The sequence below is a fragment of the Amphibalanus amphitrite genome, unplaced genomic scaffold (assembly GCF_019059575.1).
Source record: "Amphibalanus amphitrite isolate SeventyFive unplaced genomic scaffold, NRLGWU_Aamphi_draft 000139F_arrow, whole genome shotgun sequence".
Taxonomy (NCBI): domain Eukaryota; kingdom Metazoa; phylum Arthropoda; class Thecostraca; order Balanomorpha; family Balanidae; genus Amphibalanus; species Amphibalanus amphitrite.
In genome coordinates this window covers 898,732-1,000,006 of record NW_024881634.1, presented here as the reverse complement: position 1 = coordinate 1,000,006, position 101,275 = coordinate 898,732, and the positions used below count along the sequence as shown (strand labels likewise).

Genomic DNA, 101,275 nt, shown 5'->3' with positions numbered 1-101,275 from the left:
AAGGGTGGTGAGAGAAGGAGATCAGATGAAGGAAAATACTTAGAGATATGGATATTACTTGTCAGAGACTCGGGGAGGACGGGAAGGAGACTGATACCTAAAGAGAGGAAAGTGATCGTGAGCAAAGGGTTTGGGAGATGGTAAGGAGAGGGGAAATGAGATTTTATTGCTCCGGTCCCAATAACACTTCCCAAAATAAATATAATTGGTCGTAATTATCGAATAAGAATCGGAAATTGTCAATTGAACGTCGGATTTGCTTACATCGATCCGCCCTATACCCTGTTTGACATGTTTGCACCAAAGCCAACTTGCAGGCTATACATCGAGCCAGTGGTATATACTATACAATAAATACATCTCTCCCGGTGGTATACCTGCATAGAGCCGAGACCTCCGGCTGTATTTTCCCACGATCAGCCGGATTGCAAAGCCGTGTATTTTTCGTCCGTTGCAGGCGGCCGGCGCAATCTCCGTGAAAGAAGCGCTCCAGTGACAAAAGCACGAGCAGATCGCCTAAATGCCGGTGGCCGCGAGAATTTCTCTAGTTTCTGAAGAATTTTTCGAGACCCATGCGCTACTCATACTGCATCCGAATATACGCGGCTGGTGGTCCCTGGCGGAGTGGTCTGTTCACACCTCGGTTCGTCTAGACGCGGGATGGTCAGGCAGTGTAGGCCATCCCCATCGGCACCACCTTGCTAACCCAGAAGGGAATCGCTCGTCGCGGCACTCGCGTGCACTCAGACAGCCAGGAGAGGGTACTCTCCCCCCCCACTCGCCTCACTCGATGAAGACCGCCCGGCCGGACGCACGCAGCTGCCGGCTCTCTCACGGTCCGCGGCACTCGGCCGGCAATCACCGAGCCCGCGCGCGGCACGCAGTATTGACGCATGGCTCCGCTGAGCGTGCAGTGCATAACAGCCTTACGCGTGCAGGGCTCAATGTAAACTTAACTAATGCGTCTTGTTCGAGCTGGCGCGTCGTGCTCGATAGCCTGACGCATGACGCACCTTGTAAATGACAGCTGACAGCATCATCGGTGACGCATACGGCTGACGCATTCCAGAAGGGCGGGAGAAGGTAACACCCGTACCTGTGCGGTCGGCTGTGAAGGCGACAGGTGCGATCAGACTTGTGTCTCTGGTCGGTCTTACCAGTTCGGTCAGGAAGCCCAGCAGGATGTGGTGGTAGAGATCTAGTGAAGGGGAGAGTGAGCCGCTGGCTCGCTCAGGGACTCTCGCGTTGTCAGATAATTTAGATAGTTTAGGACGCTTACCGTTCGTCAGCAAATGCAATAGGCCCGTGTCGCCCTATCGTACACTCAATGGGATTTGTGACGTCTTCTTATGCTCTACATTAGGACCCGTGTCCTCCGGTCATTCACCAACAGTGATGAGAAGATTCGTGTCGTCCTCAGGACGCAGAGGGACCGTGCGCGGCGCCGCTGGTTGCGGTCAGCCGGTATATTTGTTCAAGGCCCGGCGCGGCGTCTCTCTGTGTTACTGTGTGTACTGTGTGTGTGTCTCTGTGTTCGCTGTTCGTCGACCAGTGTCCAGTGAGTGGCGGGCCGGCCAACCGCAGGCACAGTGAACGCGTTAGCCGTCGGGCGCTGAGCGAGGTGTGTGGTTCATACGAGTACGGCGCATTCACGTGAAGCCAGCCATGCGGACACCACACCACTCCAGATGGCCGCGATTGTGGCCGGATTTCGAGCTGGCCGGAGCCGAGCCCCTACTCCAAGTCAGGTGCACGTCGAGCCGTCGGGCGACCGGGCATCGTCGCGTGATTTCCATACCACATGAACACAGGTGACCATTGTCTGATGCATTCCCCGAACGTAAGAAAACTGGTTTTCTATTGTGGTCGTGCCTGCTCCTCTTTTGGCTCCCTCGCGGGGCGCCAGCACACCGGTCTGTGCCCCTTCTTGGTCCCCGGTGCGCGCCCTTCAGTCACCACTACGTGCCCCTCAGTCATCAGTCTGTCTCCCTCAGTCCCCAGTATGAGTCCCTCAGTCCTCAGTCCGTGCCCCTCAGCCACAGGTATGTGCCTCTCAGTCACCACGTCTTAGTCACCTGTCCTCAGGTGTTCTCGTATGTGTGAAAGAGACATATGGCCGCGGAGTGACTCACTCAGCTACGTTTCGTGAATAGGGCGGTAACCACATTCTCGTCCCGCCGGCTTAGTGTGCGGGTGATGTCAGGGACACGGCGGCTTATGCTAAAGGGAGACGATAGGGGCCGCAAGCGGGTGACTGTAGGGGTGACGCATAGCTAGGGACACGGAGGGGGGTCATATGCTTGCAACGTTAACGGTACGCTTCCTTCAACGGGGAGAGGCAGGATTTCGGAGTATGCTGATGTCTTTGTGATCTTTACGGCGTCGATGCGACTCAGCTATTGGTATAGTTGATAGCTCATCCGCTTCATGCCAGAATATATCGCCTGCCAGGTGTCTTGGTAAGCACAGTAGCACAGTGCTGTTATGTCTTTGTTATCCCCCCCCCCCCCATTTCATGCTCCCTCAGTAGCCGTGATTGGCCCTGGCTCACCCTCCGCTCGCCTGCCCAACCCTCCCGGTCTGCAGGTGGTGGCCGGCCAGCTGCCACCGCCGCCTTGTTTTGACTCGCAGCCGGCCCGCACGGTTAGCAGCCCTGAGCCGATTCGGACCGGGTTTTTATCGCGCAATCGTGTCAATCCTGTTCCGTTCGGACCGTGGTAATCGGTGGAGCCAGCAGCGTGTATTGGCACACAGACAGATGGGCCCGGCGCGGAGGCGTGGCGCGCGCGTTACAAATGGTTCAGTCGGACGGGCGGAGCTGCTCGCCTGGCGCTGGTTCGCGCTGTGTCGGACGGAAGTGGTTGGTAGCGGTCTCAGGGATTGCGGACGGGTCACTGCGGTCAGCCGGCACCGGTCCGTTGGTCGCCCGGCGGGTCACTGCAGTCGGCGGGTCGTTCCCGCGAACCGGTGGGAACGGCAGCCAACCGCTGACCTCTGCCGAACCCGCTGGACAGCCAGTGACCCATGGCAGTTACCCGGCCGGACCCTTCAGTGACCCGGCAGTGACCTGGCGGCGGAGTCGGCAAAATGACGCGACTGACTCGTCACTCCCCGCCGGGTCAGACGTTTTCAGACAGATGATTAGACTATTCCGTGATCACTGCGGGCAGTCTGCCACCGTTACTGCAGACCCAGACCCTGCCTATATCGCCCAGTCTACCGCCGTCGCTGCAGACACGTCCGCCGCTGTATCGGCGGCAGAAGGCGCGCTGCTGAGGCGGCAATATCGGGGCTGATGTAGCTCGCCGACCGTAATAGGCACTCCATCTCCGCGGCCGAGCGGCGCCGAGCTACTGCGAAGGCGGCCCCGGACTCGCGGAACAGAGCCGTGCTGCTGTGTCTGACGGAACGAGTAATATGGTATACAGCACAGAACTGGCTGTGGTACAGTTGTACTCTTTGGTATATTGATATGCTCACTATGGTACATACGATACACTACGACGTCGGCTGAGGTACAGGTCTAGCGAGATTAAGCGGTAGGTTTTGCACTTTTACATTTCCGGTTATATCTCAGAAACTAATCGATCTACGATGAAGCCATTTTACACGATCATGGCCGGCTTGTTACCCAACAAGTCGATCGCATCTTCAACACTTAAAAGCTTAAGACGACGAAGATATAGCCTGAAGTACACTAAATTTTCTAGGTGCAAAACCTACCGCTAAAACCCGCGAGACCTGATACATACATACAGCGGAAATCTACTGTGATTCAGTGGGCTGTTGGCAAGGGTACAGTGGGACCCGGCTCACAACAGCCGATGTCCAGCCCTGCTCAAGTCGTGCCACACACAGAATCGACGCCGTTGTAGTGACGCCTGCGATAGAATCTGGGTGTTACCCGCCTTATGCTGAACGGAATGTGAAGCACAGCTTGAAAGCTACAGCAGCACTTGTGTTGGTGTGCATTCCTTCTGGGTGCTTTGTACAACTGATGGAATCAGGCTGATTATCTGCGTCTGAACAGTGGCCTTAAGTGCCTACATTGTCCACTGATCTCCAATCGTAGACGTTCATCTGGAGCGTGCCACGTGACCTGATGCTCAGACGTATCCCATGAATGCGAGATGAGGATGCTCCCCATGGCCAGCGCTCTGCGTCCTGTTTGTATCGCAGGGCACCGGCCAGCCTGATTTCTGAGAGCTCGAAGCCCTTGACCCGCTGTTGCAATTTTTTAGGGATTCGTAGATTGAATATCCTGAACTGAGGGTTATCGGAGTCGATGAACGTTGATGAAGATCAGAATGAACGTTAATGTCAAAAGCACTGGCAAGTGGCATCCCATGCCATCACTCATCATTAAACTTTTCGGACATTATTTAAATGACATTGTTGCGGCCCTGGTGGCGCAGTCGGTTAAGGCGTCGACCCGCGGTGCGGGCGGTGCCGGGTTCGGGTTCGATTCCCGGTTCCGCGGGCGCCGTCCCCGGCTGTATCACCAGGTGTGGGGTAGGCTCCCACTTCAGCCGTAGCCTGGGGGGTGGGGAATAGGACGAGGAGGAGCTGGAGGAGCCCTCCTGTAAATGGGAAAATAAGTGCCCGTTGGAGGGAGGCCTGAATAAAAAAAAAGAAATTGACGAGAATTTGCTGCATTGGTATTTGGCCCTGGTTGACTAATTGGAAGGTTGGTACCGGTAGGATGCCCTGCTCCTGTTTGATCCATTCTTCGAACATGGTATAACAGACATATCTGTTGTATCCATTCACTCGCCCACTCAGGAAACGGGCTATTACCCGGGGCTGCACTGTTCGGTTTCCGTATTTGGTGTGTTGTGTATTGTTTATCGTTAGGCTCTCTTATGTAAGGCACGGAGGATTCTGCTTAATGCCGAATGCTGATAATATTTGGTATGCTTATAGGCTACTGCCTTACTTTCCCCGAACACTCCCAATGCTCTTCTGACCAGCTACCCCGAACTGTCACCTTTATCTTGCAGTAAACTACATAGGACATTTGCCAGACAAGCATGGATGCTGGTTTGATTGATTTGCCGTCTCGTGGGCTACTGCTCTGGAAGTGTTTCATCACTGGTTCCGGGAACCCATTAGTGACTCCCGCCGTCCGTGCCGTCCACCGTTACTGCAGCATCTCGTGCGGGCAGGGAGCGTCAACTGCGGCTCTCCCCCGCTGCTGCGGCTCGTAAAGGAGAGGCACACGCCCGGCTTTGGACAGACGCCGTCGCTTTGCGGTCGAGCAGTGATTCAGAGGGTCCGTGCGACTTAGGATTGTACTGAAAACTTATGGTTGTTTGGCCATTACTCATAACTGGAGAGCTCATTAAAGAAGAGAGGAGGCAGGGATGACGCGATTGTCCCGTGTTGTTTACTGAGTCGTTTTTCGGTTTTATTTTATCGATAAATCGGCTTCTCACTGATTGATGGCTCTGCTGGCTGGGGTAACTTTTCTTTTCTATTCCTATCGATGAATCGGCTCATTGATGACTCAGTTGGCAGGGCATTGTGGCAGTTAGTGGCTGTGGGACGCCTGTAATGAATAGATCGCAGCCATGAACTACCGACTCCGACTGCGGCTGTTCGGCTGTTGCTACCGGCCGTGACCATCACTTAACGTTTTCCCATTCCTTAATGAGCGGCTAATCCCTTGTCTGCTCCATTTTCGCCACTTTTATGGCTAAATGAGGCCAAGTATTTTATGGCCACGCTGAGCCATTGAAAATGCGTGTCCAGGCTGACCTAAAGCCGTTGAATAGGTGGCCGCCCGACCGGTTTTGTTCGAGTGCGGTGCAGTGTGGGGGGGGGGGGGGGGGGGGGGGGCTCTGCCGCTCTGGAGCGAACGATCTGTATCCAGCTGCGTAACATGAACTGATTTACACGTAAATCAGACATCACAGACCTGGCTAGGTCGGCACAGAGAACTGCGCAGATTGGTACTGGGACCTTAGCCTGGATGCTGGGACATGGACAAGTACGTTGAATGCCCATTTTGATGTGGGTATTCAAACCTGTGTTCATTGTGTTCAGTGGCATTTGATATGGATGACTGAGACGACTGAGCCCGGAAGTGTCAACTGAGCTATAGGGAGTTCGATAAGGGGCTAGGAAACACAGCTCTGCCTCGGCCTTGAAGCTTTGTAGGGTCGTTAAGGATGTGTAGCTCATCAGCAGTGCCATCAACTGTAGGTATCACCCCCAAACTTCCGTGCTGCTCTCATTTGGACAGGCAGGTGTCCAACTTTCCAAACACTGACTAATTAGTGAGGTGAGCCCGTTGCACGAATGGTATGAAGTCCTTTTATACGTCTGAACTGCGTCATTTCTCTGGCTCAAGTATAGCCATTTACTGAAGCTTATTTCGTGTGAGCGTGCTATAAAGTTAACGGACGACGCTCGTGCCGGCACGGGTCAAGTGTGTTGCTGGTGTGTTGCTGTGTGCCCGCCCCTGTCCCCGGTCCAACGATCCGTCGGTCGGCCGGTCGGGGTGGGTGGGTCGGTCGGTCGGTCGATCACCGAGTGCCAGTGTCGCGGCACTGGGTGTCGGGAAAGAGAGAGAGGGAGAGAGAGAGAGAGAGAGAGAGAGAGAGAGAGAGAGAGAGAGAGAGAGAGACGTGTTTTCCTTGGACGGCAGCTGCAATCAGCCGCAGCTGTTGGTTTGTGTGTCTGTCTGCAGCGATCCATCACCAGGCGGCCTGTTCTCCTCCGAACATGACCTCTGGATGACCTCTGGATGACCTTTGGATGGCCTAGCTCTCTCCGCTGTGACCGCTGCGGTTAGAACAGTCGCGGCCAGGTCAGGTCAGGTCACGATGTTACACTTTCCGTCCGGCCCCGACACCCTGTGGGCGGAAGAGCGGCTCGCCTACGACCGTCGTCGTTCACTGCATCCGTCACGGCACCGTCCAAACCCTCCAGATTGTCGCCGCACGCGCCCCACGTCTCCAAGGCCGACGGGCCAATTTGTCCAATTACTATAATCGGCGACCGTCGCCCGGCCCATCTGTTAGCATCGCGGCTTTAAATCAGAAACCATCGATTGCCTAGTAATAGCTGTTCGCGCCGACAGTGATAAATTCATACGCATACGTCGTCGATTTCTCAGGCGTGCCGATGTTTGACGTGGCGATTTATTCAGGCGGCGTGTGAATTGGATGTTTCGCACTTTGATTTCTTCTGGGGTAGGTGAAGCGGTCTTACCTCTGTTACCAAGCTATCGAATGGCTTCAGCTTTCCAGCTTAGGTTAGAGCTTAGCGCTTAGCTTATGGCTCTCTAGCTTGCTTAGAGACGAGCAGTAGCTCTTCAGTTTGGCTTACAGCTCAGTTCTCCAGCTAGCTCAGTGTCTCAGCTGTGAGCTGGTCGGACCTCGGTGTTATGCCGCCCCATACCGTCGCCACAGCCGCTGTTGCCCGGTGGCCCGCGTCTCTAGCTCCCGGCTGGATGATGGTGCCAGCCGTGGCGACCATCACTCACCTGCGCCGCGGCTCTGCCGGCGTCGGCCGCCCACGTCCCTGGGCGGCTGGGCGGGGGCGGGGGCGGCTCTGAGTGCGTCCGCAGCCGGCGGCGCTCCGCCGTCAGATCTCGCCGGACCACCGCCGCAGGCTGCCGCCGCCGGTGACGGCCCCGTTTATTATTGGCCTGCTCTCGCCGTCGCTCTCAGGCCCTCTCACGCGATGTCAGGGTGGGGGCGGGGGCGGCAGGACTGACGCCGCCCGCAGCTTCACTGCACCTAGCACCACCTCTGACCTCTAACCGCGGCGGTCAGCCGAAGCCCGGGGGTGGTGTCAGCGGTCAGCAGGTACCCGAGCCAGCCCGGCGGCGGCCCCAGCTCGGTTCGTCTCGGGTCAGCCGTTATCGATTGCCGGCCCGGCTGGCCGACGCTCTCTGCCGGCGTCGGCCGACGGGCGAGACGGGCCGACGCCGGGCCGCCGAGCAGCGTCACGGTTGCGGGGACTGACGGGCCTCACAGCTCGTCATGTCACGGGCTTCTCGGTGAACGGTTGGCCGGCTGTGATGAGGCGAAGCGAACCTCGCAGTTTCATGGCTCGGTCGGACTCGCGTGCGCTGCTGCCTCCGCCGGTGCAGCTGAGCCATTTGGCTGGTTAGCGTGTCTGGCAGTGCACGTGCCGGGAGGGCGCAGCACGGGACTGTCCGACCGCCGTGCACCTGGATACTCAGGTCCGGCTACTCGGGGGCTGGCGTGACCAGCGGGCTAGTCGGCAGAGCGGCTGCTGAATGAAAGGGCTACGGACCACGGACGACCGAACACCAGCCATCGTCCGCCGTTCACCGACCAGTGACCATCACCCACCTTCTATCGTCTGATGTCCACTGTCCACTGCCCAACCAACCACCATCCACCGTCCACTGACACCAACCACCGTCCACCGACCACCGTCTACCGACCATGCCGTCTACCAACCACCGTCTACCATCCAATGTCCACTGTCATCCGACCACCGACCATGCCGTCTACCAATTACTGTCTACCATCCAATGTCCACCGTCCACTGTCTCCCGTCCACTGTCTCTACTGTCCACCGACTATCGACCGTCGTATATCGTCCGCCGACCAGTGACCGCTTCCTTTGCTCTTGAGTGGATTTCGGAGCTAAGCGGCATACTATCTCACGTTTCTGACCGGCCGGGGAAATTGCCTGCTGGGGCGGCCACTGAGAATGTGGGCCGCTTAGTGAACCATCGCGCCTAGGCCGAATTCATCCGGTTATGGACCATGCTGTTCATTATGGGGTTCGGGAAAAGAACGGCACTATAAAGCATTTGATGAATCGTTTTGTTCATTCTTGGTTTGAGCAGTGAGCTCACTATTATTAAACCTAATAAATTTATGTGATTCTTCATGGCTGGGACTTGAGAGTGAATCTTGCAAGCATACGAATGCCAGTTTAGCTACTACTACGATTTCATGTTTGAATGCGACTGATCATCGCTTCAGCCTGCATTGCGAACTGCTGAGAAACTCAGTTGTAGCGAAGCCTCCCCCTGACAGCCCCTCCCTTATCGTTCTCAGGGAGCTGAACATGAACGATAGCCCGCTGCCTCCGGAGCCCCCGGACGGGGACGGCGGGGGCGGTCCGCCCAGCTACCTGGAGCTGCTCTCCAGCTCGCGCCAGTCGCCCCAGCAGCAGGGCGCCGCCGGCGGTAGCAGCACGGCTGGCAGCGGCGGCGGCAGCGAGATCTCTGAGGAGCGGCTCACCGAGGTGCTCGAAGAGCCCGTCACCGAGGAACTGGTGAGTACCTGTGGTTAGTCTTGACGACCGGTGAAGATCACTGGTCAGCAGGGGTGCGGAGCCGGAGCCGGAGCTGGAGCCAGAGCCGGACCATTTTACTCGGAGCTGGAGCCGGAGCCGCCATGACATTTCACCCGGAGCCGGAGCCGGAGCTGGAGCCGATTTTTTTTCTCCGGAGCCGGAGCCGGAGCCGTCTGAAATTTTCACGGCTCCGCATCCCTGGTTGTCAGTGCTGGCGGGGAACCAGTGCTGACTGCTGGCCGAGGATCAGTGGTCGGTGCTGGTCGGGAAGTTGTGCTGGTCGAAGACCGTTGGACGAGACCACTCGTAGGTGTCGGATAAATCGATAACTCCCGCTGGTGGGCTGCTGTCAGAAGCCGTCCTCCACGGTCTTCAGTCTTCGTTCAGTCTCTTCCAAACGAACTTTCCAGCGTTTGCCTCATCTGCACTTCAGCCCTGCCCACACATGCCACGGCATGGAGCCCAAGCGTCTTCTATCCTGCTCCAGTTCTGCTCCAACCCCTGCCTTAGCCCCGCCCCAGCCCTAGCCCCTCTCCATCTCAGGCCCACCTGCCCGACTATCGGCAGCGCTGCACCTCCCGCGCCGTGGGATCCGCCCGGGGCCGTCGTTTTTCCGTGGCCGTCGGCTGGGCTGTGGCCGGATTACCGATTCAAATTGGACCGATGGCGGCGGGCGCCGCGCGGAGTGATGGCTCTGGCCGGGGGCGGCGCCAGCTGCCGTCTCCATCAGTGCCGCCCCCGCCCCCGCCCCCGCCGCGGCCGGCTCACCTGCCCGGGGCCCTCGGAGACCTGGGAAAACCGCCCACGTGGCAGGGCTCCGACCGTCGACCGGCCTCCGCTGGAATGCCCCCGACGCAACGCAGCTACAGAATAAGAGGCAGCCGACAGGCGCGGCAAACAAGACTAGAGGCAGGCCGTGGAACTCCTGAGCTACTTACGGCAACTTTGTGTTGAAACAGTCACCGACCGCAGTTAGCTTAATTGAAGTGGTTCATTTACACTTGGAATTAACCTGTACTCAATCTCGTCAAGTGGCGTGACTAAGATTTGCCAGAATTGGCTGAAGTTTTGCTTCGGTAAACTGCCTTTGAATGCACAAGGTTTTGCTTGCATGAAGTCCATCGTTGATAGTATCCTCACGCTGCCAGGAATCGGTCCATTAATGCGAATGCATACTTGTGGTTGCCAACACCAGTACAATTATACATACAGTTGCATAATGACGTGCTTAACAAGTAGTGCTACTAACGAATGGGCCCAGGTGTTGGTTTTACGTTGAATTTAGTGCATGCGATTGCAATATGAAGATTTTTGTGGCTCTGCTAACCGATCTCATGAATTCTCGCTATTGACCACACTGATGCTAACCTCAGAGCTGACCACCAAGTCCATGACAGCTTCATAAAATAAAAGCCGCTCTTTAGTCTTCAGTACCTATCTCCGAGACCTGTCAATTTATGGCGTGACTTGATGAAGACCTCGGGCAGCATGATTTCATACTGGCTACCACGATACCGACTTAAATGAGCTGTACTTGTTTTTGCCGCGGTCCAAATGGCCCATTTCGGCGAATGCCTCGGTGCGGTCCATCTGGGCTGAGGTTTTAAGCCGTCGCGCGGCGGTGACAGCTCTCCCGGGACGGTGACGGACGGCTCCACGGTCCGTGGTGGCATGTCGGGACCGCAGAGAGAGTCTCTGTGTTTACGGGGGACGGACAGGACAGGACGGACAGGCATAGGATCCGGGGACAGTGGGCACAAATCCAGTCCGCGGGGACGGTTCGTGGTGGCATGTCGGGACCGCAGAGTGGGGACCCGGTGTTTACTGAGGACAGACAGGACAGGACGGGACGGGACGGACACGGGGCCAGGGACAGTGGGGATGGGATGGGGAGGGGACACTGAGTCCGCCGCGCCCGGGTCGGGACAGTCGATACGGGGTTTGGGGAGGGGACTCAGAGTCAGACCCCGACAGAAGCGAGCCAGGTACGGGTGTGGCAGGATCGGGTGCAGGTAGCGGTACCCGATCCGGACGCCAACCCTTCCGTGTTTGACCGTTCGACCACGACGGACCTCAGTGATTGGATATGATGTGGCCGCGCCCGGCTCTGATTCACCGCCTCAGACGGCGCCGGACGAGCGGACGGGTTACGAGAACAGCACCCGACCGGTCCGGCCCACGCGGCTTCAGTCTGCCGTCGGACAGGTCGACCAGCCGTCTCAGTTCCGTGTTCTGGGCGTATGCGGAATAGGGCGGCGCGGACTTGATTTGCGCTGTCGAAAGGTCAGAGGAGAGGCTTTTCTCCAAGCAGTCGGCTGGGGATTCTGCCGTCTGCCTACGCCCTACAGTCAGCACCTCTGATTCTAACGTCCACAGTCGCACTATTCTGACTGTAGCACGAAAACGCGACTTTCCGGGGTCGACAGTGCGTTACCATGCCTCCGGGCAGCGACCTCTCCGACACCGCGCTCCCTTCTCAGGTAGAATTATCACCTGTCAGGCGTGGCAGACGTGGCTGGCGCCGGCGGCGGCTCCGGGCACTCCGGGCGGGGTCCGGACACTCCGGGTGGGGTCTTGGCGCTCCGGGCGCGCCGACCGGCCGGCGTGTCACGTCCGGACGGTATCGGCTCCCTTCCCCTCCTTGTGCCGCGCCCGCCGAGCAGACAAAAACCCACCGCGCTACGCCAACACCGCGGGACACGCAGGGGAGGAGGGGAGGCGTGACGGCCCGGCGGGGAGGGAGGGAGGATTGGTCTGGGGATGGAGGATTGGCCGCGGCTCGCCACTCTGTCGGGGAGGAAGGAAGGCGCCCGCACGCCGCGGCACGTCCCTAGCTGGGAGCGCGGCGCCGGCGCTCGGTGTCGGCTGGCCGGCCGTCTCTGGGGGCGTCTCTCCGGCGGCGGTAACCGGGTGTCGGCTGGCCGCGAATCGATACACAGTCGACCGCCGCAGGGCCGCTACCACCGCGGCTAACGCCATCGCTAGCGAGCCGCTACCACCGCGGCTACCAAAGCTGCCTTCATTGCCCCTTCCGTTGCTACCGATCGGATTGCCTGCCGAAAGATCTTTATCGTTTTGTGACTACTGACCCGACCAGACCCGCGGTTTACTGCGAACGTCTCCCACCGTCTGGCCCGCCGCGCCGCCACCAACCATTGACTATGTATAGCGCCTTTCTGTAAGTTGCGGCCGCCGCGCCGCCCAACTTCGCACCCCGTGGGCGGTCGATGATAGCTCACCCATCCCGAACATGCCAAAACTTTGGACGTAAATTGAAGCGGCCTTGAATTTGATCCTGGCGGCTGGCGACTTTATCGGCCCGTTAGCGCCGGTATCAATTGGCCGGAATGTTTTGCTGACGGCGGCGCGGCGCGGCGCGGACAGCTGGGGCGCAGACGGGTGAGGGTGGAGGGCCGCCTAGCGCCCGCCCGGTGCGCCGGCAGAGGTGGCACCTCTGTTTACCAGCCGGATGATTTCCGCACGCCGCTGTTTGATGACATTCGAGCGGCACCGGTGTGTGGTAAACATGTCAGAGCGTCTCCCGGCGCGCCTCGCCGAGACGGCCGGATATTTGCTCTCGTCGACCACAAAGGCACGCGGCGGCCCTTGACGCCTCTTGTCGCCGCCTCGTCTCGGAGCTCCAAAACACTCTGCGTCGCTGAGGGAGCGCCTTGTGAGCCGCCGTTGGGGACCGGCGGACTGTGCTCGGCTGAGAAACAGTACACTGCGCAGTGCGACAGTCCACAACAGCGCGGCAGCGGTCTCACGCCCTCCGTCTAACCGGCAGCCCCAGGCCCGGCGCCAGTCCCCGACGGTCATACCAGCGGTCAGCGGCGGTCATTACGCGAGGTCACGCGTCACGCGGCCGACCGTGACGGTGGTCACGCCGCGCCGTCCGCACGGGTCACACTGCGGTCTAGGTAACGGGGACCGTGAGAGTCGCCGGCGAAAATCGCCGTCCGCGGCGCGGCGGCCGCCCGGCGCGGGTCCCAGGGTCGCCAGTGGTTCCAGGCAGACACGGCACGAATTCTCAGTGGTCCCAGGCAGAACTCACGGGTAGCTAAAGGTTTCATTTTAGGCTCACGAGTTGCCATTTGTTTGGCCTCGGACGGAACTCACGAGTCGCTAGTGGTCTCAGGTAGAACTCATGAGTCGCCAGTGCAGTGGTCCCAGTCGGAGCTCACGAGTCAGGGTCCTGCAGTCTGAGCTCACGATTCGAAATTGGTCCTAGTCTGAGGTCGCGAGTCGCTAGTGGCTTACAAAGGGTCCAATTGGCTCACTAGTCTCCAGTTGGGCTCACTAGGAGCATCCATTTGTCGGTACTTCAAGAGCGGTCAGGAGACGGCCCGTGGTCGGTCGTCTGTGTTTATACTCCAGTTAGATGGATGAGTGACCGCTCGCCGGCGGACCGCTACCATAGCTCATTCCCCCGGGACGCTGCTGTCACTCTGGTCAGTAACTGACGAACAAAGCCAGCCGGCGCCGCTAGTGGCCATGGGCCGTGGTCAGCGTCTCGGACACAGTCGACGGACCTCGACGGCGCCCCCTCCTCGCCCGGCTGCACAACAGACGATCTCAATCAACTCCACCGCTACAAAATGAACATTTTGCAGCCTGCATCTCAGCGCCAGGCACGACTGCGGTTGTCTGTTTGTCTGATACTATCTGCTGTCCCGATTGTTGTGAGTCGGTGACGGGCGGTGCGGCTCAGGAGCGATGCTTATTGTCTACGGCGCGTGTCTTTACGGGCCCGGTGACACATGGACTGGTGACTGGGTCTGGCGACCCCTGAGACCCCGCCCTGGTGACAGAGGGGGCTGCTGTAACTGCTGACAGGCTCTGTACTCACCGAAAGACGCCGCTCCCGGGCGGGGTACGGACGGTGTCAACAGCCCCCGTGCACGGCCTGCTGCCATCAGTCACCTCCCCTACTCTCTCCCCCCTCCCTCCCTCTCACCGCCGCGCCTGCAGGGTGACGAAACCTGCAACACGACTTTCGGGGAGTTTATAGGCTGCGGCTCCAAACAAAATAATGAACGGAGTAAGGTAAATGTTTGGGTCATGACTTTGGCGGACCGCTGGCTAGAACTGGTAACATAAATATTTATATCGTGATGTATTTAACGGCGTCGGCTCTCAGTCTGAGAGAAGGCACATGATGTCGGTGAAGGGCATCTCGTCTCCATCTCGCCTCCATGAAGGTGTCATCAGATTTACTCTGCACCGAGAGTCTCAACGGTCTATCTCTTGAGGTTACACCTATTTACCTACCCTCTCATCAGCACTGCCAAAGCCGTTCAGTGCCCTGGATTCTAGCACGTTCCCTCTTCTGGGTCGTCACACTGCTCCAGATGACGTCACACTGCTTCCAGTGACCTCACCGTTCGGCCCGTCTAGTCTGGAGATGAAGAGTGGGTGGGATTGGCTCCATATGATCGCCTGTCCGCCCAGGTGTTACCGGTATCGCCTGGCGGCACAGTCTGACCAGCCGCAATCCGCCCGCGGCACCGGTCCAACCACTCTCATTGAATGCTCTCAGTAACTTCTGCCTTTCTCCCCGACTGATGTTCCTGACTACTTTCTCCCTCCCGTTGGTAATACATGACCATTGACCATCATCCATTCTTTCACGGTGCATGGTTGGCATCTGCACTTCTGCAATCTGGCTGCATTACTTTCAGTTTACTTCGTCGGGCCTAACTCCTAACTGGCTTATTTTACAACACCCCGTCTCTCAGTGCCCATCACGATATTGTCATTTCCTCTCCTATCCTCTCGTGGATCTTTTCTCGTCCTTGTTTTCGTGCTTTATCGTCATGTGCACTTGCTAGAAGTCCTGCATTCGTGATGCGTTGTACTTTCATAGAGATTTGTCCCTCTACATATGTTATCATCACGAAAATAGGTCGTTGTGCAGACATCTGCTTTGTGATCGGGCTTTCTCATGTGCATGCATATTGCATGCAGCCACTGTTTGCTTTTGTCGCTTTATTCTAAGGCAGCAACCAAGTACGAGTGTACCAAAATAAACCTGAATCTAGACAAGCTGTTGCCCTCTCCCTGATCGTGCATGCCCCGTCCTTATCAGGCGCTACGGCTTAAATAAAACATCAGCTCTGACCCGGTTCGAAGAACGTCGGCCATCCATTCATCAGTTGACTTGGCTCTCGGCGGGCCGGACGCTGGAGCAGGGACTATTGAGCTGGTTACGGCCGAAGCACAGCGGTGAGGGGTGTGTCTGGGGCCGTGTGACCGGTCTGGGTTGTCTGGGTCCATGTGATCGGTTGTGACTGGGGGCGTGAGACCGGTCCCACCGGCTGGAGAATAGGGATCCCGAACTCTGCCGACCTGCTGTGAAACCGTGATGGTAATGTCTGATGTCCCTCTGTCCAGTGTGGGCGTGCACTTGCATCGCTACGCACTTGCAACGCACTTGCTCACCTACTCAATACGCAGAATCCAGGATCACCATGGGTTGAGATGACACCTCCGCCTTCCGGGCGGACGACACGTTTCGAGCAGCCCCTCCCCTCCGCCTCAGTGACCTGCAGTCTTGGCCGCGTGTCACCACCACCGTGCCGCTCGGGCAGTATCTCGGCGTCGAGCCGATGGCGCTGGATCACAGCCAATCGGCAGATGGACCCAGCGGCGCCGGCGGCGGCGGCGGCGGCGGCGGCGGCGCTGACCTCAGCCGTGTCAGAGAGGGGGGGGGGTGTCAGATTTACCCTCAGCCGTGTCAGGGGGAGGGGGTGTCAGATCCAACCTCAGCCGTGTCAGGGGGGTGTCAGATCCATCCTCCTAGCTGTGTCAGGGGGAGGTGGTTTGTCAGATCCACCCTCAGCTGTGTCAGGGGGAGGGGTGTCAGATCCATCCTCCTAGCTGTGTCAGGGGAGGGGTGTCAGAGGGGTGTCAGATTCACCCGCAGTTCGTGTCAGATGTGTCAGCCGCGCACGTCATCCGTCCGAGATGTGTCGGGTGCTGCCGACATGCGTCGGGTGCAGACGGGGCTCGACTGTGGTTGGTTAGCCTACGGCTTCTGATCACGAAGTGGGGGCGTGACGTGACCCAGGCTATGGCTCAGCGGTCGACCCTCTCCCGCCGCCAGTGGCACTCTGTCCATCTCTATCCGAGCTGAGACCGGCTGATCCACACCGGCCGACCGCGGAGTAGCCGCCTTGTTCGTGCCGGTCTTAACTTTCTCCCCGCCTCCGGCCACACAAACTAGCCTTGAGAGACAGCGGTGGCGGCCATAAGTCGCTGTCGTTTGATGCTGCCGACCACCATTGTTCCCCGAGCTCTCATTGTCCGCTTCTTACCGCGTCCTCTTTATTTGACAGCCCGGATAACGTCTCTTTTATATCACCTCGTCTTCCTGTGTTTAATTTTAACGTTTTGTGTGCCCCGACGAAATCCGAATTAGTCCAGTGCCGCTGCCCGCTGCGTAGTGTTTCCACTAATACTATCCCTAGTACCCATTTGCTTTGAGACAACCTCATACTAGTCTCTGCAATACCTACCTACCCTACCTACTTCGTCACCATTTAGCACGCAATCGATGCCGGCTGCCAATTATCCACTAATGAAGTCAGCAACGCCTCGCAGTTTGCGCAAGCATGTGCTCTGCCGATGAATGATACATGGGAGTCGGACGCTGGCGTCTGTTTATCTAATAATTATCGGCGCACGCTCATTCACACGCGCGTCTGCGCCGTGACGGCACATCGACCTCGGGTCTATGAGCCTGGGGCGCCCAAGCTGCCACCTATCTTCTGTAGTTGTAAGCTGTATTGTGGGAGCTGGCCGCTAGGTGAACTGAGAGCCCTTCCTCTGGCTCTTGCTCATAGCTCGGGTGAGGAGCTGTGATGAACTGGCTGGTCGGGTTGGAACCTATTTGCTTCTGCTGTGGGCCAGTTTGATTAAGTGGAGCTCTCTGCTCATGGGAGCTTGGAGAAAAACACAGTGTGCTGCTTATGAGAAAATCTTTCAGTAGGTAGGCAGCGGGCTCAGCGCCGGAGAATCTGCGGGGACCGCAGAGGTCTGGAGTCTGGTCTGTCTGGACAGCTCTCCTCTCAGGTTAGCATGGGCTCTCAGAAGGCTGGTATAGGCCTCTGGTGTCTGGAATTTAATCTATAGAGACATCCACCTTTTATTGATCACTAATGGCGTTTCACAAAATTGTAAAGCAGGGGAAACATTTACGCGCAATGCGTCGAAATAGCACTTCTATCATGGGTGGAGAACCGGCCCCGGCCACCCCGGCCGTGGCCGGGTAACTTTCAGCCGACCCCGGCGCGGCCGGGGTAACTTTTTCCACTTTTGCAAATCCTAAAAGCTGTCTCCATTCGAAAATGCGTCCGAAATTTTAAGGCGTGTTGCAAAATTGTTGTTATAATTACGAAATCTTCCGCACCTGCGTGCAGCAGTTTTCCCTAAAAACGTACAAACGGCAGACATCCTAGGGGTTTGTTGATAACCGTTGACAAATATTTGAGCATCATCGTCTTTCTGACTTTCGGTCGCCGGCCGGGGTAACTTTTTCAAACATTCTCCACCCGTGACTTCTATCAAGCTCCGCACTTACCAGCGCTTTTTTCAAAGTCTGCGGCCCTTAGGCCCAGCTCCAGTCCCGATCCTCGTCCGTCACCCCGAGTCGGCCCCACCACTCCCTCATCTGTGTCCGTTCCGGTGCCGAGATCAGTCGCCTCCTACCGGTCTGTGTTCGCCGACTATTGGATATGTATCGCTGCCTCATTATCGATAGGGCGCCGCCCATCGATAGGTCCGTGTCCGGGCGTCGATAGGTCTGGTGTCGGGACGTCGATAGGTCGTCGGACCAATCCATCACCGCCTGGCCCGCGCTCTGTGTCCGCCCAATGGCCGAGCTGGCGGCCGACCGACCGCCACGGAGAGGCTGGCCTTATCTGTTGGCTCAGCAAGTCCCGTCCGCTGACTCCCGTTCCTCCGTCCTCTGCCCTCCTTCCGTCACCCGGCCCTTCTCTGTCCCCGTGCGTGTCCCGGGTCCTCCTTCTCCCATCGCACTTCCTCTTACCTTTACTCTCCCCTTCTGGTCAATAAGATTCACGGCTGTCTCTTCATCAATCGTCCCCGTCTCTCTTCTTCCGTCTTCCGTCGGTCTCCGTCCCCTTTTCCATGCTGTCCGCTATAACGACCCCCATCTCTTATCACCATTTTCCATCCCATCTTTTCGTCCTCTCGTATCCCGTCCCCATTTCCCATCCCCGTCTCCGCTCAAAGGATTGACAGAACTGACCCACCGTGGTCGGCGGACCGATAGGTTGTCCCAGATCGAGGTCAGAACTTAGCCGGCCAGCAATATTATGGCTGCATGGTGTGGACTGTTGTGTGACAGACGAAACAGGTTTCCGCGCCGTGGGGCTGCAAGGTGAATGTCCACTGCCCGGTGTCATTGCTCTGTAGTCTGGGACGGACCCAGGTCCGGACTCCAATCACCAACACCGGACAACACCCGCAGCTCCCTGTACCGAATCTCCGCTCCTCCATAGCGCACCGAAGCACCGCCACCTGCTGCGAATTAGGAGACCATCTGGTCCCGTCTGGTCCGTTCCGCCGGAGTCGGGCCGGTCTGTTTCCTCCGCTCTGCTCCGTCTGACGCGCGGAAGTCGTTCATTTCCAGACGCTAAGTCAACGAGCTTACCCAATCTGGACTCATTCAGCGATCGGACGCGGCCGGTCGACGGACGGAGCAGAGGAGGGGAGGGGGAGATAGAGGGAGGGATAAAGGAGACCAACGGTCAGTCTGTTTGACGGTACACACTCGGTAAACAGCCGCACCGTTTACTGCTATCGAGAACTGGTCGGAGGGAACTGATCGGATAACTGATACTTGGGCAACTGATGCGTGAGAATAATGCCGCTGTAAATGATGCTACTGCCGCGGTAGAGATGGAGTCATAACATTTTCTCCGACTTCATTATTGTCTTTCAACAGAATCCTGGCCTAATCTTCATTACCCCTCGTTGGAACTATCAGCGATCTCTCAATGGAGGCGTTGTCTGGCGGAACCATCTCGCACTCTTTTCAGCGGAACCATCAGTCGCTTTCCCGGCGGAAGTGTCTTGTCCGTCCAGCTGCAAGAATCTTGCTGAGTCCGATGACCCCTCGTGGCTAGATGATGAGCTGGTGTGTAATGTGTATCACACCGTTCCGACGTCGTGCCGTGCTGGTACACCAAAATAGTGATCCGCAGTCTGCAGAGGTCACCTACAAGTTACCGGGCACCTACAAGTCTCAGCCTTACTAAGCCTGTCGTGCCGGAGCGCTTTCTGAGTCGCTGACGGCTCAACGAGCGATATAGACGGTGCCAGCCTGCGTCTGAACGAGTCAACGGTCAATGCTAAGCTCTGTTCCTGCGAATGGCAACTTATTCCCATATAGGTTAGTTAGTGTGATGCACCGTCAGCAGACGGTATGAGGTCTGCTGACCATGGGCCTACATTGGTATTTGGATATTTAATTTCATCCCGTGGTCTACTGTGTGTTATTCTATCTGAGATGGACCGTTCCAGTGAACTGTACTGTGTCCGCCGGTCTCCCGCCGCCGTCCCCGTCCCACGCTGTCCAACAGTCAATCACAGACCATTCCACATCTGCTCTTTGACTGCTCGCAGTCTCAGCTTGAATCACCGCTGGAGTCCGACGCAGCCACCGTACCGCCTCCTATGGAAGCGAGGAGCCCGAGCGGAACGATTTACAGCCTCAGCCGCGACGGCGGCGCACCACGTCAAACAGCAGGTGTAAAACGATTTCCGGAAAGACGCTGAGCGGTGATAGATGTCAGCGCCGCGACTGATTTATCCTGAAGACAGGCGCCGACGACAGACCGTTCCATGAACGACGAGCGGCCTGTTTGATTTGAACCGTCGGTGACATACCGCGACGGTCAAACACACTGAAGCGCCGCGCTGGTCCCCTGCGCAGCGATGTTTCGCTCTGAGTTCTGCTAGGCGGGCGGCTCTGCACTATGTAGTCGCTCCCTCCGCTGCACGGGATCTGTGTTTGTTATTGGGACGGCCGGCACCGTGCACGGCGGCATGTGTGCCGCACATGTGTGCTCCGTTCTGCGCGGTGAGCCTGGAACAGAGCGGAAGCGTTTGCTCCCCGCTATGCCTGGGCCGATTGTCGATCACTTTGGCTAATGTCGTCCTCGGGAAAACTCAAAATTTGCTAAAAATGACCTGACAGTTGCAGCTGCATGCCTTTTACATATCTGTGTTATACTCATGCGAGCACTGCCAGTAGTCTAACGCTTACGACGGGCTGCGGCGGCGGCGGCAGCTGGTGGCGTGTTTTGACAGCCCCAGCCGGTTTGGGTGTCGGCCGTTCTGGGTCGGTCTCGGCTGGGGGCGGTGCAGCGCGGCTCCGGTATCCTCCAGCCCTCCCAGGTCACCAGTCGGCAGCGGGGACTCGGACTGACCTGTGCCACTGTGTGCCGTGCCGCTAGTAGGAGTGAGGGGTGCATCTAGCCACTAGCGACTGTTGTTACGTTATACAAACCGGGAGAAGTGCGAGTGCTGGTGCCGACTGGTGAGCGTGCCTGTGGTGTCTCTCCGGCCCGCTCTGTGGGAGGTGTCGCTGGTGATAGCTCCGTTACCCGCTGTGTCGCCGCGCTGGCACGGTGTCCGGTACGGGGTCGGCCGGCGCCCGGGGCCGTCCGGGCCGACCGGCCGTCCTCCCGGCGCAGAAGGGCAGGTCTGTTGTGTGGCGGAGCAGTCCGGCTACCTGCCGGATGGCTGCGCCGGCTGAGAGCTATAGTTCAGTGCTCGGGGGAGCGGACACCGGTCTTGGCAGACACCCCGCGGACCAAGGAGCGTCGTCGTCAGCGGCAGCGACCGACGCCGGCGCAACCCAGACGCAGCCGTTCCCGACGGCAGCCTGTCGAGACACATTCGGAGGAAACTGCCGACAAGGACCACCGCTGTCGCCAAACTCCGTGCCTGCTGCCAGCAGAGGAGGGCGCTCGTCAGAGGAGTGGAGAACTGACTACAGCGCAGCCGAGACAAGACGATAAGCAGAAGCGGCGCCTGAGGTCACGTCAGGTCAGCCGCACGCGATCTGACCCCACGTCGGGATACGCCGATGGTCGGCCTGGCACTGGGAGAGCGACTGAGTTGGACAGCCAGAGGCGTGAGCCCGAGACAGGGGATAACCAAGGAGCGGAACGGGAGTGTGACCAACACTCACAGCATAGAGATGATGCTGAGCAGATGAATTTGGAACAGGGCTTCGGACAGGAGCCTGGGGACTGTTGTGGAAGCAACGATCAACGCGGGGAACTGCGGACACCAGCACCGACCGCGGGCTACGGACAGATAAGATACGATGCAGCACACACCGCTCACAACCCGCACTGGAGTCAGCCAGGATCGAGGCGAGAAATTGACCTCGAAGATGGTTGTTATTTTCGTTTTACAGTGCAAAAACACGATTATGTTCAACGGGAGCATGATTATGGCCAGAATGAAGAGTCTGATACGGTTTATTGGAGCATCAGTCCTCACCCAAGCCAGACATTGCTCACCCAGGTGTACGCTGATAGCTTGTCTGTGTCTCAGGAAGAAACTGGAGCCAGTGGCAGGAGGGATCCCATGTCTGCCAACATCGATACCCAGAACGGTGAGCTGGAGAGCACTACTGGTGACTGCCGAGAGACCGAAGCATGTCCTCAGACTGAGGTGAATGCAGATTTAATGATCAAGTGTCCAGTTGGTGGAGATGTTCTCGGCTCGGAGACGGGTCCAAATATGGCAACGGACTTGTGCGATGGTGAACCACATCGCGATCGGGACAGAGACTGTTGTGAAGCAGAGGGAGTGTGTGGACAGTGCGAAAATTACGTGCACCACCAATCTATGGACAGAAACCAGCCCACCGAACCTGGAACTGCGTATCACAATGAAAACGCGTGTCTCACCGTCAGCGACCAGCCGTATGTCTATCATTTGTATGTTGGACGAACGGCAATCGGCTGGATTCACCAGGAGACTGCACGCGGTGCTCCCGAGCCGGGGCTCAGTCCAGACGATACAAACTATGAGCAACGCAGTGCGGGGGCAGTTCAGGGTGGTCCGTGTCTGAGCGAGGTAGAGTTTGATCAAATTTGTCCAGCAGCTCATGGATACGCCGTTCCATCAGTCAGCGATGGTAACCATTGCGTACCGGTTGATGAAGGGCTTCCCAATGCTGAGCAACACAACCAACGATTTACAAGTGGGCCACCAAATAACGCAGATTGTACCGGTACGAGAGAAGTCGAAAGAACCTATGATCCCCGCAAAATTCAGTGTGTTGACATCCCCGGCTATTCCGTGCCAGAAGCATCCAGAAAGCAGGACCGTCCGATCGGGCACTCAGCTCCGACGCAGCAAAAGGGTGCTGATCACATCGAGTTACCTCGAAAAAGTCACAGGAGCAGTGGAAAGGGCCGCAATCCCAGTCAATTCAGACCGAGGAAAGCTCGGAATGAGAGGCAAGGATACAGCCAGTCTGCTGCTACCGATGACCTGAGGCCAAGTCATGGCCTGCGTGGCAAAGACGGTGACCCGAAGTCAGCTCATGGTCAGCGTGGCACCGATGGCGACCCGAAGTCAGGTCATTCTCAGTCTACCAAAGATGACCCGGTGAAAGGTCACGGTCATCCAAAGTCAAGTCGCTCTCATTGTACCAAAGGTGACCCGAAGTCAGGTCATTCTCAGCCTGCCACAGATGGCCCGCGGTCAGGTCACTCTGTAAACGATTCAGAGCGTCGCCGTGATCCGACTAAACAGCGTAGACGCCGCCAGCGCCGCCGCCGGGTAAGTTCGTTATGTCTCTGAGTTTATACGAGTCAGTGAGTCAGTCGGTGAATGAGGCTCCCATGCGGCGCCATATGTTGAGGCCCATTCTGGAGGAGAGAGGGGGATGGGGCGCCTCCCGCTGAGCTTCCTGCAGCCCCTCCCCTACCTCGAGACGTACTATTGCTGGGTTTCATGACGCTGCAGCGTTGTTTTATTTTAAGTGACTCGGTAATGTGCTGTTTAGTGCCATTTTTTAAAAGCCTTGTTTAATTTTTATTGACTGGGTGATGAGCTTTTTAGTGTCATTTGCAAAAGGCTGTATTACAGCTTTCATGTGTTTCCTAATTAGGGCCATTCATCGTTGACTTTTTTCGACCTTCAACAATCCATGGTGTTCGTAGCTTAGTATGTACTCCTGGGAGCCTCAACCAGCATTGGTCCGCTTGATGCACCGCCTAGCGTATTCGTCCGTTCCCACTGTCCGAACCGTGACCGGCGCTAAATCAGCTCCTCTCCGAGCTCCGAGCCGACCAATAACTGGGCTCCGCCTGTCGTGTTCCTCCGACCAATACTCCGGCTCAAACAGACCAAGCTCCTCCGACCAATAACTGGGCTCCGCCGTCCTGTTCCTCAGACCAATAACCCGGGCTCCGGCCGGCTGGAGCTGCTTTACGGCCGTGTTTACCTCAGCGGAGTGCGGCCAGCAAAGCCAGTCAGTGTGTCAACACTCTCCGGCCTCACTGCACTCTGCAGATGGTGGGATGGGAACACTACAGAGCCGACCGAGCCCCTCACACTCTTCTCATCTGCGGACAGAGGTCGAGGTGCAAATATCTGAGGTGAGAGGGGCATTGAAATGATGGTTCCGAGCCCGACTCAGATATTTCTATGCATCCGGTTGGAGCTGCTTTACCGTCCAAGCTTACGCCTAGCTCTACGCTCTGCCTTTGGTCTGCGGCAGAGCCCCAGTGAACAGAACCGGTCGGCTCTCGCGCACAGTCGGCCGGTTCGTGAGTCGCTCCGTGTGGTATTTCCGGCACCCCCGCGGCGAGGGAGGGGTAGCGCGCTCCAAGCTGCCGCGCTTCTACCCTCGGGCCGGATCAGCAAACTGCACGCTAAGCTCACCCCTAATCTCCGCCCCGCGGGTCGGAGTCAAGGAATGGAATGCGTGACGTAGACCGCCGCTCCGCTGTGGTGAGATAGTCCTCTGTATTTACCGCCGGTCGTGGGTGCTCTCTCACCAAGGCCGGCGCCGCTCGACCGAGTCGCCTGGTCGTCATCCCCCGCCCCCGGGCCAGAGAGCATACATTGTGGTATCTGCGCCACGGGAGGCCGGCGCTGTGCGGTGTTTGTGTCCGCGAGTGCGTGGGCTCAGTCAGATGTTTCTCGGTGACCCATTTCACCCGGCCTCCGAGCCCTCGGGCGGCTCGGCGCCGTTCGGCTGGCTGACGAAATCCACCACTCATTGGCCGGGTCGGCGGCCGGACCCCGTGGAGAGCTCTCGACGTCTGGACCGCCGCGCGACGTGTCACGACGCTGCGTTGACGCGGACACGACACAGCAGACATAGTGACGGGCGGCGAGAAGTTTGTGGGACTTGGTCACGCCCTCCTCTGTCCTCACCCCAGGACACAACCATATGCGGCTTAGTGGACATTATTTGAAGGATCGGCTGCGATTTAGTTGCACGATGAACTGGAAGAAAGTGGGCAATGTCGAGCATGCATTAATATTTATATACCTACCTACATACTGTTGGGTCGGGAATGCGGGTGTAATTATCAGTGCATGCAGCGCATGCGGATTATTCAAGCGCGAGTGACGTGCGGCGTGCACCCGTTATTGGTGGTACTCTGCTGGTCGTGCGATGCAGTCTCCCTATTGGGCGCGTTGCAGTCTCCTTTGTTTGGTGATAGATACCGTTCACCTGATGCAGTCTCCAGATCCTTGCGCCTTCAAAAATCAGAATGTGTGTACCGAGTGATATTTTGTGACTCATGAGGATAATTATTGGTTATGTGAAGTGGTCTAATGAGTTGCAGCCAATACCGTTCCACTCGATCGCCATCCCTTACATTGCTGGACACTGGTGATACGTTTCTGTTCACTAGATGCAGTCTCCACCCTTGTCTGGATCCCCATACTGCGTTCTTGTTCGGGCGCTGTGGTCTCCAGTACCCCAGAGCGGCGCTGCCGGCCGGCCCGCCGGCACTGTCGGACCTGATTGACGGTCCCTCCCCACGGCGGCACTACAGACGGCCAGGGGCACCGCCCGCCCGCACCGTAATCGGGCAAAAACGGGGCCCGCACGCCGATACGGCCTCTGGTGCGAGTCATCTCTGGGCCAACTGTGCTAGTCTGGGTATCCGTCGGGCCGCGATCGGCCAGCAGAGGCTGTACCGGCGACTCATCAGCGCACCTTGGCCGGGAGTGGTCGAGCCCCGCCCCCGGAGCGGTAGATCTGCGTACCGGGGGGATGACTCCCTCTCCGCCCGGGATGTGGACTACATACTCGTATATCCCAGGTAGCCCAATGGCCCGCAGTATTGTACCCGGTCCTCTCAGCGGCGCCCTACACTCCCAGCAGGAGCCGGCCACCCAGCCAGCCGCGCGAATGACGGCACGCAGCCTCCTCTCCCACCATCCTGCCGGCCCCGGCCGCCAACATTAGAGCTCTCCAAGGCAGCTCTGCGGGCCGGAGAAATACCTGCGGCTGGGGGCGGCGCCGGCCAGAGAGCTGGGCCCGGCGGCGGGCCAGTCTCGGCGGCGCGCGACGGAGCTCCGCAGTGGTGTAGGTCAGAGAGCGCCGCCGATAGTGAGTCGTCGACGGCCGGCTGTGACGGAGGGAGTGGTGCGGCTCGTGCGGGAAGCGCGCAGTGTGAGCGGTATCGGCTGGGAGGGTAGATCGTAGACCGGAGCTCCAGTGGATCTTAGACTGACTTTCGGAGGTCGTTGCCCGCTGCCGTCGCTCTGTGTGTGTGCGCGCGGTGGGTCACTGCCCGCTCGCTGCTCCGTCTGCGTGTGTGTGGAGTGCGCTCAGCGCTAAGTGTGTGTGATAGAGTCGGACGGTCGAGGATGCGATGCCGAGTGTGGCTGTTATGAGACGCAGCGCCGACCGGCCCCCAGTCCAGGCTCAGGTGAGGGATTTGAGGGCTCGTGTGGGGGAAAATAAGTTATCAGTCCTGCTGACCTCAGTAAGGTGAGGAATGTGATGTCTCTTTACGTTCCTGCTCTCTGAGGTGTGTTGTTCGGTCGGTCTTGTTCAGGCTCAGGTGAGAGTTAAGAGGGCTCGGTCAGTTCGAGTCAGATCGGCCCTTTGTTCAGCCGGTGAGAGGAGGAGAAGTGTTCCACTATGGTCCGGTTAGGACATGACTAGATGACCAGATTTATCACACCGTGAAGGTGTGGGATCCGGTCCAGTGTTAAAGTGAGATATGAGACTTGATCCAGTTTGATCCCTTTCGGTTCGGTCTTGGGTTGGTCGGTCCGTTTGTTGCGTTTATCTTTCGGGTGGTCATCTTTTGGCTTAGGAATATCCCGAGCTTTATTTAAACCTTTGAGTTAACTATCACAAATAGTTATGATCAACGCATTTTGATGGACTGTGACAGGTTTCATCATCACTGTCGTTATCAACATCATCGTCGTCTAAACTTTCTATGCTCTCTTCAAGGAGGCTCAGTCTGCCTGTGAATAGGCGGAATTTCTATTCGATTGCATCTGTAGCTCGCGACAGCTGAGCCACCGTAAACGATTGGAGCTGAACCATAGCGTCTTATCTGGAGTCAAACGCCCGCGACTAACGAACAATGCTGATGGTCCGCGATAACTATCGCTCCATGACTGGCTTTGTCCGTTTCCAGACCAAATGTATTGTGTTCGGTGACTGTTGAATGTTACACTTTCCCAAATTCCCGTTTTTGATATAGATCTGGTATCTCTACTCCCCTCCCTTCCCATTTTGACCTAGAATAGTCATACTCCTACTAAAGGTTCTATGGATCTACTCATACCAAAGCTCTTTCATATTTATCTTCCTTGCCGCGCCGCTAAATCATCCATGGTGCACGCAGAGCCACTGATGAGCCAGCTCCGCCCCCGTCACGCGCTCTGACCCCCTGACGGCCGACCTTTGACCTCTGACCTTTGCTCGGGTCAGATCGTGTCATCCTCTCCCGCCGCTGCGACCTGGAACAAAAGTCCCATGCTGCACGTGCCATCATGCCGAGAGTGAAAGTAGTGGTGCGTGCCTCAGGGTTAGAGACCATGACCGACAAAAACGGATAAAACGTGCAGCAATGCCAATAATTTCATGTCAGACTGCAAAAAAGAGGGTGCCGTGTAAACAGTCAAGGTGAACTGGGATATCATGAACTGATATCAGGACATGTCGGTACTGAAGCCTCTTCATACCGCTATTCTTTGAAGTTCTGACCCGCATCCTGTATTCTTCTGTATGTAGTGTGTAGTGCTGTGTTGGGTCACCTGCCGTTAATGATGGCCGCTGTGGCACGCCGTGGGCAGAGGGACAGGTTCATTAGGACGGCGGGCGCACCGGGACTTACACTGCGCCTCAGGCGGACTCCGCCCTCGGCGGGCCTCTGTATGAGTAGGTAAACATACCGTCAGAGACAGACTATGTGTGCTACATAGGAAACAAGAGGACAGTGTCACCTGCGCACCGGGACTTACATAACATATGCTGCTCCGCGGGCCGGTGCCGCCCTCGGCTGGCCTCTGTAGGAGTAGTAAAACATACCGTCAGAGACAGACGTAGGTATGTGTGCTACATAGGAAACAAGAGGATAGTGTCACCTGCCTCCTTCAGCTGATTCCGCTTGGATGGTTATTCAGTACCCTGGCCCGAACTTTTCCTTGCGGATCCACGCTCTGTTTAACACCTTTTCTTATCCCCAATCCCGTATCTAATCCATTGTTGTAACGAGATCGAAATGCGTCCGTGTAGGACGGTACCGCCATCCGCCCCCGCTTCCGCCCGCGACGGTCGATTGGCACGCGACTACGACCGTTCGCGGAGAAAGCTCGTCGGCGGACCGTCTATCCGTCGTCGGGACAGCGGGAGGTCGAATTAATAACGCGATCATTATGGCCAGCCGACGCCGCAGGCCGCTGCCGATGGTCGACCTATGGATGTAGGTGAACTGAGGGTGCCGGTGCTGGTCAGGACGCGGTATGGCGACGATGTGGATTTAAAACATCCCTCTGAGGGCTGTGGAGGCCTCCGACGCCCATCCACGATCCCTTCTTGTGCTCGTCCCTGCTTGGTCGTACACCTTTGGTTTGGTGACGCTTGCGTTCGACGTCGAACTGTTCGTTTTGTGTAGGCCTTTGTTCCTTTACCGTTAGGTGTACTGACACATATTCAATGGCTTGTTTTTATCGGTGTTATTCGTTTTTTTTTTTGCATTCCTTATCCATGTTTTCCCTGCGCTCTTTCTCTGCAGTGACCCTTTATCCTTTTTGGTCTTCCTTTGCCTTTGTTCTTTTGGGGACGTCTAAAGTTTGATGGGGCGGAACACTCGGTACTGTGTGCGTATTGTGCGTGACCAACGTCTTTTGCGCAGTCACGACGTTCGTAATCTTCTGTTGATGAGCCTATTTATTCTCGTGTAGTACTTTCTCTCATTTGTCATCTGCGTGCGTTTGAGCTGCGGCGATGTCGTGCGGGCCTGGGAGCCTGCGACTCGATGGGTCGACGCTGGGTCAGGGGGAGGGACTGGAGATGACTGAGTGAGGAGGGAGGCTGGTCGCTAGTCAGCATCGTCCGTCATCGGTCATGGTGTGGCGCTGCTTTTGCTCCTTGCCTCTAGTTCGACTTCAGCGTATGGCCTGCTGTTTCAAGTGATTAATTTGCAGTAACAGTCTCTTTTTTATAGTGTCGTCTTGACTTCAAAATGATGTAGGTATATGGCACATCATGTTCGCATTGTCAATGCTATGTATCTGTTATGAGTCTGTCCAACTGGTAATGTGTGATTGTCTCATGTCTGTGCCCTGGCCAGTACCTATCTCGCCCGTCGTCTGTACCTCTGTTTCCTTCTGTGACGACAGGACGGTGAGAAGGCCGAGTCGTCTGGGAGTACCACCATGTCTCGCTGAACCGTCCCCCTTCCCTCTGTGAACTCAGGGCGGCGAGCGGGTCGTCTGGGAGTACCACCACGTCTCGCTGAACCGTCTCTCCCTCTGTTCTCAGGGCGGCGAGCGGGTCGTCTGGGAGTACCACCACGTCTCGCTGAACCGCGTGCCCGGCTATGGGTTCGGTATCGCCGTCAGCGGCGGACGCGACAACCCGCACTTCACCACCGGCGACCCCAGCATCGCCATCTCCGACGTGCTCAAAGGCGGCCCGGCCGAGGGAAAACTACAGTGAGTAGCTCAACCTCCTCACGGCACCGGAGAGGCATCCCTCTACCCAAAATAACACTGAAGTATTGCCAAAATTAAAAGCGTCAAGTGACTGTCACCTCTGCATAGGAGTGACAATGTCATTCCTTTTCTACTCGCTGCTGGGGATAACATCCCCTAGACGCCATGTCATAAGTGGACAGACCGGTGAATGATACCTTAACTGTAAAACTCTCAGTCATCACCCCTAATGTCGCTCTAGGATTACTTTCGAAACCCCACCTTGGCGACACTCCTGGATGTCTGGCCGGCCGTTGACCGAAACTCTCTCACGACCGGCATGGTATCTGAATTCCATCGCCCCACCTCCCACTGCGAATGTCGACTAACATTTCGGGCGTGCCAAAGCGATGGTTTTTTATCTTTGTCGCCGTGTGGTGCTATCTCGTACACGGTTCGTTGTAAAGCGATATGACTGGTGGAACAGTCCTCGTGCCGACGTGTGTTAGGACGAACTCGCATTGTGTTGCGGGTGATAAAATGTCGATGTGGACGTGAGACAAAATTAACTTTCAAAGGCAAACTGATCCACCCGTGGTCGACGATAGATTCGATTTGGCCAGATATTGCTTCAGGTCACTTGGCTGTATTCATCTTGGCTTCGTACTTCAGCTAAGATTTAATGCCGAGCGGCGAGCGTACCACTTTTGGCTCGAAGTGGAGTGCTGTTGGCCCCCTCCGCTCGCTAGCAAGGTGCTGGTGTGAATATTGGCCCACCCCAATCGGTTGCGTGTTGCAACTATGAGGCTTAACTGAAAGTCGATCTCAGCTGCCCGGCCAGACATCACTCATACTCCGCTGGTCTCAATGCGAATCATTTTGATTGATAGCATCAGATGCCTATCAAGATTAGCAACATCAATTTCAGCTGGAATGTCGGCGATTTGAGCGAACATTAACCATCATGCAACTGAATCATAGTTAGCTCGTATTTCGACATGGCCACCTTTGCGATTCGATTATCAATCGGCTATCCCGTTGTTGTGATTTTTATCCTTTAATGTGTTGTATGCGGTACCGTATTTATAGAGACAAAAAAAAATCAGATTTGTAGGTTATAGGCTAATGAGCTAAGAACACCCTTATTGTTTGATTGCATGCTCAGTATCTATAAATTTACGCCATTGGTATTGATTACGCTGTACGCATATAGTATACGAATAGTGAATACTGCATTGGGGAGCGGGCAATAGCAAAAAATATTGCCCGATGTGACGTCACTGTCGCCCGAGGGTGAAGACCGGAACAAGTGCTATTGCCCGAGGCGAAGCCGAGGGCAATAGCACTTGTTTTGGTCTTCACCCGAGGGCGACAGTGACGTTACCTACAGAGGGCAATATTTTTGCAATTGCCCGCTCCCCCATGCAGTATTCGTTTTATTACATGGCCAACTCTCGGAATATTTACTTAGTACTCATTCATCCCGTAATAAAATATATCCAATATCCAAACACAAATATCATGGTACAATTGAATGTATTGGATATACAATCATAGCCACGTCACATGTCTACGGCACACACTTAGTTGCTTTACATGTTAAAGTTGAAGATGCAGCCTGTGAAGAGCTGGCCGCCGCCGGTCTGAGGCTCCAATGAAGTTCCCTTCATCGCTGATATCCTTTCCCATCGACGTCAACAGGTACTGTTTCACGCCGTACTTGAGAGTGTGGAGACTCTTCGATTTGTAGCGTTCACCGTCCTTGCGTTTTACAGTAATGAAGAACTCCTTCACAGCGTTGTCCAGGACATCGTTGCTGTGCATGCAGCTTTCAACAGTTATGCCTTTTACTTGCAAGAACTCAATGAAGACGTCTTCTGCTGATTTAGTCACCTTTTTAGTGCCCTGAGCCCTGCGCGATGAAAATAGCTCATCCAATTCATGCGGCTCCAACAAATTAAATCGGGGTATTTGAACGGACATGTTCAAATGACGGCCCAGTTCTTGATGACTTGACTAGCCAATCACGAAATCAAACTGAACGGTCTGAGAAAACGACGATAAAATTACGACATTTGAATTTTTGTTCAAACACCACTGCGCGAGCAACTTACTATTGACCGTTGACATGGCAACCGCTTCTCACCTTCAGAAAGGTCAGTAACCTGACACTGAAAGGTCAGTAACCTGATTCCGGGCAATAATAAAAAATATCTCATGCCAAATTAACACAGGAGCCATGTAATAATGGCTATAAATATGACGGCCACTCGGAGATGCTCACTGCACAGTTCTCTCCATTTCACTATCTCCTGACACCGCCCAAGTAGTTTTTTTTTCTTCAGCACCTGCTGCACCCCTCCTTCAGCCAATAACCTTTCTTCATCATCTCCCAAACTCTCCATTCACATTATATCGCTGTCATTTAACTGAGCCCATTCAGTCTGAGTCGTGAGCGGAACTACCTCAATAAAACCTGCACTCGCGTGCCGTAACGCTCATGCAGGCCGTCATTCGCTAATGAAACTGGCCGACTGCCGATCGGCCGGCCGGCCGGGCAGTGGGCTGATTGAATGAAGTGAATGGGCGCGGCACCGGCGGCCACGAGCCGTCACTTAATTAGACAGGTTCTGAGGTCATTAATACCGGCTGATATGTATGGTAATTTCGACTGACGACTGCCCCGCCCGCTGAAGGTTGCGCAGATACAGTGCATGTCTCGCAGTCTGGCGCACTCGCTCGCCGTTAATTGGTTTCGATAATTGCTGCTACCATTGTCGATTGTCTGTATGAACCGTAACGCCGGTATCTGATGGTTCGACATAACAGCCGCGCCCGGCCGGTATGCGGCTGCTATTTGTGACTGTAATGAGGCGCAGTGTGCGGCGGGGCGGTGGCACGGTCTCCTGTCAGACAGTAGCAGGCCGCCCCGGCTGTTCCGATCGCCCACAACGACACGTGTAGTCGTGGGTGGAACTATCGAGCTGTAATGATAGCATGACCGACCGCTGAGTGATCATTGTGAACCAGTATTGCAATGCAGCTCCGGGGCTGGTGCTTGTATTTTTTTTTTATGCTGGTGTTTTTAGATCTTGCCAGTGCAAAAAAAAAATAACCACAATAAATACATGTTGGAACCTCTACGAGCCAGTTTTACCAACACAAAACTCGCCGGCTACGGCTATTTTTAGGCCTGAAATTGCCAGCAAGTGATACCTACCAAGAACGTCAAAACAAGGCCGTCGACGTGAAAAAAAAAACGTATCAGGCTGGCTGATATTTTTAGACGCCGGTGATTATTGTTCCGCTTCTTTGTTTTTAGTGAAACTCGTGGGCGACTTTTAGGTCTAAAAGTAACGGCAGCTGTCGATATCTCTGTTGGCGAAACTGGCCTTGGGTATGTTTTTTATCGAGAACATGTTCAATGCCGCATGATACTGGCAAAGTGTTTCATATCGAATCAATTATTCAGCTGCCACAGAAATTACATGATGTTCATACAGCCCAGCCCACTGTTCCCTTGTTGCCCTGGTATCTATGTATCATCAGTACCATGTTGAGACCCCTTCCCTCTAACCCCCTCTCTCCTTGCCCACAGCGTCAACGACCGCGTGCTGAGTGCCAACGGCGTCTCCCTGGAGCACGTCAACTACACCACAGCTGTGCAGGTGCTGAAGGACTCTGGCGCCGTGGTACGACTCTATGTGAAGCGACGCGTAGTACTGCCCGCCCAGCCGGAGCCGCAGACGCTCAAAGTCAGCCTGGCCAAGGCCAAGAAAAAGGATGGTGAGTGATGAATGACCTTGACCTGTGCTGACCTGGGTGACCCGGTATGATAGACGGACGTGGGAGAGGGCGGTACGTGTTGAGTGTGCTACTAAGGTGTTTGGGCGTTGGTGTGTGAAAAAGAGTCGGAATTCTGAGGGCTGTGGGATTGTGGGTTACACTGGGGCGTGGTTTGCATCAAACTGCAAGTAATGGGAGCGAGGGCATGTGACCGGTGGGGAGAGGGGGGAGGTGGGGAGCTCAAGGTATTCGCCAATGGTGTTCTAAGGAGGTGCCGAGTGTGAATTTATGAGCGTATCATATGTGCTGACATTATGTTTTCGTGACTGGGGCGCCACAAGTTATAACTATGGGAAAAGTTCGCAAGAAAGTCTCATGTTGTCGCGACTATGTAGATAATGTTCTCACATTCTGTTTTATCGGTCTCTTTTTCATCAGTGTTCACAGCTCTCTCTTTGTTTAGTGTTAATATCTTACATAATGAATGCCAACTTGCATATGGTATGCAATTGCCTAGATGTGTCCAAAAGTTCCAATCTCAATCATCTCATCCGTTGCAGATTTCGGCATCGTGCTCGGCTGCAAGATCTACGTGAAGGAGATCACCGGCCGCTCGGGGTCAGGGGCGGAGCTGCAGGAGGGGGATGTGATCCTGCGGATCAACCAGCAGACGGCCTCGGACGGGATGTCGCTGAAGGAGGCCAGGAAGCTACTGGAGGCGGCCAGGGACCGTGTGCAGCTGGTCGTACAGCGGGAGCCGGGCACGCCGTCGCCGAGACCCGACGGGTACGACGCCAAAGGTGAGACTCGCGACGGCGGCGACGCTCAGGACGCTGAGATGCAAATATACGCTGCAGCGTGGCCACTCCAAGATCTTGGGATTTCAGCATCCGTCTTGGGATCTTGGGAACTGACACCAAAGATTGGGAGTTGAGATATAGAGCTCACTGAGCAATTTCGGCTTTCTCAACAAAAATGTTTCGAAAAAATGGAAATCCTTCAAAAAAAAGTTTACTCCATACCAAAAATCAGATATCATAACAGTTACTTGAAATACTAATGACGTCATAGCACTTGTACATATCAGCTAGTTCTTTGATAAATATTCATCCTGGGCAAGTTGGGTCCGGCCACAGGTCATAGTTACTGGATCAGCGGCTGTGCTGGGAGTCGTTTTGGGTTAGCGTTTTGTGCCGGATGATCGTTGTCTCCGATTGGCTCATTGTAGCTAGTTTCCAGTGAAATGGTATCATTTGTAAGTAGTTCGGCATTTGTCTGTGCCTGTTATTATTGGGGTGCTTCGGACCGTACAAACCATTGTGCACTAGAGGTAGGTGCATGGTTCATGGTTCTTTTTTTAGGTTCATGATAAACTATCGCAATATGTTGTCGTTCAGTTCGCTTTCGTGTTCTCTCCATTTCGTATAAATGGCCCGTTCCTATATGTATGCTAGGTCTGACCACCTCCCCCTTCATTTTACCAACAGAGAGTCCCTCTCACCACTCTCGCGACTCGTCGGACGGTCGCACCTCGTACGTGGGCCACCAGAACCTGTACGTGCAGCCACCGACGCGCGGCGCCGACCCCCGCTCCCAGTCGATGCCCCCGCCGCCCAGACTGCATCCCGACGACAAGAACAACCTAATCAGGTGGGCTGGCACAGCGACGGAGACGGGGTTGAAGGATTTGGAACTGTGCTTGTCGAGAGTGAGATGCGATGTAGGATCTAGCGCCGATCACGAAAGCAATCCGGGCAACCTAAAGCTGCAAGCATTAGCACCATCAACAGAAACCACGGAGCATGCAGAGAGACACAATAAAGATGCGGGGTGTCTCGTACGTTTGTTCAGTGTTTGTCTCGTATCGTAGCAGAAGAGCGTCCGCTTTGACACTTGCTGTAAGGATTGTCACGCCAGTTGACGGTCTCCATCGTGCGTACGTACTCTGATGAGCTAGCATTGTATCCGTCCACCAGCTAACCGTCTTTCTCTCCGTCTCCAGGCAGAACGGCCGGTCGCGCGGCCCGCTGATCGAGGCTTCGGCCGGCCAGCTGGAGCCCTCCCTGATGGGGCTGGGAGACGAGCCGCCTCCGCCGCGGCCACCTCTCCCCAGAGACACCGGTCAGTGCTGCTAATCGTATAGCAGGTGGTGTGTTGGTTGACATGATATGATAGGAGATTTGCTCTCTGGTAGGCGATAGCATTTAACGGTAGCAAACGGATGAATGCACATTTGTAGTCTGATGAGTTGAAGCATGTTCCTGTTCTGCTAATGCAATGAAATACCACTTGTAAATTTGTTAGCAATTTGCTTTCCGTGATGTCTTAGCCTATAAATCTAACGGTCGTCAAGTTAGATGTAAGTGAATCCTAATCTATAATCTAAGATTCGGAATCAGGTGAGCCCCTACGATTTGGACCAAACTTGGTCAGTGGATAGTACGTAACGTCCTGATTACGATGCACCCAAAATCTAAGCTCGGCCCGCCATATTTACGAAGTTACGGATGTTTGAATTTCAAGGTCATTCGGGAGAGCCCCTGCGATTTCCGTCAAAATTTGTGTACGGACACTCTAGATGCTCCCCATTACGAATATTACAAAATTTAAGCTCGGCCCGCCATGTTTACGAAGTTACGGAGGTTTGAATTTCAAGGTCATTTGGGTGAGCCCCTGCGATTTCCGTCAAAATTGGTATACGGACATATTACATCCTCCTCATTACAAATATCATAAAAGTTAAGCTCGGCCCGCCATATTTTTCAAGTTACGGAGTCACAAAGTTACGGAATTTCAAGGTCATTCGGAGAGCCCCTCCGATTTTCGTCAAAATTTGTATGCGGACACATTACATGCTCCTCATTACGAATATCGTAAAAGCTAAGCTAGGCCCGCACTATTTCAAAAGTTACTGACGTTTGAAACTCACTGAAATTCAAACATCTCTAACTTTTGAAATAGTGCGGGCCGAGCTTAGCTTTTACGATATTCGTAATGAGGAGCGTGTAATGCGTCCGCATACAAATTTTGACGAAAATCGGAGGGGCTCTCCGAATGACCTTGAAATTCCGTAACTTTGTGACTCCGTAACTTGAAAAATATGGCGGGCCGAGCTTAACTTTTATGATATTTGTAATGAGGAGGATGTAATATGTCCGTATACCAATTTTGACGGAAATTGCAGGGGCTCACCCAAATGACCTTGAAATTCAAACCTCCGTAACTTCGTAAATATGGCGGGCCGAGCTTAAATTTTGTGATATTTGTAATAAGGAGCATCTAGAGTGTCCGTACACAAATTTTGACGGAAATCGTAGGGGCTCTCCCGAATGACCTTGAAATTCAAACATCCGTAACTTCGTAAATATGGCGGGGCGAGCTTAGATTTTGGGTGCATCGTAATCAGGACGTTACGTACTATCCACTGACCAAGTTTGGTCCAAATCGTAGGGGCTCACCTGATTCCGAATCTTAGATTATAGATTAGGATTCACTTACATCTAACTTGACGACCGTATAAATCTATACTGATTGTATTTCAGCTATTGATTACGTTTTTCGGCTGCATGTTCTATTCGCTGTATTTTTGTGCATCAGTTGCGACTTTTTCTGATTGAGTTCGGTATTGTGAAAAGTATCCGCTTGGCGCTTGAGGTCAGGTTTTGAGCGTGTGGCATGCATGTAGCCGTCGAGTCTCGATCTCGTATGTCATGTTGGTTAGTCCGCAGCTACTGTTAGCACTGTTTTGGCCCTGTATGTATCGCTGCGTGGCCAGCCCGCTGTATATCCCTCGCCCGCACATGCCATTTTCCCATCCTAGAACGCACATGGGGGGGGGTGGTTGCCACCCCCCCCGCGCCATTTCGTTCCTGTTGGAGATAGAGCTTAGCGGTAAAGACCAAAAAGATTCTTTGGGAAGAGACGAATCCAATGATACCCAGTTTTACCTTCTCAGGTCAGTCATTGACCTTCCAGGTCAGGTCAAACTAAAAAATGTTGCTGTTTTGGGTCACCGTTGGATATCAAGTGCGCTGCTTATCAAATACCGATGACGATGCTGTTTTCTGGTGCCAAGCCAGCTAGAACCTCTTTGTCACACTATCCGACCAGAATTTTGCTGCTGAGGTCATTTCAGGTCAAGTTAGGTCAAGGTCAATTATATGTGTTTGTATGTCTGTGTGTGTCTGTGTGTATACTGATGTGTGCACCGATTGTTTTTGGGTCCATATTACATGAAATCATGATCTGAGAAGCTTTTACCAAAAATGCAATCAAAAAACTTCACAAAAAGTAAATTCGGCTTGCCTAAAACGCAATTATCTTAGATGACCTAGGTTGACCTTGACCCTGACCTTGACCCCTGTACATCGTCGAACAACATGTTCCATGATAGGTGGGAGGTAAGACTGGCAAAAAAGGCCGAAATCAGGGTGTCAAAAGCTCACAAGGCCCATGGCAAACGCAAGATGTTGAGAATTGGCCATTTGGGTCATGACATGACCTCAAAAACAAGGTCATATCTCCGAAACCAAAAATCACAGAAACTTGAAATTTTCAGTGGACATCAAGAAAGGATAGAGGAGCAGCTATACGAAAAATCAGCCTTCTAGCTCTAAAAATGTTGAGTGCAGAGCAGAAAGACTGCCTGGGGGGGGTGGCAACCACCCCCCCCATGTGCGGGCGAGGGATATAGCCATATACTGGTCATCATCGCACTGCCTCCTTTTACAGTGGACCGACCAATGATGAACGGTTCCAACGGCATGCACTCGCAGTCCAGCTCAGGTATGACGCTCAAGAGATTTAGTGCTAGTGCGGCATGGGGTGATGTCTGATTCTTATTATTGATAGATGTTTATATCGTTGCTTTGCTGTTCAACACAGCTCTTATTTGTTTTGTATGTATTGTAATTGGATTTGACGTGTTGTGCTGGTCTAGTTTAAAGTGTTAGTGTAAGACGTCAGCTTTACGCCAGTCGCCATCCGGCGTGTCAATCTCGAGAACTAAGGTTGACGGTATGTTGACGTTGTGTTTTCTGTGTCTGCAGATTATTACGAGACCCGTCGGCAGTCAGGCTACAACCAGCAATCACCAAAGTCGAAACCTGGCGTGTAAGTAACATCAGAGCGAAAGTGTTTATGTGGTGTTCTGAGCGGCGCAACTTTCGATGTGGAAGGTTCACTGTAAGAAATTGTTATTGGAATAAGTTGTTTGTAGTTTTACCAGGGCAGAAGCGCTGAATCGGATAGCACAGATTGTGTTACGAATGTTTCGTTATCCTTTTGGGCTGTTCTTGAGTAGTTTACTGATCACATGCTTGGTCTGACGGGCTCTGTCCAAGTGGATGGCACGGCACGGTGATACCAAGGCCGAAGACGGGATAACTATAGATAGAGTCGAGTCTTTTGTATCGTTTTTGTATCGAGTCACATTGGAACGCCTAGACGAGCTGTGCTTACACGCCGAACCACCCGTACGATTGGTCCGCTCCGGATGTGGAAATCCCACGCGGACCAATCGTATCTCAGGTCAGACTCTGACCTATTTGACCCGGGTCTGAAATGAACCCCTTTTTTACCCACATGCCCCTTTCCTTTCAGGCCGGACCCTCGGTTCGTCAGTTTCCAGAAGGAGGGCTCGGTGGGAATCCGGCTCACGGGCGGCAACGAGACGGGTATTTTCGTGACGGCGGTACAGGCCGGCTCCCCAGCAGCCATCCAGGGACTCCAGCCCGGAGACAAGATCATCAAGGTATGTACGGGGGTGTTTGCGCGCTAGGACTGGGACGGAAAACGTTTTGAAGGTGTGCTTGTTATGGCGACTCTGCTCACTGAGGCCAGCTAAATGTTTATTTGCGTTACCTTATTAGACTGACTGACTGGCTAGTGTGTATCGAGGCGTAATATGATTGTATGCCGGCTTCATCGGGGGTATAAGTGCTGCCTCTGTGGCCTCTAGAGCGGCTGGTAAATAATGGACACAATATGACACCGTGTGACATTTGGGTAACGGATGCCGTGTGACGTTCTGGCATTGGGATAACAATGCCATATTGATGACTGTCATGACTCATGTGACACTATATCGTGACGTGTCATGTGGTGTGACTGCGACGTGTTCCGTCGTGTGTGACACCCTGTGACGCTGTGTTCCGTCCAGGTGAACGGTATGGAGATGAAGGGTGTAACCCGCGAGGAGGCCGTGCTGTTCCTGCTCAGTCTACAGGACCAGATCGACCTGATCGTACAGTACCGGGCCGACGAGTACGATCACATAATGGCCACGCAGCGAGGAGACTCGTTCTACATTAGGTAAGAGAGTCGGTGCACATATCGCCCAGGCTGAGAGACTTGGCGTCAGGGGGGTGAGTAGATTTTCATAGGTGTTTGTGATTTGCTGTCGTTGACTTGTGATAATTTGGGAAACAGTGTAAGTGTTTTGGATTGTTTGCTGTCAAGTATTTAATGACAATTTAGAGACAGTCTACTGTTGCATGTTCAATAACTGATTGCTGACTATGGGCGATTCTCTGGATGTGATAGTTAACATAGCGCATCGTAGTAATGTTCAGTTTGTTATTTATCTTTATGACGTCACAGCTTCACTTCACTTCGCGATCTTTTTCCAGGACACATTTCAACTACGAGCAGAGCAGCAAGAACGAGCTGAGTTTCCGAAAGGGGGACATTTTCCACGTGGTGGACACGCTGAACCTGGGGGTGGTCGGCGCCTGGCAGGTGTTCCGCATAGGTGAGTCTCGACCTGCCTCTCGAAGGATTGAGGAAGAACTCACTGCTGTGGTTGGCGACTCATGACTAACAATGCGTGATCGTATGACAAGCTAGCAAGAGATGATATAACAGACTGATTTAAGTTGACTTTCTTTCACGTGTGTTAGTTGATAAATCTATGAGAAATGTTGTATTGTCTTCTTTTTGCTTTTATGGCAGCATTTGAGTTCGCCTCCGTGACAGTATCCGCATTTTCCCTCACCCAGGCCGTAATAACGAGGAGACTCAGAAGGGCGTGATTCCGAACCGGGCGCGGGCTGAGGAGCTGGCCAGCGCTCAGCTGAGCGCCGCGCGCCGAGAGCAGGGAGGCGCCGACACCACCAGTCGCAGTCGGTTCTTCACGCGCCGGCGGCGCCAGAGGCGCTCCAAGTCGCTCGGAAAGGACCACTGGGAGGACGTGGCGTTCTCAGAGGCGGTCTCACAGTTCCCGGCGTACGAGAGGGTGGTTCTGCGCGGCTGTGGCTTCGTGCGACCGGTGGTGCTGTTTGGTGCGGTGGCTGATATCGCGCGAGACCTTCTGCTCAGGGAGATGCCCGACAAATTCGCCGCTCCACGTGAGTTTCTATGTGGGACAGAGGGGGGGGGGGCACTAACGGCTGGTGATGGTGGTGAAGAACACATGTGAAAAGTTGAGCTTTGACGGGGCCAGGCTCTTCTCAACTCGCTATTGAACGAGCTGCTGTAAATGCTTTTGGTGACACTGTATGCCAGGAACTTTAAGCGTAGCCGGGTAGCACAAAGGTCTGAAACTATAAGCTAATTGTAAGGGGCTAGTCCCGTGCGGCCGTCCACTCAATATGCCTTGGTATCACCCTCCCCGACTTTCTACATACATCCTGTCCTAGATTACCCTGTAACACCCGAGTAACACCAGTAACACTAACAACAGTTACTTGTGACGTCACTTAACATATGTGGGGCGGCTGGTCTGAGCATGTGTTCTGTCTCTGTTCTACTGTAACATCGTGTCTGGGCTTGTGCTATGGTCTGCTACGGTCTGCCATGGTCTGTCTGGTCTACTGGCCCTGTGATCAGACCATCCCAGTCCCCGTCAGGGCTTATACCTTGGCCAACTTTCTTACAGAGCTCGGCGACCAGCCGGTGGTACAGTACCAGGATAACTACATCAGTGAGTGCCGCCGTGCCGTGGTCCTCCCCTCCACCACTGCAGACCAGTTGTCCGACTGCTGCCAATTGTTTTAATTTGACACTGCATGACCTTCCTTATCTGCCCGTCAATCTGCATGCTTAGCAATGTTTGTTTGTTTGACCTCCTCCGCTCGTCACTCCCGATCACCTGCATGATATTTGAAGTAAACCCAAATTGTTGTCTTTCTACTTCTATCATAAGGGTCATACTGATTGAGCCCGTTCTTACGCCATACGAGCTGTGATTTACCACCATTTCCGTCTGAATTATGTTGAACATTCGCATGACTTTATTCCAGCTTCTTCTGTTGTCTCTAAAACCGGCGTGTCTTGTCGCTACCCTGTTTTTTTCCTCTTGAAATATGAAATAAGGCTTAGTTAGGCTGTCTTTTTTTTTCTTTGTAGTTTTGCATGTCGAATGAGTTATCTGCGTAGTCATGATCGATTAGCAGAAGACTTGCTGTGTCTTTATCTGTTCGATTATCGAACGTAATGCTCATACAGTGAAGACTTCATGTATTTTTATCGAAGCTTGATAATGCTTTAGATTTCCATGTCATGGATCTTAGCTGCATTCTCTATGCAAAATTAATTGAGTTCTGGCTTTTGCTTTTTATGAAAACATTTTGTCAAAAAGGAACTATTGGAGGAAGATAATCGTCCTCCTATTTCACAGCTCAGATGTTGGCCATTTATTTGTAAGTTACGTGTCTGTCGGCCTTGAGATTAAGTGATAAGTGTGTCACCATTCTGCTCGGTTATAAAATTCGCTTGGAGGAGTTGCTCAGTGATGAATATGTCTAGCGGCTTAGTCAGAACTATGGAAATATTCCACGACCCATGTTCGCTTTTCCGCTAGCTTGTTGGTTCGTTTCTTTTCCGCAAGCTTGAACAGACTTCAACTAAACCATCTGTTGTGCATTAACATGACTAACCCTCTTCGGTGCAGCTTTCGCCGATGATAAAATTTCCTTCCGGCTTGTTGGAAACCGACACGTATTCATCGAAAACTTCCCCCTCGTCACCGTCGCTCCCAAATCCTACACCTACCTCATTTGGGAACTTCGGATTAAGGCCGACCACTGGCCATTGACCACTGAACCCCGAACACAGACCCCTGAACACCAACTCGTAACCAGTGACCAGTGACCATTGACCCACGATCCTTGATCCGTATCCCTGACTACCAATACCTTACCTCGTCTAACCCCTGTGCCTACCCCGCAGAGCTGGACATGGGGTGCGACTCCAAGTCGTCCAAGAGCTCCGGTATAATTCGTCTGAGCGCTATCCGCGAGCTGGTGGAACGGGGTCGGCACGCATTGTTAGACGTAACGCCCACGGCGGTGGACCGGCTGAACCTAGCACAGCTCTACCCGGTCTGCATCTTCCTGAGGGCGGAGAGCAAACATATCATCAAGGAGGTGCGGGCAGCGCGGCAATCGGACAGGTGAGAAAGGGGAGGGGAGGTGGTCGAACGGACTGGGAGGGGAGACGGAGCGGGTGGGACGGGTCAATTTGAGGATGAGGGAGGCAGGTGGGGTCTGGTGTGCTCATTTCAGTGCACATAGTTTGATATATGCTGTGAGTTGAAAGTAAGGATCAGATGTTTATACATAGATGAGTCAAGCTGAATTAAATGACTATCAAAGTGGGCGAGAGAATCAGCGAGTAGCTGAACGGGTTTGGTAGGTCAGGGACTCTGGGGCGGGTCTAGCGAGAGATTAGATTGGTATGGCTACAGGAAGTTCATGTCAGAGGTCGTGATGTCTGAGAGGACGGTTCTACGCCATGGCGTTGGTCGTATGGGGATAAGGCCGGATAGCGGATAGGGAATTGCATGCGGCACTGCCGTTTCTGGCCTTTAACCAACAAGACCGATGTGTGCTGTCGTCGCCGGCGCCGCGGCGGGGCGCGCCATAAATCGGGCGCTCCGTGGCGCCTTTTTCGCCGAGCCAGATGGATGGGGTCGCCGCCGCGGGTAGCCCAGCGCCCGCCGTCCGGATCGGCCCGGCGGGCTATTCTGGGCGCCGCGGGCACACGGTTGTCGACCTGCATACGAACAGGGTGGAAATGCCAGGGACCTGGCTGGAAATGTCCGGGAGAGTGAAAATTGAATGTCGTGCGGCATTTTTGCAAATGCCGGACGGGGAGCCTTTTATTACGTTTTATTCATCATAATCCGTCATTCGTTCTGACTTGTCCCACTTCTGTTCACAGGTCACAGAGCAAGTCCAACAAGAAGCTGTACGAGCAGTGTGTGAAACTGGAGAAGCTCTGGCCGCACGTGTTCACAGCCACCATTACTCTGACCGACGCTGACGGCTGGTACCGCAAGGTCAAGGAGCTCATCGACAAGCAGCAGGCGGCTCCAGTGTGGATGGCAGAGGGCAAGGTCAGTGGGGGAGAGGGATCAGGGACAGGTCTGAGGGGGAGAGGGTAGGTCAGGACATATGATGAAAAGTCAGTGATGAGTGAAATCAAAATAGACCTACCTGACCCCTGTAGCTTATCGAATAGCAATGTACGTTGCACAGCTCACAGTGGAACAGTTAATTCACAGTTCAATCGCCTTATAGGTATCGATATTGCTTTAGGCATCTGCAGATTCTAAGCTTCAATGTCAGTGACAGTTCCAGTATTTTATCTTCCCCTTGTGCACCGTGCTGTTGCTCGCCATGCCGACGGCCCTGTTTGTCGCCCACCTGTCACGTTGTACCCCGCCTCCGCCACAGGCCGGCGAGACGCTCTCGGACGACTTCCTGTTCCCGATGACGTCCCGCCTATCATACGCCTCGTCTCCGGAGTCGGACGGCGAGGGCGGCGCCGAGACGTCGCCGGCCGTCTCCCCCAGCTCGGCCGACTCGCGGCTGGCACGCAGCTCCTCGGACCCGAGCCTGTCGGCGGAGGACGGTGCGGCGGCGCCGGCCGGGGCAGCAGCGCCGGCCGCCCAGCCGCCACCGCCGCCCTACAGTCCCTACAGACAGGTGAGCGGGCGGAAATGCTTGAGAATGGACAGTGTGGTGTTGAGTGTTGACTAATGTTTAGTATATCTCATATACTTCTGTTACTCCCAGGCATTCGATTAATATGGATTAATCATATGTGATCACATATGATTAATTTTGTCTTGTCTAAAAGAACCTATGAAGTTTATATATTTGTCGGAATATCAGTTGAGATTTAGTTCATAACTGCAACTCTCACACTATCCTCATCGTTCGGGAGGCATTGTTGTTTTTATGAGGTGAGGGTGATTTTACGATGATAACGGGAGGGTGATTTTACGATGATTACGGGAGGGTGATTTTACGATGTAGTGCCTGGTGATGAATTGGTTTGTAGTGTCATACAGGGTTGTGTTTATCCCCGTGTGTGTGCCCGCTGACACTGACTGACGCTCGTCCCGCCCAGGAGGACGGCGGCCGGACGGGCGGCGGGCGCGGCTCGCACGGTGCCGACTCGCGGTACGGGTTCTCCCGGTACGGGGCCGCCGAGGAGCAGCACCAGTCGCTGCCGCCCGTCTCAGTAGCAGACGCGCGCTCCCGACTGGCCACCAGCCCGCCCGGCTCGCCCGTCTCACCCTACCAGACTCTACCGCACGACTTCAGGACAAACGGCGAGCGCGGCACGACCTCGCCGCCGCCGCCGACCGTGGAGCGTGTGGGAAAGCCTCTGTCGCCGCCCGTGTCGGGCACGCGCAGCTACGGCCGGGCCGCCGGAGGTCACCTGCGCAGCTACCTGGAAAGGGGAGACGACGGCGGCCCGTACATGGGCGCCGGGAAAAACTTCACACTCGACAGGGCGCACCGCACGGTCAGTTTACATACATTGGGCAGTGGGCACGGCAGTCTGACCTTACTGCTGTTGTAGAGTTTTCGTCAATAATGATCAGGAAAGAATGTGGGCGCAAATGATCTAGCTGTCGAAGGGCTCTTAAACCTATTGATTAGCAAAGGTTTTGATGTTTTGATTTTTGTTCACGTACCGGCTGGTTCCGCATCCGGTACCGGATGGTCTCACATCATCAACGACTTTACCGCTCTGGAAGTGATCCAATAGCCAGTAATGTTGCAAGCGTCGCTATATTGTGCCTATTACGGCCTCCTTGACACTGCTACTGTTGTCCGTTTCAGAACACCTACGATTTTGTGTATAACATACGTAAAGCAACAAATTCATTATAAAGAATCAAGTTTTAAGTTGTCCACTCAAGATTGTTTTACATCACTACCGCATGAACTTTTTTTCTCTGAGCGTCCTTAGCAATGATATCGTCTGTCTATATATATAACGCCGCCGTCCTGTGCCTGCCTGGATCCCAGTGACACCGCCGTCGCTCCGTTTCAGAACACCTACGACAGCACGTCGTCCTACGACTCGTACAACCGGTTCAGTAACATGCACGACGACCTGAAGGCGCGCGCCATGCCGACCCGTGACATGTCTGAACCTCCGCTGTCGCCTGGCGGGCCGTCGTCACGGAGTCACGACCCGTATCGGTACACACGGAGCACGGCCCAGCCGCTGTCTCCTGCCGGTGACCGAGAGCCGCGGGGTCACAGGTGGGTTTATCGCTGCTCTACTGCATGTGAGCACTGCTCCGCTCTGATACGGCTGTTGACACGCACTCTGTTCAATATGCGCTGCTGTCCGTCTGAGCCCGCCGACCCCGCTGCGTGTGTATGTCTGTCCGTCCGCCGGCCTGACAGCACTGTCCGTTTTATCAGCGCCTGCGCCCCGGCGGCTGCGCACTGCTCTCTGCGTCTGCGCGTTAGCCTGTGTATGTCTGTGTGTCCCTGCGTGCAGTGAGCGGGGACGTAGCAGGGCGGGTCGCACGGCTGTGATAGAAGTAGATTTATGTTCCGCATCTAGACATATTTTTGTGCTAACTAGAATAAATCATTGTTCGTCCTCATCTTTCTTAATCATTGTTAGTTATCTGTTCCAACTGTGGGTGCGATTTTCTCGCAGCCGTGCGGCCCGCGCTGCGGCCGGCGTTACCCCAGCCTCCGCTGCCCCAGTGCGCGGGTCGAGCGGACGGTGACCGCCGGGGCCCCTCTCCCTCCCCCGCCCTCTGCCTGCAGCGTGCGGCCCGAGTACCAGACTCTGCCCACCCCGGGCAAGGCGGCCTCGTCGGCCTACAAGCCGGTGCCGCCGCCCAAACCGAAGCTGTACCGCCGCGGCGGCGGCCCGGGCGACTCCCCACTGCGGCACTCGGCTGACCCACGCGGCTCCAGAGACGAGTTCGCCGCCTACGCCGCCAACGGCGGGGACGACAGTGCCGGCTTCGACTCGGGTCACGGGTCCAGTCTGGACAGGAACTGCGAGCCTGCCGGCGGCGGTCGCGGGTACATGTCCGGCGGGCCGGGGTACTACCTGGGTACCTCTCCGGCCGCCGGCGTCCCCGACCCGGCCGGCCTCGACCTGGCCACGCGCGACCAGCGCGGCAGCGCGTTCGAACTGTACAAGAAACCCCTGGAGGCGCGCTATAGTGCGCCGCTGACCGATCACGGCGCCAGGTAGTATCTACTGCGCATGCGCCGTGTCGGCGCCGCATGCCCGGCCGGTCGCCGCCGGCCGTCCTCAGGTTCCCGTTCGTCGCCCGCTGTTGTAGACTAGCTGCATGTGCACGGCTGCCTGAGCAGGGAGCGCCGCCCGACCCCGCTCCGCGCCCCGGCATCGTGCTGAGCCCCGCCCTCCACCGAGATGTGACCGTCACATTGTTTGTATGTGTGTCTGTTTGGGTGTGTGTGACCCGCCGAGCGGTTGCCCTGAGGCGCCGCGCGGGTATCTCATACTGTGTAGGGTAGAGAGATTGTATTTAACCTGTTTCGCTCATATACACGAGAAAGACCTATCATGTGACAGAATGCTGAATAAATCGCTCTTGTAAGTGCCGGTTTGTTGTTTTGCGCTGGATGTACCCTCGCAGATTTGTTTCCGATATATTTATGTGACCCTGACATTGGTGTATTAGCTAGCTAGGAACCCTAGTCGAGACATCATTGACGTTTTGTAGCCCTTGGCCTACCTGCACTTGGATCTTTCGTGTATGAACCAATGGTAACCACGTCCACAGTAGACCCTATGTACCGTTATAGTGCATATGTATGTCACCGACGTCATGTAATTGCATTGTGGGCTTCGCTTTTTGGGCGTAATTATGGACATTGATCATCGCACTGCACCAGAACGGGGTAGGTACCTAACTCGACACCAAACCAAACACGGGCGGTAAGTGACGGGATGGATTTCTAGCGATTTCTATTGGGTGGGAAATGCCGCACTAACATAGCTAATTACGAAAACGGGGATGTCAGTCTAACTCATGGGCTCCGACCTGACTATGGGATTAATTGTCGATGAATAATAACGTCAACAGTCCTGCAAGCATCACGTTTCGTCAGAATGCCGCACGCGCTTGACTTCGTATCCTGTCTTTGCTTTGCGTGTAACGTGTAACCCTGTTGTCGATGGACCATTTCATTTTATTTTGATCTACACACATCTAAATGGCAATTTTATTTGACACAAGTTGAAACCCGATCAGTTCATGATGCTACCAAATCTTGGCTTGTGCACTGAGAGCCAGTAAGGCCGCTGCAGGACTTCAATAATCAGTGCCAACTTGCACTGTCATACCTGTACCCCTTGGCCTTGACATTGCTGACCGCCGGTTTCGAGCCCCGCTCGACCTCTGAATTTCTTGCTTCCAACCTCACCCGACCTCCGACCCCGCCTGGCCTCTCATGACCTCCGACCCCGTTCCGACCTCTGACTTCCTGTGCCCCCGCCGCAGCCGGCGGGCCTCCTACAGCAGCGAGCCGGGAGGTCTGGCCGGGGGCCGGGCGCGCGCCTCCGCCCGCGGAGTGTTCGACCACACCGGAGGAGTGCTGGAGGACCTGGAGACCGGGGTGGCCGTGGTGGTACCGCCGGGAGCGATCCGGCGCGGGCGGACTCAGGAGATCTACTTCAATGTCTGCAAGGACGACTCACTGCTGCCGCCGCTCGACCCCAGAAAAGGTTAGAACTCTGAGTGGTCGGAGAGACTTAGCTGGGGGCTAGGGGCAAGAGAAAGGTGGACTTTGAGCTGAGGGTTGGTAAGTGTCACAAGTCAGAACATGATAGTTCAGAATCGTCGAAGGAGTTCAGAATCGTCTTCTCTTAGGCGGGATGCCGCTCACTGGTCTGATCAATAAAATGACCTGTTACACTGCTGTGAGATGCTTCCGGTCCTTCATGACCATTGACCTGACCTATGACTGGATGTGTAACCTGACTTGTGACCCCTTGGTGAAACACCACCCAATGAATCAATGGTCTAGCAGCCTGTGACCTGTCCTCTAACTACACCTATGACATGACCTGTGACCTAACCTGTTCCCCACAGGCGAGACGCTGCTCAGTCCTCTGGTGATGTGCGGCCCGCAAGGTCTCCAGTTTGACGTACCCGTCGAGCTGCGTCTGCCGCACTGCACTGCCGTCGACCCGCAGAGCTGGAGCTTCGCGCTGAAGTCACTGGAGAGCCCTCACCGGCGGCCCGACAGCTGGCAGAACGTGCGACTGACCGCTGATGGGCGCATCAGTCACGTGCGGGCTGACTGTGTCTCGGTACTGGTCGATCACTTCTGAGGGGACGGTGGTTTAGGGTCGGACGCTCGTGGAATGAGCGCTTGCGTTAGGAGTCGCTTGGTAAGGCTGGAGCTGAAGTGATAGGTGCGGCCGGGGTTATCTTCGTTGGCCAAAAGTGTGTTTGGTTGAGAGCCAGAGCGGCAACGATTGGTGAGCAGCTGTGATGTGTGGGAGCCAGAGGAAGATATCAGACTATAAAGTGGTGATTCCGGACCACGAGCTTGGAACTGGCGAGCTAAGAAGTGAGAACTGTCTGGCCAGTACTGTCAAACGGGCGGTAGCTGGACGGATAGAATGTCTGAGCTTCTGAGATTCTCTTGTTCGCCGTGCTACGGTGCTGTCCCCAACTATCTTCCTGTTCTACCAGCTCTCTGTGCTGTTTGTCAACTCCTACTGTTTCCCTGTAACCATTCTAGCGGTACAGTTCCTCTGTCTGTCTGTCTCAATGCTCTCCTATTAGATCAGTAATGGCGCAGGAATGCGGCTGGAAAGCTGGTACGCTCTGAGTGGCCAAATGTTGGGTGGAACCTGAGAGGTTTTCGGAATCGCGACGGAATCCGCTACTGCTAACGATAAACAGCATGCCTCGGATCACAAGGACTGGGATGAGAAGTTAGTGCTTTCACGGCAGGACGGGACGGGCTAGGACAGGCGCTTGATGGCGTCTCGACAGGGTATGTTTGAGCCAGCAGTGTCGCGCCCACTCCCGTGTTCCTCGGTGGCCGGAATGCTCAGATCGCTGTGTCAGGCCGCGGTTGGCTCAGCTCCCGTAGGTGGGCCGCCGGGCACGGGTCACAGGTGCTACGTGCGGGGGCAACGCTCTGCTGCCGGGGCTCGGTGCTTGTTTGGAGGTCTTTACGGTGTATGCATGTGATGTCAGGATCGCTGTACGGTCTGGTATATGAGAAAGGCCGATCAGAGCTCAGGACAACGACGTGTTGGCTGTTCGGTCGCCGGAGTGAACCCGGCGAATGGGTATCTAAGAACCCTTCAGCAGCGCAAGTGGTGACAACATTTTCTCTTACGTGGTGTACTGTAATCGAGTCTTCGTTTGTAGCTCAGTGGGGTTTTCACGTCGAACCAGTCAGCACATCTCTGTAATCACCACACTGCACCCTGCAAACACCGGGACATAGACGGCAAATGGATCTAGCACACCCGGCACCAAGGCACTGCACCTCGGCACGACACCGCGGCATGGACGGGCGTCGGAAGGCGTCCTGAGCAGCTCCCGTCGCCGAAAATCCCGCCTCTGTGGCGGGCCATAACGAGTCTTCCGTACTGTGTAACTCTGCAATATCTGGAGCATATCTGGCGCCGGTTGGCTCACGCTGTTTTGCTCAGTGGCCGCTGCAGGCCGGTGGCGCTGCGGTCGCCGGCCAGTTGTTGGTAGCCTGTTGATCTGTTGATATGGTGAGGTTTATAAATGTACATACATAGACGCGTGGACGCACACGCGGAGGGCGAGCCGGTGAACTGGGTGAGCCGGCGCCCCTCAGCAGCGGCATGTCAATGTGATAATCGTGCTGCCATGTGTTACAATACTCGCGCCCGCGCTGGCCAATCTTGTTTCGTGATTATTCAGTATCGAATACATTATGTAGTAAGTCTGCTGGTTTGGAAGTGAACTCGGAAGGGAACCGTTAGGCCTGACAAGTGACGAGCTGGGAGGCGGTGTTAGTTACTCAGTAGTACCTATATGCCAATGCTCAGGAGTACCGGTGCCTCCGAACAATGCTGTCGTCTCCACTGTCTAGCCCACAAATCCCTCAAACACCGATTGGCTCGCCATAGCGGACGAATGTCCGCAGTCTTATTTCACGGCACATCTCACTGCAGTCTCGCTGGCTGTTATACAAAAGTACACAAAAATAGCGGCACACCCACAGATCGGCAGCACATCTCAGAAAACATCCGTAAAACACCAAAAGCGGCACAACAAGCAGTTATCTACAGGCCGACTCGTGTAAAAGGAGTCGGCGGCGGCGGCGGGATCTCTCGGGGACAGAGGCCGACGGACTGAGCGAACGGAGCCAGCGTTCAGCTGACTAGACAACAGGCTCGTGACAAAAGTCCAACAAGCGTGCCGCATACCCTTTGGACTGAGACCTAAAGTGACAGTGCATCGATCACGAGAGCTAAATGTCATTCAATATAAGCTGTTTGGATAGTGATTATGTGTCGCCGTCCCTTTAAGCACATAGCGGGAGAAAAGCAGACAGACATAAATACAAACAGGTAAAGCTGCAGCCGCACCTAGCGGTCGAAAATTATGCACACAGGCGCGTAAATCACCCAGAGAAGCGTAGCGTCACTGCCCTGTAGTCTCCCTTCTCCAGCCCTTCCCTCATTTCAACACACCATGCCAACATGAGGCGCACACATGACAGTTGACACCATAGAAAGGACGGTCACACTTGACACACCTGACACCACACCACGGCAGATGACACCGGACTGAAATCTGGTGACACCGGAGACACCTGACACGCCGTGCGCGCTCGTTAGTGTCACACTGACACCTCTCGTTGCCACAGACAGCCGCCGGTGACTCTAGGGCGGGCGAATACTCCCAAAGGAGTTACACTTGTTACGGCTGGCAGCCGAGTAGCAACCACCAAACGCCCGTCGATGTCACCGCCAGGGCATCCAGCCAGGGTCACTGGACCTCGGTCAAATCCTTCCAGCCCAGTTAGCTGTCAGGGTACGTACCGTCGGCTCAGTGTCGGCCGTCAAAGATCGTCAGAGACCGCCACAGGCCGGCAAAGCCCGTCACGAGCCGTCACAAGCTGTCACAGGCCGCCTCAGGCCGTCAAAAGCCGTTACAGGCCACGATAGGCAGCCAAAGCCTGTTACACTGTTGCAAACTGTCACAAACTTCCAAAAGCCGCCACCGTTTGTCCGAGCCGTTCAGACAGCACGCAGAGGTCTCTCGCACCCACCGTCCGTCAGCCCTCCGGCCAGATCCGCAGTCCTCTTGCGGAGCGAGCCACCCCCACATCCTGCCTGAGGCGCACCCATGTCCGTCACGTGACCACCGGTAGAGGGAGGGTCCATTGAGTCTGTGCCGGAAGCACAGGCTGAGTGTGTGGTCACATGTCCATTAGCGGCGGTGGGTGAAGAGGTCACGTGGGAGTTTTCCACCATCAGTCCGGTGTCGTGGACGATTGGAGTGGTGAGTTTAGCCGTGGAGGAGACTGTCTTTGCAGGCGGAGGCAGCACTCGTGGTAGAAGGAAGATCATGGCAGCGCAGAGCAGGTGCACAGAGAAATAGTGCTCGCTGAAACAGATCGGGAGGGAAACACGTCAGCTCGAAACCAAGCCATCGATGATGAGCTATTGCGCACTACCAGACCATGCGTGCAAGTAGTTTCACTGTTTCAAGGCCGCATTAAAAATTAGCATTAAAAGTGTGGCATTAAAAATGTGTGAGGCTTCCACTAACGAATTTATTACATTGATAAAAGACGGTAAACATCAAGGATATATGAAGTCAAGTGCAAACTCGCAACGACGTGTGGGCCCTTGCCTGTAGAATCACTAAACGTTATTATGTAAGCCTCAAGCGACGTCTGTTCCCTTCACTTATAAACACGCAGTAACGCTAAGTCCCCTCACCTGTAGACGCGCATTGAGGTGGAGATGTCCAGCAGCACAAACGGCACCTGCAGGTAGGCGATACAGATGCGGGTGGCCGCCCAGCCGGCCAGATCGTACAGCCGACGGGTGAACGCAGAGGACTGCATGCGCGGCCGCAGGCACCGGCGACTCTGTCAGAGAGAAGGGGGAGTGTCAGAGGTGCGGGGCTCGTTCGTTCAGATGTCTAAGGGCAAGCCACTGAAGGTATCGTTCTTTCATCTAAGCTGTCAAAGCCATCAAACAGTGCAGTGCAGTTCAATTCAATCGAATTCAATCGAAATTCAATCGAAAGGAAATATTGCCTTATCAAAGAAAACGTGTATACGAAGCAGAGTGCCAAAGATATACAAATAAGACGAAAGCATAAAATGCCTACGAATAAAATCGCAGGCGTGCAATCCAAACGCAGGCAACTGCACACTCTCCACATCGCGGCTTCCCTCACAAAGTAGTGTCAAACAGTTCGGCCTTCATCCACCGAAGTCGCCACGGTCGCTGTCCTTACCGCTCGGCTGGCCTCGGTGCAGAGCGCGCCCACGCCGAACGTCACAAAGTAGCAGGGGTCGAGTCCGTGCCAGAGGGCACTGAGCGCGTACACTGCTACCGTGCGGTGCCGGGCGGCCCGTTCATACGCTACGAGACGGAGCCACTGGCCGGTGCCCACGTTCCAGCCCTGGAGCACCTCGCGGAAACTGCCGCCCATCTGCGGAGAACGGGAGGGAGGGTTAGATGGGGCGATGGGAGACGACACAGCAGCCACAGGGGTACCACTGCTACCCATCTGTAGGAAGGGAAAGGAAGAGAGTAGCTAAGGGTAACCGAGAGGGGGCACCACAGAACAATTCCCACGCAACGGAAAAGGGAGGGGATGTCAAACCAATCATCGTTACCCGCCAGTAACGATACTAGCGGCGAATTAAGCCATAACGGGTGACATATATCGCAAATCTGTAGCTGATGGACAAGCAGAGATAAACTGCAGGCAGGATTGTGAATACCACATATTTGTGTAGGGTTTAATAACAGTGCGATATGAATTGCAGAGCACACTGTGCAATCATCGGCTGACAGCAGATTAACGCTTCGGTGAGAAGGGCATCACTTACCGAGCGTGAAGTGAGAGGAAAATACAATATTAACTAATGCAAGCAACTTTCACTCAATGATTATCATATCGAGCATCATAATAAGCGACCGGCCCACTGGGCACAACTTTCACAGGTGTCCACATGCGTAAAAGCTCGTGGTGACCCAAATATAAAAACCGGCCCTCGGGTGTTCGGTGAGAAAAAGTCGATGTAGTGACAAAAAGCCGACAAACCGGAACCACCGGAAAGGCAGCGTTACCACCGGAGACCACACGTAACTGGTATAACTTCGAGGAGCGTGTCCAAGGCGTTAGGCGTTTCTCCCCGGTGAATCTTTCTTATGTCATCATTGAAAATCTAGGAACGCAAGGAACGAACGGAATCGAACTTTAGGTTAGTCAGATCTACAAAACCGTTCAACATTTTCCAGTAACTATGTACAGTCTGACCTTTCAGTACTGTCTGACCTCCCAGCTCAGTCTCACCCTCCCATAGTCTCACCCTCCCATAGTCTGGCCATTATGCGACAGTCTGACCTTCACACGACCCATGACCCCTTTCTAGTCCCCAGCATAGCCTGGCCACACTGCCCGGTCGGCCGGTTGGGCAGCCAGCGCCATTCAGCGCTGCTCTAAATCCTCAGATGTACGACCAACCATTGATCACGGTCGCCTTGCCGGTGAAGCGGAACAATGAGGAAACGATTCGCCCCAGGAAAGAGGGGAGTCACACCAGCTGAGAGCGAGCTTACCTCGTTAATGAGATGCCACCATTGATCGTAGTCAAAGGTGACAAAAGGGTATTGGCTCAAAGGCCCGGCTCAAAGATCTAGGATAGAGTATACCAACTGCAGTCGAAACCGGGTCCGTGCCGAACACAGAATAATCAGCTGTGGATCCACTGGCCTGGCTAGGAATCTAGGAATCTAGGCTTGGATCTAAGTAAAATGTCTGGCATGAGCTCTACAGTCTACAGACACAACTTTTCCCGCCAGTCAAGAACAGCAGTTTAAGAGAACCGTGGCAGCATGAGCTCCTGGCCCTGAATGACAGGATGAAGCGGCAAAATGAAACGGGTCCTCATACACTATCCTCTCAGAGCGGATCCTCACCTCGACCTGCCACAGATGGACGTTGGAGACGGCGTCCCAGCGCTGTCGGCCGTCCTCCCCCAGGCCACTGTAGCCCAGTCCGGAGGCGTTACACACGGCGCCGGCTAGACACCAGGCGGCGTAGTACTTCATGCGGCCCATCAGACCGGACAGGTACATGTAGCCCCACTGACGCCACCACGACCACCCGTAGTAGGCCTCCTCTGACGGACGGAGGGGGTGGGAGGAGTGGGGTATCAGCAAGGGATAGATTTAGCAAGTGCAGGTCGAGCGACACTTAAGACCGATAATGAAGAATTCTGCTCGGTAAACCGGCTGATGATTTTAAATGAAAACTCACAAAAATCGGTCGAATGTCCATTAAAAGTTGCACAATTGAATAAGTATGTCAGTTTACCCAAATCGAATCAGACTCGTCTATAGCACTATTTCCTTCTTACCCACGAGTGCTCAATCGGTTCCCCATCACCTATCATCCGCAGTCCACCCCTTGTGCGGCTGTCGACCGGCAGACCGACCGGTGCGGTACTTACCTCTGAAGAAGGCGTGCGGCACCTTGGGCACCAGGATCACCACGCACCAGGCGGTGACGGTGACGACTCCCAGCTGACGGAGCACCGCCCGCCACGGTGACGGTCGCACCAGGTTGCCATTACCGTCAGAGCCAGTCTGTCCGCACAGGGGTGAGGGGAGGTATAAGTCGAGTCAACGGCAGATCAAAAGGGATCGGTGGTGAGGTCAGAGGTAAACAAGTAGATGTACATAATGATGTCAGGAAAGACCAAAGTTCCGGTCAATTGCAATGCAACAGATACCGACACCGATCAGCGTGATCCAGCCCTTAAGGCTGAAACAGACTCTTTCCGCGTTCAGGAACTCGCATGCGAGAGCCTATTCAAATACATTGTAATTCTTCTCGCATCAATCGCTTGCGGGAGGTGCGTGCGATTGACGCGGGCGTGCTTCCATGTATTTGAATAGGCTCTCGCATGCGATTTCCTGACTGCGGAAAGAGTCTGTTTCAGGCTTTAGTTATACACGAATCTAGTCTGTCTTGAAAAGTATCGGCCAGCGGAGCTACGCAATAAGCATCTATATAGGGTTGAAATCATGGGGCACGCGGCTGGTTGGTAAAAACATCCAAGAAAGTCGGCGGTAAGTGAGCTGACATAACAAACCCGACCTAGTTATTCTCCGCCTGGCCACCATCCAGTCCGACCTAAGTTCCCCGACCAGTCCAACCAGTACACGAACCACGCGTCACCAGTTCTCCAGCCGGTCTAACCAGCAGCGGGTGGCCACGCGCCGGCAGTGACCGAGTCAGAGCCGTACCGCCCAGTCCCCCCCCCCCCGCCACCCTACCGACGGAGACCGCCCCGACCGCTCCCAGGCAGGCACGGTAGGTATTTCATCAACTCCACATAGCGTCTCACTGCGCCCCGGGTGCCTGGGCTCCTTCGATCAATACTGCTCAGTTTCCGGTAATTTGTTTTCCGGGCTGGGTCGGACGGCAAACTCCCGCGGGATTGAGTGAGCTCGGTAAGGGAATTTAATTCCTCTCTATGGGATAAAGAAAGTCTGTTGTAGTGCAGTCTCGCCAGACATCTATCAGAGACAAAGAGGACCTCACCTTGTCAACAGGTGCTCCCGGCGGCGACGGAGACACTCCCGTCTCGATGAAGTGTTTGTAGTGGCGGAAGTCGACCATCGGACCCACCAGCACTGTCTGGAAGTTGAAGGCGTAGCCGGCAAACTCCAGCAGGCCAGGCACCCGACTGAAAAGGGGATCGGAAGAGAGGTGATGATAAGTGAGGAGCAGGGGCATCTATGTACGAAAGGGGCGGCGAGGAAAAGGGGTAAAATTAATCGGAAACTGACGTTTACACATAAAATATGGCACGGACGTCGTCTAATTTCTACGTTTATTTTAAATTTCATAAATATTGTCAGTGATTCTGGATACCATTTGGCAGACACACATACACCAAACCAACCTAACTGCCAGCCGCCTGATGTCAGGGTTGTTGGTCTGGAGATCTCCGGTGTCGGAGGCGGCGCCGTCGTGAATGTTGAAGGCCAGGAGGGTCACCTTCATAGTCAGCACCATCACCGGTCCTGCCGAGGGGAGGAAAATGATGTCAGCTCAATACCCCGCAGAGAAAAGCGCATCGGCCCTGGATCACATCATCACTAACATCTCATCATCTCGCGCTGACGTCCTCACAACACCTATCAGTGACCACCAGCCGATAGCAGTCAGCGCACCTATCGGCCGACTCCGGAAGCAGCCGACGGAGCGCACCACTCGGAACTGGGGCCGAACAGACTGGGACGCTGTCTGCTTAGACCTGCTGCTGGCTGACTGGTCCAACTTCGACAGCAACGAGGACGTCAACAGCATGGTCGACATCTTCATGCAGATATGGTGGACAGTCATTGACCGTCACTGTCCGGCGCGCACCCGACGCGGCCGACGCAGAGGCTGTCCGTGGATAACCGACAACCACGAGCTGCGACAGGCCATGCTGGAGCGTGACGAGGCGTACCAGGCGTGGCTGGACCTACACACTCCCGAGTCCCGCGAGGACTACTGCCGCCTGCGGAACTCCGTCAAGGCTCAGCTGGCTCAGGCGCGCAGGGAGTTCCTGGGGCGCCAGCTGCTGGCCTCTGACCGCAAGGAGTTCTGGTCCAGCCTCAGGAGGTTCTACCTGGCGCCCTCCGCTTCAGCACACTCGACTTCAGACAAGAGTGCAGTCGAGCAGCGGACCCGCGCTGACCGATTCAACGAGTTCTTCGCGTCGGTGGGCTCTCGCATCGCGGCCGACTTGAATGATGACGTCACTGCGGGCCTAGCCCCGCGGCCGCCTATAGTAGTCTCAGCGGCGTTCCGGCTCCAGCCTGCGACCCTACCGGAGCTGGCGCGAGCTGTGAGGCGGATGAACTCGTCTGGGGCGGTGGGGCTGGACGGGGTGCCACTCGGTGCGGTGAAGCGCTGTTTTGATGTGATTGGCCCCCACCTGCTGCGACTTGTGAATGTGTCCCTAACCAAAGGTGTTTTCCCTGAGGCGTGGAAAACTGCCGAGGTGGTGCCGATCCTTAAGCCACGCGGTGATGTACACGAACCATCTAGCCACAGACCGATATCACTTTTATCTCACTTGTCAAAACTTGTTGAAAAGGTTGTGTGTGACCAACTGTCGCGGTACCTATCGGACCACAACATTTTATTTTACAACCAGTACGCCTACCGATCATGTCACAGCACGGAGGACGCCGTGCTCGACGCTGTCGAATGGATCAGCCAGAACTCAGAGCGGGGAGAGGTCTCCTCAGTCACGGCAGCTGACCTCAGCAAGGCCTTCGACAGCGTCGACCACGGCGTCCTCCTGCGCAAGCTGGAGTGGTACGGGATCGACCCGACCTGGTTTGGTAGTTATCTTGGCGGCCGGGGGCAGCTGGTCAGGGGCGGCAGAACAGTCCTGCCGGTCCCCTGCGGGGTTCCGCAGGGATCCATAGCCGGGCCGATCCTCTTCAGCCTGCTAACGAACGACCTGCACTGCCATCTACCGGACTGTCGGGTGATCGCATATGCTGACGATGCCCAGCTGCTCGATCACTCGCGTCCTGACCCTCAAAATTTAGCATCACTAAAACAACGTGTCGAAAACTCCTTGGATGTCATGAAACACTGGTTTAGCTCAAATTCTCTTAAAATGAACCCTCAAAAGACCGACTTCATTCTCATCGGAACCCGTCAGACTCTCAGCAAGATCGAAAACTTTCATATCTGCATAGCTGAGTCAGTCTTAAAACCGTCACCAACCATCAAATTGTTGGGGGTGACTGTCGACTCGTGTTTGGCCTGGGACGCCAACATCAGTCACATCGTCAGGAGGTGCAATGCCCTCCTCATATCCCTCTCCAAGTTCCGCCACCATTTTGACCAGGAAACGCTAAAGTTACTCATTGAGACCCACGTGTTCCCTCACATTCTGTACTGCATTTCGGTGTGGGGCGGAACCACAAAAAATCAACTCACTCGGATCCAAAAACTCATCAACTTCAGTGCTCGGATCGTGACAGGCGTGCGGCGTCGGGAGAGGATCGGGCCGGCTCTGGCATCCCTGGGCTGGCCCAGAGTGGAGCGGCTGGTGTGGGAGAGGGACCTACTGAAGGTGTGGAAGGCGCTCCACATACCAGCTTACCCTCTCTCCATCCGCCGCATGTTTGTGTCCCGCTCTGAGGTGTCTGGCCGGGTCACACGCTCTGTAGAAGCTGGCGCCCTGGAGCTGCAGAAGTGTAGGCTCTCTTCCACACAGAGAACGTTTAGTTACCGCGCTGCTGCCGCGTGGAACCGGCTGCCGCCGGCCGTCAGGGAGCAGCCCACGCTGACCGCGTTTCGCCGCGCAGTGGCGGCCAGCGAAGCCTGAGGTCTTGGGGTGCTGTGTTTTATTCCGGTTTTAGTGCAATTAGTTGTCTTATTTTATCTGCCAGTGCCTATTGCCTTCTTGCATTTTACTGTATTGTGCATGACGCTGAATCCTGAAAAACCATGTTATATGGATGGATTTTAGATCAATACATACATACATACATACAGTCGGCCGACATTTAGAGAGATCCGATGCTGGGTGACAATTGCACTACCGGGGAATGCGCCCTAGTACGGCAACAACAGCAACAACACTGCCCAGTAGAGATATGCCAAACTATATTTATTACGAGCGAGCGAGCGCAGCGAGCGAAGCGAGTCTTTTCAATATAACGGAAAAAAATCTCAGCATGAGCGGCCCGGCCCGGCCCGGCCCGGTCCGGCCTGTAACGCTTTTGAGAGGCTTATATCTCAGCAACCGCTGGACCGATTGGCCTGCGGTCTTTTTTGCTGGGTAGCCCCATCCCTTCTACCCCGTAATTGACTACTTTTGATACACCTCAGTGACCGTCGTGGCACGTGCCACGTGAAAAGTCAAGGGTGTTTAAGATGCTTTGCAAAAGTAGTGATTTTGAGACGCTCATATCTCAGCAGCCGCTTGGGCGATTGACTTGCGGTAATTTTTGTAGGGTAGCAGCATCCCTTCTACCAAAAATAGGATACTCTCGATGCATGTGGGTCATCCCCCAGTGCACGTGCAAAATACAACAATAAGAGGTGCAGTGGCGCGGGAACCGGGGGGGGGGGGGCTAGCGGGGGCTGAGCCCCTCCAACTTTTCGGCTGGGGGGGGGGGGGCTTGTAATGTATTTGAGCCCCCCCCCCCGCTGGAGGAATCGAAATCGGAAATCTACCAACATAATTTCATAGATTCATACATAGGCGCGGGAACCGGGGGAGGGGGCAGAGGGGAAAGCTTGCCCCCACAACTCTGGGGCCGTGGGGGCGGTGCCCAACAACTTTTCATGAGGCCAGGAACCGTTGGGGCAGCTTGTCATCCCCAAATTAGGGGTTGTGGGTCACAAAGGAAGAAAGCATGTAAGTGAAAAATCCACCTCTTTCACTGGCTCGGCAACTCATTGGCAGATTAAAACTTTTATTCCAGGTTGCCAAACCGGCAGTTTCTTCACTCAGCTGAGACGGAATACCTCACTTTTTTTGCAAATATTTTCGTTTTTTTTTTTCGTTGAAAAGGCCAAGGTCTGAAAAATAAGTGGCCTAAAACCGGTGAGAAAACTAGATTTGGGGGTACCCTAGGTTGATCTCTATTATGGTTGAGGCCCCCCCCCCCCCAGTCTTGAAGAAGTTCCCGCGCCACTGAAGAGGTGTCAAATTTGTTCCCATTTTAATAACTCGATCATTACTGGGGCGATTTCGCTGAAACTTGGCATACAGGTAGGCACCCACCAGGCAATGCATTCCCATGTGTTGCGGTTAAGGTGCTTCTGCACGTGCGCACGTGCAGGGGGTGCTTCCAGATCTCAAGAACGGCTGGGCCGATTGCGCTCAAATTTGGTACACGGTTGGGGACCAGTTAGTAGGGTGCCGTGCAAAAGTCGGTTTGGACCCCGTTTGCACGTGCGCACGTGCAGAATGCCGCTTCCAGATCTCAGGAACGGCTGGGCCGATTGCGTTCAAATTTGGTACCGTAAGGTGGGGCTATTTGAGACAGTGGGGCTATTTGAGACAGCATTTAGAATTGTTATAAAATAAAAACTCTTTGAAATTTATGCTTAATTTTTGCTCAGGCGATTTAGGTACTGCTCGATTCCACACCTTCCTGAGCAAAAATATCACATAAAAATCAAACGCTCTTCATTTTATAGCGATTTTAAATACTGTCTCAAATAGCCCCACTGTCTCAAATAGCCCCACTTTACGGTACACCGCTAGCGACCGGTTAAAAGGGTGCTTTGCGCAAGCCCGTTGGAAGTACCCTCTCGCCCTTCCGCGCGTGCAGGGCTCACTATCTCGCTCGCTCGTTCTTCGCCCAAAAGGCGTTTTACTGGTGTTATTTATTCCAGACTATATTTAGCCGGATAACAACTAACAAGACAGCACGAAAAAAGGAATATATGCGGAAACCACTACCGACCGATAACCGAGCCAAACCAGCGCTGAGAGCGGGATTACAGGGAGCTCGGAGCTTAACACAAGACGATAGGAGCTTAGCACAGGACGATAGGAGCTTAGCACAGGACGATAGGAGCTTAGTACAGGACGATAACAGACAGCTGGACTGAAAGTCCTCCACACATGACCATCGCTGAGAGCTGTGTGTCGCGTGGTGGCCCCGCCTCAGCAACAGGTGGTGGACCCGCTGCTGAGGGCCCACGCCCGTTGGCCGTCGAATAAGACTCACACAGCCGCGAAAAAAGGACCCATCACCTGGTGGCTGGTCGTCACTCAGGACCCGCCCCTGACCGCACCGTTGTGTCGGCTTACCGGAGACGTCGATGTAGGGGTTTCGTCGACCGAGTCGCCCGTAGTGGATGATGGTCAGGTAGATCATGGCGAACAGCAGACATAACCTGAAACAAACGGAGGGCGTTAAGTTCTTCGAGTGGGTCTCACAATATTCAAGCCGATTAGTTTAACCAATTTTGGCACACGCTTTCAACTTTGGCAGAATGCGCTACGTGCCGGCGTCACGAAGGGCGATTTGCCGAAGCTTAAATCGGAAATAAAACATTAGTCGATCCAATGGCATTAGGCAGGTACTTCTTGTTACACTTGCTCATCATTTTATGACTGAAAATAAAACGACTAAAGCGGACCTAAGCCACCCTTTTGTAATCAAGCCGAGAATAATCCTCGGCTGTGTACCCTACAGCTTACGGGGATCCATCTCTGTATCCACCCAGCACTCTGCTTTGTAGCCAGTGCCTTCCAACCGAGTGACGCATTCATGGTAACAGCGCGCATACTGCAGATACGGGCTCAATGGTGCATTAGCTGGGCACACACGCGTGGGCGTTTAGTTCCGGCCTAGTCGAGCGGCCCCGCTCGGCCTATCGCCGCCCCCCCCCCCCCCACCGCCAGATCGGCGCTCGGCAAACGTTGGCACCGATGTCGGTTAAACTCTCCCCCCCCCCTTCCCCCCATACAGGAACGTCGGCTGGTCTGGAGTAGGGAGGGTCGGCAGAGTCGGTGGGGCGATCCGACACAGGGCTGAGAAAGACGGTGAATTTCGGATGGCAGCAGGGCGAGGGGGCGAATTTTGAGCGTCACCTTTAGACGGTATGCGAGGCGAATTTGGGAGAGCTGATTGAGATTAGGTAGATATAGCTGCTCGGTAATGGATAGTGGAGGAACACATGAATCAGGTCAAGAGTCAGAACAGGTCAAATCAAGATCAACAATACGAGAAGCGGATTGTTTTGTAATGTGCAGACCGTTCCTGTTCTGGAGATCGAAGCGTAAATGTTGCAACGGTCCTTTGCGCGTTTGCTTGCTCAACAAGGGCACGAGTGTTTGAAATGATAGCAGCCTTGGGATATCGATAGATGACAGCTGATAGCAATGATACCAAGCAGAAAATTCGCTACTGTTACCGTATGAACGAGATTGAACACGTGCAATGCGGATCAATCAGCAGTTGTGAGTTACTCATTCCAATCCTATCTCGTGAAATATATAAAATAAAATACAACTAGTGTATGTGGTTCAGGCGGTCCCTTTCCCATGTAGCCAACTGCTCAGACGAGCCGACCGAACACTCACGTCAGTTTCGGCCAGGATTCCGGCATCCTAATGCCGCTGGGGTTACTGAGCCCTGGGGTCACTGAGCCCATGGGGTCACTGAGCCCTGATGTAAGCCGCTAACTCTGGATTTCGAGGAAAGACTCGTTCGGATTTTTCAGCACCGTTGCGTTTATCTCTTCCAGAAGACGAGACCACTTGGGTCGAGGTAAAGCAAGTGACTGCGAAAGATACTGAGACGTATGAAATAAGGGCTAGGGAAACGATATGAGAAGTGACCTACGGATACGAATTGGGAGTGTGACTGGGTCATGGACTGCCATGGTTAACATTACTGGACACCGTTGACCGTATACTGCTGGTAGTGTTACTGCAAGCAGTGGTATACCCACCCAACTGGCCGCGGTAGCTACTCCCCGGCCCGTAGATGGCCCAGGCCGCCGTCCAACATTCCGCGTCCGGCGTCCCAGTGCTCTGAGACGTCGGAACAGCTGGCCAGACCACTTCCGGCCCTCAAAAGCCAAACACACCCGGGACTTTCCTCATTCGTAGTAGCACGTTATACACATCGCAAATACACGGTGCTTCGGACCGCGTGCATGCCAGTCCACACCAGGCCCCGGGCATGCCAGAGCAGGAGCACTGACAGTCACTATAAACCGAGCTTCTGAATCAGCGGCGCCGTGGCCCGATTCAGCAGAGGGCATTGGGCCGAGTCAGTCAATTCAATGACGACAGCTTTACCCGAATTACTGCGCATCAGCACAGGACATTGAAAGTTTCGATTCAGCACTCATGGCGCACGTGCCTTTATATAAAGTAACACTAGTGCAAAACCTCGATATTTCTTAGACACTAGGTAGACAATGGATGGCGATTTGTTACATCACACCGGAGTGATGTTTTAACATAGCAAACATCCCGAGTCAGCGTTTGTTGTGAAATTTCGGCTATAACTGCGCCCCGGTGTATCTTAGCGTACCCCGGGAATAACTGCGCCTCACAATGTTTGTTATCATTCTCCCGTCATAACTGCGACTCTAGTTTACATCCGCTGCACTTCAATTTGATTTCATCAAGTACGGTAAAAATGGCGCCATTCAATCTTCAACTATCGCCCCGTGGACCAGTCACGGCCAAAACAGGCGTCATTACGTCACTGCATTCCGGCCAGTCGGTTGTTTATATAACGCCCAGGGTGGGTGTGTACATTCTGTATAATGCATCCGCATTGGAAGATCGATTGCACGGTTAGGTAATGTGCATAGCCGTCCTTGCGCCAGAAACCATACTTGGCTCCGAGAAACGACTGCCATAACGGAGGAACTCTGGGCTACCGGCACTCGCTCAGGAAATATCAATTCCATTGGAGGAATGCCTGAATTTTCCTTAATTGATACTGGTATGTTTCTCGGAGTCGCTATGAGGTACGTATAACTGGACAATTGAAAACATGGTGGTGCAGGGTCAGCTAAGACCAAGGTTGCACAGTCGAGTCGGCCAGCGGGCCATGAAGACGTGAATCTTACTGATGGAGCTGACATGAGGTCAGTCGCGATCAGCTGCCGAGATAGACGAGACGGCATCGTTCACAGTAGGTCCCATTCGAATCCCTCGAGATCCCCATTCCCCATGAAAGGATATATTGAGCAGTAAGCACCTGCTGACGGCTGAGCCGTGAAGGGTCATTAGACGAGCTCACATCATCCACAGTCAACGTCATCAGCTGATGTCGCTACGACCCACAGTATCAACTGACGTCCTTCGTTCAACTCACACATAGGCTGACGCTGCCACTCAGATCACATCCCACTCCATCAGCTAACCTCACATCACATTCACATCACATCAGCTGACGTCAATGTATCTCACCTGTGAACGTATTTGGCGGGCGCCAGCCGAATGACGCTGTACGTCACTACGGCCTGAGTGATGACGTGTACCGTGTCCCTGCAAAAGAGAACAGCACTGGCTCAGCAGCGACCCTGGTATAGGCAGGACCTCAGCAGCGGCACCCGTAGGCGGGGAGGGGAGCGGAGGGGAGGGGAGGGGGACCGGTCCGGCCGATAGAGGAGTGACCTCACCGCCGCGGCGCCGCGGCGCCGCGCAGTGCCGGCTAGAGGACAGGTGGGTGAAACGAGTTTGGGTGAGGCGGGACTGACGTCATGTGATTGGTATTAAACGGCGTGACGTCACCTTGTGAGGACTGCACTGTGCAGTGCGCACTGAAATATATAAATATTTATTTTATTTATTTTGGCTCTACGGACCTAGCCAAGCAGCAAAGCTTTGGCCGTCGTTAGAGCACCGTAAAGGCAACACTTTTGTATTAATTTACAGCAATTGCATTGGGCAAATGAATTATTGTCGTGTACAGAATAGCGATTAACTATGATCGAACGATAATGCTTCCACATAGTCGATTTCACAACATGGACCACAAACGATTGTTGAATGCCTATTACGATCGTCGATAGGGACGGAACGAGGGAAGGGGAAGAGATTCAAGGCTCAACACTGCCGGGCGCGGGTGATGTCAACCGTGACAGCTCGTGAATCTCGTGACGAGTTCGTGTTATGGCGAGAACTCGTGATTCTCGTGACCACTAGCCACGTGGGCCCGTTCACGAGGCGCCACACCGCCCACGCGTGGACCGGGGGATATGGTGCAGGCGGTCAGAATCGGAGCGGATGGTGATGTGACGCGAGGGCATTGATGAGTAACGACTAACCAAAACGTCACGGGAAAGTGAGTAACTTGTGACGGAAACGCCACGGGAGGGTGAGTAATTTGGATCCAGCCGTTAGAGCACTTCATGGGCCGGATAAATCCGTTATCCACGGATAAATCCGCGGACCGGATAGGATTGGATTCTAAATTTGTTAAAAAAGAACGGATATGGGCGGGCCGGATTTGGGAATTGAAGGTTGAACCCGGATGAAAACGGATCAAAATTTTAACATTCAACATTGAAGTTAAAAATTAACCTAATGTGTTAAGCGGCAGCAGAGGTTTGATTAAATGGTCTGTGAGATGTATGGCTGTCTGGTCCCTTAGATTGAATTTGTTAGTCCAGTTTTGGGTGAAACCAGTTATTGGTGAAACGGATTATTACGGATATTTTTTGGAAGTTTGGCTGCAATACGGGCCATGGGTGGGCCGGATTCTGATATTCAAAGAAAGGCGGATAATGGGCGGATCTGGATATGACTTGCCGGATATGGGCCGGGCCGGATCCTAAAAAGCCTATCCGTGAAGTGCTCTACCAGCCGTCATGGATCAGTAAGTAACCCGTGATCGAATTGTAACAGGAGCAGCTGATAGTTTGTGTTGGAAATGTCACATAATTAGAAAATGAGTCTGACAGCAGCCGCGGTCTAGTTTTCACCTAGCAAACACGGCCGTGTTACGGACGGTGAGTGAAGAAGACAGCCCGATTGAATGCATCTACCATACATTCTGCATGTGGAGCTATACACACATTTTCGCAAATGTATGCATCTGCTGATTAGGTGTATGCATTTGGCATGTGTGTATCGATTTGTGTATGAGTATCGCATCGATCTGCACCTTCGAACAGCTGTCCCTACCCCGACCTGCGTGCACCTGAGGCGATTTATCTGTGTCCTCACCTGCCATAGCAGAAGAGTAGGATCCCGAGGCCGGTGGCGGCGGCAGCCAGGTGCCGTGGTGCCGGCCCGACCCGACCTGGCCGCAGCTGAAGACGGAACAGGGTCGCCACAGCCAGGCCAGCCAGCTGGCCAAGCAGAAAGTTCACCTGGGGGCGGACAGGTCACGGAAGGTCAGAACGCAGGGGTCAAGAGATATTATCAGGGCCGGGTCACGTCAGTCGTTGACAGCAAACGTGAGGTAACCCCACCATCACCGTTAATTGTATTTTGCTCAGCAGCCCAGAAGACAACACATTAGGCAACAAAAGATCATATTTATCGATCACGCACGACTGCACATATGCGGCAGGCTTAGCCACCAATGAATAAAGTCGTACTCGTATTCACTACCAGTATAACGCCTTTTGGGGCGACTAACGGAGCGAGCGAGAGGGTGGGCCTTGCACGTGCGAAATTTCGAGGGGGTACCTCCAACTGACTTGTGCACGGCACCTTACTAGCCGGTCTCTAGCGATGTGCCAAATTTGAGCACATTCGGCCCAGCCGTTCTCGAGATCTGGAAGCGGCACCCTGCACGTGCGCACGTGCAAAATGGGTCCCAATGGCAACTTAGCGGCCCCCCGGCTAAGAGGCGTTGGGCGAGGGCAGACAGATGCCGGAGAGAGCGAGGGAGAGGGAGGGAGGGTGGGAGGGAGAGAGATAAGCGGAGCGGGCGGGCTGGGGCGGGAGGCACGAGGGGAGCGCGGGATATAGGACAGTCAGAGACGAGCCAGCGAAGGGGACGGACCATCGGTCATGGTCTCAACAATTTTTTGGCTTCTCTCGTTGTGTGACACTCGGAGTGACAGAGAGGCTATGAATAGTGACGGCGAAAGAGGGAGTGGTGGCATGGTACTCAGAAGGGCGGTGCCTTGCGATTCAGCGCAGCGCAGGAGCTGGGAGGCAGAGAACCAACCGCCTGTGACGACTCATGACGCGAGGTTTGTCAGTAGATGCCACTGACTACAGGTAAGCGAAGGGCCGAGTTCGCTGTTGTGTAACTGGCCGGGTGCCGCGACAGCTTGATGGGCGCAGTAACCTGCGCTCTCGAGAGCAGGGATGCTTTTGTGGGCAGACCGCGAAGGCACCACTTTCCAGCTCTTGGGAGCTTACTGTCATGGCTGTCAGCTGTCGATGTATAATCAGCGGGTAAACAGAATTCGCGCGACTTGCGTTATTGCGGAGTCACGCGCTGTCTAATCTGGATGGTGTTGTCCGACATCTCGTGCTACAAATCGAATAGGCTGGCAATATTGGCTTGGGAGAGACGGTCGTGGACGTTTTTTTTTTTTTCGTTGCTTCGTCAAGAGCTTTTGGACGCTTGAAGCGCGCCACCGCGGCAGCTGTGGTCGTGGGAGCGCTCCGTGAGGACCCAGACTGTGGGTTAGCGCTTGCCTTCTGTTCTGTTCTTGTCTCCTGTTGTCACAGTTCGGTGACTGGTTGCCAGCGCGACTGCCGACTGCGGCGGGGGAGCGGGACGGGGTCAGACGTCCCTGTGCATATGGAGTGTGGCAGCGGCTGAGGGGCCTGCTGGTTGGTCTTTGAAGCCTTTGGGGGCTGGTGGGTGCGGTGCGGTACCCTTGGGGGCGAACGCGGTCAGTGACTTGGTGACCTCGGGTGACATTTTCAGGGCTGATATCAGGTTGGCCCGTGACCACCTGCACCCTGGTATCGCTGCGCGCTGCAACGGTGCAGCGGCGCTTAACCCCTGCGCTCCGGCTGAGCGAGCGGAGCCGGGTGGGTGACATCGAAGCACGCCGCACGCAGCCAGATCTAGGCGCCGGGCCAGGGCCCTGTTTACGGCCGCTGCCAGCGTGCGCTATCACACGTGCTAATTGGGTTTCCATGACATCCGTACATCCGTATCTCCAACCCTGCCAAAATGTCGTCACATGTGTGACTTCAGCTCGCAAAATGCGATAGCAGCGTGGTAGCAGCATCGAGTGAAATACCGCTCAAAAACGGGAATGGCCCTCCCTTTGTCCGCGCGGTCCACGGGCCCGCCGGCGCCGCGGCGCGGCGGACCGGGCAGCGGAGACCCAATAAAGTAAACAGCCCGGCCTTATCGGTCACGGTGTCGTATGGCGGCGCCCGGCCGCATGGCTCACAGCTGGGGCATGGGTGACTGTCCGCTGGAGTCATGGGACGGGCAGTGGGACAGGGCCAAGGAGAAAGGAACATGGTGTTTGAGGGAGAGTCGAGGGGGCAGTGACCCTTCCGGAACGGGGTGATCGTGGTGGTCCCAGATGATGTCTTATTGAGTTTTTACAGACCTAAAGCGCGCGCAGCGGCGCGCCGTCGGTTCGCAGGCACACCACGGATACCTATCGGCTGTCGCTGTTCCGGACCACGCGGGCTCTGACGTGCCCGCGTCTTTGCGTGGCTTGACCGCCTTTGCCGGGCGAGGAGCAGCCGCGTGAGCGGTCGAGGGTCAGTTTGACCGAGTGGTGCGGGTCGCTGGTTGTTGGCAGAATGCAATGCGACGCCGCGGACCGATTAGTGGTGTCATCTGGGATTGGACCTTCGGAATTCCGTTTGTCTAATGTTCATTTCGGGAGATGGTTGAACGAAGGTTACACTGGCTTGGACAGCTTGAACAATCACTTGCTCGGGGGACGAGAAACGCTATTTCTTCTATCCCTGCTTCCTGGTTGATAAGAACGAGCTTAGACAAGCTTCGGCAGGGTGCGCTGAAGGAGCAGAGCGCCGGTGGCGACCGGGCAAGCGCCGCGGGATGACCGGGGGGGGGGGGAGGGTGGCAGACCGCTACGGGCGCCACTATCGCGGGTCTGACGGGCGGCCGTGGGAGCTCTTGGGAGTTTCCTGCCCTTGAAGGCGACAGTAGCTGTCCTAGCTCTCGAGCTTATTGCCCTTGGGGGCGAGCTTGCTGCCCCTTGGGGGCGAAGGTAGCTGTTACAGCCCTTGGGAGTTAATTGTCTTTGGGGCGACGATGGCTGTACAAGCTCTTGAGGAGCTTATTGCCCTTGGGGGCGACTGAGGCTGCACGGGCTCTTGGGAGCTTATTGCCCGTGGGGGGCGACGATGGCTGTACAAGCTCTTGGGGAGCTTATTGCCCTTGGGGGCGACTGTGGCTGCACGGGCTCTTGGGAGCTTTGCCCTTGGGGGCGACGATGGTTGTACGAGCTCTTGGGAGCTTATTGCCCTTGGGGGCGACGACGGCCGTACAAGCTCCTGGGAGCTTATTGTCCTTGGGGGCGACTGAGGCTGTACGAGCTCTCGGGAGCTTTGCTCGTGGGGGCGACTGAGGCTGCACGGGCTCTTGGGAGCTTTGCCCTGGGGGCGACGATGGTTGTACGAGCTCTTGGGAGCTTCTTCCTCTTGGGGGCGAGCTTGCTGCCCTTGGAAGCGACGGTAGCCGTACGAGCTCTTGGGAGCTTATTGCCCTTGGGGGCGACGATGGCTGTACAAGCTCTTGGGAGCTTATTGCCCTTGGGGGCGACTTGGGAGCTTATTGCCCTTGGGGGCGATTTGGGAGCTTATTGCTCTTGGGGCGAGCTTGCTGCCCTTGGGGGCGACGGTAGCCGTCCGAGCTCTTGGGAGCTTATTGCCCTTGGGGGCGACGATGGCTGTACAAGCTCCTGGGAGCTTATTGCCTTTGGGGGCGACTGAGGCTGTACGTGTACAAGCTCTTGGGAGCTTTGCCCTTGAGGCGACGATGGTTGTACAAGCTCTTGGGAGCTTATTGCCCTTGGGGGGACGGTTACCGTACAAGCCTTTGGGTGCTTAATGCCCTTGGGGGCGACGAGCTTGCTGCCCTGGGGGGCGACGGTAGCCGTACGAGCTCTTGGGAGCTTATTGCCCTTGGGGGCGACGATGGCTGTACAAGCTCTTGGGAGCTTGTTGCCCTTGGGGGCAACTGAGGCTACACAAGCTCTTGGGAGCTTTGCCCTTGGGGGCGACGATGGTTGTACAAGCTCTTGGGAGCTTATTGCCCTTGGGGGCGACGGTAACCGTACGAGCCTTCGGGTGCTTATTGCCCTTGGGGGCGACGATGGCTGTACGAGCTCTCGGGAGCTTATTTTTCCTTGGAGGCGGGCTTTCTGCCCTTGAGGCGACAGTAGCTGTACGAGCTCTTGGGAGCTTATTGCCCTTGGGGTGACGATGGCTGCACGAGCGCTTGGGAGCTCATCGCCCCTGGGGGCGAGCTTGCTGCCCCTGGGGTGACGGTAGCTTGGAAGGTTCTTGCCCTTGGGGGCGACGTTGGCTGTACGGGCTGTTAGGAGCTTTTTGCTCTTAGGGGCGAGCTTGCTGCCCTCGAAGGCGACAGTAGCCGTATGAGCTCTTAGGAGCTCACTGCCCTTGGGGGCGACGATGGATGACTGTATGAGCTCTTGGAAGCTTATTGCCCTTGGGGGCGAGCTTGATGCCTGCCCTCGAAGGCTTCAGCACACGTCCGAGCTCTTGAAGCTTGCCTTTGAGGGCGACGACGGCCGTTCGAGCTCTTGGGAGCTTATTGCCCTGGGAGCGAGCTTGCTGCCCTTGGGGGCGACGGTCGCTGTACGAGCTCATGTGAGCTTTGCCCTTGGGGTGACGATGGCCGCGCAAGCTTTTGGGAACTTTGGCCTTGGGGCGACGATGGCTGTACGAGCTCTTGGGAGCTTATTGCCCTTGGGGGAGAGCTTTCTGCCCTTATGGGCGACGGTGGCTGTACGTGTTCTTGGTAGCTTAGCGCTTGCTGCCCTTGGGGGCGACGGTAGCCCTATTGCCCTTGGGGGCGACTGAGGCGGTACGAGCTCTTGGGAGCTTATTGCACCTAGTGGCGACGACGGCTGTATGAGCTCTTGGGAGCTTATTGCCCTTGGGGCGAGCTTGCTCCCCTTTGGGGCGACGGTAGCTGTACGAGCTTTTGGGAGCTTATTGCCCTTGGGGCGACCGAAGCTGTACGAGCTCTTGGGAGCTTTGCCTGTGGGACCGACGGCAGCCCTACGAGCTTGGAAGCTTATTGCCCTTAGGCGCAGCTACTGGGTGCGGCACTGTCGGGAGCCCCCTGGCGCTCGCCGGACGCCGCCGCGCCTGACCCTCAAGGAGCGACACCCAAGGCCGTACTTGGTAGCCGGGAGCGGCCCGGTTCTCTTCCCAGATCTGTGTGCTTTTCGCCTTGGGCGGGAGTAAGAGGTCCGGTTATCTTACCCGATGTTTGCTGTTCGCCCTGTTCTCTCTGCCCGCCGCGTGTCCGCGCCCGCTGCGCCGCAACCGCCCGGCGCGGGGAGGGGCACGCGATATGGGCCGAAGGTCCACCGCGCGGCCAACGCGCGGGTCCCGGTCTAATTACTGGATTGGAGGATGCGCCGCGGGGCGGCGTCCACCCAGCTGCGCGCCCCCCATCCCTGGTGGGGGAGGGGGAGGGCGCGGTGACAGGGCGGGCGCTTGGCCGGCTCGAGTGGCGCGGCGGCACACACAGGGGCGCTCGCCACCCCCCTCCCTCGTCACTCGCAGGGGGGGGGGGTAGGCGCGAACGGCTCGGCCATCTGCGGGCAGTGTGCGACGGTTCGCACGTGTCGCGGCGGTGCGGGGACCGGCACTGGATCGACGAGGAGGGCGTAACGCGCTGCCTTTTTCGGCGGGCTGCGTGCCAGCATTCTTTCGTTTCACAACCGGGCCGCGGGCCGCGGCGGGTGTGAGCTCCGGATGCGTGGACGCGCCAGAGCGACCCGTCCGACTATCTGTATCTGCCGGCGACCTATACGGTCATCTGACCGGTGCGGGCGTTGGGGCTGTGCAAGCTCTGGAGAGCTTATTGCCCTTGGGGGCAGACCGCGTGGGTGCTACTGTCGGGAGCCTGGGGGAGAATGACGGGGGCTTTCGAGCTCTTGGAAGATCATAGTTGACGGTGCGAGGGCAGGCTGCGTGTGCGCTACTGTCCAGAGCTCTTGGGAGCATGACGGGTGGCCGTGCGAGCTCTTGGGAGATCATAGTTGGCGGTGCGAGCTCTTGGGAGCTTATAGCCCTTGGGGGCACACCGTTAGTGACTCTACTGTCGAGAGCTCTGGGGGCATGTCAGGTGGCTGTGCGAGCTTTGGGTGCTCTTGCCCTGGGACATACCGTTTTGGGCGCTGAAGTTGAGAGCTCCTGGGAGCCTGACGAAGGGAGCTGCGCGAGCTATTGGGTACTACTGCCCTTGGTGCAGACCGCCAAGGCCACTGTTGTCGAGAGTTCTTGGGAGCCTGACCGGTGGCCGGGCGAGCTATTTGGAGCTTCTTGCCCTGGGGGCTAGCAGCTACGATAGTTTTCTGTCGCGACCTCCAGGAAGCATGACGGGTTACTGTGCGAGCTCTCGGGAGCTCACTGCCCTTGGGGGCAGACCGCTATGGGTGCTACTGTAGAGAGCTATTGGGAGCCTGAAGGATGGCTGCGCGAGCTCGCAAGAGCTTCTTGCCCTTGGGGGCAGACCGCTATGGGTGCCAATGTCTAGAGCTCGTTGGAGCCGGACGGGTGGCTGCGCAAACTCTTCAGAGCTATTGCTCTTGGGGGCAGACCGCATAGGCGCTACTGTTGGAAGCTTTAGGAGCACAAGCGACTGCTCGAGCCGGCGGGAGCCTATTGTCCTTGGGAGCAGACGGATACGGGTGTTATTGTCGCGAGCTCTAGTGGGAGCCGACGGATGGCCGTGCGAGCTCTTGGGAGCTTATTGCCCTCGGGGGAAGCCTCTATGGGGTTCGTGTCGAGAGCTCCTGGGAGCTTACAGTTGGCTGTGCGAGCTCTTAGGAGCCTCTTGCCGTTGGGGGCAGACCGCTAAGAGTGTTCACAGCGGGAGCTCTATTGAGCATGACGGGTAACCGTGCGAGCTCTCGGGAGCTTATTGCTCTAAGGTTGCTGACGAGAGCTCTTGGGAGCTTACAGTTGGCTATGCGAGCTCCGAGCTCTTGAGAGCATCTTGCCCTGGGGGCAGACCGCTACGTATGTTTCATGCCACGAGCCCTAGGGAGCGCAAGAGAGCATCACGGATGGCTGCGATTTGCGAGAGCTCTTAGGAGCTTAAAGTTGGCTAAACAAGCTCTCGGGAGCTTTCTGCCTTTAAGGACAGGCCGCTTCGGGTGTTTTCCCCTCCGCGAGCTCTAGGGAACATGACGGGTGGCCGTGGCAGCTCTCGGGAGCTCTCCACTTGACTGCGCGAGCTCTTGGGAGCTTAATGCCCTCGGGGCAGACCGCTACGGGCGTTTCCTGGCGCGGCTCAAGGGAGTATGATAGGTGGCCGTGGGGGCTCAATTGGGAACTTGCAGTTGGCTGGTTAAGCTTTTGGGAGTTCCTTGTCCCGGGGGCAGACTGCTACGGGGGTTTTCCCGTCGCGAGCTCAAGGGAGCATGGCGAGTGGCTGTGCGCTCTTGGGAGCTTACAGTGGGCTGGACCAGCTCTCGGGTTCCTGCCCTTGGGGGCAGACCGCTCCGGATGGTTCCGGTCCCGATCTCTAGGGAACACTACGAGTGGCTGTGGAAGCTCTTAGGAGCTTACAATTAGCTACGTGGCCTATTGCGTGGTCGCTCCGTTTGGCGGGGTTTGGCGGGTGGTTCCAGGAGCAGGAACTGCCACCAGTGGGCGATCGGCCTTTACTCAGCCAACAGAGTGTCTAGATCACGGAGGCGTCAGGCATGAGCACAATGGCAACTTAGCGGCCCCCCGGCTAAGAGGCGTTGGGCGAGGGCAGACAGATGCCGGAGAGAGCGAGGGAGAGGGAGGGAGGGTGGGAGGGAGAGAGATAAGCGGAGCGGGCGGGCTGGGGCGGGAGGCACGAGGGGAGCGCGGGATATAGGACAGTCAGAGACGAGCCAGCGAAGGGGACGGACCATCGGTCATGGTCTGAACAATTTTTTTTTTGTTCTTCTTTGTTTTTTTTCCTGTCGTGACCCCACTGTGGCGGGTGGTTCCAGGAGCAGGAACTGCCACCAGTGGGCGATCGGCCTTTACTCAGCCAACAGAGTGTCTAGATCACGGAGGCGTCAGGCATGAGCCCAACTGACTTGTGCACGGCACCCTACTAACTGGTCCCAAACCGTGTACGAAATTTGAGCGTCATCGGTCCAGCTATTCTCGAGATCTGGAAACGACCCCTGCACGTGCGCACGTGCAGCAGCACCCCAACTCTGGCACATGGATATGCAGTGCCTAGTGGGTGCCTACCTACATGCCAACTTTCAGCGCAATCGGCCAAGTAGTTACCGAGATATTGCAACAATTACAAAACTGACACCTCTTCGTTTTGCACGTGGCACGTGCATAAGGGGTCACCCACATGCATCGGGAATAGTCCAATACTTGGTAGAAGGAATGAAGCTACCCTACAAAAATTACCGCGTGTAAATCGGTCAAGTGGTTGCTGAGATATAAGCCTCGCAAAAGCGTCCGCACGGCCGGCCGGCCGGCCGGCCGGCCGCTCATACTCAGAAATTTCCGTTAATCTAAGGAAAGACTACGCTCGCTTCGCTCGCTCCGTAATAAAGTCGTATTCATATTAGGCACATCAAGCAATCAATCAATTAAACGAAACATCGATGCGATGGTAGAAACTAAAAAGGTCATATAACTTTGCCCTTCACTGATAGCTGAAGGTTTCCTGTTCAAGACTCTGAGCCAATACCGGAACCAATATCGATCCCACGCCAAGATAAATTCACTGGACTTCGGTCCGTCTCACGAAAAGTGAGGTCATATCAGCTACCAGTACCCCTGACCAGTACCACGAAATCGAAATAAATCCGGTTGCCATAAGATAAGTAACCTAAGCCCGATAGCAAACTTGAGAAACAATAATTCAAAGGGTGGAACATTTTTCGTAACGTTAAAAACATCTGAATACCTACGCTTCCTGTTACACAACGCATAAATATTATCACACACAAAGAAATGCGCACTCGCTCGAGGGGCTAACCTACATAACGACATGCCACCGAACACTGAGCCGGTCATTAAAAAATGAAGGCCCAATTTCAGGGAACTGAGGAATATCGGGAACGATGGCACGCCACACGAGCACCTGTTACCGTGACCGCCTCATGAAGCGTGAGACTGAGTAGTGACAGCTGGCGTACGGTTACCATCAATATACCAAATGGTACGTACAGAAAGGTTAGGTTAGGTTAGGGATAGTGGGCTGATTTAGGCAGGCTATTCGGTGCCCACATGGTGTACCGCTTATTCACACAAATTGAAATCCATGCGCAAATCATAACAGCAAATGGCTTACAGAATTCGACGAGCTATATGGCACATGGAAATTGTTTCCTTTCGATGCGATTACAAGCTTCAAATAATTTCTATTCGCGATATATCTATACATTAAACCGTAAAAATACAAATATTTACATCCTGGCTGCATAATTAGCAAAATATAATCATCTTGGTTCCTCTCGGAATCACCGATTGACGTTTATTTTCCGAGGCTTGAGTCAACTAGCCAACTAGTCAATTAGTTATCAAATCCTGAACGTCTGCAACCGGCAATGACTATTCATTCGGCAAACCGAGGTCCTACCACCACGGAAGCGAAACAAACCCCACACCACGACCGCTGGCCCGCAGACGACCTCCAGACTGAGCGATCTGAGTCGGTCGAGGGCCCGAGACCGAGGGCCCGAGTCCCGATTAGGGACACGTTTGGGGCCAAAACATGTCCCGCATCCACAACTACACATTACATGGGTATATATCTGCACATCCAGCTTGCATTGCCAGTTTTAACTACGCAGTGTGCAGTGTGCACTGCTAACTCGGTGCTGATATGTATTGTCGAACTGACCTGGTCGACGGAGAGTTCAACGCGGGTGGTCAGTCCGCTGAAGTACTGACTATAGTCAGTACTGATGTGCACATCTGGACTAAATTGACTGTATACAGTCAATACTGGCTACATACTACATACTGACTATGATACTGACCTGATCCACGGAGAGTCCGACGCGGGTGGCCAGTCCGCTGAAGTACTGACAGCCGGGGTACGTCGGCTCCACCATGGTTATCATGGTGCCGGCCGTGGGCACCTCTGTAACAGAAATACGTCGTCAGGCCACTGTGTAAACATCCGGGACAAGGCGGAAATAAATGCGGCGTGACTCAGCAACCACTTGACCGATTTACACGCGGTAATTTTTGTAGGGTAGCTTCATTCCTTCTACCAAGTATTGGACTATTCCCGATGCATGTGGGTGACCCCTTACGCACGTGCCACGTGCAAAACGAAGAGGTGTCAGTTTTGTAATTGTTGCAATATCTCGGTAACTACTTGGCCGATTGCGCTGAAAGTTGGTATGTAGGTAGGCACCCGCTAGGCAATGCATATCCATGTGCAGAGTTGGGGTGCTGCTGCACGTGCGCACGTGCAGGGGTCGTTTCTAGATCTCGAGAATGGCTGGACCGATTGCGCTCGAATTTGGCACACGGTTAGGGACCAGTTAGTAGGGTGCCGTGCACAAGTCAGTTGGGACCCATTTTGCACGTGCGCACGTGCAGGGTGCCGCTACCAGATCTCGAGAACGGCCGGGATGATTGTGCTCAAATTTGGCACATCGCTAGAGACCGGTTAGTAGGGTGCCGTGCACAAGTCAGTTGGAGGTACCCCCTCCCAATTTCGCACGTGCAAGGCCCACCCTCTCGCTCGCTCCGTTAGTCGCCCCAAAAGGCGTTATACTGGTTATAAAAGTTCGAATGCAGTTCGCACAAGACGCTAGGCTGAAGCGCAAAAAAAGCAAGGGCAGGACGCAAATGACTGACTCATTGAGCGCACCACTACGGCTGTACACGTGAATTTTGTGAATATTTTATTTGCACGATACTTCGTCAATCGATATGATGCGCTGACTTTCTGGTTACCTGATGAGGTAAGGGCGGATACGGACATTAATTTTGGAGTCGCACCCTGAATTTAGACTTATCATTCGGCGTGCATCATCCCTCTTTGCAGTTGACGAGCCTCCTTTGCCGTGAAACGCACCTGAGCTATCACTTCCGTCGCTAGGTCGGCTATACGAGTGTTAGTGGTATGTTCAAGTGAGCTGATTTATCGCTTGGTAATGTGCGCATCTGGACTGAAGGCTCGCCATCCAGTAAGCTTAAACCGTCAGGTGTTACAAAGATGGCGAAGATAGGATAGCGCATCATCACTCAGTATAGTTATGAATCGGCTTATCCAGACTTTATATTTTTAAGGATACTTTATGGTGTGCTATAGGGCATATATGCACCAGGGCTTCATTGGTAGCTCGATACCAACGATAGTTCAGTCTTTTATCGAGGCTTTTTCATGAAGCCCCACAAATCTTCAATGGGCCATAGGTAACGTAGCCAAGATAATCGGGGTGGCTTCTTCACGATCTGACTCGTGTTTCGTGAATGTTTTATGTCCCGCAAAGCGCCTTGTGGCTGGTACGATCGAAACACATCGAGGTCGAGGTGAAAAACGAATTGTTACGCCGTGTTTTTGCGTTTTCCAATCCGGCATTTACAAGACACACACTTTAAGATGTTTGAGTGTGGGAATAACATTCATGCGAAAAAGAATCGCTTTCATATGATTCCATTAGCTTTTGATGCGGAGGTCGCAAGCTTGACCTGTCTCTTAGTCACATCACAAATTTTAGATGCCTTTTTCCACACGTTCCTAACAATTCGCACCTCATTTCAAAGCAAGCCTTCAGTCCGTGTAGCTAAGGCGAGCATTACTTTTTCTATAACAGAGGCCATTGAACATGACCCGCGGTAACCACTGACCTGACCGTATGTAGCCCATGGCAGGGCTAAAATGTTCATAGCTGTGTGGAAATAGGGCGCCAGTCGCATGCCTGCATATAAGTAGCCGTGCCAACTCCTTCAGAATCGCATTACGCATACATTTGCATAGAACCACAGAGTGGCAATATAGTGTACTATGAATGCAGCCTATACAGCATTAGTGAATGAACTGACCCTGCGCGTATCTATGCCTCCCAATGGTGCATAACCACGCGAAGCTGGTACTCGTACCGCGAGTTACGTGAAGCGCTCGGGTGATGATACCGCACCGGGAGGTCAGGGCGGGTGAGAGCGTGTTCACACCACCCGGTTTGCAGCACAGCCGCCACAGGCGACCCTCGGCTCCTGGGGTCACCAGCTGGGAACCGGGGCACCGCGCCGCCGCACGACCTGCAGCGCCGTACAGCGTAACACCTAGGCGTTTGAATACAGCGGGGAGTCTGGCAAAGACCAGTGGCGTAAATGGCTCGAGCCCATGTTGGTTATGGTAGCAAACTCTAGCTACCTACCCTCCACAGTGAAACTATAGATTAGCTGGAAAGAAGGTAGCTCCCATCCCAAGTGTGCACTCGTTTGTGCTAAAGTCGTGGGTAGCAATGTCATTTCTACGGCCGTTGACGTGCTATGTCCGTACCACGGCAGCTGTCCTGTACCGTATCCCGTCCTACCACGTTCGTACCCCGTCCTTTTTACGGCGAGCCGTACTCCGTCCTACGTAAATTATCAGACGATCTTTTATATCAATATTCGAGCGAATGATCACGACAGAATCATTACCATGAGGATTCTGCGCCCGGTATCATTCGTTCGAATATGTAACCTCCGTCCTATCCAAGCAAAGCGGCATCCCGTTCCGTCCGCAGCGTCCTACACTGCATTCCGTCCTTTTCCGTCGACAGTCACTGTCATTCCGCGCGCTGTTCTGTATTACAGCCGATGGCGACAGGTGTCCGTACGGGGGGCAGGGGAGGGGGAGGGGCACCTGTTGCATGCCAGGCCATTAAACATTGAGGGCCACCGAATCACCGGCGACAGGGCACCTGTTGAAGGCCCATCCGATAGGGACGAGGGGGGGGGGCAGGAAATAGCAGCGGCCGGTGTGGGGAGGGGGGGGGGGGCGCAGGGCAGTAGGGGCCAGGGCGCTATACGACAACAGAGCCAGAGACGAGGCCCACCTGATCCTGGGTCAGCGAGTCTTCAGCTACTCTGACTCATGAGTCGCGCCGCTGAGTCACCACCAATCCCAGCCAAAACGTAGTCAGTCAGCTGCAGCACTGCGCACATGCCCAAACAGAAAGAGTTAGGTGGATCGATGGCGCAGCTTGAGCTTGGCTCAGCAGATCAAGGCGCGGAGAGTCGGCATCTCTGCAGTCTGAACAGCTGCTGGGGGAGGGGGCGGGGCGGGAGACACGCAGGCGCGCCGCCCGCCCGTCGCCGGCCACCAGCCGTGGCCAGCCGTTCACAACACGGTGGCGCAAAGCACGCTGAATGGCAGACTCTGTGAGGGCGGTGCCATTACCGCTACCAATAGCTGGCATCTCGCCGAAAGGTCGCCACGCCAAGGGACTGAAGAGAGAATCCCACGCCCGCGCCAGGAGCGCGACTGTTGGTGTTTACGTCGTGTGCCGCGACCTTCGCGAGGCAGCATGCTCAAGGTCAGGCGAGGTGGGGCGCCACGGGGAATGCATGCGACTCCTTACACCCACACAAGTTTCCGTTTTTTTTTTTTACCCCTGGGCCATGACCCGTGTGTCAGCCTGCCTAGTGGCTACACCAATCTGTCGACACCCTGGACCCCGTGTACTCACCGTCGATGTTTCTGGAGCCGTCGCCGTCGGTCGAGAGGGGCCTCGGCGCCGGAGGGGAGGGGCAGGGGGAGGTAAGACGTCGGCCGGCACCGCACCGCCGAGACCCGCACAGAGTGACGACCGGTCACCGACTGCAGTCACACCCTCCCACCTCGCGAGCCGCCGGTCAGGTCACCACTGCACCAATGCACGCTGCACCAGCGTGCCGCACCAACCGGGCCTCCGCCCCACCCGACCGCCGCGCCTCCTCAGCACGGCGAGCTCCGCGCCGCCGCCGGCCCCCGCGGAACTCGACTCACGTCACGTGATGCCACAGCAGCCAATCAGCGGCCGGGAGACCGGTGACGACACCGTCAGCCGTCGGTGACGTCACCGGTCGAGGTGCGCCGGAAGGCGGTCGGGCGTGATTTCAGGTGGGCGGCCGGTGCAGGCATGTCGGTCAGCCGGTGTGGTGTCTCACTGCAGTGACCGGTGTCAGGACCGCCGAAATGTGTCCAGCAGGTGTCTTGTCGGCTGACCGGACGGCTGGTGTGACCACCGGGTGGTGTTAGGATGCTCCGTCCGTCCGCCTTACTGCTGTCGGACATTGGTCATTGACCCACCTGCCCGCTGATACCCGGCTTACCGTTTTGCCGCGTGTGTAGAGGCATAAAGTATTGATAATTGAACAGTGTCAGGTATTAGTCCGCGCAGTGCCCATGGTTTTGTGCCCGCGCATGGTTTAGTCGTGAGACAACAGGAAGCGGAAGTAGGTGGTGGGGCGCTTTTATGCCCCACGGCTTATGAGCCACATAACATCCGTTCCGTCGTTTCCATCCTCAAGAATCAAGATAGCCAAACCCTTCTCCTCCACGCCTCAACCCCTGTTCCGGGCTGGACGCGCAACTGTGTCTTTCTCTTTATCCATATGCGGGAAACTACCCTAGGAGCAGGCTCGTAGCCGCCTTTCCGGTGGTGTCTGTGTCCTCACATTCCAATTTTTACAAGAATCTGTTTTACAAATGTAGGAGTTATTCAAATTTTGATGACATCACAATTCACAACACAGTGAACATACAATATGGTAAAAATAGAGGTTTAAAGTTCTTGACCTCGTACGGGAACAAAAAAGCACCATTCGATTCGTCGTAAATGAAAACTGCATCAGATAGACATCGTTTTTTTATCTTATCAATAAACTTTAAGAGTCGATCCCAATTGACCGAACTTGATCTGGCTTTGACCTGCAGAATTTATCCAGATTTGTTCCACTTCACAGCTTGTTTGTGTATGCAAACTTATTTCTATGATAAAAATGACCCATATTTATTAAACATGTATCATACACATCTGACATCCTGTTCAATATATTGTCTTTGATGACCTGATCTGACCTTCACCTTGACCTTTGCATGACATCGTAATTCGTATTCGTATGCAAGACATCTTGTACCTATTGTAGCCTAAGAACACGTTTCGGGTAATCAATCCCAGTCCGCTCTAGCGCTCTTCTCCAACCATGCGCTTCAAAGCCGATTATATAGAAAGAAACTTGCATTTTGTACCATTCTAACCATGACCTGACCACTGACCCACTTGGGCAAAAAGCTATTCCAAAGGCCCGTTTTGTAGAGAGCGTTCGGTTGCCGTTTTCCCGTATTTCTACGCGACCATCGGCCCGGAAATTAGACAGGGAAAGGGGGGGCAGAATCTGCTCCCTGGCCCTGAGAGCCCAGCGAGTCGCCGGTTATAAGTTATAACCCAGGGCTCATAAAAATATTTATTTTTCGTTTTTCTATAGTTATTGTACCAATTTGTGAACCGGATAGTGCATGATCTTAGGCTTACCTTACCAGGTCAAGATAATTAATCGGTCAGGAAAGCCATACACCCTATACACCCCCCCCCCCCCATGGCAGGACAATACGACTATGTTACGATCAACGTCGGGCCACCGCGCACTGTCCTGGTGCGGGCTGAATAAAATTGTTCGATCATGTAATTTCCCACTACCACCGCGTGTCGCCAGGCGGTGCTGGCTTTGGTGGGGCACTCCGTAAGAATGCCGTAAGAGCGCCATTCTGTCTGAATGCATATGTAGGTTTAGCATACCTGATACCTACATGGCTACCTGCTGCTTGCACACTTCTTCTCTCGGTCCTCCCCGCTCCAAGAAAAGTTCTAATTGTGACTGGTGGCTCCCTCTCTACACTAGCGCCCTCTGTAGGCACGACACTTCGGCCAGCACCTTCCAGCGTTCTCTTCGCCCATGACGTTCTCTATAACAGTGGTCCCTCGGCTGACCCAGCCATATCACAGTGGGATGGGACTGGCTCGTAGCGCCCTCTGTACCTGTGGCGCTCTCTGGCGGTCGCCCCTCCAGCTACCGACCCTAGTGTGCCTGGTGGCTCCCTCTGCACCTCAGTGGCGCCCTCTGCACCTCCTCTTCTCCGATCGTCCCGGGGCGCTCGCCCGGCGCAGTGAGGTGCACGGTGCGGGCGGAGGGCGGCCAGTCTCGCAGCAGCCGCGGCGCTGGCCGGACGCGTCACACTGAGAGGAGAGGAGAGATGGGTGCGCTGTGTTTGCTGTTGGTGCTTCTGTCGGCCGCCGGCTGCTCGGCGCTCGAGGGGCCGCGCCGGCACAAGTGTGAGCCGATCACGGTGTCCCTGTGCCGGGACATGCCGTACAATGTGACCAGGATGCCCAACCTGCTGGAGCACGAGACGCAGGAGGAGGCGGCAGCCATGGTGAGTGAGCACGGATTCAAAGTGTGCATCCAGAGTCCAGAGTCCTGAGTATGTTGTTGTTGGACCCGAGACTAGTGTCATCTCAGGTCGATGACGTTCAATCGGCTATGTGTATACGTGCTCATCTGATGAACGTGCTTAGTGCGTAGCCCGTGAGTACCGTCTAACGCACTTATTGCGTGCGAAATCACTAAGATGCACACTTATCTAAAAGAAAGGTTGGCGTAAAAATATCTGACGTTGTTCTCGCCACGGCGACTCGAGCTGCCGAAAGGAAATTCACAAGTTACACTCAAATAGGTCAAAAGTAATTAAACGCTGGGATCACCATGAAAGGAGCTAAGGGATCAACGCTGGTGAATCGCATCACCACTAGAGGTTGGCCTGTCTCTGTGAATCACTTTTCGGCGATCATGTAAAGATGGCATCAATTGCCTATTGAGGATCACTACTGGAGATGTAAGACTATCGTCACAAGGGGATGAGACTGAGAGTGCAAAAGGCCGGATCACTTGCCTCTCGGGGAAACGGTCCTTTTGGGAGTTACTTGCCTCTCGGGAACTACTTGCTTCTCAATTTGTCTGGTCACGGAGATGGGTCGGCTGCACTGGACCTGCATACAGCGAAGCACGTTCACAAGTGCAGACTTACAGCTCCAGGTCACGCTATTTCAACAAAACTGGCCCGGCCGAGCAGCGAATGGTAAATAGCGGCATGTTTGCTGGTATTCACCTCACCGCAGCTGTGGAATTTAATTATCCACGCACTAAAAGATATAAATTGTAAATTGTGTATGGATGTTAGTTCATAGATGCATTGATACGTAGGCTGCCCATGACCACCTACAGTCTGATTGGCTATCGTTATGAGTGTCCCGTTCGTTTGAGCTTCTAAAAACAATAAGACGCCTTTTGGGCCATAAGCGAGCGAGCGCAACAGTAAGCCCTGCGCGACAGAACTGCGTGGGGGTACTTCTGACTGACTTGTGCACGGCACCCTATATAGGTTAATCGGTCTCTAGCGGTGTGCAAAATTGAACACAATCGGCCCAGACGTTCCTTTGATATGTGGAAGCGGCACCCTGCACGAGCACACGTGCATACTGGATCCCAACTGACTTTTGCAAGGCACCCTTTTCGATGGCCCCTAACCGTGTCCTAAATTTGAGCGCGATCGGTCATCTACAGGGTTCTAATCGTTCCTACCCCTAAGGGATAACCGCTGCACCCCTCATGTCCCACGGTACTTGGCCACGGGACATGAGGTCACGAACGGACCTTGGGTCACGGGTCACCGAGCCAGTTTCACACAGGTTGTCCGTCCGAAAGGCCGCATAGTCGCAAAATGAAGGTCAGAAATGTCTATCTCGGGGAGCATGAGCATGACCATGAGGCAGTCGGTATGCTCCAGACCGAACTGACACAACGTGTCATTGCTGAGCAGTTGGGACATCTGCCTGCTTATGGTCCGACGCTGCACAGGTGGGATATGCATTCTGCCGCTGGCAGCGTTGCTGATCGTCCGAGATCGGGCGTTCGCCCACCATGTCGACCGTGACAGAAACCGCATTGAAAAAGGAGGCCTGGAAGAGGGTCAGGTTCGTGACAAAAGTTGCCAAGCAGCTCATACGCACAAGGGCCATCCCATCTCCAGACAGGGCCGTGAATCGCTATTGGCAGAGCCCTCTGAGGCTCATCACCACAAGACCCTGCAACGACTCGGTTCTAAGTTGAAGCGTGGTCGATAACAGGTCGACATGCATTTTCATGCAGGACGGCGCGCCAGCTCATCGCTCTGTCAAGGCCCAACGGTGGTGCGAATCGAACCTGCCGGGCTTCTGAAGGAAGGAGGTGTTAGCCGGCTACCGATTGGACCAAATACTGATCGAGGGACTTTGGGCTGTCGTACAGCAGGACCTGGACAAACAAAAGCCGGTGGCCAGCCTCGGCGCCCTGCCGTTACAGCTCAAACGGGCATGGTCGAAAATCAAGCCGTCGCCCGCCTGTGTCGCACAACCTGTCTGCCAGCATGCCAAATTGCGTTCATGCGCAAACCCCTTTTGGTGGCAGGAATACACTATGCCTAAACGAATCGCTGCCTTTATAGCAACTTAGCACATTTTTTTTACAAAACTTATGCCGGCACTGGCGGATCCAGGGGGGGTGGCCACCGGGGCCATGGCCCCCCCAAAAGCCTGAAAGGGGGGGGCCAACATATCTTTTGGCCCCCCCCCCCCCCCAAAACGCTTGGAGAAAAATTAATGTGAGAAGGTTGCGTAGTAGATACCTACTAGAATCAGCAGCGTGATTCAATAGCGTAGAGAAAGTCAGGGGCGCGGGAACTACTTTCAGACTGGGGGAGCACACCATAATAGAGATCAACCTAGGGTCCCCCAAATCTAGTTTTCTCACCGGTTTTAGGCCACTTATTTTTCATCCCTTGGCTTTTTCAACAAAAAAAAAGTTGCAAAAAAGGACGGTATTCCGTCTGAAAGTTGTGGGGGCACCGCCCCCACTGGCGGATCCAGGGGGGCCACCGGGGCCATGGCCCCCCAAAAGCCTGAAAGAGGGGGCCAACATATCTTTTGGCCCCCCAAAACGCTTGAAGAAAAATTAATGTGAGAAGGTTGCGTAGTAGATACTAGAATCAGCAGCGTGATTCAATAGCGTAGAGAAAGTCAGGGGCGCGGGAACTACTTTCAGACTGGGGGAGCACACCATAATAGAGATCAACCTAGGGTCCCCCCAAATCTAGTTTTCTCACCGGTTTTAGGCCACTTATTTTTCATCCCTTGGCTTTTTCATCAACAAAAAAAGAAAACAATTGCAAAAAAGGACGGTATTCCGTTTGAAAGTTGTGGGGGCACCGCCCCCACTGGCGGATTCAAGGGGGCCACCGGGGCCATGGGCCCAAAAAGCCTGAAAGAGGGGGCCAACAGATCTTTTGGCCCCCCAAAACGCTCGAAGAAAAATTAATGTGAGAAGGTTGTGTAGTAGATACTTACTAGAATCAGCAGCGTGATTCAATAGCGTAGAGAAACCCAGGGGCGCGGGAACTACTTTTAGACGGGGGGGGGGGGGAGGTCACACCATGATAGAGATCAACCTAGGATCCCCCAAATATAGTTTTCTCGCCGGTTTTAGGCCACTTATTTTTCATCCCTTGGCTTTTTCAACAAAAAAAGAAAACATTTGCAAAAAGGAGCGGTATTCTGTCTGAAAGTTGTGGGGGCACCGCCCGCACGGCCCCAGAGTTGGGGGGGGGGGCAAGCTGCCACCACTGCCCCCTCCCCCCGGTTCCCGCGCCTATGGAGAAACTACCGGGTTTACTAGCTTCCTTCATAAAGTGTCGTCATGTCTTATCGTCACCCGAGAAGGTCTTATTGCATAAATATCGATTGAGCTGTCAAGTTAACAAACTTGCTGTGGCAGCCTGACCTGACATGACCCGGCAACTTTTCATTCACGGAATATGCGCAATAATTTTTTTTAGGAAAACTCACTGAGTTTTCGTTGAAAAAAAAACTTGTTTTGTTTCGTAATTGTACAAGAAGCATATGAAGGACCTTTTTGTCCCTTCCTGCGAAACGGTAAAAGACTTATTTCGGTCACAGCTCAGGCCAATCTCTAAGGGTCAGTCGGGTCACTTATTTCTTAAAAGGGTCCTTACGCCATCCAAGGACCAATTCCGGCTTTTGAGTGCGCCACATCAGCATTTGATGCTACGACAGATGTCGAAATCTGAATATATGTTACAGGCCGTATGAAAATTCGGTCCGTTTGCAAACGGCCTGGCCCAGTCAGGCCATATGAAACTACCTGAAAACACCGGCCGTTTGCAAACTATGACCTGAAATATCAGACCGTTTGAAAACGACCTAGTTAGTTTCGGCCTAGCGGATCCAGGGGGGCCACGGGGTCATGCCCCCAAGCCTGAAAGGGGAACAACATATATTTTTTGTCCCCAAAAACACTTAAGAAAAATGAATGTGAGAAGGGCGTAGTAGGTAGAGAGAAAATACCGTATCATTAAAAATCTGTGAGCTTGATAAAAGTGTTGGTCTTGTCTTCACCCAAGAAGTTCTTATTGCACACTTTAACCATGGATGAAAGAACCTTCATCCCCTGGTTCTCCTTCATCCATGCTTTAACTCTCGATCGACGTGTGAAGTTATCGTGTAAGGTATCATGAAGCCGATCGCGACGAAACTTTAGTACCCTCATGGTGACAAAGTCTGAAAATTTCATGACCCTGACCCAAGTGAACTTTGACTTGTGGCCTATTTCTCGAGACTGTTTGGCCATGTTGGAGGCCATGTTTGGCCGGAATAGCGATTCGGCGTATGTCGGCTCACATTATCCGCGCTTTTATAGTCTTTTCGTGGTTTAAAACGCTCAAACATGTGATATGATGTTGCTCCCACGCATTAGGGCGGATGCCAATGTCACCTTACGGTCAAGTCAGGTCATTGACCTTTGATGACCTCGGTGCACTTTTCCGAGTTTAACATGTTTCTAGGATAGTTTCGTTTAGCTGATTTTGAATTTAGCATTTTGCAGCCATTTGAACATTTACGAAGTAGTTTTGATGCCTTCGTATCATGTTACGTAGCTGCCAGTGGTAGTGGACACCTGCTATACGGACGCCCATAAGTACTCCTACTGGTTGATCTGACCTGACCTGCCCCGACATGGTCTAAACGCATGAAGACATTATCTATGATCCAAACTAACATGAAATTTGTGATCAGCACAAAAAAACCTATTACAGCCTTACCTTAGGAGGTTCTGACAGGTCCTGATTTTCCCGTCTTTTGGGTCTGTGACCTGACCTGGGCGGTGTTTCACGGCACGCTGCCAGCCGCTGCCAGCGCTGATGGCACTTTTGGTTTCAATGGAGACATCAACAAGCCTATACCCACAACACTACCGAAGGCTGACCTTAGCTCGCGGAATGCGCTGTCAGCGGCTGTCAGCACGACCGTGAAACATCGCCCTGGAAGGTCAACCAATGACCAAGGACCTTAAAATCGGGTATCATCGGCTGTGTTTTTAAAGTAATTTTTAGGCTCGGGTTGGGTGGGCTACCATTTCTATATTTTTTTATTTTTAGTTTAAAAAAATATCGTTTCAGGGCTGTGACGAAAAAATAAGTGGCCTAAATCCGATGAGAAAACAGGATTTGGGGGTACCCTAGGTTTGGTTACTTGCAGGAGTTGGCCCCCCCCCCCAAAACGCAAGTCTGGATCCGCCAGTGTATGCCGGACCCTGTAGAAAGTAGCACCCCAACCGTGGAGTAGCACCCCAACCGAGACACATGGGAATAATCGTCCGATGTGTGCCTACATACATGCCAAGTTTTAGTCCGATCGGCCCAGGTATATATCGCCGAGTTATTTACATCGTTGCAAATTTCACACCTCTTCGTTTTGCACGTGGCACGTGCAGTGGTCGTAACCCACATGGATCAAAAGTAACTACTATGTATTTCAGACCCCATGGGGCCATGAGACCCTGTTTTTCGGCGATAATTTCTTCAGTTTTTGTTTAATTGGCTTGAAATTTTGACATTAGACATTTCAGCTCAAGCGCCAATTTTCATCAATATGGTCTCTTAACAAAATATCAATATTTAGAGCACTTGTCATAGGCTCGTAATGCTAATGAGATTTTGCACCCGGATAGAGGCTCGTTCGCTACCGCAGCGGATTGGATGGGAGCGCTGGCCAATCACGTTGCGCCGGGCCCGACTAAACCCCGCCCACTGGCCGTGACCGCGCTGGGTCTATGCCGGCTCAGTCGGCGGCAGCACCGCAGGGAGGTCGCACGGGGGCCGCGCGCTGGAAACATACATGCAATCGACAGGAAGTGTCTGAGCGAAAGCTTGCTCTTCATTTGGGGGAGTTGGTAACCGCTTCTCTTTTTGGTGTATTAACATGCCGATCCAGCTCAGAATACGAAGAATAATCATAATGAGGATATCAACCTTCCCAGAACCAACCTTCAATAGAGAGCTGAGTCATGCACTATCTGAATATCTGAATGAATGCAGATTCGTTGGAGGTGAGCTATGGCTAGTTTGAGCATAATTATGAATATTATGATAGTAGAAAATGACCTTATGCTCATGATACAATGAAATGATATTAAAATAAGTCCAAAAAGTATTATGATATATTTCGACTTGCGTCGTCTTCAGAATGTACGTACATTTTCGGAATTGTCGACGAGCAAATTCAAATCCTTTCAAAATAGCGTGCAACATTTTTGTGAGATCTCTGGCTAACAAATTACTGTCAGGTCATACCTATAATACATTTTTAACAGCGTATAATACAATGCTCCAATATCACTGAATAGCAATTGGATAAATATTGTCAATGTTACACAATACCTAAAAGTAACGCAGGCATATGTTGTTTGTGCAGCACGCCAAACTCGCGAAAATGCAAAACCTATGCAGAGTGATTGACATGATAAGATGCATTCATACACTTAATTACACATGTTTCAGCCTTCAGGTGCCTACAACTAAACAAATACACACATCAGAGTTAACATGACACCAGTGTAGAGCTCGCTGAGGTGGTGCACGAGTGAGGGGGGGGGGGGGACGCTGTCAACTGCGTCTACCCTAAATCAAATTAGTACAAATGGCGATGAAAGACGCACCTACCAAGTACAAGTTCTTCAGGTGAGACAAATAAAAAGAATGGATAAGCCAATAGAGACATGCTGACAAAAAAGAGGACGGCAGGCCAAGCATTGAACATTGCCTATGTGGGAGTGTAGGGAGGGGGATGGAGAAGGGGCCAGGATGAGGTTTGTGTGTTTAGGCATGGCTTTTGGTTTCTTATTTCAACAGATTCTGCTATTTTCAGATCAGCCACATCTTTACATACTCTCTCTATGCTAATTTTGAATGAGGATGACGATATACTACATGATGGGTGGTTGAGGTTGACATGGTCTCCAAGAGGGGTGTTTTTGGTTTTGTTTTTAGCATCCCGTAGATGCTCATTAAATCTTTCGCGGACTCTCCTTTTTGATTCACCTATGTACACAGCGGGTTTCTCATTACACAGGTTACATGTGATTTTATATACAACATTTTTGGTATGACAGCGGCTACGAAGGCCTGCTTCACAGGTGTGACATCTCTTTGATCCAGCAGGGCACGGAGGACTTTCGAGACCTGACCGTATCATATGCTTGGACACCGTTTTCCCGCTGACCCATGCGACCTGTGCCTTCAGACCAGACGAGCGCACCGCACCGTTCACTCGGCGCGCTAGTGTTTCGTCAATGTACGGGAGCGATATGTAGGTCGTGTCATTTTTGTTACGTCCAGTGGTGTTGTGTTTGTGACCTTTCTGTGTGTGGTGCATGATCTTGTGCTTAGTTCTCTGTATGAGTTTGTTTGGGTTACACACAACACCACTGGACGTAACAAAAATGACACGACCTACATATCGCTCCCGTACATTGACGAAACACTAGCGCGCCGAGTGAACGGTGCGGTGCGCTCGTCTGGTCTGAAGGCACAGGTCGCATGGGTCAGCGGGAAAACGGTGTCCAAGCATATGATACGGTCAGGTCTCGAAAGTCCTCCGTGCCCTGCTGGATCAAAGAGATGTCACACCTGTGAAGCAGGCCTTCGTAGCCGCTGTCATACCAAAAATGTTGTATATAAAATCACATGTAACCTGTGTAATGAGAAACCCGCTGTGTACATAGGTGAATCAAAAAGGAGAGTCCGCGAAAGATTTAATGAGCATCTACGGGATGCTAAAAACAAAACCAAAAACACCCCTCTTGGAGACCATGTCAACCTCAACCACCCATCATGTAGTATATCGTCATCCTCATTCAAAATTAGCATAGAGAGAGTATGTAAAGATGTGGCTGATCTGAAAATAGCAGAATCTGTTGAAATAAGAAACCAAAAACCATGCCTAAACACACAAACCTCATCCTGGCCCCTTCTCCATCCCCCTCCCTACACTCCCACATAGGCAATGTTCAATGCTTGGCCTGCCGTCCTCTTTTTTGTCAGCATGTCTCTATTGGCTTATCCATTCTTTTTATTTGTCTCACCTGAAGAACTTGTACTTGGTAGGTGCGTCTTTCATCGCCATTTGTACTAATTTGATTTAGGGTAGACGCAATTGACAGCGTCCCCCCCCCTCACTCGTGCACCACCTCAGCGAGCTCTACACTGGTGTCATGTTAACTCTGATGTGTGTATTTGTTTAGTTGTAGGCACCTGAAACATGTGTAATTAAGTGTATGAATGCATCTTATCATGTCAATCACTCTGCATAGGTTTTGCATTTTCGCGAGTTTGGCGTGCTGCACAAACAACATATGCCTGCGTTACTTTTAGGTATTGTGTAACATTGACAATATTTAGTATTCAGTGATATTGGAGCATTGTATTATACGCTGTTAAAAATGTATTATAGGTATGACCTGACTGTAATTTGTTAGCCAGAGATCTCACAAAAATGTTGCACGCTATTTTGAAAGGATTTGAATTTGCTCGTCGACAATTCCGAAAATGTACATTCTGAAGACGACGCAAGTCGAAATATACCTATCATAATACTTTTTGGACTTATTTTAATATCATTTCATTGTATCATGAGCATAAGGTCATTTTCTACTATCATAAGAATGCAGATTCTGGCGCTTATCTCATGGTCAGGTCGTGCCATTGTTTTGTCATACATGACATGCGAAGCCTCTGCACTACTCGAAAATATCGATATGGTTGGCTGCGTCAATTGCTGTTTCTGAAGACGCTGTTATACCTATGCAGAAAACAACGGAGTAAGGATGATGAGTTGCGAGCACTTCCGATTACCTAAGACATCGCTCTAAGAGCTGTGTTCGTAATTCGGGAAGCGTTGAGAAGGGAGCAGAAATGTGATGTGCGAGTTATTGCGCATGATAGGTACTGGTAGCAGGGGCGGATCCAGCATTTTGCCAAGGGAGGGGCTATTCCGAATCGGGGGCCCCCCATCGATGGGGGCCCTACCTACCCCCAAAAGTTTAAGCCTGGATTTCGTCCACTTTATTTTTTGGGGCCTCCTATCATGCTTTTTTGCAAAAAAAAAAAGAAAATGAGAAAGTCGCCCGGGGGGCGCTATAGTCCCTATCGACCCCCCCCCCTGGATCCGCCCCTGCTAGGAGGCCTTGTATGTGAACTAGGAAGCCCTCTGTGATAGCTAGGAGGCCCTCTGTGCAGATGCGAGCGCAGGCCCTCAGTACAGACTTGGAGACCCTTTGTGTGGATGCGAGTGGAGGCCCTCTGTGGAGATTAAGAGGTCCTGTGTTGGCGAAGAGGATATCTGTGCAGGCTTGGAGTCCCTCTGTGCAGGATAGGAGACCTTCTGTGTGAGTTAGGAGGCCCTCTGTGTTGGCTAGGAGGCCCTTTGTTCGGATGCGAGTGGAGGCCTCTGTGTAGGCTAAGAGATTTTGTGTTTGTTAGGACATCTGTGCAGGCTTGGAGGCCCTCTGTGCAGGTTAGGAGGCCCTGTAAAAGTGGTCATTTCTGTGAGTATAAGAGACCTCCAAGTTATGAAAAGCTTTACCAATCTTCTAACAAAGAAGTCTTCTCAGCTAGTCTTCTAAGAAATAACTAAGTGGGTAGGTTAAAAAAAAACTCATCGGATTTCGGCCACTTTATTTTCAGGAGGCCCCCTTTTCAGCTTTTTAACTTTTTATTTTATTTTTGAAAAAAAATCGGCCAAGGGGGGGGGGCCATGGCCCCCATGGCCCCCCCCCCTTGTATCCGCGCCTGACTGGTAGAAATGTAACATCAGAATTCAGAATAAGAGAAACAAGCCCATAGGCTATAGTAAAGAAATCGCGTCTTTTTGTGAAACTAAAGTAACTTTTCAAGCCCTCCAATAATGACGCAGTAGGCTACTTACTTACAGGTATTTTAATTATTTGCAGTTCAACACGAAAGCCTGGGGTCAAGTCAGTCCGGTGACCTCAATCTAGCCAATTATAAAATGGGTTAGTTCTAAAGGTGTTCATGTTGCACCGCAATCGCATGAATCCATCTCAAGTATACGCATAAGCATGATATATTTCATATTGCAACCACATTTCTTAAATGCTACGGTGTAACTGTTTATCATGTCTTGCAAATTTGACGTACAAATTTGACGTAAAATTTGTAGGCCGACCGACGTCTTGCATCAGTTCACAGTCAATTGACGTCAACGGTTTTTTAATGACGTTCAATCGAGCAAAAATGCAGTCACTAGCCCTGAACTTACTGAACTTGTAACTTACGCATATCTTTATTGATTGACATGGTGTAGGCTAATTTGCGATAAATGCAATAACGAAGGCTAGTGCGCTAATTACGAGCGTTAGTATTTGCTGTATCGTTATTACTGCAACGGCAACCGCAAGGCAGCCACGTCCAATGCGAGCCGCCCCGGTCCGGCATACGGCCTTGGGCCCGGCAGCTACTGCCCCGTCGGCTCCACGCATCCGACTGACCGGCCAAGGTCACCGCTCCGTCCGCCGGGAGGGCGGAGCTTAATGGTCACGTGCCTGTGACGTCACGCCTACGTACGGATAGCCTCTACTCAACTGACGGATTTACGGAGCTGATTTTAACATTACGAGGCAACGACAAGTACCCTAACAATTGATATTTTGTTAAAAGACCATATTAGCGGAAATTGGCGCTTGAGCTGAAATGTACTTTGCGAAAATTTGAAGCCAATTGGATAAATATTAAATAAATTATCGCCGAAAAACGGGGTCTCATGGGGTCTGAAATACATAGTAAGTTCATGATTTAAGAGATGGAATACCTATCTGATGCCGAAGACCGCTTGTCGTTCGGTCAAGCGGCTGCCGAGCTTTCAAGCCTCTCAACAGTGTAATGGGGCCGGGCCGGGTAAAGCTGGGTCACTCATACTGATATTTTCCCGTTAATTAAACCACAGATCCCTCGCTCACTGTGCTGGCTTGCTCGGCAATAATATAATGCTTTGCCTTTTTCAAATGACGCTCGTTTGTTGAAATTTGACCTTAAGAAGGTACTTTCTTCTTTTTTAGACCATGACATGTATCATTTGCAAGTAACACTGCACAATATTTGTAAATTGCTATTGTCATTTATCGCCTCCGTTAGGCCGTTTTTACAATTATATCACTAGCGCTACGATTGCGTTCCTCTCATGTATGGCAACTAATCGGGCAAACAAATTTACATTTAAAGCGAAGAGCGCTCGTTTTTCACTCGTTTTAGATAACTAAATGCGTGTTTCATATAAATGGCATGCGCCTACCACATAGTCTTCATGTTTATTTAGAGGAGTCTTAAACATTTTTGCAAAAATCACAAAACTGAGTTGGCACTTCGTGTTGCCCCTAAATGCATATTCCCGGCACGGGCCGACATCTCGTAAGTCCATAGGTAGGTACTGCAGTTATTATTGAAATCATTCCAGAAAGCCGACGATTCTTTTCCATATATCAGTGCCAAATTCTTATTATATAATGAATCTCTTTTGGAGTGTTTGCTAATGCAAACAATTATCCAGTTAACCAATGCGGTCACATCATTTAATTCCTGAAGGCAAAATAATACATAGACAAAGACGCGTAAGATGAAACGGTTTATATTAATTTGGGAAAAAAGTAGGTATTCCTCTTTGGCATAAGCTAATATTCGGGCCACCCACCCTTCCAGATGATAAGGGGAAAATTGTATGCTATTAGCATTACAGGAAGACAGGCGCCACGACATTATCACAGTATCTTAATGTCGCACTTCGATTATTGGTGTGTACAGGTTTCGTTTGACTTTTTCATGGTCCACTATACATATACGAGTACATACAGCATAGCATACACATTGTTATATGTATTTTTGACACACACAACCAGCTTTAAGCAATAATCTTTCTGTCCACAATCCAAACGATTTTCAATTCAGCCGATTGAAGATCGCTAACATACGACTGCTTCTTAGACAATACAGCTCCATCCACGTGAGCGATCGAGCCGAAATGCAATTGATTCTTGAAAGGCGTTTTTACTCAATTCCGGACGAATGGAAAAACAATGCATTTTTGGGGCAGTTTTCATCACGGTTACGAGCAGTATGCATGCGGGTGCATACGGGAGTAACGGTGCATTTTATGATTAGGACAATTCTAGTCAGTCCAGTGAAATAATTTGTTATAAACGGTCAGGTCAGGTATGCTACTGTTTTTTTTTGTATACAATAAATAAAGGACACGTTCAGACTTATTCCTACTTGAATGTTGACTTACTGCTATAGGCCGAGGTGCAGCTCTGGTTGAAGATCGGTAATATAGACTCGCTTAGGCTGTTTCTATATAATACCTATACTGAAATGTTGACTCATGTCTGTTACGCCGTTACGGTGAGCCGAGCTGAGCTGAGCTGCAGCCGAGCTAGTCACCAACAAACTAGCACCTCATCACGGGCGCATTATCGCTGAATCTCGGAATCAAAGCCATAAATTGCCGGTCGCCCGTTCATGCGGCGGCCAGGGGCGGCGCCCGAGGCTCGGCCGGTCTCTGTGCAGTGTGCACACTGCACTGTGCAGCTCGGCGCGGCTGGAGCAGGCCAGCACGGCGCGATCCGGCCCCGCTCATGCATAACCAACGAGGCTCTCCATCATTGGCTCGTTTGTGAAGTTGTTGAGTGCGAGCGGGCGCGTTGACTGCCGCTATCTGTTCAGTGAAATTGCCCGCGGCGCTGGCTGTCCGTTTGGACCGTTTGGACAGTCACGGTAAATGGCGTGGTGCGGATGGAGCCAGGGAGAGCGCTGCAGCGCGCCGTGTGGGGGGCTCACGGCAGGTGTGAGCAGTCAGACGCCTGCTGTTTACCTTTAGTGGCGTACTGGTGGCCGGTGCCACTTATTTACCCATCAGGGAGCCGTATACGAGGTGGTTTTGGTCATCAATGGCGGGAAATGGTAGTTGAATAGTGTTTAGCGGTGAAGCGAGCATACACAGCGGTTGTAATACGATGCAATGAGCACTTTTGTGCAAAACAGTAATGTGATTCGTAGACCAATATTACCAAATATATATGCTCTGTATTGCTAACATCCTGTATGCAATAACTGGCGTACCATTCCACGCTGCAACTGATTTCAGTAATTTTACGAGCAAGTGCATGCTAAATTATAGGCATCACGATTGTTTGCAGTTCACCCATCACACAGTAACGCTGCGCTATTTCTCACAAGGCAAACTATCTATTAGGTACATACACCAGTAGCGCCTCAAGGGCGCATTGTCCGAGCATTAGCACTCCATGCTTGTCTTCCTGCACACAATGAATGGCCTTCTTCCAAGAAGGGAATCATTTAATTTAGTTGCAGGGGTCGAAAAAAGCGTGGAGTGATACAAACTTTTGGATCCCAGCTTCTCATTTTGATACAAAAATTATTATATCGGCTTTTCTAGTCGAACATATTGCTCTATAGCTTACTATCCGTTATAGGTAAGTGTTTTTGATTGACATAAGGTCAAAAACCTACCATAGCTTAATGCTTCAGCACCTAAAATTGTCCTTTTCGTCGTCGTCAAGTTCCACTGAGAGTCGGCAGCGACACGCTGTTTTATTGAGGGTCATATGGCCGCTTCCGTGGGAGCCAAGGGACGGCGAGCGCATCTGGAACACGTTACCGGCACCAGGCACGGCCAAGGACAGTTACTTTCGATCGGAGACGAGGCTGGGTGGAAACTGGGCGGGAGATGACTCCCTGCGTAGATTTGGAGAAAATGTGCAGAGAAACAGCAATGACGTTATCAAAACCAAGGGCAGTGAGACACATCATTGGATAAACATTGCAACTACATCATTGCTTTGCAACTACATCCACTTGTATGCAACGGCTGTATCCGAAAACTGGGCAGAATTATTACATGACGTACGAGAAATTGGCAGTCTCCAATCGCAGAATAAATGACATGCACACATCATTTTCGATGCAAACAATAACGCAAAGGAATACATCCTTTCATGAACTCATGTGTCATGGGGCGGGTAGATCCTCGATAAAATTGATTAGATTGACAGAGATCGGTAGATTGGACCGATCCTATAGGTACATTTACGAAGTCAAAAAATATAAAATAAAGGTAACACTCACTCATTGGACTGATTCCCTCAGCTCGCTATGGCGCGCTTCTGCCCGACCGAAATAGGAAATGTTCACCCAAAGCCTGATCGGAGCGCTCACTTCTGCCATTGGAGTCTGAAGTAGGTCGCCGCGGGGTATTTTAGGGGTGAAACCGTATTTTTACCGCTACGGTGTTAAGGATTAAATACATACATTGCAAATTGGAAACTAGATTTTTGATAATGCTCACCACACAAATTTTCAAATTCAACTGATAAAGTGGTGAAAATATTAGAAACTTTTTATCGTTAACGTTTAAAGAATGTGATACAAAATAAATAGGCCGATTTTCATTTACTAATGAACATATTTAAGGACGATAAATAAAATAAATGTCAGATTCTTCAAACCGAGGAATAAGCAAGCTTAAATAAAGTTCTGTATCATCTTGTATCCATGTATCGGTTTCCGTTTGTGCCGGAATAGTGATGAGCCGGCTGGAAAACAGTCAGCTGCTGGCAGCCGCAGGGTCTTTGGGTCCCGCCATCTATCGACCAGCCGGAACACCGCTGGTTGGTCCTATCCTACCGCCCCCGGCTACCAAACGAATCGTCGGCAGCGACGCTGGACGCAGTGGCGCGTCGAGGTGCGTCGCGGGCGGTCGCGCCGAGCCTCCTCTCGCATGCCGCTGGACTACTATCCACTTTGATACATTTGCACCCCCGAAACAGACCTGATTTGCAACAACCGCTGGGTCGTATGTTCGAGACATTTTCGACCCCTGTTTAGTTGAAACAATTGCTTCACAAGAGCTACCTTGGTACTTACAAATGAATTTAAAAGAACATCGAGATTATTCGGTAGTCGGTGTGCATGTTGTTTATGCGTTCAAACATGATGCGAGCGATATTTTTCTCCAAACCAGCATTGCATTGATCTATTTTGAGCGTTTTATCACAAATATGTAAGTCTTACTCTATGCAAAATAGCTTCACTCAGATGAATTAACATCAATGAATTTCTATCACAGAGACGAACGCTTTAACTATTGGGGAAAAAAATGAAAGAGCGGCAGTATCTGTTTCATTTTCAACGTTATCCTTAGCCGGCGTCGTATAGAAGTGATCGACTTCAAACAAACTTCGGTCAAACGATAAATACCTGAGAAAGGGGCAATGTTCATGTATGACTGTGTGTGCGGGCGAACTCTGTCCAACACCGTCTCCCCCGTCCCGTGTGCCGACAGCTGCAGCAGTTCGTGCCACTGGTGGACTCCCACTGCAGCAGCCGGCTCAAGTTCTTCCTGTGCTCGCTGTTCGCGCCCATGTGCTCGGAGATGGTGGACGCTCCCATCCCCAGCTGCCAGTCCGTCTGTTTCGACGTGCGCTCGCGCTGCCTGCCGCTGCTGCGCTCCTTCGGTATCGGCTGGCCGGCCATGCTCAACTGTTCCCGTCTGCCGGCCGCCGGCCACGAGCGCCGGGATGGACTCTGCATGGCGTACCCTACTGGCGAGGGTGAGGACACGTCGCCGCCCCCACCACCTCCCCCTCCAGTGGATCGACGCCGGCTGATGGCCCGCTACCCTCACCTGGACTGGAGCAGTCTGCTGCAGCCGACAGAAGCCCCCGGTGCGCCGGCAGACACCTCCTGCCCACCCGGCTACCTGCGAGTGGCCGGCGCGGCCGACGGCGGCGCGCGGGCCGCCTGCAGATCCGCCTGCGGCGCCAATCTGCTCTTCACGGGCGCCGACAAGCGTCTGGCGGAGTTGTGGCTGGCTGCCTGGTCGGCGCTCTGCCTGCTCGCCAGCCTTTTCACGGTGCTGAGCGTGTGGCTGGGCGCGGCGCGGCTCGAGTACCCGGCCCGGCCGCTGGTGTTCCTCTGCGGGTGTCAGGCGCTGTGCGCACTGGGAGTGCTCACCCGACTGCTGCTGGGAGCTGAGAAGGCCGCCTGTCACGCAGCGCCCGACGGCGGTCTCGTGCTGGCCTCCGGCGGCCTGGACAGCGCTGGGTGCATCGTCACCTTCCTAGTGCGGTACTATTTCGGTGTGGCAGCGGCGCTGTGGTGGGCCGCGCTGGCTGCCGTTTGGGCCCTCCGATTTGCCAGGGGTTGGAGCCGGCAGGCGCTGCGTCACCTAGCCCCGCGGCTGCACGCGCTCTGCTGGGGCGCGCCGGCTGTGCTGGCGGCAGCCGCGCTCACCGCGCAAACCATCGGCGCGGACGAGCTGACGGCACTGTGTCAGGTCACGCGCCGGCCGCTGCCGCTGCTCACGCTGCTGGCGCTGCCACTAGCGCTGGCCCTGCTGGCCGGCGCTGGCTGCCTGGTGCTGGGGGCCTCTGCGCTGGTCGCCAGCCGTCGGCAGCTGCAGAAGTCTGCCGGCTCGCCGGTGCCGGCCGGGACGGCGGCGAGCAGCGCGCTGCGACTCGGGGTGTTCCTGGCGGTGACGGCTGTCTCCGCGGCTCTGACGCTCACCTGTCTGGTGTACGAGGCCGTGCAGACGGAGCACTGGGAGGCGGCGGCACTGCGACGCGCTGCCGCCTGCCAGGAGCCGGCCGGCTGTCCCCCGGAGGTGTCTGTGGCGCCGGTGGCCGTGCCGCTGCTGCGACTGGCCGCTACTCTGGTAGCCGGAGTGGCCAGCGCTCCGTGGGTTTGGTCGGCAGAGACGGCAGCCGGCTGGGCGCGGCTCGGTCACCTGCTCTGCTGCCGCAGACCGACCGCCGATAAGACAGCAGCATACCTACCGGGACGGAGGGGACCGTCTGCCGCCGGGACCGGCCACCTGCAGGTGCTACCGGCTCCTGGGACAGGCCGCCGCGTGTCACCCGTCTGAACCCGACACTCGACTGACACCTGTGACCTGACACCCAACCCCAAGGTGTCACTTGCGTGGCTCGCATGGAGGAGGCTTGTAACAGCACGGACTCTCCGGCGCTTTCTTTGGCTTCTTTGACTTAAAGGTAGTGTGCCAGCTTTCTTGGACCGTATGGAGTTAATGGCCCAGATAAGGAGAACCGGATTTTTAGAACTTATCCATACCTTCAAAACTCATGGAAACGTCTTAAATTCTTCAAATTTTGAGTACCCCAGTGCGAAATTTGCCCCGACGGGTTGTCGGTCGTACCCCAACCACATTTCACACCACTATGAACAATAAATGCACACACTGAAATCGCTATTACCGATATGCTCATCCAATCAAGTTTCGATAAACCCGTTCATCATCATCTCCTGCGGTTTCGAACACGCCTGTTAGGTGGCTTCTGATGCTCGTCGAGGCCGGAATTTCCAAATACGCGTGGTGCGTCGGGCCGCGCGCTCTGACTTCGGCCAAGAAAAATGCGTCAGCTGATCATTGTCATTTCTGCCACTTGCGTGTGGTGAAATGGGGTCATAACTTATAAGACGGCTTTTTCATATCAATTATTTTACATAAAATCATATTTCAAACCATAAATAATGTTCGACAGCCAAATAAAAGAAACAATACCAATACAGGCTTACAGTTTAAGGCTCGACATTGTGTTGTCTACGATTAGACAGCTGATAACTCATTCCCGTACGTCGTATGGTCGTAACACTATAATGACCTTTGCTTATTGTCACAAGTGCGCCGCATTCGCGATTGTTGCCCGACGCCTGTTTGCAGGTGAGCCCACTACAGTTGTTATACATATCTAAAAACCGATAAACTTTTAGGCGAAAAAGGCACTATTCCAGGCCCATTTTTGATTTTTTTTGCGATATTAGGTAAAAACAGAAGCTTCTTATCCTAGGAAAAATAAAATGGGAAATCTTTCAAAGGTGGCACACTACCTTTAAACGATTCGTGATATGACGCACAGGCTTGAGGCCCTAACTAGTGACAGCTCGACTCTCGTAGAGTGAGAAGTACGTCTATGATCGTCTTTTTCTGACTGTGCAGCATGAATAGGTAGTGTGATTGCGATTAATCAAACTCGTATGCGTGTGTGGTGTAACCTTGTTTTTGTTGCTGGTACGAGTCGGCATGCCTTTTTATGATATGTACAAATATTTGCAGTATTTACTGAGAGAAGCTTCATTGGTGGCTTGTGATAGTAGTTGTGATGCGTTTAGTTTATCTTAGGCTGGTACTTCTGGTACTGAGCGGCGCGGGTGTCACTTTATAGCATGTGTTTTCACGTAAACCATTTGGTAGAATATTGCATGCAAGGGTTGTATAGGATGTAGATTGTGTTATTGTGTTTTTTGTATGATTGGATCAGTGGATGTGGCACCGGTAGACAGCGCAGAAGTAATGGAACGCATGTGTTGCGTGCTTTCGTCGATCGATCTGAACGCCTTGACCGTTTGTTTTTTGACGTTCAATATTGATGTTGCGTTTGTCTTGTATGTAAAATATATGTATATGTCAACC

General features: G+C 53.7%; 3 protein-coding genes across 6 annotated transcripts; 2 read left to right on the top strand and 1 right to left on the bottom strand.

Moving 5' to 3' along the window:
- The first annotated feature begins 9,051 nt into the window (after positions 1-9,051).
- Positions 9,052-50,438, top strand: LOC122382407 (tight junction protein ZO-1-like). Of its 4 annotated transcripts, none has more exons than XM_043367676.1 (21): positions 9,052-9,267; positions 29,318-29,490; positions 33,068-33,255; positions 33,816-34,055; positions 34,743-34,905; positions 35,258-35,376; positions 37,987-38,040; positions 38,304-38,367; positions 38,857-39,007; positions 39,416-39,567; positions 39,885-40,006; positions 40,254-40,601; positions 41,132-41,176; positions 42,424-42,646; positions 43,417-43,591; positions 43,932-44,183; positions 44,611-45,012; positions 45,547-45,761; positions 46,284-46,718; positions 47,999-48,222; positions 48,590-50,438. In XM_043367676.1, exons 1-21 carry the CDS (start codon positions 9,058-9,060, stop codon positions 48,829-48,831), a joined length of 4,197 nt encoding a protein of 1,398 aa, XP_043223611.1. In that variant the 5' UTR covers positions 9,052-9,057; the 3' UTR covers positions 48,832-50,438. The 4 variants fall into 4 exon arrangements, with proteins under 4 accessions (XP_043223611.1, XP_043223612.1, XP_043223613.1 ...); XM_043367678.1 differs by lacking the exon at positions 9,052-9,267 and adding an exon at positions 25,835-26,240; XM_043367677.1 differs by lacking the exon at positions 41,132-41,176 and having other exon boundaries at positions 9,053-9,267.
- A 173-nt stretch (positions 50,439-50,611) lies between these two features.
- Positions 50,612-80,151, bottom strand: LOC122382409 (lysophospholipid acyltransferase 1-like). Its single transcript, XM_043367680.1, has 13 exons — positions 80,138-80,151; positions 80,021-80,054; positions 76,364-76,467; positions 66,435-66,580; positions 64,674-64,751; positions 61,545-61,630; positions 56,664-56,784; positions 56,300-56,444; positions 55,203-55,338; positions 54,670-54,872; positions 52,976-53,173; positions 52,450-52,601; positions 50,612-52,111 (listed from the first exon to the last, which is right to left on the bottom strand). The coding sequence occupies exons 3-13, from the start codon at positions 76,445-76,447 to the stop codon at positions 51,742-51,744; spliced, it is 1,719 nt and encodes a 572-aa protein (XP_043223615.1). The 5' UTR covers positions 76,448-76,467; positions 80,021-80,054; positions 80,138-80,151; the 3' UTR covers positions 50,612-51,741.
- Positions 80,152-82,566: 2,415 nt separating this feature from the next.
- Positions 82,567-99,709, top strand: LOC122382426 (frizzled-10-like). The gene is made up of 2 exons (XM_043367706.1): positions 82,567-82,746; positions 98,129-99,709. The coding sequence occupies exons 1-2, from the start codon at positions 82,567-82,569 to the stop codon at positions 99,707-99,709; spliced, it is 1,761 nt and encodes a 586-aa protein (XP_043223641.1).
- The last annotated feature ends 1,566 nt before the right edge of the window (positions 99,710-101,275 follow it).

Bases quoted from the DNA above. Each gene is read 5' to 3' on its own strand.
- LOC122382407 (XM_043367676.1), top strand. From the start codon at position 9,058: ATGAACGATAGCCCGCTGCCTCCGGAGCCCCCGGACGGGGACGGCGGG. The intron at 33,256-33,815 runs GTGAGTGATGAA...CATCCGTTGCAG, and splicing joins CAAGGCCAAGAAAAAGGATG to ATTTCGGCATCGTGCTCGGC. The intron at 44,184-44,610 runs GTGAGCGGGCGG...CGTCCCGCCCAG, and splicing joins CCTACAGTCCCTACAGACAG to GAGGACGGCGGCCGGACGGG.
- LOC122382409 (XM_043367680.1), bottom strand. From the start codon at position 76,447: ATGATAACCATGGTGGAGCCGACGTACCCCGGCTGTCAGTACTTCAGC. The intron at 54,873-55,202 runs GTAAGTACCGCA...TCCGTCCGTCAG, and splicing joins GCCGCACGCCTTCTTCAGAG to AGGAGGCCTACTACGGGTGG. The intron at 52,112-52,449 runs GTGAGGGGACTT...GATCTGTTTCAG, and splicing joins ACCTCAATGCGCGTCTACAG to CGAGCACTATTTCTCTGTGC.
- LOC122382426 (XM_043367706.1), top strand. From the start codon at position 82,567: ATGGGTGCGCTGTGTTTGCTGTTGGTGCTTCTGTCGGCCGCCGGCTGC. The intron at 82,747-98,128 runs GTGAGTGAGCAC...GTGTGCCGACAG, and splicing joins AGGAGGAGGCGGCAGCCATG to CTGCAGCAGTTCGTGCCACT.